At 47.2% G+C, this 142,173-nt stretch overlaps 10 protein-coding genes and 1 pseudogene across 14 annotated transcripts in view; 7 read left to right on the top strand and 4 right to left on the bottom strand.

The window, feature by feature from the left end:
- The window catches only part of LOC117848480 (uncharacterized), a 3,993-nt gene extending 381 nt beyond the window's left edge, over positions 1-3,612 (bottom strand). Inside the window, exons 1-3 of one of the 4 annotated variants that reach the window (XM_034729907.2) lie at positions 3,455-3,612; positions 2,063-2,176; positions 1-1,931 (exon numbers count right to left, since the gene is read on the bottom strand). The exon at positions 1-1,931 is cut by the window's left edge and continues 381 nt beyond it. In XM_034729907.2, coding sequence (XP_034585798.1) covers positions 1-1,762 — 1,762 coding nt within the window. In that variant the 5' untranslated portion in view covers positions 1,763-1,931; positions 2,063-2,176; positions 3,455-3,612. Of the gene's footprint in view, positions 2,180-3,454 lie in introns of all 4 variants that reach the window. The other 3 variants (XM_034729908.2, XM_034729905.2, XM_034729906.2) reach the window with 3 other exon arrangements.
- A 5,095-nt stretch (positions 3,613-8,707) lies between these two features.
- On the top strand, positions 8,708-11,777 carry LOC117849002 (uncharacterized). Its single transcript, XM_072292659.1, has one exon. It carries the CDS (start codon positions 9,138-9,140, stop codon positions 11,664-11,666), a length of 2,529 nt encoding a protein of 842 aa, XP_072148760.1. The 5' UTR covers positions 8,708-9,137; the 3' UTR covers positions 11,667-11,777.
- Positions 11,778-12,284: 507 nt separating this feature from the next.
- Positions 12,285-17,054, bottom strand: LOC117849518 (mitochondrial adenine nucleotide transporter ADNT1). Its single transcript, XM_034731089.2, has 8 exons — positions 16,716-17,054; positions 15,354-15,402; positions 14,635-14,798; positions 14,411-14,448; positions 13,425-13,537; positions 13,232-13,345; positions 12,810-13,148; positions 12,285-12,694 (listed from the first exon to the last, which is right to left on the bottom strand). The coding sequence occupies exons 1-8, from the start codon at positions 16,880-16,882 to the stop codon at positions 12,611-12,613; spliced, it is 1,068 nt and encodes a 355-aa protein (XP_034586980.1). The 5' UTR covers positions 16,883-17,054; the 3' UTR covers positions 12,285-12,610.
- Positions 17,055-31,477: 14,423 nt separating this feature from the next.
- On the top strand, positions 31,478-36,379 carry LOC117848434 (jasmonoyl--L-amino acid synthetase GH3.5). 2 transcript variants are annotated; one of them, XM_034729840.2, is made up of 5 exons: positions 31,478-31,766; positions 33,638-33,938; positions 34,035-34,136; positions 34,253-35,070; positions 35,634-36,379. In XM_034729840.2, exons 2-5 carry the CDS (start codon positions 33,658-33,660, stop codon positions 36,176-36,178), a joined length of 1,746 nt encoding a protein of 581 aa, XP_034585731.1. In that variant the 5' UTR covers positions 31,478-31,766; positions 33,638-33,657; the 3' UTR covers positions 36,179-36,379. The 2 variants fall into 2 exon arrangements, with proteins under 2 accessions (XP_034585731.1, XP_034585732.1); XM_034729841.2 differs by having other exon boundaries at positions 32,025-33,938.
- A 345-nt stretch (positions 36,380-36,724) lies between these two features.
- Positions 36,725-41,003, bottom strand: LOC117848435 (transcription factor FAMA). The gene is made up of 4 exons (XM_034729843.2): positions 40,551-41,003; positions 39,749-40,414; positions 37,212-37,739; positions 36,725-37,127 (listed from the first exon to the last, which is right to left on the bottom strand). Exons 1-4 carry the CDS (start codon positions 40,560-40,562, stop codon positions 37,038-37,040), a joined length of 1,296 nt encoding a protein of 431 aa, XP_034585734.1. The 5' UTR covers positions 40,563-41,003; the 3' UTR covers positions 36,725-37,037.
- A 3,422-nt stretch (positions 41,004-44,425) lies between these two features.
- On the top strand, positions 44,426-49,002 carry LOC117849754 (uncharacterized). Its single transcript, XM_034731422.2, has 5 exons — positions 44,426-44,626; positions 44,778-46,788; positions 47,780-47,840; positions 47,921-48,144; positions 48,525-49,002. The coding sequence occupies exons 2-5, from the start codon at positions 44,825-44,827 to the stop codon at positions 48,577-48,579; spliced, it is 2,304 nt and encodes a 767-aa protein (XP_034587313.1). The 5' UTR covers positions 44,426-44,626; positions 44,778-44,824; the 3' UTR covers positions 48,580-49,002.
- A 160-nt stretch (positions 49,003-49,162) lies between these two features.
- On the top strand, positions 49,163-52,746 carry LOC140222348 (uncharacterized). The gene has a single exon (XM_072292658.1). It carries the CDS (start codon positions 50,724-50,726, stop codon positions 52,497-52,499), a length of 1,776 nt encoding a protein of 591 aa, XP_072148759.1. The 5' UTR covers positions 49,163-50,723; the 3' UTR covers positions 52,500-52,746.
- Positions 52,747-57,762: 5,016 nt separating this feature from the next.
- LOC117850205 (probable GABA transporter 2) lies at positions 57,763-60,940 on the top strand. Its single transcript, XM_034732010.2, has 7 exons — positions 57,763-57,934; positions 58,016-58,246; positions 58,504-58,601; positions 59,444-59,630; positions 59,703-59,833; positions 59,936-60,172; positions 60,285-60,940. Exons 1-7 carry the CDS (start codon positions 57,763-57,765, stop codon positions 60,672-60,674), a joined length of 1,446 nt encoding a protein of 481 aa, XP_034587901.1. The 3' UTR covers positions 60,675-60,940.
- A 17,038-nt stretch (positions 60,941-77,978) lies between these two features.
- Positions 77,979-78,533, top strand: LOC140222144 (F-box protein At5g49610-like). Its single transcript, XM_072292346.1, has one exon. It carries the CDS (start codon positions 77,979-77,981, stop codon positions 78,531-78,533), a length of 555 nt encoding a protein of 184 aa, XP_072148447.1.
- A 3,063-nt stretch (positions 78,534-81,596) lies between these two features.
- On the top strand, positions 81,597-114,908 carry LOC117849716 (uncharacterized; annotated as a pseudogene).
- Positions 114,909-127,675: 12,767 nt separating this feature from the next.
- LOC117849001 (putative F-box protein At3g51171) lies at positions 127,676-128,827 on the bottom strand. The gene has a single exon (XM_034730614.1). The coding sequence runs from the start codon at positions 128,825-128,827 to the stop codon at positions 127,676-127,678; it is 1,152 nt and encodes a 383-aa protein (XP_034586505.1).
- Positions 128,828-142,173: the final 13,346 nt, after the last annotated feature.

The following is a 142,173-nucleotide window of genomic DNA, read 5'->3' as shown; positions in this document are numbered from 1 at the left end:
AAGCAGAAGTTGAGGCGCCATTCTCAGAGCTGCTGGCGCATGCATGACTTCTTCCGGAGAGTAGAGCTAACAGACCACTGCCGTGGACCCTGCCCTCTGGAAACGGGGTTGTACCGGGGTCCGTAGGAATGCCATGGTCGCTCCATACCATGACGGCTTCATTGTCACTGTTCGCCATGTCCACATCGCCTTTTGTTGCAGTCACATTCATCTCATCAGATTTGGCATCAGTTGTAAACTGTTTGATTGCAGGATCCAATGAGCCACCACCATGGACACAATGGTCCTCAATCAAAGCGCTGTGAGCTGCACACAGACCAATCTTGCTGCGAGCAAACTTATCACACAGCGGCCCACCAACACCGAAGCTTGACCCCTCCTGGCCCCACGAGCAGCGCTTGCCTCCTCCATGTGCCTTGCAGAAATCAGTGCTCCCTTGCGCACTTTTTGCACAACCCTCAAACTTGCATCTCTTACCACCACCATGGCGCACACAGTATTCCGTCCTACCTCTAGCACTCTTGGTACATCCTGAAACTGAGCACCTCTTCCCACCACCGTGAGCAACACAGTACTGCGTCCCACCATGGACACTCTTCGGACATACACCACCACCCTGGTAGGAGCAGCGCTTACCTCCACCGTGCCCCTTGCAGAAAGAAGTGCTACCTTCAGCTCCCTTGGCACAACCTGGGAATGTGCAGCGCTTCCCTCCACCATGCGCCTTGCAGAACTTTGTGCTTCCCTGGGCACCCTTTGTACAATCCGGAAACTGACAACGCCTTCCACCACCATGTGAGATGCAAAGGCCTGTATATCCTTCTGCACTTCTCTTGCAGTTCTCCCTCTGGCACCTCTTGCCACCTCCATGCTTGATGCACAAGCCAGACTTTCCACGTGCGGCACGTGAACAGCCTTCCTGACTACAACGGCGACCACCACCATGAGCTATGCAGTGGTCAGTGCGACCTTCAGCACTTTTTGTGCAACCAAGGTACTGGCATCTCCTACCACCACCATGAGCTTTGCAATAGATGGTCCTTCCCTCAGCTCCCTTCTGACAACCAGGTTTTTGGCATCGCCTCCCACCACCATGGGCTATACAATACCCAGAGGCTCCTCTTGCTCCCTTTTCACATCCTGGGAACTGACAGCATTTAGTATTTGTGTTGCGTTTTAGGGGGTTAGTTGCCCCGGAAGTACAGGCAGCTGGGCTTTTCACACTCACTGTAATGGCTGATGAGACATCTGGGGAAGGCACAGCATCATCAACCTTTTGGGGTATCTTTGCCAAAGAAAAGCTGTAGGTTGCTTCAGAAGCATATGATGATGAAGCCATGTAATGCCCAAAAACCCAACTAGAGGGTTCTGATTTTCTCCCGATAGTATCTGTCACCGAATTAGGCACCACTGTCTCTAAGCCATCATGAACATCTAATGATGCAGTACTTGCATTGGTCACAGCTGATTCAGGAGAACATGTGGACAAACTTAACTGAAGATCCAATTTTGGAGCACTTGCTGATGGAATGTTTTCAGCACCAGCATGTGGTTTCTTGTGATGATGTACCACATCATGACCAAGACAAAGATCGAAATTTAGACCAAGATCCATTGATGACTCCTCATCAGTCTCTTTCACTGAAGATGGAGACATTATGCAAGCTGTGGGGGAGCTACCCTTGCTATTTTCAGAGGAACTTGGTGAACGGCCCAAACCAAGGGTGAGCAGTGGATTTTCAGGACCTTCAACTCCAGCCATATCAATCCACTTCCTTTTCAGTGCTCTTGGATTGTCCTTAGAGAAGTTGGAATACACAAGCGTGCCAGTGGCAGTATCTTTGTATTCAGCTGCTAGCTGAACTGTGCTCCAGTGACAAAGATTGTTCAAGGAGTTAATATTACCACCAGATCCAAGGTTTGGGGAGGCCCTGTCCATTCCAATCAAGAAACATAACCAAATATGAAATGAAAAGAACCCGCTGCCTGACTTCCGGAAATCAAAACTCTATAGTCATCTACTGGGTTAGAACTTAGAAGTCTCGGCAGAAATTTTTGCAACCTCCACTAACAAAGCCGGCTACATCATCACGATCCATTTTTCGCCACTTTCAAGACTGAGAGGAGAATGATGAAGTTTTGAGCTGAGCTTCAGTTTCTAGAAAGGCCAACAGACCTGCTGGTACATAAATGCAACAGTAGATTAGAAAAGGGGACAACACTAGAATATGAAGTGATACCAGTGCTAGATAAATCACACATTCTAATGGTCAAACAGTGAATACTAGCACCACAAGTCCATATAGTTTAGAGAGAAATAGAGGTTCAATGTTTTAGACAAGAGTTTCAATACAGCTCACTGAACAAATTCCGCATGACTTGTGTGGTTGGAAGTACAAAAATTTGACACAACGGTTATAGCCATAACTCTGAATTCTTCAACTCAAATATGTTTATACGATGTCCAGAAAGGTCCACAAAGGTGACCACTAGGCACCAAAAGGAAAAAGGGTAAAAAAAATGATGACAACTATGACCATACGAAACAACAGTACAGAACTGCATAGATGGACAACTACAGCCTAATGCATGTAGCAGGTACTATGCAGATCGCACCATACAACTTGCAGACTTGCAGTGCAGGTGCGTGCGTGTTTATTTACATAGCCACTTTCTCGCCTGTCGTTTGCAGAAAATTGTATCAGAGTAGTACGAGTAATAAACACTTGTCCGACAAGAACAGATAGCCCAAGGACACATCTTTTACCTTTGTGTATTTTCCTCTCTGTTGTTCCTAAAAATAATGTATCAACGCTAAAGTATTTGCACGGCAAGTGAAATTTCCACACAAATCAACAAGGACAAAAAAAAGTAGTTCATCTTTCATATTTTTATATTAAAAAAAGGGAAACCAAATTCAACTCAAACTCTGTTTCCAAATTAAACTAATCAGCGCAGAGGACCTCGTGTAGCACTAGGATGTAGAGAAACACAAATCCTCGTTTACTTGGAAACACATAGCAAGACAGCAGTGTCTACAGATCCGCCCTGAATCAGAACCTCCGTTGAAGCGGAGCACTGGCTATCGAGCCACGGAAACAGATTAGATCTCTATCTATATCAAACAGGATAAATAAAATATATAGGACACTGAGAAACTCTCGTTTCTCCCGTCAAGGAAGGAATTGGCGCCGGGAGTTTCAGCGAATACGCGGTAATAGCATTTCGGACAGCATCGGGACGGAACGGAAGGGAGGCTCGCAGGCCGCCGCTCCGCTCCGCGGATACCCCGGCCGGTGGTAATCCATTGCCATACCCATACCAACGAAGGCTAAGATCTCCTACGCTACGCTTCCCTCTATCGATCCAGCACCGAATCCAACGAGAGATAGAACAGAGACGGACGCACCAAACAGCACGGGATAACGGAGGAGCCTGGAGGCGAGGCGCTCACCTGCGGCGGCGGAGGCGGGGGAGGCGGCGAGCCCGTGAGGAGGTCGGAGTCGGAGGGATGCGGCGGCTGCGCGCGGGCGCGGCAGGCGGGGGGATGAGAGATAGAGCGAGGAGATGGGGGGATGGTTTGGTGTGCGCAGGGAAAAACCGAGGACGAGAGGGGAGGGGCAGCTTATAATAAAGCGTGGGGTGGGGGGGACGTGGTGGGGTGGCGCCGCGCCGCGCCCCGCCGCCCGCGGCAAATGGCTGCAGCCACCCGCCTGCAGCCACGCCAGGGCGAGGCAGCGAGCCAGCCACCGTCCCCGCGGCCGCGGCGCGGAGAAAAGACGATGCATCTTGTTTCGGTCCGGCTCTTGGTCCCCCTCCCTCTCGTCCTCTCTGTCCATTGACTTCCACTGATATTTCTCGTGTACTAAAATTTTAAACAGCGAATCTAGTGGTAATACTGGGGTAAAATTTTTACTCGTTAAACCCAGTAAGTACTCTGTATACTGTAGTAAAATTTTGCTGATCTTTGTACGAAGCTAGATTTTGTCACCTGTGTTAATTTTCGTGTTTTTACTATGTACGCGGCGCCAATTGAGCGAAGCGATACGTACGCAACGCTTGCGCCCTTGGGAGGGGGGGTCGGTGGGTGACGGTAACGTTTAACCGACGCCGCCGCCTCGGGGCCCACGTCCCAGGCCAATACTGTTGCGGGGCCCGCGTGTCCGTGTCACGGGGCACGGCGCTGGGGTGCCGCATGCATGCCGGACACGCCACGCCGACGCCGGCGGCAGCGGTTCGCCACCGCCCGTGGTGCTGGTGCGCGCGCCGGCGGGGCCCGCCGCTCGTGCCTCCTTTTCCCTTTGGTTGGTGACCTTTGCCGAGCTGGGCGAGGGAGGTGGGAGGAAACGCGCGCGCCTGCTGGCTTCAGCTGAAAAGGCACGCCTTCCAAGTTTCACAGTAGTATACTTGTACACTGGTTTTGTAAAGTTTTTAATTTAAATATAAATTATTACATAATCCTTCTCATAGATTGGACACAACAGCAGCGTCCAAATCAAAATTCCATCTTATCTCATGATGATTTGTAATATGTTCGCTCCCATTTCGAAAGAAGCAAGAAAAAAAACATAAGAAAAGACAGAAAGTGCATTTAGGTATGGTTTGACCAGGGCAATGGGCAGCTGAATGGCGGAGCTTAGCGAGCTGCCCGTGGCCGCCCTTTTTGGATCCCCGCTGCTAGCCTGACCGAACAAATTCCGTGCTCCTGCTGATCGATGACAAGACGGAGGCGGCCGGTTACATTAGCCCCCCCTTTTGGCCGGCATCAGCCATCAGATAGGCAGATAAGGAGGGGCCGGAGGAGAGGTCAGGAGGAGGAGCAAAGCAAAGCTTGCGGGCCTGCGGCACCGGGCAATGGAGAATCTCTCTATCTCCAGCCCATCCATCCATCCATCCAGCTCAATAATGCTACCTACGCTATCATATGGTAGCTACTATATGCTAATGCTATCCCCTGTCTCGCTGCACAAGATCACTCCATCTCAACAGCCACCTAGGCACCTAGCTGCCGCGCTGTGCGTTGTAGGAGAGTAGCTACTAGCTAGCATTTGTGTGTGTGTCCTTCCCATGTTCCAGTGGCCAAGTGTGTGTGTTGTCTGCATTATTTGGCTTGCAGGAACACTCATTGTCCTCCGTCCACTGGAAAAAGGCGCAGTACCAAATTTAGCAGCAGGCCCCTTTCTTTGGCCATGCATGCAAGATTTATTAGGAAATATATATGGATGGCACCAAACTGAAGCAACCCCCACATCTTCCAGTCCAGCGGCTACTGCAGTTTTTTCTTTCTACTTGTGTTAGGACATTGATCTCTGATTATTTGGCACGTCCACATCAAACGAGCCATTTTGGCACCATGCAGAACTGAAACGTGGAGAGGGAGGACGGAACCTGAGGGACTCCAGGGAGCATATCCTTTCCTGATGCCTTCTTTGTTCTTCGCCCTTTTTTCCCTCTCAAACATGCATATATCTCTTCTTTGTTGACACGCACTGCAAAGCCAGTAGAATTTCTCAGTGCTGCCTCAAATAACTCCCTTTTGTTGTCTCACACTCTGCTGGGCCAGTGGGCCTTGCTAATACAAACTTTGGCTAACTGTTTGCTCATCGCACCATTGTCACTGCTGACAACTACTTTACTTGCTGGCTCGAAAATAAGCACGAGAGGATGATGTAGACCTGCAACTGCAAGGATTATGGACGACGCAGCTCGATGACGGCAAATTTGCTTCTAGTTCCAGCCTCGCTTATCGACAAATTCCATCACTTGCTTCTTAAGCCTGTGGTTTTATCAGTAACTAAAACAGGGCCAATGAGATCTATATGTCTTGCGGGCATATGCATAACAGCATAACCACCGGTATTCGTTGAATCGATGGGCCTTCCATCTCTCTCTATATTTTTTATGTTGCTGTCATGTTAGTTGATGCCCAGGAATCTTTGATCTTTCCGCGTAGGCGACGGTGCCTTTTTTTTCTTCTCTCTCACCAGTTGATGCTTTGCTTTTCCTGCTGATCTGCCATGCCACTTGTCGCCTTCTCTGCCATGGCATGCCAACCCACATGCTACCTGCTAACACCTGAAAAATACAGTATATACAAAGGAGTAATTTCAGACACCTTAGCTCTCTTAACATTCTTTTAGTAAAGGCTAGAGAGGTGTAATTATTTCAGGGCAAAAAAAAAAGGGCTAGTAATACCAATGCGACAATTATGTGTTTGGACTTTGGGAACTAACTTAACCACACATTAGACCAGAGCCAAAGAATTGTCATGGAAGAACAGTAAATAGTGAGAGCACATGCACAAGGTGCCAAGATGGCCTTGTGTGGCAAGTGAAAAGGAAGCACTATAATACCACACTTATATGGACGGAATGGAACAGCGCGGTGATGATCTCACCGCTGACGTGAGTCCTGAGCCGGTCACATCCATCAATGGGTGCAAGATATATACAAATATAATACCAACGAAATAGTCCTAAATCCTAATAAGATAACAATGCGCTTGGTTTACATGGAAAACGACGGGGTTTGACGAGTCTAATCGCCGCGATCATCGCCTTTGTGACCAGGGCGATGCATGATGCCAAAGCGCCCGAGATCTTTTCCCGTGTTCATCAAAGGCGACACAGACTTGACGGATGGGGAGGGCACTGAGGGTCCCTGTCAGCGCGATCTTCTCTCGGGATAGAAAGGCAAGCGATATCTCCAGCACTTGTGCCCTGCATGTGTGGTCGAGTGGTGGCCTGGAGGCCTAGCCCCTTTCCTCTCTGATTTGATGCATGCATCGCGTAGCATTTTGCAACGGCCTTTTGCTTCATCATGGAGCCACTGTGTGTTCCTTTAATTTCTGCCTTGTTGGATGCTGTGGGGGCACTTGATCTGCACACATCAAGAAATGGGTGGACAGATGACCTTGTCATCAGCGATCATACACTCATTCTGTTTATGCCGTTGTAAGGATGGACTCTTTGAGATTATGTTATCTGTGATCCTGCAAAATTAAATTTTATTTATTTAGTATGCAATGATCACTAAGACGTACAGGCGGGCTTTGTTACTTTAAGAGCCTTTAGCATGCTTTGGAGAGAGGGAAAAGGCAACAGATGTATATATGCCACTCTTTCCCTTGCTCAAGTTGACATGGGAATTTAGAACGGACAAGCTCATGAGTTGCGGAGGAACCCGTGAGCGGATTGATGTGTGATTACCGGCATAAAAAAATAAAGCAATCGCAGGAGAAGCGAAGGACGGACTGAACTTGTGCACTGATCTGGACATCTGCAGGTGCGTATTCCAGTCAAACAAATGCAGTGTCGCATCTATGGCAAAGTAGGTTTGTTTGAAAGGCACAGATATTTTACTGAACCTGGTTCAATACAGATCACAGAAAGTGCAGGGTTGTCAAATAGCGACGAGGTAGTCCAAATCCCACCTTGCTGTTTCAGTTTCCGCCTCAAGCGTGCCCACTGGGAGCGTGTGAATGGTGTGATTGTGAAACGCCTACTCTACTCCATGGCTCGCCATATTCCGGTTTTCGTACTGCGATATGACAGGATTAGAGATGAGAATCTCAAACAGCATAAAGCTGTATGGCAATTCAGCGCTATGTGGGTTGTAGCAGATCAAATGGGTACAAGAACGAGGACGAACAACGAAAGGGTTGATGTTTTGGGGGGATTTCGATCGGTTTCCAGCACAGCGGTATGCATATATTGATATACCCTCCAATTTGAGAGCTGAAGATGCTCACTCACTGCACTGCACAAATCCTAACAGTCATGATGATTTTATTCTCTCATATAATCTCCATGGCCTGAAATCACCGGGAGTGCGGTATGGTTTCAGTCCGGAAAGAGAAAAATGCAGCGATCATGAACCTGTCAGAAATAATTTCTCCTACCGCCAAGCAGAATGGGAAAAGAAATATCGAGTTTGTTGTTGGTCAGGTATGGCGTCTGCTCCTCGAAATAAAAATTCCAAAGCATCAAAGACGTCGTTGTGTAGTCTAAGGAAGAAGGAATTTCATGGGCCAAGGCCCATTTATAAGTTTATCTCCTTCCATCCCACGGAAAGCCTACATAGCTTTCGGTGTTTGGGATTAGTGCCTGCAACCTCATCCGTCGGATCACGCATCCATCCTTTCTTCAACCCTACCACCTTGCTGCCGCCTCCTCCCAGTGCGTGCGCCGCCGCGGCACCCCTCCCCTGCGCCCGGCCGAGCTGCTCGCCTGCGCTGCCGCGCGCCGATGCGGCCGGTCCTCCTCGCGCCCCGCGCTTCTCCGGTGCGCCGCCCCGGCTCGCCCTCGCCGCCCCCGCGCTGCTCCCCTGCGCCGCCCCGGCTCGCCCTCCCCGCCACCGTGCTGCTCCGGTGCGCCGCCGCGGCTCGCCCTCCCCGCTACCCCGCTGCTCCCGTGCGCCGCCGCGGCTCGCCCATACGCCGCTTCCTTCCGCTCCATTCCCGCCCGGCACCGAAGAAGTTGAAGAAAATCTTCTTCAAAATGTTAGTGGTTGTTCCAAAAAAAAATGTTGAATCTATTGTTTGAATATGTTGAAACAAATGGTCAAAAATGTTGAATATGAATTTTTTTCTCAAAATGTTGAACCATGCTATGAAAAATGTTGAATCTACTATGGGCCGATGTTGATCTATCTTTTATGAAATGTTGAAATTAATATGTTAAAATGTTGATTTTTTAGTTGGGCTTAATGAGCTTTAAAGTTATAAAGCTTAACTGGCTGGTGGAAGGAGGCCCCTCCATCCCAAGTTGGATTGCACTGCTGCACCTAGTCAGGTCATGGAGATAAACCGCAATCATAGATTAAAAAAAAAACTACAATCATTGACTGTATTGCACTGCACTACTAGAACCATAGTGGCGTAGACGGCCACGTGCGCGTGGCTGACCAGCATGCAGTATGGTTTCAAGTTTTAACCCTAAATCCCCAAGAGCATGTTTGAATAGAAGAAAATTGGAAGGGAATGAAGGAGATTAAATTTAAAATGAACTAATTTTCTCTCCAATCCCTCCCATTCCACTTCAATCCATTAATATCAAATAAAGTTTAAGGAATCAAAAGAACTAAAGCCTTATCGATGCATCGATGAAGATTTGGAGGGGCATTACGTACGTACCTTGATGCCGTCGTCAGATCCAGCCGCCACCGGCCGGCGCGGATCAAAGCGGCGGCAGTTGGCGCCGGGTCACACGTACGCTTTTAGCGCGCGGCAGCTAGCGAATAGCGATCGCCGTCGACGTTTCCAGTTCGCGAGTGGGGGAGAATTCGAGTACGGAACCGGCAGCCCTGGGAGGAGCCGAGGAGGAGGACGCGCGTGTGAATCATGCATGCGGGCAGTTTCGTGGGCTCTCGGGCCTCGGTGGCCCAGAATCATCCTATTTCGGCCTTGCAATGCCAATGGGCGATATGTGCGGTACGCGCGCGCACACTTCTTTAGCGGCCGATGTGCCCCGCCAATGGCGATGATGGCAAGCGATGCGGTGTCGTGGAGCAGTGGACGGGGCCCGACGAGCGGAGGCGGAGGCACGCTTGGAGGAGAGCTGCAAGGGAGCAGAAGGTGCGCGTCCATTCTTAGCAAACCATCCTCCCATTCCCTCCTCTCCCTCCAGGCGCCGAAACCGCGGGAGAGGCCCAAAGGATGCGCACCAATTGAGGATCGCCGATCCGGACCCATGGAGCAGCTCCGCCAGGTGGGCGAGGCCCTCGGCGGCGTCACCGCGCTTATGTCCTTCGCCGACGACCTCCGCATCAACCCGCGCCAGTGCCGCCTCCTCGCCGACGCTTGCGCGCTCGCCTTCGCGTCCGTCGCCGCCGAGGTGCGCGCCCACCTCCGCTTCCGCGAGCGCGCGGCGAAGTGGAGGCCCCTGGAGGGGCCCCTACGTGAGCTCCACCGTGCCGTCCGCGACGCCGAGGGCTACGTCCGCCACTGCCTGGAGCCGCGCGACAGCTGGTGGGCGCGCGCCGCCGGGGCCACGCACGGCGCCGACTGCGTCGAGCAGCACCTGCACAGCCTGCTCTGGAGCGTCGCCGTCGTGATCGAGGCCGTCGAGGCCGTCTCGGAGGTGACCGGGTCCGACCCCGACGAGCTCGCCCGGAGGCGGCTGCTGTTCGCCAAGGACTACGACAGGGACATGCTCGACCCCAGGCTGTTCCGGCAGAGGCTCGGCGGGCGGTATCTGGCCACCCGCGAGCTCGCCGCCAGGATGGACACGGCGTGGAAGGAGGACAGGTGGCTCCTGTCCCAGCTCCTCGAGGAACGGAAGGACCCGGCGTCGACGGAAACGCTGACGCGGAACGAGCACCGGCTCGCCGACCTCCTGACGGCGCCGCGGGGGAAGGTGCACCCGGCGTCCCTGCTCCTGCATGGCGACTTCCACGTGCGAAGGCGCCTCGCGGGCAACCTCAAGGAGGTGCAGTGGATGGGGGAGGCCTTCGCGGTGAAGCACTTCGTCGGCGCCGACGCCGACGCCGTGGGCGCCGAGGTCGCGCTGCTCACACTGGTGTCGCACCCCAACGTGGCGCACTGCCGGTACTGCTTCCACGACGAGGACAAGAGGGAATTCTTCCTCCTCATGGACGAGCTCATGACCAAGGACCTGGCCTCCCACGTCAAGGAGGTGAACAGCGCCAAACGACGGGTGCCGCTCCCGCTCGTCGTCGTCGTCGACGCCATGCTGCAGATCGCGCGCGGCATGGAGTACCTGCACTCCAAGAAGATCTACCACGGGGACCTCAACCCGACCAACGTGCTCGTCAAGGCGCGGCACGCCGACGCGCACCTGCACGTCAAGGTCACCGGGTTCGGGCAGTCCGTCGTTGCCGCGGCCAGCCCAAGGCCGAGCCCGAGGGCATCGGCGAACGCGAACGCCAATAACGCCAGCGCCGCCGCCAACCCCTGCATCTGGTACGCGCCGGAGGTGCTGGAGCAGGAGGCGGCCAGGTGCAGCGAGAAGGCGGACGTGTACAGCTTCGCCATGGTCTGCTTCGAGCTCCTGACCGGCAAGATCCCGTTCGAGGACAACCACCTGCAGGGCGAGCACATGAGCAAGAACATCCGCGCCGGCGAGCGGCCGCTGTTCCCGTTCCAGGCGCCCAAGTACCTGACCAGCCTCACCAAGCGGTGCTGGCACGGCGACCCGGCGCAGCGCCCGGCGTTCGCGTCCATCTGCCGCGTCCTCCGCTACGTGAAGCGGTTCCTGGTCCTGAACCCCGCACCGGCGGACCAGCCCGACGCGCCGCCGCCCTTGCCACCGGTGGACTACCTCGAGGTGGAGGCGAGCCTGCTGAGGAGGTTCCCGGCGTGGCAGGCCGGGAGCGCGGCGCCGCGCGTCTCCGACGTGCCGTTCCAGATGTTCGCGTACAGGGTCGTGGAGAAGGAGAGGACCAGGGCGGCCATCCTGCACATCGCCAGGGACAAGGCTTCCGACTCCAGCAGCGACTGCAACTCGCTGTGCGGGGACGAGAGCGGCGGCAGCCTCGGCGCGGTGCTGTCGGACCCGGAGGCGCTGTCCGTGTCCAGCCGCGGCACGGTGCGGTCGCTGTCGGACCGGAGCGGCAGCAGGAAGGCGTCGCCGAGGAAGCTAGATCGCAGGATCACCGCCAGGCTAGCAGGCAAGCTTTCTGTCCATGTTGCTCCTTTCGCTGAGTGAGAGCTTCACCTCCACGTACGATGATGATGATATATGTGAGAATGATGGTGCAGGGCCGCCGCAGAAGTCCAAGTCGATGGGTGTGGTTAGGCAGCCGCCGCAGGTCATCAGGCGGACGCAGAGGATCAAGTCCGACGGCCATCTCAATTCTGCCGTGGTTCCGGCCAGACGGCGGCTCGTGTCCGTGGCCGCTTCAGGCGGGGGGCACCTTTCAGACTCCGAACTAGCCTAAGCAATGCTCAGGATGAGCGCTGTTGTATGTCGATGACAATTTTGTCCATTATTAGACCATTGATTCTATCTATGATAACCATACCTCACAGACCCAACACATGTTTGAAACTCTGAATAGAAGTTCAAAAACTAACGTTTATTGCAGCATTTCTTAGATCACGTACAGATATTAAGCAGACGAATAGACGAGTAAGCGCACAGTAACAGACTACAGCGAGCAGGCAAAGAAACTCATGCATAGGCCTACCGATTAGAGAACACTGAACGCTGTCAGCAGAAAAGAACACTGAACGCTGTCAGCAGAAAAAACACTGAACGCTGTCAGCAGAAAAAACAAAAACATGAATTGTGACGCTATCATCAGCAACCGCAAGAAACGCAACAGAGGCAAAGAAAAATCATTAGAATCAACTATTAGCAGCAAGCAATACCGCTTTTAAGTTCAATCTCCATACATCAACAAGGAATAGACTTTTTATGAGTTAGGCAAATGCTTTAACGCTTTACAGCCAACTTATTAATTTTCCACGATCCAGCAACAATTTTAGGACCGGAAGCCAGTAGCAGGATATATCAACATGGGCTAAGAGGCCCTGATGCTGAATAGAGCCGCAGTCATATCCTTCTACCTGCCCTGCCTACAAAAAACAGAACTCCCAACACCTACAAAAATAGCAGTCGATAACGCCCACCAGCACTACTCCAATCCCTCAGTCTGATATCCTCATCTCTACTCCTAGCACATCCTTCACAACCTCGTAAGTGACAAATGCAATGGCAATCGAGGGCACCACCTGAAGATGTTCAGACAAGGACAGAATATTAGAAACAGAAGTACTCAATGTTTTTTGAAACACCATGCAAAATATGAAAGCTTAAAAAATTGAAATGTCCATTTGAAATATTTACCTTCACTGAATTTGGCACAAGACCCTTGTACAGAGCACCGACGCCTTCATGACGAACAGTTTTCCTGAATGCATCGATCATACCATTGTACTGGAGTGCTTCTTTGCCTTGTCCAGTAACAATAGAATCAGCATGGCTCCAACCGACCATCTGCATTCTTCTCCTGATGACATCAAGAGGGTACGCAACAGTCTGGCCAATAGTTCCAGCCACAGCTCCACACCCAAGCCTTGTAACTACATGCAGCTCGTTACCATTTGCAAGCCCAAAAGGATTTGTCTGGAGCAGCCAGTCCTTGAGAGACTCATAAACAGCAAAGTTGAGGCCAACGTAAGGAACCTATGACGATCACAGAGCATAAAGTGGTTAGCACTAAGCGACGAATGCATAACTGGAGAGACTAATAGTTACAAGGAACTTACAACTCCGATTACAGATGGAAGCCACCCTCTGTATAAAGCACGGAAGCCTTCCTCACGGTAGACTGTGCCCAGTGCATGGAACATACCACGGTACTGGTAGGGAGACTTGTCTGTCTGCAGATGTGAGGTCAGAATCAGAAAAATAGCAAATGAAGAATACAAGTTCAAAGTACCACTAAAAACCATACAATACCTGAACGGTGATCCTACCCCTAACCATATCCATCGGGTAAGTAGCAGACATGGCTATGATACCAGCACAGGCTCCAGCTCCAAGGCGCAAGAGTGGACTAAGCTGAGCATCCTCTGCAACAAATAAATGTTGGATTCAGAATCTGAGCAGAAACTTTTGAACTGTGTGTAATCTCTAAACGCTAAAACATCACAAAGAGCAAGCATACTGTGTCTCAGGGAGCAGCAAATGGTATCACCATCTCACAGAACTGAACATTCAATGCCATGTTTTGGGCACCTCATGGATGCATAGAGGATGTAGACAGAGCAAACTACCAAGACTCACAAAAGACATGCTACTTTTTACCTGTTTCCACACTATATATGCAATACTGGAAAATGTTAAGCTAACTGAATGTTAGTTACCTATATGACAAGTCGCTCAAGAAAGAGCATGAGGGTGTGACACATCTTCAGGCTAAAGTTGGTGAGTAAATATAAGCTACATAATGTTTTCAGCCTTAAGCCATCAAGGGTGACACCAGTTGGGCAACACATAAAAGGCACATTGAAGGGTACAACTTAAAGGAGAAATTTTCTAGATGCTTGCAAGACATTTAAAACTGGCACGAACAGTGACTAAAAGTAGGGCTTGGCAAACCAAGCTTCTATGAAATGGGAATATCAAAAACTGGGAGCTGACTGCTGACCAAAACTAACAAAATGCATATATTTGAAAAATAAGATTCCTAGGCTATTATCATCAATTCTAGCAAAATATTTGGGTATAAAAAATTAAAAGGAAAAGGAGACTTTAATGACAGTACTTGTTCTCAGGGTAAAAAACTGAAAGAACCTATGAGATATGCATTAGCAAATTTTTTACAAAGTTGAGATTCCTTTCAACTTGTTCCACAATACAGGAAAGCCAATAGAACTGTAGTGGATAAATGAGTATGCAGGAAAACTTTTTTTGAGCATTAAGATAATAGCACAAAAGCATACCATCCCCGGTCCGCTGACGATAAGCCCACAAAATTCCCCTGTAAAACAAATAGAGGAAGGCAACAGCATTCAATTACTACTTTGATACATATGAATGGTGAGTAAAAAGAGAAATCTAGTAGCCAATTTCAGGACAGAACAGTGATCAGTCTGAAAATTACAAACAGTACGTAATTGGCACCAGAACATGACAACTTAAGAGTAACTGCAAAAAGGATACATACTTTGATGCCTGCTCGTAGCTAAAAAACTTCACAGCAGAGTTTGGAACGATCCTTGCACAATTGGTACCATTGCCCTTGAAAAGTCCACGGAGGCCCTCGGTTCTCCATATATACTTGAGACCTTGAATTGTACCGTTGTACTTGATACTGTGTGGATTTTGAACCTGCAAGTTAAGTGAGAGGTCAAATCCATGTAAAGTGGACATAATTTCCATGCAAATTGCATAAAAACGGTGTTAACTTTATCAACTGTTGAACTAGGATTGAGCAACAGGTGCAATATTTGTAACTTAACATTGCATCTAACAAATCACAATGCTTCAGCTTTCACAACAGTAGCAACTTATGTGCAACCAAAGCTAATGCCCTTGTGTTACAATAAAATTAAAACAGGGTCTTGCATTGCAACCGACAGAGCAAAATAGATAAATTGCATGGTAGAGATTCAGTTTGCATCTTGTCTCCATTTATTCTAGTATTAACAAATCTAAAATGCTGTTACCACATTAACCAGGAAACTATTTCATGGACAACCCATTTACGCAACTTCCTTATAACCCAAGTTTTTAGCTCCTTCAACTCCAAACGTACAAAGCAGGCTTATAACCCGGCGCAGTATACGATTGATTTTGAGACAGTAAAAATAACATAGGAAAACCAATTGACCGCATTATTTAGCATTCATGACACTAACAATTAAGTTTACAGAAGAAATTCACCTGGAGCAAGATTTTCAATCGTTCGAGCGGAGCAACAGCAGTACGTGACCTGCGTAAAATGTAAATAAAGTAACTTAGAGCACACATAGATGCCATCAATAGAAGCAGGCAAATAGTCTGTTTCATGAAAAATCCAAAATGTAGCACAACATATGCAAAGGATTAATTCATCAATATATCCTTAAGATATTCTTAGTTTACATGTGCGTTTTGAGTATGCAGTGTTAATGACCTAGACAAATAATAACATAGCAAAACAGTTTAAGCTCTGACATCAGCTGACTATAACACAATAATTTAACTATTCCTAACAAAGGAAGACAAGATCAAGTCGGTATAGTCTTCTACCAACCAAACATATATCACATAAAAGTAAGCACTAGTAGGCCTTAAGGGGTTCAGATGTAGATGATAACAATAACCGACAGGTGACCAGATGACAATATGAAGAACCAAAATACTTAAAATGCTGAATGCATCAAAACTAATTCCAAAAGAAATGAAAAGTAACAGGATACAGACATCAACTGGAAAATTTTGATGTAGGCGAATCATTCCTTTCCAGATGGATTTGCAGGCTACTGACCAAACCAAACAGACACATCACTATATCTAGAAGACAAGTTTAACAAATATTCAATAAAAATAACGACTCCAGTTGGGCAAACTTAATGTATAACACTAGATGCATCACTAAGAATTTAATAACAATCAAAAGGAAGTGACAAGCACTGAATTTAAGGTTAAACAAGCCAATATTTGGTTGTACACCAACTACGGCAAATTGACAAATATGCATCTGAATTTTTTTAACAATAGAATTTGTCTGGGCAATTAAATATTTGACTAATTAACCAAAATGATCCATCAGCAAATGGATTAGATCGTAGGGAAAAATAGCACATAAAAAAGTGAAAATTAAAATCTGGAGAACCAGTCTACTCCGTGGCATGATACTGACGGAAAATGCGTTTCCCCGCGTGGTATCTCAGTGAATCAGAACAAGTGACGAGTCAAGGAAACGAGATCTGAGTGGCTCGCGTGTAGGGTTTAAGCCCCGCGCGAATCCAACACAGATCACACGTGCCGCACCAACAATAACGCATGCCACGCCAATCACGCACACATCTCGTAGGCAAGCAGCACGGAAATCCTAAATTCCCTAAACCTTGCCACTCGACACCCTACACGGATCAAACACTGATCTAATAACAACAAAATCTTAGACAACAGAATCCAATCATGGAGGCACCTAGACCGACTGAATGGCACGCATGAGGACAAATCCAACCCCGAGACGACGACGAGAGGGAACAGGGAAGTGGTGCGAGGAAGAGCGGAGGAGGAATTGAGGGAACTCACACTCCCCCCGCGACGCCGCCGGCGACGAGCGACTTGCAGATGGTGAGGACCTGGTGGCCGGGCCCCTTGACCCCCTCGCGCGCGAGCTTGGCCTCCTCCGCCAGGTTGACGATGGTGGTGACGGCCGTGTCGCCCCTGCTCTTCCCCACCACGTCCTCCGATGCCATCTCTGCCCCCGCCCCGCGCGCGCCCCCCTCACCGCCCGGATCGCCCGCAGCTCGCCGCGCTGCCGAGGAGGAGGGTGGGGAGGAGGTGGTGGCCGAGACGGGCTCGGCACGGGCTGGGGTTTTGGCGGCGGCGGCGGCGGCGGCGGTGGAGGGGGGGGGGGTGTGGAGCGAGGGTGCGTGCGTGTGCAGTGAGGGGGCCGATGAACAGAATAGGCGATGGGTATTAAGCTGTTGGCCGTCTGGTTGGAGCCGCGATTAGCCCTCCCCGCTTTGGGGCGGAAATGCTACGTGCACGCGGGTGAGGCCTAGACTGTTCGTGCGTGTAGGGCCATCGAAGGAATGTTGGTGAGATGGGGACCACCTGGCAGGAATACAGGACCGGGGTGGGGTGAGTGCGTGGAGCATTTACGCGGCTCGGCAAACTGTGGGGGGTCGCGGACGGAAAGAACTCACCGTCCGTGCTCATCTGGCCGCGGGGATCATCATTGGGATGGACGAGGGGGACCCACAGGTCAGTGGGCCGTGAGCAGTGGATTAGTGCGTCAGGAGCTTAACGGAAACCTAGATCCGTCCGCGACGGCGTGCTCCCGCCCGGCCTGCTGGGCTCTTCCCATCAATGGCGGCCCTCTTCACGTAACTGGAAGCATATGAAAAATGTAACTGGATTTTGTAAAGAATTACGAAAAAAATGTTTGTGTCTTAGGTGTTGGATATCTGTGCATGTCAGATCCAAGCGTTTTCTGTTTGTTTACCAGACCTAGCATTGCGAATTGTGATTTGCACTTAAGTTTTGTGATATCTAAATTGTAGACCTACAATTTAGAGGGAGTACTACAAGTTGTTCTTTTCGCCTTACTTTTTTGTGGGGTTATAAGAGACAGAGCATTGCTTGGTTCGTAAGACTCGGGGAGTTTGGTGCCCAGATGGTTGGTGGGCATCATGTCTCGCGCCGTGGACACACACACACACTCCTGTTGCCTTCGACCACGCAACACTGCACGTCTACACCAGTGTACTGGGAAACGTACGAAACCTAACTTTGAACGAGTGTTCCTTCTTCAAATGCTTTGGTTCCGTCCTAGAAATTACGTGCAACCAAGCTGCTGAAAATTGCTTCTCGTGACCTTCTTTTTTCCAGTTTCGTTCCAGACATTTTTGGGCTGATATATACCATCATTACCAACCTCATATACTTTTTTTTGTTGCTGCTGCTGCTGCAGAGGTTTCTGTTGTTGAGTCGCCAAATTATCTGCAATTATGGCAGCTGGGAAAAGCTAAATCGATGCATCTCTTTCCGGAATTTGGACTTTGATCGGAGGCAGTAGATAGATGCGGACTGGAATTTGGCCTTTCTCGCCCGGTTGGGCCAAGCTCTTTGCGTTCACTGATCACGGTCACGCTTGCCGTTCAACAATCTTTGCATGGACCACAACGCCCACGCTCTGAAGCGCAACTGCAGCCAGACACGCGCGCAGGCAGCGGCGTTCCAAATAAACGCCGCGGGGCCCGCGCGCCCCCGGGAAAAAAACATGGACGCGGGACGCGTCCTGGATCACGAAAAATCGGGACGGGAGTGCTCCTCCTCTCGCCGCCGAGCGGGAAAATGGTCGACGTCGCGGTGGTGGCTGTGATATTCGTGGACGGGAGGGAGAGGGAGGGGGTGCTGGCATGTGACGCGACGCAACGCAACGCGCAGGGTTCTCTTTCTTCCGGCGATGGTGAAGTGGCCGGTCGGTCGCTGGCCACTTGGCCAGCGTCGTGGGGCGTGGCGGCCGGAGTAGTAGGAGGGGGATCGAGGGCCGTCGCTTTCCGCCTTCTCCAGAAGGCCAGAAAAAGGCCATAAGGCCGGGAAGCAAGTGGCAGCGGCGGGGACCGTATATTTTGGGCTGCGGATAAGGGAACGGATATGCCCACCAACGATAGTAACCTGCACTTTTCGTGATATAGTGGGCTGAGACAGCCCATGGGGAAAACAAAGAACGCATCGATTTTTGTTGGTGGGTTCGACGGGCTTATACCACAGTAAAGGTTCGATGGGCTTATCACAGTACTGCTAGTTGGCCCAAGAGCACTTTGGGATCCACTCAAAAAGCAGCGGCGGCGGCTGCAGCAATCAGCTTGTTCTCCGATCACGTACCTCTTCGGCCGGTCTTGTTCTCCGCCGCCTGCCGCCGTAGCCGCTTTTGACTCTGCAACATAAGGCTCACGTGATGACCGAGACCGAGCAAAGGTCCGGCCGTGGTCCATCCGTCCATTCCATTGCCTGAGGATTGAAAGTTTGGGCCTGAACGACGAAGCATCAGGACGAAACCAAATGCCTTGTACTCTCGTCAGAACACTCGCTAGTCACCAGCAAGGCAGCAACCTAGCCACTTGTTTTCTGTTTGAAAGTAAGGCTACATTACAGCATCCAGGCTTGTCGTGTGTATATGGATGCTGGCATTATTTCTTATTATTTTTTTTGAAAACTTATGGATGCTGCCATGCTGCTCCAAAATAAGGCCATCATGGCGTCATGTCCGTCTGTTTCGCTGGGGTAGTAGGGACCCGGGAACTGGACTTGCTGCACCCAATTCAGTGCATGGCCATGCATCGACGTCAACAAACATGACGTCATGGATCGCCCGACACAGACACCGTACGGTCAGGGAGGCAGGGCAGGACAGGGCTCATCAGTTCGCCAGCCAAACCGCAGTATGTGTTTGTACGTACGCTGGAAAAAGACTCGAAGCCGGTGTGTTAAGGTCACTCCACGCGAAGAGTACGACTACGAGGGATCAGCCATGACCACTAATCGATGGTCAGAAATCAGAGCTGCAAAGTACGGTTTGGGTGAAGAAAAACAGCTGCGAGTACCGTCTGTGTTGAGAAACAACTCCAGGCTCCAGGTAGAGTACCTCTCAGTTGACGGTGCCATCGTCCTAGGGTGCAGTACCAGCTCGTCTGATCATTCTCAACTGAGCATTAAGACACAGCTAGCTCGCACTGATCGGTACTAGATAGCACTCGTATACTAAAAGTACAGTGCCAAGAGAAAGACAGGCTACTCTACGAGACTAGGGTCCCGTTTTCTTCCACTAATTTATTTTTAGCACCCGTCACATCGAATGCTTAGATACTAATTAGGAGTATTAAACGTATTTACAAAATCCATTACATAAGACGAATCTAAACGGCGAGACAAATCTATTAAGCCTAATTAGTCCATGATTTGACAATGTGTTGCTACAGTAAACATTTGCTAATGATGGATTAATTAGGCGTAATTAGGCTTAATAGATTCATCTCGCCGTTTAGATTCGTCTTATGTAATGGGTTTTGTAAATAGTCTACGTTTAATACTCCTAATCAGTATCTAAACATTCGATGTGACATGTGCTAAAAATAAGTCAGTGGAAGAAAACGCCAGTACAGTACTGTAGTGTGGTACACAGGACATTGAAAACCAGGGAATCTTTTTAGGAGATGCCGGGCCGGGCCACGTGATTCATGCTTCATTTCTCCGTTCTACGTATGTTTTAATGGGGGCGCCGTTGATACCTGCATGTTACCCAACAAATTAAACGCTCTTCAATTCTATACGCTTCCATCATGTGTGCTTGGTCGGCACGCCGGGTGTGTCAATACCCTCTCTTATTACCTCTTCAAATCTGATATTCTGATCCTGCGTTTAATTTGACTCCAAATTAAACTCCGTCATGATCTCTACACTGTCAAGCTAGCTCTTCCTATACTAAAACCGCCGCATGCTGCATGCACGAAACATACTGTAATCTACTCCGAAATGCGTATAATGGAACAGTTGTGTTAGCTAGCTGACCGACCAATGGCGTCTGTAGGGCTCTCTCCAGCTCCAGATTAAAGAACCAAATTACTCGATGCAGCGGGCCGATAGGAGTGAATGCGGGAAGAGCTTGGCCGTGGATAGGAGCAGCACCACACTATCTAGAGCTTCACTGCCTGTACACGACTACGGGAGGGTTCGCTTGCTTGCGGCTTTGCGCCTGCGTCGATGCCCCCGCGCGATACAATAACCCTGTTTGGGAGGAAGGTGCTAAAATTTAGTCCTGATCCAAATTTTAGTCCTCTCAAAAAGAGTGCTAAACTTTAGTCTTTGGGGGTGTTTGGGAGGGAGGCTAAAGTTTAGCAACTGCTGTGCCAAATGACCCTTTTACCCCTGCATAGCTGCCCCTCTGGATCGCCACCCGCTCCTCGTCGCCAGCCAGCGCCGCACGGCGGCGAGCAGCAGCACGGCGGACAGGACCGCCGCCACGGCGCACAGCGGCACCCTTCGGCGGCCGCCGCGGGAGCGGGCGCCGGCGGCGGAGACCTTGTGGGGAGAGAGAGAGACGCCGTCCTGCGAGATCGGCGAAGGCGAGGCGAGGCGAGGCGAGGCAGAGACGGTGGTGGGGCCTACGAGGCAAGCCGAAGGGCGGCGGCGGCGGCGAGGTTCCGGGCGGAGCGAGCGAGGCGGAGACGGCGCCGTGGTCCGGCCGCAGCGGCGATGGCGGGGTCGAGCAGAGGCGAGGCGAGGCGGGGCAGGGGCACAGCGGCAGGGCCGGTGGAGGCGAGGCGCGCGGGGGGGGGGGGGGGGGGGGCGGAGGTAGCGGCAGCGTGGCTGGCGAGGCGAGGCCGCGGTGGCCGGTGCGGCGAGGCGGCGATGGTTGGCGAGGCGAGGCCGCGGGGGCGGGCGGGGCCGGCGGAGACCGCGGGGGGTGGGCGGAGGCGGCGGGGCCGGCCGGAGACGTGTGTGTGTGTGTGTGTGTGTGTGTGTGTGTGTGTGTGTGTGTGTGTGTGTGTGTGTGTGTGTGTGTGTGTGTGAACTTTTAGTATATGCTTGCTATAGTTCTTTCAAAAAAACAAAAAAATAATTAAGGGTAGCTAGCTAGCTCTTTCTGCACTCTCTAGTTCTTTCCGAGTGATTCGTGGATGGAAAGAGAAGGATCATAGTGGAAGAGACGCAGATGCTATGCATGCAATGATGCAAAGGACAAACTGATGATGCATACATGCATGCCGTTACAATCTTCAGGGGTGGCAGTGATAGCCGATGCATGACTGACCCGGAAGGCCGGAAGTGGCACGTCAATCGGTCTTCCATGTAGAGGCCCGTTAGGTTGTGCACGGTGCGTGCCTCATTGGGTGTTATGGACCCCGCTGAGCACCAAACTAATCATCATGTTTCCTTTGAACAAACCTCCAACTACAACCACAAAGGATTCTACTGTCGACTCTGCCGTCAATCTCATCAGTGTCGGTTTGTTGAATGCGGGCCATGGACATGCATGTCGTGGACGATCCACTCACACACGCTGACACACGTGTCCTAACTTGACAGCATGTTACACGCATGTGTTTTTTTACACTACTACTATGCCACAGCAGTTAGGGTTGTTGCAGGCTTGCAGCTGCTGGTTGAGCTAGAGAGGCCGAGAAATTGATGTGGAGAGAGGTTGACTGAAATTGATGGATAACCGAAGGAAAGGCTCGCGCCACAGGCCGGTTATAGGTGGCCGCGTACTCCTAGCTAAACCACGAACAAAAAATCAACTGTAGTCATCTGGACGGAGTAGTTTTAATAGAGCATTATTTATGAATGTTAAAAAAGATAGCACAATAATTAAGGGCCACCAAATTAAAAAAACCCTTGTGGTTGCTTCTGTTTATTTTAATTAGGGAACGCGGCGAGCTCATGTACCTTGCCCTAGGCATGGATTTGACCAACGGCAGCCAACGTGCTGCAGCAGGGAAATGCATGGAAGTGTGGAGCGGCTGGCCGGAGGAGGAGGCAGCCTAAATGCCGTCAGTTGTGAGATCATGCCTGCATCGATCAGACAAGGATGATGCTGATGCTTTGTCAGCCAACTGGTGTCGTACTGCAAAGGGTTCTCAAAGTCCTAACTCCGATGGGCCTTGTTTTCTCCGTCCGTACGCATATAAGTCTAGAAAAAGACTAAGAGCTCTATTGTCCTCCCAGTTCACGAAGCATTTCCCGAACAATTCAAGGCTGCCATTTGTCTAAGTGGGTGTTTGGGAGCACTCCACTTCACGAAAAACTGCTCCACTCCACCAACTCCGAAAATTTCGCAGCCAAACGCGTCTAGCTCCAGCAACTCCGGCTCCAGAAAAAAGATGGAGCAGGGGGTAGATCCACGTTTTTTGTGGAGTACCTCAAGAGGAGCTCCAAAAACCCACTTTACAGACCTCCTCGTGGAGTTGGTGAGTATTTACCCACCATTGCCACTCGTTACACAGGTTACCGGTTCGTCAAACAAAAAAAGGCTCCCGTCCGAGCTGTTGCCGCACCGCCTGCTTGGCCGCCGCCGCGCCGCCCGCCCACTCGGCCGCCGCCGCGCCGCCCGCCCGCCGGCGCGCCGCGGAGAAGGGGAAGTCGAGGAAGCCCATGCTCTCGCGAGGCAGGTTGGTGCGGAGCGAGGCGTAGAGGCTGGAGTGCGTCGCGGCGGCGCCGAGCGGGTCGGAGGACGTGGCCGGGGGCGCGTAGAGCCAGGTGCCCCCCACGGCGGCTGCGCGCTCGAAGACGACGGGCGCGTGGCCCTCGCGGCCGAGCTCGCGGGCGGCGGCTAGTCCGGCCGCGCCAGCGCCGATGACGGCGAGGCGGAGGGGAGCCGACTGCATGGGAGGCGGCGACGGGGAGTGCGGGCGGAGGCGTGTGGAGCTGGGAGAGTTCGAACGATTTCGGGCTCTCTGTTTCTTTCTCCTTTTTTGGTGGAGGAGCTGCGTTTTTTTTTTTGTGAAACAGGTGCTGCGTTTGGTTCTACGCTCGTGGACGTCACGCCTGACGCGGTATTTGGAAGTCTGGAGTTTGGACTGTGGGCAGTGCGCCAACATCCATGAGCAGGATAGGATCGGAAGCGCAAGGTGTCCATGTACTGCTGAAGAAAAGGAGAAGAAAGGAGAAGAAAGGAGAAGAAAGGAGAAGGAGAAGAAAAGGAGACTGACAAGTGGGACCCATTCACATGGGTATAATAGACCATTCACAACAAGTGCTAATGTTTTTGGAGCTGGAGTACTGCCATTAGCCAAACACGTGCAGCAGCTCCATGTTTTTTTGGAGTTGGTGGAGTGGAGCTAGGAAAATGTGGAGTTGGTGGAGTGGAGCTGGTTTTTCTGGAGTGGAGTGCTCCCAAACACCACCTAAATGTAATTAACTACTCCTTTCGGTCCAAATTGTAGGTCGTTTTGTCTTTTCTAGGTTCATAAATATTATTATACATCTAAACACACACTATATCTAAATGCACAATAATATCTATGAATCTAGAAAAGTCAAAACGACATACAATTTGGAAAGGGGGAGTACAATTTAAGGCTGCCAAAACACATACACTGGTGTATTTTAGTTTTATCGTAAGTCAAATTTTGACCAAGTTTAAATGATGGTGTATTTTCTATAAATTTGATGGAAATTGAAGAATTTTGACTTATAACCAAGCTAAAACAACCTATATTTCTAAACGCATCCGAGGGAGCATTCTGTTTCTTTGATCTCGCGTAAATATACGCATTGTCTTCCAGAGCATGCGATTCATCTAATCAAATTAATTACTCCTAGTAGTGTAGTAGTATAATATAATATTATCAGAATCAAGTACGGTTAGTGACAAATTCAAAGTATTTTTTGTACTTCCTATAATAAAGAGAACGCACTCGTGGAACACTCAGCAGCATGCTGTTCCTTGAACAACTCAACCTCATGGGTGGATTTCGTGTGCGAGCCTTTTTGTCTCATCCCTTGGATGCCGTACGGCCTCGAGTGCCACGCTTATCGATCATTGAGTACACAAATTAAAAAAAATCTCATGGCTCTTTATTAGATTCATATATACTCCTATATAAAATAGCCCAATAAACATACCTTTTTGTTTTGTTGACCGGACTTTGACTTTGGCGTGTCTCGGATTAGTCGCTGCTTTTGGTGCTTGCTACATGCTGATATGTGCGAAAAGTACATGGCTTTGATTTGAATGATTGACTAGCGTTATCTGAAGGCACCAAAAGATATATATAAATCAAAATTTATTTAAGTTGCGGATTAGGGGCACACGACTATCTCATGGACAAGTGCCATGATTAGATTGGAGAGAAAAATAAAGTAATATACCGTTTGTTATTTCTGTTTAATTTTAATTTTTTCGTGCTGACTTAGGCCTTGTTTAGTTAGCCAAATTGGGAGGTGCCAAATTACTGTGTTGGTATTGTAGCACACTGTAGCGTTTCGTTTGTATTTGTAAATTATTGTCCAAACATTGACTAATTAGGCTCAAAAGATTCGTCTCGCAAAGTACAACAAAACTGTGCAATTAGTTTTTAATTTTATCTACATTTAGTACTCCATGCATGTACCGCAAGTTTGATGTGATGGGGAATCTTCTTTTTGCATAGTGCCAAAGTTGGGAGTTGGGGGTGAAGTAAACAAGGGGTTATACTCCCTCCGGTCGGTAATATATGACGTTTTCGACAGGAGTTTTGAACTAGAAGCAAGCTAATTGGCCGTTCTAAATTGTCATCTATTACGGACCTGAGATGGTATATCGTTGCTAAGCAAAAGCTAATCGAGGTGTGATCTTTTTTCTATCCTTGAAGGTAATTTTGACCTTAATCGATTAAAAAAAAAGGGCCTTGATGGGAACAGCTAGACGTACGTTGATCTAGCCTATGAAGCAACTACTTCGAATCGAGAGATGCTAAACCTTGTCGAACTTAAACGATAACACGCCAACCCATGTTAGACTATAGCTCATGGAGTAGAGGGGACGCAACTAGCGCAAGGGACCATCCATTTTTAGGCATGCATGGTTGATGGGCGTGAAGGCGACGTTGCTGGCTACGCATCTGCAAAGATCATACACATTGGGTGGGTATTGGCACCACGTGCATCTAAAAATGGATGCCTTCAAGTATTCCGCGTGTTTTACTCCCTCTGGTTGAAAGATTCTAGCATCTTTTTTTTCACGTGTCACGGCCTCAAATATTGTTTACTGTCGCCGTATATTTTAGGCTAGAATGTAAAATAAATTATTTTTTTGAGATTACATATGGAAGTATTCTTGGGAATAAATCTGCATGTGTGATTTTTTTTTTCAGAATTCTAAAGTAAATATCTTAGAAGCTACGATAGTCAAAGTTTTACAAATTTGACGTGATAGTATAAAAAACATTAAGTATTTATGACCGTATATAGGTACTAGTGTACATATGTACAAACTACTGGTTGGGTGGGTATTGGCAGTTTCTGTAGCGATTAATATTTGATAACACAAAACTGATGTCAACCTCAGGGTACTATTCATCAGGAGCTATCCGCAGGGCAAAAGTGAGAGGAATACTATTCCACCCGAGCACGCACTAGGTAGCAGAGAATGGTCGTAGAAACCACACATCGTGACAAAGTGAGCTGCGCACAAAACAAAAGAAAAGCTCAGCTCGTGCTGCTGCTGGTACGCGTAGCTCGGTGGTCCGGTGAACGGAAGGCCAGCGCAAGTGGAGGGCCGCCGGGGTACGGTGGTCGTCGTCGACGAAATAAAGCTAAGGTATGTACAGCGACGTGCAATGGGAGACCTGAGGCTCTAGCGACCCGCGGGAGGGCAGAAGAGCTCTAGCGGCCGACGCCGAGTCGCTGTAGCTAGCTGCCGCGTGTTCGATCGATCACCACCTGAGGGCTGAGGCTCTCTTTTGCTGCTGCTGGGGAGCCTGGGACCCAAACCCAACTTTTCGTTCATGGCATGATTCGGATCCGCACTGCTGAGAGCAGGCGAGCCCTCCTTTCCCTTGTTGGCTGGCCTTGCCACATTTGAACAAAGTCCCAATAGCTATAACTAGAAGCCCCCTCTGGCCCTCTCTCCAACATACTTTCGTATGGCAGTACATGGCCGGCCACGACACGACGCATGCATGCATTGGCCTGGACCTGGACCCCATGCATCAACAAGAGAGAAACTTTTACTTGCATCGACAGCGAGCCACGGCAGGTGACAGCACGCAGGCACGCAGAGGTGCCCGCGGCGGAAATGTACTCGATCGAGGACGAAGGTGACATGCAACGGCCGCCTCGGCGAAAAAGCCCCGTGAAAACTCTCCTCGATCCAACAGTGATCGAAGAGTTTTCCGAACGGCCGAACGGGAGATAATTCGGAGGTGGTCGACGAAGAGGACGCGAGCACTGGTGCAGACTGCAGAAACATGTGCGCTGTACGTCCCCCGAATCCACTGGTCCTCCGCTGACAGCCATGAACTCTCAGTCCCAAAATAAACCCATCTCACAGAGAAGTTAAATTTTTTAAGTTTGATAAAAAATTATAAAAAAATGTATTATTATTTATGATGTATATCAGTATACTTTAGAAAATTTATTTGGAGATACAAATGTTAATACTATTTTATATATTCTTAGTTAAATTTAAAAATCACTACTCAGGAAGTAAGATGTGTGTTTATTTTGGGATGGAGGGAGTAGCAACCGAGGGTGGCCATTGCAGAGTACCAGAGTAGACAGGCACGGCCCCGACAGCGGTCGCCACCTCCCCTTGCCACTGCGAGACACTGCACGCGTATACTCGTACGTGCTCTTCTTCTTCAGTTATTTTCTGTTTCCGGCAGGGACAGGGGAATCTGCCAATCAAGTGAAGCATCTTGCAATGCAGTTGTGCGGGCACACGCATGCGGTGTTCATTTTTTTCACGGCTTGTACAACATATACATGGTGCTGATTGCTGAATGGCGTAGTAGTACCAGCAAATTAAATTAGTTAGCGAGGTAAATTAAGGTCATAACGTTGATATATTCACCACCTAATTTTCAAGACCACGTGGTCTTCATTTCGACCAGACATCCTTATTGCGTGGGCAGACTAGAGTCCGATGATTTTTTCCCCAACAATTAAATCATCGAAAAGAAAGTGCCGGTGACTACTATTTTCGGTTTGGTGGTCACCCTTGATATTTGTGGGTATATGTAGGGGTGGTAATTGATCATCGCTCTTATACCTCCTTCACAATCCAACTCAGTCATATATTTTTTTAGTTCAAAATCATATAGTATTTCAGCCCGACTTTTAGTGAGCTCAATTCTTAAATTTGCTAAGTTAAATTATAGTGCCCATTACCACCCCTAGTACCCCGCTGCTGTTACCATGTACGCATGCTACAATAGTTTAGTGCTTGGTTGAGTGTACAAGCATTTTCGCGCGAGAACAAAAGCTTGCCTATCTTAACGAGCTAGAATTCAGAAGCAAGTGGGTGGCTTTTCTATACCCATTAACATCGTAAAACTATAACGAGAAAGTAACACGGGCTAATAAGTTGTACCAATTGTGCGGTGGTTTGGCATACCAAACGACCAATAGCAACAATACAAAGGGACACATTGTTCTTTGGGAAAAAAAAAGTTGTGCACGATGAGTTCTAAAAGGGTGCATCTGAAATCATCTCCGTAATACCCCCCCACACTTGCCAATGCATCTCCCATAAGAAAACACGTGCAACATTAGCTCGTGCGGACATGATGAGTCACAGTATCATAATTATGTAGATACGATGAAAAATTAGGTGTAAGTAGATCACTACAGATATGTTGGGATCACCCATTGTTATTATTTTAATGAAAAAAATCAATAATATAGCTCATGTAGATATGATGAAATCTTTGACCATGAAAAAATGGCCACCATTGTTGGCTCGTATATGAATGGTAAGTCCTGATATCTTCGCATAAACAAAAATGTGCGTCTAATCTGGTCTCTATATTCCGCTTTAGTGGCCATCATTGATATTTACGGGTGTATGAAATGGATTGCCTGCTGCTATTACCATCTATGCATTCTACTATAGTATAATGCTCGGTCGAGTGTATAGGCATTTTTTTTCTAGGCCAGAACAAAAGCTTGCCTATCGTAATGAGCTGGAATTCATAAGTAAGTGGATGCTTTTCTATACCCATTAACATCGTAAAACTATAAGGTCCCGTTTGGGTTCCTTCATTTTGAAGGAATTGGAATCTATTTAATGGAGTAGGCTAATTTATGTTGGAATGTGGCATTCCACAACTTTCCAAAGTTTAGATATAAGCCTATCTTAAATTCATGGGGTGGGAGATGGAAATTGATTCTATAGATTATGGTTATTAGAATGGAATTCAATTCTTATAGCACGCTCTTGGACTCGCTTCTCTATAGTAGAAGTGCAGCATATAAGTATCTCTCCCAAATCACCAACTATAATATACAACTATATTCCACGTACAATTATATTAGCTTAATTAATTTGTGTCTAAATTATGATTATTAGGATGGAATTCAATTCCAATGATCCAAACGGGGCCTAAAGAGAAAGTAACTCAGGCTAAGTTGTACCAATGGTGTGATGGTTTGGCATACTAACGACCAATAACAACAGTACAAAGAAACATGTTGCTATTCTGAAAAAAGAGAGAGAGAGGGTGTGCACTTGAGTTCCAAAATGGTAAAAAGGGTACATCTGAAAATCATCTATGTAATACTTCCCGTACACTTGTTGCAAATGCATGTCCCACGAGAAAATACATGCAACGTTAGCGCGTGCAGATATGATAAGTCATAGTATCATAATTAAGCACAAACAATAAATGTATATAAACAAGTCACTTTAGAAATATTGAGGTAATTTAACAACAACTTATGTAGATATATGTTGGAATCATCACCATGGTATCCTCCCACACTTATTAATAGACACAACGCCCACAAGAAACATGGGCAACAACAACTTATGCAGACACATTGAATGATAATATCTTGAAGAGAGAAAAATCAACAACAACTCATGCAGATACGATGAAATCATCTCCGCGGTATCCTCACACTTAATAGCACCCACAAGAAAGTATGGAGAATATTAGCTTGTGCAGACACAGTGCGTCATAATATATTGAATAAAGAAAAAATGGGTGTAAACAAGCCATTATGATATGTTGAGATCACTAACAATCATAACTTTTAACAGAAAAGTCAACAAATAGCTTAGGCGGATATGGTGAAATCTTCCACCACAAGAAAATATGGCCACTATTATTGTTGGGCCGTACATGAATGGTAAGTCACAATATCTTAACAAAAACAAAATTGGATATGTAATCTAGTCACTAGAGATGTGCTGGAATCATATATGCATCATTTTTTCCCAAAAACATGCATATATCTTGAAATTATCTCTACGGCGCTCCCTTACATTTGTCGGTATGCTTTCACGTCAAAGCCAAAATGCAGATATTAAGGATAGTAAAAAAGAAATAGAGAAGAAATAAGAAAAAGTCAGTTGGTTATTCAGTGCGGTCCCTCATATGCTTGCTACAAAATGGTAGGAATGAGCAAGTGCTACTTTTATCACATTCCTCTCAGCATTTACACCTCTCCCAATGATTGGTTGATTCTTAGTATATTTCACCATCAAACCTTCTCCCTTCGCATGGTCAGGAAAGCTCAGCCACAACTCGTATAGTAAACCAGTTGGCGACACCAACTCTTTTCGGTTGCTTGAATAGGTGGTGAGTGATTTACTTGCATTTTTGTCTTTAAAAGGGTTAAGCCTTGATGTATTCCTTAGTGGTTACTGGAAAGATTACAATGCCCTCTTTGCTGCCAAGCATTAAAAGAGTTGCAGGGTGTCCTCCTTTCTAAAGTTGGAATGTTTTGTTTAGTAAATTGTATCATATACTATGAGAACACGCAGTGTTTGAGCTTGGTTTATGAGTAGAAGTGAATGGGCAGTGCCCATTTCAAGAACAATCGTTTTCTCAGGATTGACAAGATCAGATGTCCCTTTTGCAAAAAAAAATAAAAAAAGAAAATCTCATATGCCCTTTTTAGCATCTTAGAGTAAGAATATCTTTTAGCCTGCCTTCCGTGTATATCGTATGTAGATTTTTTTACCGAAGTCAGCAGGGAAATCCTACCTATTTTTTTATAACTTTTTATTTAAACCCGTTTAGTTTGCTTCCACGGGAGTCGAACTCAGACCTACTGAGTAAAATCGAGGTGCTCTGACCACTAAGCTGAACATCCTTTCGCAGAAAATATTTTAGCCACGTACGATTACATCGTGTATAATGTCATTTGCATAGTACAAGTACCTACAATTACAATAAGACGCGGGACATGTCGTGCTCCGTGCTCGTGCTAAGACTTGGCTGCGTCCGTCCCGCCCATGCCACCATGCACCGATAAATGTGCTGTCCGGGCCCACCGGTCGGCGAGTCAGGTTGGGTGGGACAAGGAACAAGGACGCACACCATCGGCGGGCGCAACCACGACGCGCGCGCCCGTTCGGCCGCATGCCCTCATCGATGCGGGCAGACGAGAGAGGCCGACCGCCGTGCCGCGGCCGCTGGGGCTTCACGAGTTGTTGCGAGGCGAGGAGGGAGGAGCCGAGGAGGAAACGGGACGGGTGGGGCAACCGAGCCGGGGTCAAATCCCTCATGATCCTCCGCTTTTCCTCCAACCACCCCGAAAACATCCAAAATCCCAGCCCCGTCCGTCCCACCCCGCCCCCAGTTCATCCGCCTCGTTATAATCCTCCGCCCCCGCCTGTCGCCTGCTGCCCGCACTCTCTCCTGAAATCCCATGCGCCAGGCCCCGCCCGGGATCCTTGTCCCATTCTCCTCCCGCCTCGCCGTCCGTCCCCGCGGGCTCGCCGGCGGCCGGGCCGCCCTTCGGTCGTCACGGACGAAACCGCCTCCCGGCTCCCGCGGTCACCGCGCGCGCGCGGAGCCGCCTCGCCTGCTGGCCGCGCCGAGGGACAGGCATCGCGCCGGAGCAGCCCGCTTCCGCTCCCCTCTGCCCGCGCCGACGGGAGTGCAGATCCATCCGGGCTCGGATTCATTTCCTCTGATCCTGGTAAGGAGCGCCGCCTTGCCTGGCTGGATGATTGGATTGTTCCGAGTTTGTTTTGTTTTGTTCTGTTCTGGTATGGCCACTACCTTTCTCTCTCCGCAGTGACCTGTGACTGTGCGCAATCAAATTCAAATCTTTCTTCCTGTGGGCTGATGGCCTGATCCTCCTTTTCCAATCCACGCTACCGCCTACTGTTCGTTTTCCGTACCATTTCTTTTTCCAAAATTTTCGGATTTTTTTATAGCCGGATGCCCCGTGCAGGCCCTTCCAGATGCTCCCCGGTTTCCGATTCGGCGGTAGAAATCATCACAAGAATCTCTGGTCAGCGAGCTATTAAAAGGGCGCTCTGTGTTTCCTGTCGCAGGTTGACTTGCGCTGTGATTCGCCCATGGCGAGCAAACGAGATTGCCAGCACAAATTCACCGCATATATTCCTCTTTGCCTCTTTCGTGTTGCATCGCGGAGCAACTTTTCACAGACTAACAGCCCATGAATTTTGTGCCAAGGTGGGTGCCGTATGCAGCAGAGCAGCCTGCCTACACCCTACAGATTGTTGGCACCTGCCACCTGAACAGTCAAGCAAGGCAGCACGCATTTTTATCCCTCTGCGGCAATGTTTGCACAGTGAGCTTTGTGGATTTGCTTCCTTTTTTAGCTAGTACCAGGTGCAGTGAGCCGTGCGGCAATTACTCCGCCCTCCTCCTTCCATGGTGGATTCCTGTTCACTCCGCCAGGGAAGGCTGCCCCTGCCTGTGCCTTTCTGGGCATCTCTTACTCTTGACTCTTCACAGCATGTTCTTTCTGTGTGCTGTTAGGGCCTTAGGGACCCTACTTAAATAATTCAGCAATCAACCACCAATCTGTATTTTTGTTTTTAGTTTTTTTAATAATCCTTATCCCTATGATCTGGTCCTGTATTTCACGAAAGAAAGGTATCCGTATGACTGATGTGTAAAGGCTGTGGTAGAGTGGTCAGTGCCTCTGTGGTAGGAGTAGGTTGTATTGCTAGTCTGGGGTTTTGGGCACGGAAAGAGCTGTTGGTTCACTGCTATGGAAATCTCACCTTACTTCTTACGATAGACTGTTACAATGGGCTGTAAGCTTGCATATTGCCTGATCATCTGCCTTTATTTGGTTGTTATGTTCATGTTTGTTCATTTAGGGTACGGCTTTATCATTTGTATTGTCAAACCAGCATCAAGAATCATGTAGTCTGGATCTGGATAGCCCAGAAAGCTGCACTCCATCTCCTGTTGGTATATGTCGAGTTTTTATGGGTTTGGCTCATGTCGCAGTTCTCATGCTAGTGGAATCTCTAGTAAAAAGTTGAGGGATTATACCTACTTTCTTGGGATTCTGACGGTTTACATTAGTATAAGTTTGCGTCGGAAAGTGAAGACTAACTAACATTATTCTGTCAATGTTTCTACAGGTGCTTTGCAAAGTTGCCCTATTTTTCTGGTTGTTGGCTTTAGTAGGTGTACAGCATACTACTTTTGTTTTTTTGCTTTTACTCCTTTTCCCTTTTTGTTATCCAGGCCTGCAATGCTATTCATTTCATTTGAAGGTTAGTGAATTTAGACAGTTCTCATGTCGGGAGTAGAGCCTCGTGTACTTAAGTAGTTTCTTACTATTCTGTCGATAGACTTCCCAACTATGCTGCAGATTCGGTTTCCAGCTCGGTTAGTGTTTGTGAACCGTGGTATCTTTTGTCATGCACTGTATCTAAACTTTCAAGTATTTGTTCAAATTTGCAACAGCAAAATGCCTTCAGCTGTATTCATTTAAGTAGCCAAAATTTTGCTTGTTCTTCATGTATAGTTTGTGTCACTCTTCTTACAATTTTTTGCTTTGGTTTCTCTATGGACATAAAGCCAAGATTCTGCCAGTACAAATGCCGATCTGTAGCTGTGAAGAGACTATCAACGAGTTTGAGACGTTAACACGCGATGCTGGACGCGTGCAGCAGGATACACTAAAAAGGATCCTTGAGTTGAATGCTGATGCTGAATATCTTAACCACTTTGGCCTCAATGGGAGGATGGATGTAGAGAGCTACAAATCCTGCATCCCGCTGTGCGTTCACAGCGATCTCGAGCCATATATCCAAAGGATTGCTGATGGTGATACCTCCCCAATCCTCACTGGGAAGCCCGTCACTTCCCTGTCTCTCAGGTACTTTTATTGCTTGAAAAATGCGTTCTCTTGTTGTATATATTGGTGTATGAAGGTCCATGTTTGTAATCTTGTCTTGTCTCTTTGGCTCCACAGTTCTGGTACAACACAGGGAAAGCCTAAATTCTTGCCATTTAATGATGAATTGCTTGAGACCACACTTCAAACATTCCAGACTTCTTATGCATTTAGGAACTGGTGAGCAGCTTCAATTATGTTTATATAAATTGCTAATTTATTTAGTTAAATTGTTGCCTGGTTTGTGGATATCTTGCATCCTAGACTTTTAAAACCACGTTCTGTTCTTTTTACAGTGAATATCCTATAGGCAAAGGAAAGGCCTTGCAGTTTATCTATGGTAGCAAGCAAGTGGTAACAAAAGGTGGCATCCTTGCTACAACTGCAACAACAAACTTGTACCGGAGGCCACGTTACAAGGAAGGGATGAAGGATATCCAGTCTCAGTGTTGCAGTCCTGATGAAGTTGTTTTTGGCCCTGACTTCCACCAGTCCTTATATTGTCACTTGCTCTGTGGGTTAATATACTCTGACGAGGTCCATCAGGTGTTCTCAACATTTGCTCACAGCTTAGTCCATGCATTTCAAACATTTGAGGAAGTTTGGGAAGATCTATGTGCCGACATAAGAGATGGTGTTCTCTCAGAAAAAGTTACCGTGCCATCAATTCGTGAAGCCGTTACAAAGATCCTGAAACCCAACCCTGAACTTGCCGACTCGATCCACAGGAAGTGTATGGGCTTAAGCAACTGGTATGGTGTAATCCCAGCACTCTGGCCAAATGCAAAGTATGTCTACGGCATCATGACAGGATCCATGGAGCCATATCTAAAGAAATTAAGACATTATGCTGGCCATTTACCACTGATAAGTGCGGACTATGGTGCATCTGAAGGATGGGTTGGCGCTAATATAAACCCATCACTGCCACCTGAACAGGTGACATATGCTGTACTCCCTCAGACTGCTTATTTCGAGTTCATTCCTTTAGAGAAGCCAAAAGGGGAGGAGTCAGAGAACAGTGCATCCATTCATTACATAGAATCGGATCCAGTTGGCTTGACTGAAGTGAAGATCGGCAAAATCTATGAAGTTATAATAACTACCTTTGGAGGTACCATTCCTTATCGGTCACTATACAATCTTGAATTGAGATTCATTTGTAATTATATGTTCTATTTCTACCACTGTCACCTGATTCAGATATGTTACCTTACAATACTAGTATTTCAGAAGTATAATCTGATGGCTAATGGTTTATGCTATTTAAAATTTTCAATGAAAAGCATTTTTGAACAGAAAACCAAAATGCACACAGTTGGCATGAATACATCAAGCTTATGCCTTAAGCACATGGAGTAATTATTGCTTGTATTTGTGGTCCACTCATTGCAGCCTATTCATTAGGGTTTAGTTCATATTGTATTAGGTAGCTATAGCTGCACAATCTCTTGATGTTAGTAGTCTCACCAAACTCATATTGATGCTTTATTATCTCAGATAGTAGTTATCCTAACACATCCGTCACAACATTTTCAAATACTTTTACACGCGGATATTGTAAAGCTTAGGTGCAATGACTTGAATATAAAAGTGCTTATTACTCCATATTAAATTTCTGGAGAAACATATCATATCTCTGAATATAGTTACAATCCCTTTTTGGCTGTGGTGTAGGTCTGTACCGCTACAGGCTAGGAGATATTGTGAAGGTAGCGGGCTTCCACAACTCAACACCTGAGCTCCAGTTCATCTGCCGCAGAAGCCTAGTCCTGAGCATCAACATCGACAAGAACACTGAAAAAGACCTCCAGCTGGCTGTTGAGGAAGCAGGAAAGCTCTTGGAAGCGGAGAAGCTGGAAATTGTAGATTTTACTAGCTTCGTGGAGAAATCAAGTGATCCCGGTCGCTATGTCATCTTCTGGGAGCTGAGCTCTGATGCAAGCGAGGATGTCTTACAAAACTGTGCAAATTGCTTGGATCTAGCCTTTGTCGATGCAGGATATGTGGGTTCAAGGAAGATCAAGACCATTGGCCCCCTTGAGCTACGGATACTGAAGAAGGGAACCTTCGAGGAGATCCTAGATCACTTCCTGAGCCTTGGTGGTGCTGTGAGTCAGTTCAAGACGCCTCGATTTATCAACCCATTAAACATCAAGGTACTGCAGATACTAATTAGGAACACCACCAAAAGTTACTTCAGTACTGCATATGGGCTCTGATAAAAAGGGTAATGCTGCTTGTAGTTCCATGTAATTATCTTTTCTTTCCGGTTCTGTTGTAGTCTCCAGATAAAGAAAACAATCTGTTTTAGTCTCTTGCCATAATACTATATGTTCCAGTGCTGCTGGTTGTTAGAATCTCTGTAAATCCATATGCAGTTGTAGCAAGAGGTATCAGAAAAGTGAAGTTGTTGCTGCCTACTTGGGTTTTGATTTCTGTTTACAGCAAGCAAATGCATTCATGCTGACTCCAGAGTAAACGCAGCCAAATCTCAGCCCCAGCTGCCTACAATATTTCTGAATCTTTATCTGAACATCTTAAGGTAGCGTGTTCATGCGGATTTCATGCATCACTTATGACATTGGGCTGCAGTAAAGTGCTGCTTTCTTTCGTCTCTGCACTGTTCTTTTACTCTTTATTCTTCAGCAGCACTTTGTGGGCTACTGGGATCTAGCTAAAATCATCCTGTGATGATGCCAATCTTATTGCTGTTGGTACCCAGACAGAGTCAGCGACACCAAGGAAAAGCACTGATTACAGGGAAAAAGTCTAAAAGGCCAATGGTCCATTAGACATGTGACAGTGGAAAGCACCATCTCGTTCAACTATCTGATAATTGCAGTACAATTCAATCATACACATTGTCTCTGAATATAATACTAGTACTAATCTTTTACTCGTCCTCCAATCAGTTTACATACATACTCGTCCTCTTATTATGATATTTGATGAAGCACACACATATAGAACGTGGGGAAATATCGCTTTCAAATTTAAATAGACAGGTCGCTGTCAACGTTAACGGGAGGCCCCTTTCGTGGGTCTTGGCACGGAGACTGCGAGGGATCACGGAAGGGATCAAAGGGCGTAGTTGACGTCGATGAAGCTGAGGATCTGGTGGACGGCGCCGGCGATGTCCTCCGCCGAGTATCTTGCCTCGCCGAGGATCTACAAAACGTCGCAGAAACATATTCAATCCACATGCATCAACAGTTCAACACACCAAGATGTAAATATATAAATGTGATGTACCTTGACGTTGAAGGAGTAGAGAACGGTCTGCTCGATGGTGGTGATGTTGGTGTGCAGGATGGACATCTGCATGTCCTCCAGCGCGGCGATGGTCTTGATCAGCTGCCCGGGCCGGCGCCGGGACAGGATCTTGATCATGGCGTCCGCGCCCAGCGCGCGCACCTCGATGTCCGCCAGGCACGACTTGTTCTCGGCCACCTCCTCCCGGAGCCCGCCGCCGGCGTCGGCGCCTCCGGCTTCCAGGTCCAGTATCTTGGCGGCGCCGCCATCGCCGCCGCCGGACGCCACTGGGAAAGGGAGGCTCGGAGGGAAGAACGCCGGCGGCGGCGGCGGCGGCGGCACCTGTGGCTGGTGGTGCTGCTGAGCGGGCGTTGGCGCGCCGGCTCCCGCTGCGTCCACCACCGGCCGTGGCGCTTCGCCGGACCCGCCGTACAGGCGCCGCCGCTTCTGCGACTCCAGGCACTGGATCAGCTGCTCTAGCTCCCTGATGAACTCGATGGCGCCTCCTATGATGGATGCTTGGTCTCCCTGCAGACAGCATACGTGTCAGTCAGTCACAAAGTACTTACGATTGTATCGACTAATCCTTGCTGAACTTACATTTTCTTACAAGGAAAACCAACAATTTTCCAACAAATTACCACTATGTTTCACTTCTCACATATCTCATTTTTCAGTTGTCTTCATGCTGATGGGTGACTGACGTCCATCATATTAACCTATTTTGTTAGAGTAAGTTAACGTGACCGAGCCAAAATGGTGACGTAGCGTAACTAACCAAACTTATAAGGCTCGTATAATTTACTTATGTTCAATTCACATGTCAAGTTGGCGTGCAACCACTAACCAGCTACATGTCAAACTTATATATGTGCAACTGGCCATTTTATGCCCCCCTAACTCATAAACTTTGAAGGGCACCTAACACAATAATAGGTGGTGATAAGGGGGCATTTGGATTTTTGGATGATGCGATAACTACCCTGATAGTAGGGATAGTCAAACAAGTCGTAAAACCGGTTCAAAATAACTGCATTTTGTGGTTTGTTCAGTTTTATGTTTGGTTTCTAAATTGGTCTTGGTTTTTAGTTTCAACTTGTAAAAAACAAATTATAGTATACCACAACCCATAAAATTATTGTGATGTTATCTCCAAAGCGACACCATTTGAACCAGAGTGATGGGACTTATGGCAAACATAGCCCAACAAAATTGTTGCAATTTTGCATGACAACAGTGTGCATGATTGCCATTTGTATGGTTGAATTTTCTTAAAAATGTTTGCAGTTTAGCAGGATGTTCAAAATTTTGGTTTCCATGAAAAACCAAACCAAAATGTTTCAGTTACTGAATTAGATCATGAGTTACACAATACATGCACAATTTTTATAGCGACTTGATCGGTATACGTATCTACATATGGCTAGCCAATGTAGTTTTCGAAAGAAAAAGAAGTTTACTTAACAACCCCAGATAATGTTCGTTTAACCCAATAAAAATATTTTGTTTAATTCAACCGTTTGAATATCGCAACGGGTCCAATCTACCCCTATTGAATTTTCTCCTTTTAATTTATCCACATATAAGTTAAATTATAAGTTCAAATGTGATCGAGATTATAAAGGACGTGATATCCAATGAAAGAAAAATACTTTAAGAAAATTTCTCATTACTTCTCATGCAATTTTTTAAATCTTTAGTTAATTTAATATTAGATTATCTGAATCTATATATGAAATATTCATGAAAAACTGTAATCTATTTTCTAACATAACTTAAAATGATTACCTAACATAATTTAAAATTGTCCTATGTCACTGGAGAAAACTTGAACTCAAACTCATGGGTATGTAAAAAGACCGAAAGGACAAATCTCATCAGCTAGTAGATTGGAAATTGGAATAGTTTGGCGGAATAAGTTGAGGGAAACTTTTGTTCAAGGTGCTACGGGGATAAGGCGGATTGTTTGGGTAGGGTAGTAAAATTGACTCTATTTTAGAAAAAAAAAGTTCAAATATTGGACATTACTAAAATGATACACTTAAGTCATGCACTGGGATAAATTTAGCAACATCCAAAGTCTTCGATCTCTCCTCCAAACCCTAGTAAGAAACCTCACCCGGCCGCTGCCCACCTCCTGCTCTATAATCTCCATCTGTAGCGAATTAACCCTAAAATCATGAATCCTGACCCTAGAAAGCGCAACAAATTAAAGCTAGCAGTGCTAGACACAATGCAGGAAACTCTACAAATCATTTAATAAATACATAAACGAGCAATGCATTTTTTTTCGAAAGGACGGCCGCAAGTTTTATTATTAGAAGAAGAAAATAAAAGCAAGTGCTGGTCCAGTTTTTATAAACGAGCAATGCATAGAAATTCCTTTCAAAAACCATTCCAAAAACACTTTTTTTTTGGCAAAACTGAAATTCTAAGTTATGTTTGTATAATAACCCCACATCTTTTATGCCAAAGTACAAAACAAATTCCTAATTTGCAACTGAATTGGTTTTTGAAAGCCACTGATCTCAACGTACCCTCTGGACGTAGGATCCCGGCATGAGTGACCTGAGGATCCTGAGGTACTCGTTCATCTGGCGCCGGCGGTTGCGCTCGACGGCGATGTGCGTCATCCGCTGGCTCTCCACCTCCTCGCTCGTCTTCACCGTCCGGGGCCGCTTCCGCCGGCCGCTCTTCCCCTGGTCCCCGGCCTTCTCCGCGCGCCCGCCACCGTCGGCCTGCTGCACCAGCGTCGTGCTCTCTGAGACGCCGCCGCCGCAGCCTTCGTGCGCGCCCCCGTCGTCGGCCGTCGTCTTGCTACCCTCACGGTCCGCGTGATGCTGGCCCGCGCCGCCGCGTGGAGGAGCGGCGCCGGGGAGGGACGGCAGGGACTGGAACCTGAAGAAGTAGCCATCGTCGTCGTCGTCGTCTTCATCAGCGCCGTTGTCGACGCCCTCGAGGGCGCCCGCGGACGCGGCGGGCTGGTTGAGAGCGAGCTTGGGGCCGAAGTCGGCGAACTGCAGCACGTCGGAGAAGCTGAGCTTGTCGAAGGACACCTGTCTCTGCGGCGGCGGCTGAGCAGAAGGCGGCGCCGCCTGGCCCAGCATGTAGTCGACCATCCCGGCGCCACCGCCGGGATGATCCTCCGGAGCCGCACAGTCCAGCGGCGCAAAGCTGTCCAGGTGACTGTGATGACTCCCTTGCTGCGGAGCATCATTTGCCAACAAGGAGAGATCAGTGATCTTTTGAGTAGAGAGAGCTTTTTTCAAACCTAAAAATTAACATGGCAATCGCGCGCATCATGCCATCATAGGCTTCCATATGCGCAGCGTCGTGTACCTCTTTGTCCATGATCAGATCACGGTATGATCGCGCACGCCGCGATCGACTAGCGTAGGTGCTTTGATGAAATCACGATGGACACATGCATGTAGATGCAGGCTCACAAGCAGTACGTGTGTATGTACGTGCGCATGGGAGCAGCTAAGCAACCAAGAAAGCTCCTCAGCAGGCTGAAGAACTGAGCAGCTCTCATTCACTGATAGCCATGTTTTGTAGGATGGTTTTGCAGGGATAGCAGCTAGCGAAGGAGACGGAGGAGGAAGAAGACGAGCTAGTAGCTTTGTGTTTGCGTTTGAGCATGGTGATCGATGACGGAGGAGGCGAGGAGCCTCTTGGGGGCATGCACGCATTAATTAGGATGACATATACGGGGGTGCATGGAGACGAAGGAGCTGATGAATTCGACCGCCGCGGCCGCCGCCTCCAGAGCTTGGCTCTCCGGCCGGTGAGTTATGTTCTTCACATGCGCGCGCTCCCCGCCTCTGCTTTTTTTTTTATCTCTCTCTCCTCCCTCGGTCTTCCTCTCCGCCGCCGACGCGTCATGGACGACGCATCGATCGATCGATCACGGATCGCTCTTCTTTTCGTTGCTTTTCTTTTCGACATGAGATGCATGGGTCAAGATTTATAAGGTCGCCGCCCGTGATAATTCTCCTCCTTTGGGTCTCTGGGATCAACACAGCTAGCAGACGAGATGCTAGTTTGGCAACAACGGTAGGAGAGAGACCTTTTTTTAAAAAAAAAACAACGGTAAGAGACGTCACTTATGTTGTTGCGGGCTGGGTCGATGCCCAGGCCAATGTCCGGCACACGTCGAGCAGGCCAGGAAGGCAGCAGCGGACTGGCACTTTTGGGCCATCTCGGACGGAGAGCGCGCCGGTCAGATCCGGCCCAGATACTTGCGCTCGGTTGGGCTGATGGGATGTGACTGACACTCTGACAGACGTGAGCAGCTGTTTCTTAACCATCACGGGCCCCAATGGCAAACCCGTGTTCGGACGAGTCAGACGGTCCACTACAGAAGGCCATACAGATACAGTGTAAACTCAAAGCAAAAAAAGGTCATACAGTGGGCCCTCCGGCGGTCCCACACGCAGTGGCTTTACCTCTTTGCTCCTCCTCGCAGTGCCGCAGCTCGTTCCTCTCTTGCCTTGTTTAGTTCACAATTTGGGAGTTCCAAAGTCGGGAGTTTGTCATAAATGCGCAACTGTAGCATTTCGTTTGTATTTGTGAATTATTGTCCAAAAATTGACTAATTAGGCTCAAAAGATTCGTCTCGCAAAGTACAACAAAACTGTGCAATTAATTTTTGATTTCATCTACATTTAGTACTCCATGCATGTATCGCAAGTTTGATGTGATGGAGAATCTTCTTTTTGCATAGTGTCAAAGTTGGGATTTTGGTGGAAACTAAACATGGCCTTGGAAAGGGAAAGGACAACTCTTACGCGGTACGCCCTCGGCCCTTCTCTGATGCCTCAGCAGCCAAAAGAATCGCTGCTAAAACAAGATGCAAGATATCTTTCAAAACAACAAGATGCATGTGCTGGACTGCTGGTTCCACAGCTCGAGTATTTCTTTAGCTCTGAAATCCGTTGCAGGATACTACGCATTAGTATATTCAGACACATTCAGAGCGCTGAACAGTAAGAAGCAGGAGTATGCATTAGCGTCCTGCCATACGCCACTTGAGCGCTAGTATATATTGCTCCAGGCGCCGTTCACGTACGTACGTCGGTGTGGACGTGTGGTCGATCGTACTGATCGGGGACAGTTAACAGGAAGGTTAAACAAACGAAGTGATGCATGCGGTAGTCGTACATGGACAGCAGGGCCGGAGGAGAAGAGAATCTCGCGTGGCAAGCATGGCAATGGCATTGGCATAGATATTATATATGATATCTCTTTCCGTTCGTCCGTCCGTCCGGGCCTGCCTGTCTGTGGTTGGTGATGGATGGATCATGCAGGTTTTAGGTGGTGTGATGCAGCTGCTTTCGCGTTTGTTCCCTTGCTCCTGGCCTTTCCTTCTTTCCCTCCCGCGGACCGCAAGATCAGTAGTGCTAGCTATAGACAGTAGAGTTGGGTGGATTTGCCTGGCTGTTTCTCGCCAGGCATGACATGACATGACATGACACGCACAGCTGAAATCTGCAGTACATGAGCGCTCCGTATATATGCTTTCCATCTTCTTTGCGAGGCATGCTTCCATCTCTTTATATATCGACTTTCCTTTTTGTTCTGTGGTACAGTCTGAATTTTCTCTGTTCACAAGCAAGGCACTGATTCCTTTGCTCACCCAAAGCTCGGAAGGGAGCAGCCAACCAGCCAAAATTGATACAGGTTGTGTACGCAGCCAATCATGCAGGGCAGAAACGAGATCTTGCAAGTACAGGTCTCGCGTGTACACGTACGCTCTGGAGCGAGTAGCCATACACACACCAACACACGTTCAAGTCATGCTTGGAAGTTGGAAGCAGCTAGCTAGTGGCTGCAAAGTGCGGTACGTATATACAGTCTTGCATCAATGGATCTCCCAGCCTTTTTTTAGTGTTAGTCAGCACTTGTTGACGGCTAAAACGTCCTCTTCTCAAGAGGATGGGTCGACGACGACCCAATGCATTTTCTTCCCCCACCGAACATCGATCGGCTGCAGATGGAATAAATCTGACGACAATACTGATTTATCAATAAACAAGAGTAGGAGTAGTAGAACGGACCACATGCTCACTCCTCGTCTGCCATGTCGTTGACAAACATGATTGCTGGGGGTACTCTACGTGTATCATTGAAGCAATGCAGTGCAAGTCAATACTAACATGTAACCACTGTTGAGTTCGGCGCCGCCGACAGTCGACAGGCGGCACCTAAATTTCCATCGCTGGCTAAGGTTTGTTCCCGTTGCTTATTTTTTATTCCCGTCACATCAAATATTTAGATACTAATTAGAAGTATTAAATATAAATTATTTACAAAACCCATTACACAGATGGAGGCTAAACAACGAGATGAATCTATTAAGTCTAATTAATCCATGGTTTGATAATGTGCTGCTACAGTAACCATTTGCTAATGATGAATTAATTAATTAGACTTGATAGATTCGTCTCGCCGTTAGCCTCCATCCGTACAATTAATTTTATAATTAACTTATATTTAGTTCTTCTAATTAGTCTTCGAATATTCGATGACACGAAATAAAAACTTTAGCTCAAGAAATTAAACGTCCCCTTACCCCGCGCACCAGCTCTCCAAAGACATCGCACATGCCCTTTCACATCAAATTATTTGTTGATCCCTAACTCCCTGTCGCGGTGCGTCCTTGCGTTCGGCCAGAAATTTATTCATCGGTTGTTGGAGAATTCTTCCTTTTCTTCTATTTTTATGGCAGAGACAAGTAGGTTGTGCTGGGTATTCTTGGCTTTATCAGCATGTTGCAGTTGCCAACCAAAAAAATTAAAGAATTGTAATCAAAAACAAAAAATAAAGAATTTTTCGCTGAGAGGTGTATCCGGCATTGTTTACTACGTCAGCTACTCTTTTTTTCTCTCATCAAGGTCAGCTAACTCTGTCGCCGTGCCCACTTTAGTAATCACAGTCTGTATAGTATATGATTCGAAAAAGTAGACCATTTGCGCGTAGCATTGCCAAAGCAAAGGCCTTTTTAGTCAATCCAGGTCACACCAGCTGTCCACCACCACCCGCCTCTCCACCCACGCGGGCCCCGCAAGTCGGCGGTCCAGCCAGGTCACTCCCAGTTCCCAACCGAAGCCCGCCGGGCCCGCCAAGCTCCATCACGCGCGAGGCCCCAGAAGAAACAAAAATCACAACCGAGTCCCTGATAACCTCCCCGGGTACAAAAGCCCCTCTTCCACTTGGCCCCCTCCTCGTCTTCCTCGCCGCCTCACTCGAACGCCGCCGCGCCACACTGCTCTCACCTCGCCAATGGCGAAACCGACGAGCCGCCACCGCCGCCGCCACGGGGAACCCTAGCGGAAAAACGGAGTTTCTTCCGCGTCCCCGCGTCGTAGCTCCTGAGCCGGCCGTTGCGGCCCCCGCGAGCTCTCCAAGTCGAGGTAACCGCCGCCACAGCCGCAACAAGCTCTTCTTCATCCTCTCTCTGGCCACCCGAAACCTTACATCTCTGAGTTCTATGATCCACCTTACCATCTACCATTTCTCCTTTCGCCGTCGCTATTTCTATTCAACTGATTCTCGGTTCTGCAGAGGCATTCGGTTCGGCGGAGAGGGGGAATCCCGCCTTCGGGGGCGACATGGCGAGCGACCCCAAGGAGATGAAGTACAGGAGGAGGGGCCGGGTTCCTGAGCCGGTCCAGTACGGGCAATGCAGCGACCGGAGTGGCGCCCTGGATTGGGGCGCGCTCAAGCAGGACCCTCTGGAGCTGCTCCGGAAGCTCGACGAGATACGGGACCAAATCACCCGTTCTTGCGAGCTCACGGGGCAGCCGCCGGAGCGCCACCGCATGAGCCGCCGCACGGTCTCGCTGCGCCCGTCGCATGCCGAACCGCCGCCGCACGCAGGCCGGGGCCCGGAGTACTACCGCTCGCGCTACGCCGGCCGGTACAGGACTAGCTTATTACAGCCGAGTCCGTACGACCAATTGCAGCGCTCCGTCTCTGACGAGACGTACACGAGGCAGTCGAGCGGTCGGTTCCGACAATACCCCGATGGTCGGCGGGAGAACTATGGCTTTGGTCAGGGGAGTCGCCATCACAGCACTTGCCAATGCGCGCAGTGCCTTCCGGTACAGCGGGTGGTGGCGCCCGAGGAGAACATTCCGATGGCCAGGTACTTCGCAGGGCAGCAGGGGTCCTTTCGTTTCGATAGGTCTCAACCATTCTCATCGGAGCTTGACCGGAGATCTGTGGCTTCATCTCTGTACTCGGACCCTTCCATGTCAAAGAGGAGGGTGGAGTATTTCAGGAAGAAAGCAGAGAATTTTTGTCGGCCATTGAGGGGTGCTGCACCTTTTGTTGTTTGCAGCTCCTGTTCCCATCTTCTGCAGATGCCTCAGGGGAAATTCACAGGCTGCAAGAAGAATCAGGTTCAGTGTGGTTCATGTTCAGAGATTATTAATCTCAAGCCTAAGGAAGCAAAAGTCCATCCGGTGATCCCCCAATCGTCTTTCCCAGTACCAAAAAGTGTCAGAAGTTCCAATCACCGGGACCCCAAGAGTTCCGGGTGGTATCAACATCAGGATGATGACAATTTTAATTTCTATAAGTTGCAAGCACATGATAGCCACCGACAGAAGGAGGATTTTTCTGACAATATGTCACCATCTTCTACCGGGAGTTATGATAGAACAGACAGTGAGCGTGGGTCAAGCAGGAGCATTCAGTTAAAATCAGTGCCTGCAAGCAGGTCTAGATTCTCAAATGACCCGAAGGACATATTATGTCAAGGAGATACAGGCAGTCCACAAGGTCCAATTTTAGAGGACAAACAAATTGATCCATTCTCCAGTCAACGGAAAGATTATAGTGGTGGGGATCAAATCAGAAGAAAGGAATATGACATAAATAACAAAGCAGATTATGAAGCCAATGGTGGCGATGAAAGTCTTGGTAGGAAATGTACAGAGAAGAGTAAAGAAGGCCATAGGGGTGTGCTTGGAGATGAATGTAGTAACCGAAGAACACATGAACTAAAAGGTAAACATGGTAATGTTGGCAGTCCTGAAGACAGAATTGTGGGTAACAAATACAAACAAAAGACCAGTAATGCTGTTACCAGCAGCCTTGAAGATGAAGGTATGAGCATAAAGTACGAACGTAATGGTAGCTTCAGAGTTCAAAGCATTAGTAAGAGATATGAAAAATGCAACAAAAAGGATGACAGCAATACTCTTGAAGTTGAGAGCATAACTAAGAGATATGAACAAGAGAACATCAAGGGTGACTCTGGTAAACTGCTGCACTCAGATAATATAAATGGCGATACGCCAGCCAAGAATAACTCATTAGTTAATGAGTGCACAAACTCAAGTTCTCGTGTTTCATCTGAGGCCGAGGTAGATGAGATGCAGTCTTCCATTGGTAAGAATGGGGATTCATCCTTTTTTACTGGTTTCCTGAAGAAAGGTTTCAAGGACCTTTCTTTATTCAACCAGTCTGCAGACAGTGCTAAGGTTTCAATCAATGGTCATCCAATCTCTGAACGAGCTCTCCGGAAAGCAGAGAAGAAAGCTGGTCCTGTTGGCCCTGGTTCATATTGGTAAGTCATTTGCTCACTTAGCCATTCAGAATCTTTTATGCTAAACTGTATTTGTTTAGTTTATGCTGCACGCAGCCATACATCAATTGCCCTAGTCGTATTTATTTCAGCAGCGTCCACCTTACTCAGAAAACATTGAATCTGTTAGCAAAGTATTGAGACAATAATAGGCTCAAAACACGCAGCTTTTGCTTTTATGCTTCAGTGCAGCCCTAGTTTATCAGTGGCAACTTGAGATGATGACTTGGTTCGAACACTGGTAGGACAATCCCCTTTTGATCACATTATCATGCCTGGTTTCTACTGCTAGCACTGTTTTGATTGGCTTTCCTCAAACTTCTGAAGAAGAAAGAAGGCTAATCTTTTGTCAGCCAAAGTGGTCACCTTCACTTGAGGTGATCTCTGTAACAATGTTGTTCTTTCATTATTTGAGAAGCCAGGAAGGTTCTTGTGAACAATCCTTGTTTTCGTTACTGATTGCTTCGAGCAATGTCAGCTCAAACCTCACAAATTCATGTGATTTTCCATATCAGTAATAGCTTTTCATTTTTCAATATCTGTTCACCCGGAAATCAAGATATAACCATTTCCTTGGCACCTCAGTAAATAGAAAATTGGTGCTACTTTATGGCAATAGTGAAAAAAATTTGTAGTTAAGAAATTGCTAATTTATGCTGTAGTTTCAAAGGTATAGCCATATCAGTCGGAAATATCTTGACATTTTCAGATATATTTGTCTTCAAACTTTCATACCTATAAATGGATATATTATTATAGAAACTGATGGAAAAATATTATGTTTTGGAGACCGTCAGTGTGCAAAGCAACACTTATTAGTGACTTAGATCATAAATTAGTATGATGAGCATATTGTCTAAGAAACGAATTCTGCTAAATCTTCACCAAAGATACTGGTTTTCAGGAAGTTAATTCGCAGTGCATTGTGAATTTATTTAAAGCAAGGTAACATATCCTTTTTTTCTTAATTTAGGTACGACTACCGTGCTGGATTTTGGGGTGTCTTTGGTCAAGAATGTAGAGGCATTATCCCTGTAAGTTGAACTTTCTGCAAGTAATATTTGCTCGAGCACTATTTATTTCTATGTCATCACAGAATGTTCTTTTCTTTCAGCCATTTATTAAAGAATTCAACTATCCGATGCCCAAGAACTGTGCTGGTGGGAATACTGGAGTTTTTGTAAATGGCAGAGAGCTCCACCAGAAAGATTTTGATTTGCTTGTAGGGAGGGGGCTCCCTCGTATATCTGGAAAGTCATATTCTGTTGAGATATCAGGAACTGTGGTTGACGATACGACTGGCATGAAGTTACGTGGTCTTGGAAAGCTTGCTCCCACGTAAGTTGCTTGACAGTAAACGCATGGCCCTTTTCTACTTTCTTATAGGTAAATATGCAGTAATAAATATATAGGAAAACCATAAAGGTGCTAGCCTTTTGTTTTACCAATGAGGCCGAATATAAACTTTAAGCATAATAGCATCCTCACATTTACTTCCTGAATTAATCTAATGCCATAACCAGCACCTAGGTTTTATTACTTCTTTTCTATCAGAATCTAGAAATACTGATAGGTTTTATTGCTTCTTTTCAAGTATTTTCAATGTTTGAGTTAGCAAGAGACATTGAAAATGCTTGATTGCCAAGTTTCTCTTGATCAGATCTCTTAAGTAGTGGGGTTTCCAGATACTAATCATTTTTCAATTTTTAATTTATCAGAATTGAAAAAATGAAACGTGGCTTTGGCATGCACATCCCTGAAGAGACAAGTTAGCTCTCTGGATATCCTGTGTCTCTGCTGTTGCTGAAGTTTCTTCACCTAGAAGCTGCCAAATAGGAGTCCATGTTTAATAATATGATGCCTGGTGACAATGGAAGCAAGCCCCTCCAATCATGTCTTCAAGCCTGACCGCTTTGCAACAGTACAGCTCCAGATGTTGAGACAACGTGTACTCATTCAGTATCATCCTACCGGAATGCTGTATCTTCGTGGCGGCAGCTCCAGGCTACGGTTGCTCCTGTCTATTCCTTTTGCGAGAGTTCCTCCTGTTTCTGTACATTTTGCAGTTGCTTGTGTTGTTGGTGCAAGTTGCCACACCATGGGTAGCAATCGGTGGTTGTTACTGTTATGAGTTTGTGGTACAGTGGTGCAATTCGCTTGCAATAGAGTGTATCTATATGTAAATATTTTACGCAACTCTGTGAAGAGGGGAGATTTGATACCCTGTGCATCATGCAACAATGAGAGCCCCCCCCTCCCCAACGCCAGCCCCCCTCGTTCCGCCGCCGCCGCGCCGCCCACCACTGCCGGCGTCAACCCAAGCCTACCTCCGCGGAGCCCCACCGAAGCCGACCCTCAACCAGACCCCACGACCCCGACCCCCACTATCCCCATCCTCAGCGAGAGCTTGGGAGCAGTTCGTCAATGGCTCCCCACCGCCACCTCCGCGATTCCACCGACGGTCGCCGCCCGAGGCCGATTGGGTGCCGGCCTCGCCGGATCCGCGAGTCACCTCGCCGGATCTGAAGATCCCCCTACAGAATCTGCTTCCTGCTGGCTCCAGGCCCCCCCACATCGCGACGGACGGGACACGGTCCTATGCGGAGGTCGTCCGAGGGAGAGGAAGAGTCTTCAATACTCCAGCTGCCCGCGCACCTCTACGCCGCCATGGTGACGACACCTCTACTACCCATGGGAGATGGATTAAATCTGGCGACAAGACAACCACGCGGCGCAATCAAGACACCCCGCCAGCGACTCAGCCCCCCGGACCTCCGTACGGCGGTGTAATGGGAGCTCTGCAGCACAATCCGGATCTCCATGCCTGGCAACCTGTGAAGAGTCGTCGGATGCGGCGGCAAGCGCGGCCCGAGACGCCGCGACGCGACGGCGGACATGATCGGAGCAACAGAGGCCATTCAAGACGGCCAGCAAGCCGGGCTTTGCTCGATTTTAAGCGGGCAACACAGGGCCGCTGCTTCCGCTGCCTCGCCCACAACCACCTCGCCTCCGCATGTCGTGACCCGGTGCGCTGCTTTCGGTGCCGGCGCTTCGGGCACAGGGAGCGCGACTGCAGAGCAGGGCGGCAGCAACCTCGCCGGAGATCTGAGCTCCGGGGACCTCCACGCACACCCACACCACCCGAAAAGCCAAGCGACACCACTCCCGACCACCGCCCGCCGCCTAACACCTCCAAACCTCCAACTCATCGCCGCCAATCCAACTGCTGCCCCCCTTCCCGGAGCCCCACCAACTCCAACCCAGAGCCACCACAACCAACATGGCCATAGGCGACCCGCACACACGGCCGGAAGTTGAGACGGTCTTCGTCTCCACAACCTTCCACCTTGAGCATGACGCACGGGACTGGGAAGCCTGTGCGCTTGTCCCGTGGGCTCTGCATCTGCCGCCGGATGCCGGCGCCAGGGACATTGCCACCCTCCTCACCAGAGAGCTCCATCTGCGGCCCGGTGATGTTGCCGTCACCCTCCACCAGCCCGAGCCGTACCTCATCAAGTTCGAGCAAGCTGAACATGCGGCGGAGGCGCGGCGGCGGGGAAGATTCACAGGAGTCGACATCGACATCTGCCTCTGCACTTGGAGAAGCCTCACCCACGCCCTCGGATTTCGCATCTTCTACAGAGTTCGCCTCTGCCTCGACGGAATCCCAGCCCACGCTTGGACACCGGAGATCGTCGAGCGCGTCATCGGCCACAAGTGCGCCCTGCAGCACATCGTCACCGATCTCCTTCAACCAGCGGACTCCATACACATTGAGTTGTGGGCTTGGACAGTCGATCCGAGCGAAATCCCGAAGAAGGTATGGCTCGCATTCACTCATAACCCAACTGCAAGATCATCTACCTTTGTAGTCTCGGCCGAGCCCTCGCAACTGCCCTGGCAGCAAGGGACCCGGTATGAGGTCTTCATCCACTTGCCCCTTCTGGAGGACTACTCGGCGGCGGCACAGGATCTCCAGCAGGCCATCGACAATCCGCAAAGCATCGTCCCAATCAGGCGTCACTATGAGTGGCGCTACGGGCTTGTTGACGGTGCGCCGGCTGATGCACGGTCGCGCTTCCCGGCGCGACTTCCTCGACCGCCGCGGGAACACCCCAGCGTGGAACCAAGCGGGGGACGGCGAGCTCCTGCGGCCGGCTACAGAGCAGAGCATGGCGGCCAACCCGTACCTGATGCTAGGGAAGGCGGGCGGCGGCGCGACACCTCCACCCATCAAGATCACCGTACCAGAGAAGACCGCCCCAGGCGTCGGCCGGCGAGGCAACGCTGTGATGATCGGCCATTCACCTGGCCGTCCCGTCGCGGCGGAGATGACGACGACCACGAAGACGACTACGAGCACCCAGGACAGGGGCGGCACGTCGACTCCGACTATTGGGGGTGCGCGGGAACGGTACGCCGTGACCGCACGCGCTCCCCCCCCACGGCGCAGCTATGCGCCTCCGCAGGGACGGCGACAAGACGACGCCGGCGCACTGGGACTCGCCAGCCTAGCTCCATCCCAACTTCAAGCAATCTTCGCGGAGCAGGTGGCAACCTTGAAGCACTACATCCAGCACCAGGTAATTGAGGCACCTCCCTCGACTGACATCTCCACCTTGGATGCCAGGACACACTTTTGGCACGCCGGCGCCGATGAGTACATCCGCAAGGCGTGCCGGCTTGCCGACCGGCTAGGCATTGAGGAGGCGGCTCCGGGGGAGAAAGCCTGGTCCGATCCAGTCCCACTGCCGCAGGTCTTCACCACACTTCGCACGGCGCTGCTGCAGGAACCGGCGACGGCGGCGCCGACGGCCTCTTCGACAGTCGAAGAAGTTAGCCGGGCCCTTGCTACGCTGGGCGTTCAGGCCGGCCAGGGTTGCCAGCCTAAGCAGGCCGCGGCCCAGCCAGGAAATTCGCCTGGCAGGGAGGCCCAACAGGCGACGCCTGCTCCGACAGCTGTGGAGGTCCACTGGGCCCTTGATGCGCTGGCCATCGAGGCCGGGCAGGTTTGCCAGCCCAAACAGGCTGCGGCCCAGCCAGGCAGCTCGCCTAGAAGGGAGGCCCAACATGCGATGTCTGGCGCACCAGGCCAATGTGAGGGCCCATCTCCACCAGAGCCAGAGCACCTGAGCTACGACTTGGCCCATGAACTCAACACCGAGCAAGCCATTGTGGTCCATCAAATGCATCCAACACCGATCCATTACCATCGCAGACCAAGGCCGGCCCATAACGTAACACCAGAACGGCCCAACCCAAATCAATCGCCACCAACCGCGCCACTGACCAAGCTACCGCCACAAATTGACAACCTTTTTGCAACACCTCCGCCACCAGCCATAAAGCAAGCTCCACCGCAACACGCGCGAAAAGGTCGCACCTTCGACATGACTAAAGTTCGGCGGAGTGCACGCCTAGCTAAAAAACCAGCTCTGCCAGCAGTAGAGCGCGCACAGCGTAACCTTTGCAAGAAACTGGGTGTTGGCACTAATGAGACGATGTCAATTGAACAGGTTTTGCAGGACTTCATTAACATGTTTCAGGGGCCGCTGCCGGACTACATCATATCGGCCATGACCGTCCTCTTCGACCTCGACGACGAAGCGGCGGACCAAACAAACGAAGCACTTCTGCAGATGGCTGGCGCTAATGTGGGTGAGCTTCAGGAGATGGAACATGAGGCTGCATGATCTCTGTTGCCGCAACTTACTCAAGCGTCATTTTGCCAATTTATGTATAGCTACTGTTATGTACCTTATAACTATGTTCCTCACCCTGCTGGCTGTGACCTTCGGGGAGGACTCCACTCACGCCCTGTTGGCTGCGACCTTCGGGCGAAAACAGTGAACGACAGACCACGTCGCGCCCACGTCAATCCTAAAACGACTACGCCGTTAATCACTACTGCTAAATGCGCCAATGAACAGGAGGCATCAACGCCGGCAACTCAGAACAAAAACAAGCACATCCACGGAATTACTACCTTACGAGACCCACGGGCATGGCTGCGTCAATCGCTACAGAAAATGCAATGCGGCCACCTCGCCTTCGTGCGCCACAAAATTATCTTCCATGAGTAGTAATTTTCAAATAATGAGCTGGAACGTGAGAGGGTTGAACGCTCCGGCAAGATGTCTCACAGTTCGCGAAACCATTGCAGCCACAGCATGTCACATTATATGCCTGCAGGAAACAAAACTACAAAGTATTGATGCGACGCTAGCAAACCTACTAGGGGGACCTCGCTTAGCTAACTTCACATATCAAGCGGCTTCAGGCACCAAAGGTGGTATACTGCTACTCTGGGATGAGCGAGTTTTTGACATACGGGATATCCAAACAAGTCGGTTTTTCATCTCAGCAACAGCAATAGTTAAGCATAGTAATGCTCGGTTCCAACTCACGACGGTATACGGCCCAACACGACACTCAGCAAAGCCTGCATTCCTACGCCAACTGCGAACAATGGCACCTGACGACACCATTCCATGGCTAATACTGGGCGATTTTAACTTAATCTACAACGCCAGAGACAAAAACAATAGCAACTTAAATCGCAGCCTTATGAGAAGATTCAGATCAGCACTGAATTATTGCGGACTTAAAGAGATTCACCTACAAAACAGACGATTTACCTGGAGCAATGCAAGACATCAGCCGACGCTAACGCGAATTGATAGAGTTTTCTGCAACGCTTCCTGGGATGTAAAATTTGATGATCACATCCTTCACGCCCTATCTTCTTCGCACTCGGACCACTGCCCATTACTACTTGCGCAATACTCGGGACCTCGCAAACCGACACCACTCCGTTTTGAAAATTTTTGGACGCGGCTACCAGGCTTCTATGAGACCGTAGACAAAGAATGGTCAAAGCCGACTACCCATACTGAGCCGTTCCATAGACTGGGCTGTAAACTGCACAACACTGCCCGCGCACTAAGATCCTGGAGCAGAACGCACGTCTCCGACGCCCGCTTAAAACTGCATATGGCCCAAGAAGTCATTCTGCGCCTGGATGAAGCTGAGGAAACAAGAACGCTCACGGAACCAGAACGCAACATACAAAGCAAACTAAAAACGCGACTTCTGGGATGGGCGGTCGTAGAGAAGATGAGAAGGAAGCAGAGCTCCAGGATAACCTACCTGCGAGAAGGTGATGCGAATACCAAGTTTTTCCACCTCAAGGCAAATGGGAGGAGGCGGAGAAACTTCATCCAAAGGCTGAAGAGGGGAAATACCTGGGCAGTAACGCACTTACAAAAATAGCAGATCGTCCAAGACCACTTCGACAACGTGATGTCCGCTCCTCCTACTCGCATTAAAACCTTCAACTGGGACATGCTACATTTCCCAGTAGTGGATTTAGCCGGAATTGACAACCCTTTCTCAGATAAGGAAATACAAGATGCCATAGCTGCCCTACCCAAAGATAAAGCGCCAGGCCCAGATGGCTTCACTGGATTGTTCTTTAAATCATGCTGGGCTATCATCAAAGGAGACGTTATTGCGGCAGTAAATGCTTTCCATGCTGGGAGATGCAATGACTTAAACTTGCTTAACACAGCAGCCATTGTTTTGGTACCCAAAAAGGATGGAGCTGAAACCATAAGCGACTTCAGACCGATCAGCCTTATACATGCAATAGCAAAGATCATTACCAAAGTGCTGGCAACTAGGCTTCAGCCCTACATGGACAAATTGATTTCGCCAAGTCAAAGTGCCTTCATCAAAGGGCGAAGCATTCACGATAATTTCCTGTATGTTCGGAACATGGCAAGAAGGTTTCACAGGAACAGAACGCCAACACTGCTAATGAAGCTGGACATCTCAAAGGCTTTTGACTCCGTTCGCTGGGACTACCTGCTTGAATTACTGCAACATAGAGGATTCCCTGCACGTTGGCGTAACTGGATCACGGCATTACTGGTCACATCAACCTCCAAAGTCCTCATAAACGGAATTCCAACCGACGCAATTGTGCATGGGCGAGGTCTACGACAAGGAGACCCCCTCTCTCCCTTCCTTTTCATCCTGGCGATAGACCCACTATACCAATTAATGCACACAGCGACAGGAATGGGATTACTTAAAAAACTAGGCGGCCGCACGCCGCGCACCAGCATCTCTATGTACGCCGATGATGCGGCTATCTTCATAAAACCAACAAAGGAAGATGTCACAAATATCACACAACTCCTACATTTATTCGGAGAGGCCACAGGACTACACACAAACCTGGAAAAGACAACAGTGGCCCCCATCAGCTGCAATAATGTAGACCTTGACGACATACTATCTGAATGGCCAATCACTCGAACCGGCTTCCCATTAAAATACCTCGGACTACCACTTGCGATCCGGCGCTTAAGGAAAGTTGACTTCCAACCCCTGAAAGACAAGGCAGCTAAAAAACTATCTGGGTGGCAAAACCGCAACATCACGCAAGCAGGACGAGTCTGCCTCGCCAAATCTGTGCTTTCTGCGCAACCTTTATATCTACTAACTGTATTAAAACCGCCAAGCGAAGTCCTAGACGAGCTAGATAAAATAAGGAAGCGATTCGTCTGGGCCGGAGACAGTTTGTTAACAGGGGGCAAGTGCAAGGTCAACTGGATCAAAACATGCTTACCCAAAGAGAATGGCGGACTAGGAGTGCTGAACCTTCATAATTTTGCTAAAGCACTGCGACTACGATGGATCTGGCACGAGTGGGAGTCCCCGGGGAAGACATGGATTGGACTGGACATCCCATGCGACGACTCTGATCGACGCTTATTCGCGGCTTGCACAGTTATCACAGTGGGAAATGGACGCAAAGCAAGCTTCTGGCACTCAGCTTGGGGAAGGGGTATCCGCCCAAAGGACATTGCACCCAACATATACAAGCTATCCAGGGGGAAGCACAAAACTCTTGCTGAGGCAATACACAACAATAAATGGGTGACAGACATAAACATCAACGCCGGCATAACAACGCAACACTTACGTGAATTCATCATACTATGGCGACTAGTAGCGACAGTGAACCTCCAAGCACAACAAGAGGACACACTACGCTGGAAATTCACAAAAAATGGACAATACTCAGCAGCATCAACGTACAAGGCACAGTTCATCGGATCCACTTATGCACCGCACAGTAAAACAATATGGAAATGCTGGGCACCACCGAAATGCAAATTTTTTGCCTGTCTGATATTCCAGGACCGGGTTTGGACAGCTGATCGGCTGGCGCGCAGAGGATGGCCGCACTCACCAAATTGCCCTCTATGCCGAGTACATCAGGAGACAGCACATCATCTCCTGGCACAATGCAGATACACCAGGCGAATATGGAGCCTTATAGCCACCTAGGCCTTGCAACCCAGTCTACAACCCTCAAACTGGCCCCCATCTGACAATGCTCTTGAGTGGTGGATAAATATGACCATAAGGACTGAAGCTCCTCGGCAAGGAGCTTGCTCTATGGGCCTGCTGGTAATATGGGAGATTTGGAAGGAACGCAATCGACGAATATTCAACCACCAAGAGATGGCCGCAACCTCCCTGCTGGTGCAGATCAAAGCGGAAGCAGACACATGGATTTTAGCAGGGGCGAGAGCACTAGCGTCGTTATTATCTAGAGAGTAGTCGCGATATACATACAAACGGAAACATTGTATCTCTCCTGTAACAATTTGTATTTATCTACTCTCTCAATGAAATAGGCACTATCCCGTGCCCATTCGTTCAAAAAAAAATAAATATTTTACGCTCAGGCCACCTCCTACTAGGTGGCTAATGTGTAATGTCAATGTCTGAAGGCAGTTTGGGGTCGCCTGAGGTATTTGCAAGGTTCTTACCAGTGGAAGTAAACTAACCTAGAGGACTCGTCCATAAAGAATCTAAAAGACTCGTCAGTTGCGGCTATGGTATTCCAACTCGAGTTTTATTTTATTTACAGATGAATTAGTATGTTTTCGCTGGCAAATCTGGTACTTGGTGGCACATCAACAGCTTGGGAGTTGCAAGTGATGTAGCCAGTTCGGTTTTGTATGTATTATTGCCTGCAAGTTGCTACCATACGTTAAGTCAAAAGTAGTGGCATGAATCTATTAGTTATTTAGTTAGCTTATGAAGCTGAAATGTGCATTGCAGTCAGCACCACTAAGATTCATGCCCTGCGCCTTGTGAATTGTGATTGATTGTTTGTAGCAGAGAAACTGCCTGAATTGGTGTTTTTAAGTGTAGGAGAATAGTCAAGTGTCAACTACTAGAAAGCCCTTGTCAGAAAATCTACTTTTCGATTGAGCAGCCCCCGGATATAGCTCATGCTGCTGACGGAGTGACGGGCACAGAAGAGGGGAGATAGAGCTGTGCCATTCCAACCCAGATCGCATCCATCCGATGCTCTTGCCTGCCTTCTTTGTGCTCTGGCTCATGGTGCGGTGTTGGAACAGAGCCCACGTTCTACGGCCGTTGGCTACATACAAAATCGGCAGCAACGCAGCGTGCTCGGCGCGAGCACCCTGAGCCTGAGGCATCCGCAACCATGGGGGACGGTACGGCACCGCATATGGGTTTCACATGCTGCCTCCTCCACCCTCGGAAAGTCAAACCACCCAAAGCCTCGCCTGGCCTGGCTGGCCTCTCTCCCTCGCTCGGCAAGCAAACTCCATCACCTTCCCTGCCTGCGTGTGTCGTTGCTGCAATCCGTAGCAGACACGAGCTGCAAGCACAGGCGTAAACGCTTCCAACTCTGTCTCCGTTCACCCGTGCGCCGAGCTCCGAGGTGTTCCCCATCTTCCCTGCCCCTCTCGGACTCATCAATCCATCTTGGGTCGGACCGTGCGTGGTTGCGGGCGCCGATGAAGCGGTGGTGGTGAATCTGGCCGCGCCACGGTGAGTCGATCTTGCGAGGGCGTGCGACCAACGCAAGCCAAGGCGAGCGGCAGCTCGCGCGGGCACGCCATGGCGGGCACCAGGGGCACGCCGTTCCTGCTCTCGCCCGCGACGGCGCACGTCGCCACGCCGTCCTCCGCGGTCTCCGACGTCGAGGCCGCGGGCGCCGGCGCGCACCACCGGGCCGGCAAGGCGCCGCCACCCGCCGACGCCGGCGCCGCCTTCGTGCTCGAGTCAAAAGGTACGCGCACCTGATCGCATATCCTGGCTCCATCCATCCGTCTCACGGACGTACCATGACGCGCCGTGTGCCCGTGTGCAGGGACGTGGTGGCACGCGGGGTTCCACCTGACGACGGCCATCGTGGGCCCGACGGTGCTCACGCTGCCGTACGCGCTCCGGGGCATGGGGTGGGGGCTCGGCCTCGCGGCGCTCACGGCCGTCTTCGCCGTCACCTTCTACGCCTACTTCCTCGTCTCCAGGGTGCTCGACCACTGCGAGGCCCGCGGCCGCCGCCACATCCGCTTCCGCGAGCTCGCCGCCGACGTCCTCGGTACGCACCCGCTCACGCCACGCACGACGACCGGCCACCCGCCGTCGCTCCCCGTCGTCCACCGCACGCCTCTCTGGCCTGAAATTTATATCAATGCGCCAGATTCTGGCTGGATTCTTTCCTTTCCTCCGGCTCTCCGCTGACCTGCACGTACAGCTCTCGATCGGTGACGTCCGGATCGAGGCGGCGATCAGTTGACCGGGATGCGTGATTACTAGTAATACTGTCATTGATCTGCGGTTTTGTTTTTCTTCAAGGATCTGGGTGGGTGTTCTACCTGGTGGTGAGCGTGCAAACCGCGATCAACGCCGGCGTTACCACCGGGAGCATTTTGCTTGCCGCCGACTGCCTACAGGTACTTGGCTACTTTTTCAGGCCATTCATGTTCGTTTGAGTTTATACGAATTTTTCGTTGCCATGATCAAATTCACTAAGATTCTTAGGAGTATATCGGAGGATGCTTAAAAAGACATTTATCTTAAAAAAATGTTTCTGACTTAACGATGATGAGCTACATTGAGTTGACTTTTGCTGGTTCCTTTATCCATGTGGGCAAATATTAGGCCTTGTTTAGTTGGGGAATTTGGGAGGTGCCAAATTACTGTTACAGCACTGTAGCACACTGTAGCGTTTCGTTTGTATTTGTGAATTATTGTCCAAATATTGACTAATTAGGCTCAAAAGATTCGTCTCGCAAAATACAACAAAACTGTGCAATTAGTTTTTAATTTCATCTACATTTAGTACTCCATGCATGTACCGCAAGTTTGATGTGATGGGGAATCTTCTTTTTGCATAGTGTCAAAGTTGGGAGTTGGGAGTAACTAAACATGGCTTTAATTAGAATTTCAAATGCTATTTCAGTATGCTTTGGCTTTTTTCCTTGGCATATGCAATCACAGCTTTACGATATTTTTAAAAGGAAAAAAAAGTTATCACGGAGTCCTACGGTTAGATTTGATGGTGACGTAGGATTGGGCTTTTGCCTATCCAAGGGGAATGTCAGACAGCTTACATGTCATGTGGAACAGTGGAAGGATAAATACTTTGAAGGATTCATAAACATTGTTTTTTTCTTCTTGGTTGATTGGGTCTGTTTCTTCTACTTTTCTGAAAATTGAAACAGTGTCACGTTTCTATTTTGGAGGCATCGATCGTCTGAATATCTCATTGTACCCTGCAATTCTGCACATGCAGATAATGTACTCAAATCTGGCACCTCACGGGCCCTTGAAGCTGTACCATTTCATCATCATCGTCGCCGTGGTGCTGGCCTTCCTCTCGCAGCTGCCGTCGTTCCACTCGCTGCGGCACATCAACCTCGGCTCGCTGATCCTCAGCTTCGGCTACACCATCCTTGTCTCAGCTGCCTGCATTCGAGCAGGTACACTGTTAAAACTTGAATTTTAGATGTAACTTCCGTAACTGACTAACCTTGGTGCCATGCCGCACACAGGTGTGTCGAGCAGTGCCCCAGCGAAGGATTACTCGTTGAGCTCGTCCAAGTCAGAGAAGACCTTCAACGCGTTCCTTTCTATCTCCATCCTCGCCTCCGTTTTCGGCAACGGCATTCTGCCGGAGATCCAGGTGCCGGATCGACCCACCTCATCGTCCACAAGCTTCTGAATGCTGAGAGATTTGTTGTAGTGCATTGAAATCAAAACCTAACGGCCAACAATGTGAGAGCAGGCCACGCTGGCACCGCCGGCGGCCGGGAAGATGATGAAGGCGCTGGTGCTGTGCTACGCGGTGATATTCTTCACGTTCTACTTCCCGGCCATCACCGGCTACTGGGCGTTCGGCAACCAGGTGCACTCCAACGTGCTGCAGAGCCTCATGCCCGACGAGGGCCCCTCCCTCGCCCCGACGTGGCTGCTCGGCCTCACCGTCGTCCTCGTCCTCCTCCAGCTCCTAGCCATCGCCCTGGTATGTAAGACACCTCTTCTTGCCCACGTACTGCCAACAATGGCAGATGAGGGAGCACCGAGCACACGCTGTGATCACTGACCAAGAGGGAGAACGCGGTGGATACATACAGGTGTACTCGCAGGTGGCGTACGAGATCATGGAGAAGAACTCGGCGGACGTGGCGCGCGGGCGGTTCTCGCGGCGGAACCTGGTGCCCCGGGTGGCGCTGCGGACGGCGTACGTGGCGGCGTGCGCGTTCGTGGCGGCGATGCTGCCCTTCTTCGGCGACATCGTCGGCGTGGTGGGCGCCGTGGGGTTCATCCCGCTCGACTTCGTGCTCCCCGTCGTCATGTACAACATGGCGCTGGCGCCGCCCAGGCGCTCGCCCGTGTACCTGGCCAACGTGGCCATCATGGCCGTCTTCACCGGCGTCGGGGTCATCGGGGCGGTCGCGTCCGTGCGGAAGCTCGTGCTGGACGCCCACAAGTTCAAGCTCTTCAGCGACAACGTGGTGGACTGATTGATTAATGCTCACTGTTAAGAACCAAGGCTGGTTAATTCATTTTGAATTTCATTGAAAGTCTATAAAGCATATACACACTGACCCGTGTAGGCAATGTCCAACGATAATCCAATTGTGCACAAATTACCAGAACCAGCCCAAAATAGGCCCATAATAGCATTTGTTAATCCAATAATTTAGGGGGTGTTTGGATTGTAGAGCCCGTGTTACATTAAATATTCAGAGACTAAGGGGGTGTTTGGGAACACCCTATTAAAGTTTAACACCTGTCACATCGAATGTTTGGATACTAATTAGGAGTACTAAACATAAGCTAATTACAAAACTAATTGCATAGATAGAGTATAATTCGCGAGACGAATCTATTAAGCCTAATTAGTCCATGATTTGACAATATGGTGCTACAGTAACCATTTGCTAATGATGGATTAATTAGGCTTAATAGATTCGTCTCGCGAATTAGCACAAGGTTCTGCAATTAATTTTATAATTAGCTCATGTTTAGTTCTCCTAATTAGCATCCGAACATCCGATATGACACTGTTAAAGTTTAGCACCTCGTATCCAAACAGCCCCTAATTAGAGGACTAAATATAAGTTAATTATAAAACTAATTACACAAATGGAGGTTAAATGGCGAGACGAATCTATTGAGTCTAATTAATTCATCATTAGCAAATGGTTACTGTAGCAGCATATTGTCAAATCATGGACTAATTAGACTCAATAGATTCGTCTCGCCGTTTAGCCTCCGTCTGTGCAATAAATTTTTTAAATAATCTATATTTAATACTCTTAATTAGTATTTAAATATTCAATGTGACAGAAACAAAAGTTTAACCCTCGAAACTAAACGGCCCCTTAGTCCCACTTGATGAAGGCAAGTTACCAGACGATTGTTTAGTTGTCTGTTCGCCGGGCGCCTGGTTCTTGGTTATAGCTTTGTTGGTCGTTGGTGGTGTTGTGAGCATAGCCGCGTTCGTCGTTATAGCGTTGGTGATCGTGTTTTCATGTTGTTGGGTTGTGTATTTTACTCCTCTATCGATGTATAAATGCACAGTAACCTGTCGGCTTGTATAAAAAGAAAGGTTTTATGAGCACTTGGTCTTGTTGACGTAGGTCGCTATTGTGCTGATTGCTCGGTCAGTTTGTGGGCTGTACTACTAACACTACCGTTTGGCCCATTGGGCCATCCCCTCCGCTTGTCCACCAAATTTAAATCAAACCTCCTGCCCGGATGTTGCTATCTTCCTCCATAGCACGGGTAGGTCTGAAAAACAATTGTTTTCCTCTACAACTGGTCATAAATTTTTTTGACGTGGTTATACGTTCTTATTTTTGTTAAACTATAGAAGTAAGAAGTTGGCAATCGGATAGAGTTCTAGAAAATTGGGACATATCCTAAGTGCTCCCTCCCAAGTGCTCCCTCCATTTCAAATTATAGTTTATTTTAGCTTCTCTATGTTCATATATTTTGCTACGTAATTAGACATAGTGTATATATATATATCTATATATATATAGCAAATTATATGTATTTTTTTGCTATACATATATATATATATAGCAAAAAATACGAACATAGATATACATACAACTTTGCGATATGCCGATATGGTGAACGGGGGAAATCTAATCCAAATTGGTCTTGCAATTGCTGGCGCAAACTTCACAGTTCTGGGTGTTTAGCAATTCAACATTTTACTTTGAGACCTCGTTGGTCTTAAAGGAATTCGACACTAACAGATGTAATTAGAAGGAAAAACACTCGTAACTTCTCAAAAAACAATGAGTCTCTTTTTACAACAGGGTAGGGCTCCCCTTTTATAGTGATCCGTGAGCCACTTTACATCCCGAAAATGTCCTTTGTCACTTACTACATTCCTAGGATATACCGTACATAAAGATCATTAGGGTAATGTGTACAAATTAAATTCCCCTACGTGGTCACGCTTCTCACGCCTTTGTATAGTCACGCTTCTCATGCATTTGTGTAGTCACACTTCTCATACCTTCATGTGGTCATGCTTCTCATGCCTTCATCCTCCTAGCCTCAGGACTTTTCTTCCACACCAGATCTTCCAGCCTCGTATCACCCTTGCACCGGGCGAAGCCCTTAACCTCGTGCCTTCATGCTTAGCCTAAGAAGGACATCCAACCTCGTGGCTCCTGGCCCGTCATGTTACCTCAAAAGAGCTCGTAACCTCACGATATCTTCCTCCAGATTCCGTTCCTGAGTAAAGAGTGGAGTAGATGAAAACCCGATGTTCGAGGCTAACTTCGAACACTCGAGAGTTAGTTCAATTGGAGCTTAGTTATCAGCCAATAGTTGTGTTTTAGCTTTTATCACAGTTATCCAGCTTACCACAAGTTGTTAGCTTCAAAAATCCAAAGTAGTAAAGAAGATGCGAGGTGAGGGGAATTTGGTTTGTTGATCCAGAGCTAGCGAGGTTAACTGAGTTTTGTTTCTTGGTCCAGAACTTGTGAGGTTAGGGTGTTTCTACTTACTAACGACGCTTGAGGTTGTGTAGTTTTTGGGTTGTGGCAGAATCGCCCAAATAAAACCAATTTAAGTGTGCTAAACATCATCTTAATGGTTAATCCGGTCACACGCACTTAAAATGGTGTAATCGGACAATCTGTCAAGTCAAGCTTGATTCAACCACTAAATACCTCGATCGAAACAACATGCAACAAGTCTCACACGAAGGTGAGCGCAGATGATACAACATGGTATTTTAGTTTACAAATATAGAGTTCCCATCTTAATTTACAAACCAAGTTTGAAATTTATAACAAATTACAAGCTAGAGTTTTTAAATAAAAATACAGCGGAAGTCTAAATGATAGAGCGCGAATAAAGATACATGATGACATGAGTAGCCCGGCAACATGTCATCCAACACGAGACCACCTCAAGGTGAGGTCGAAGACCACTCAACCGACCACCCTTCAGGTAAAGGACGACCATCCCAAGGTTGATCGCCAACCAACTCTATCGTTTCTTCACTAAGACCTAAAAGTAAACAACAAAGCAAGACTGAGTATACTAATACTCAGTAAGACTTACCCGACTATGGTATATACTTAGCCAACTCCTAGTATGCATGGCTTTTAGCTGAGGGTTTTATTTTGCCAGAAAGCAAATAGGAACGGACCCTTACTTTCAAGTTTTAGCATCCAAATTAAAGTTGAGCTAATGATTCTAAGTGAGCAATATTTTCAAAACTTTTCAGCGTGGAAAAACAATTAATTAGGTAACAACATCAACATCATTCTCATTTCTTTTCGTTCCACTTCTTACTACGATGTGACACGGTGATCAAGGTTCTCTTAACTGAGAGCGGTGGTGAATTGATTCATTTTATTAACCTTGCAAGGTCAACCCATACACACGGCATATGCATGCCCCGTTGAGCCGCATATGATAAACGGTTCCCTTAAAGAGCGATGTCATTTGACCCTTGAGTGCTAATCCCCACGGGTACCTTCCTGAGCCAGCCATGAGTTACTGACTAGCACACAAATAGGAAACATGACCAACTCAATCTACAATCACACAATAAGGTACCAGGTTTTCCCAGTTTGAACTACCTATTACTTCCAGCATGTGTATAGTGCAGTTCAAACTCGATCAGCAGAGCCACAACGAACGGACCTTAATCGATACGGACTGAGTGCAACCAACAATACTAACTTCAACTTCATTTCTATCTCCACCTGGTCTCCAACTTTTCTTTCTTCAGTGATTCATTCTCAATTAACTTGCCATAATATCGAAAGGTCCTATGTCTCGCGAGCAATAGGCAATCACTCAACTTCTACCGTTCTTAATTAAGCATGGCACTTCTATCGACCTACACATGCTAGTATTGACTTGGGAGTCCTAGGGATCATGCAACTAAGGTTTCATTCAACTCCTAGGAACCTAATGCATAAAAGTAATAGGTAAGTAGTAACATTGCATAGTTTTGAAATTATTGGTCATGCTCCGGTGCTTGCCTTCCAAACTAGCCTTGGGCTCTTCTGAACCTTGTGGCGCTTCAATTGGGGAGGCTTCGAGCTGTTCACTCTCGGACACGGTGATCAATTCATAAAGACCGTCGACTAGCGGGTTATCTACATGGCAATGCAAATGTATGAGTTGATTGAAAGGTGATGACACATGCATAACCCCAAGTGTAAAGAGTGCAACAACTCGATCATACATGGTATAAACATCAAGTACAATATAGAAATATAATGTTATCTACCAAAAATAAACAAGTTTAGGAATGAACTATGGTGGCAACATACTAGAGGTTAAACAAAGGACATGTGCCAGTAACCTTTTTAGGGATGAATATACTACTGATAAAGAGCATAAAATAATTTGTTGGCCTACAATTTCAGAAGCAAGTAATTTTAGTAAAATAAACTAGCTCACAGTAAGAATAATTATTCAGGGAGCATTAGTTGTTATCTGACCATGAATCATTTATAGGAGTTCACTAATCAAAGAAACACCCTACCTTAATGATTCCAGCATGAATGGACTACCACAGAATTTATTAAAAAAAATTAAACATGGTTAAACTGCAGATGAGAAGAATGATTTATATATGAAGATCTATCAGCATTTTGGTGCTACAAAATTCCCATATTGGCTTTAAATACTGAAATATATTACGGTGAATTTATCAGGATTTTATAAGCAATAGAGCTATTTATTCCAAATCAAAGTGATTAAACCACATGCATTTTAATCAGCAATAGAAAACACATATTTCACAAGAACAAGTATTTTTCCTAAGTATAACTGAGCATAAGGAAACCAAAAAATGTAGTATATGGATTTCCAAAGTTCTAGCCCTTTTCAAATAAAACTAAAGACTAAAAGGAAAAGTAATTTTTCATCTACACCCCCCAAAACAAACTCTAACAGCAGAATAGCCCTTCCTTTTTCACTATAGCCCCTGGATCTTGCACTTAAGCCCCTTGAAGTTTTCCACCTTAGCACTTAAACCCAGACACTTTACGCATGACCCCCTAAGCTTCTATTTGCTTTGCACACAGCATCCCGCCCCTTCTTCAAGCTCGGGCATGCGTACAGCCGCCGCCTCCGGCGCACCAGTGCCGGCGCGGTGGCGTGCTTTCCCACCCAGATGACTTCCTCTGCACCTTTCCCTCACCCTAGCGCACATCCTCCCCTACTTCTTGCCCCGGAACCCTAGCCCTAGCCTACCTCGCGGCTAGTGGTGGTGGCACTTCGGCGGCGAGCTCGAAATCGAGCGCGGCACCTAGCCTATCTCCAAGAAACCACGAGCGCATAACGATCGGGAGCTCACAATAGATTGATTTTGGTTGTTGGTTGAAGGAGAGGAGGCCTGGAAGGGGTGGTTCGATGGTGAGGTGGAACTTGTGTGGGTGGCAGCAGTGGCGACACTTCAAGTTCAAGCCTCGGCGATTGGGTGCATGGCAGCGGGCAAGGAGTGGTCGAAGAAGTAGGAGCTGGGGAGGTGAGCTAGCTATGGGAGGCGGTGATTTGGTTTTGGCAAAGGGAAGTGGGTGGATTTGGTCGGCGGGTGGAATGGCTTGCTCGACTTGTTTCTGTCTCAAGGAGAAAGAAGAAAGGAAGAAAAAGAAGGTAGAGAGGAAGCCGACGATCGGGGAAAGGATAAGGTCGCGGGGTGGTCATCGTTCGTACCCTGGGCTCTGGCAAGCAAAGGTGAGGGCAGGCGCGAGTAGTGGTGAGCGTAGGCGAGGAGATGCTGGCATCGGCGTCAGCGGCATGGGTGACGGAGTCGGTGGCGGTATGGCGCACGCAGGGTTTGACAGGCGCATGCGCGGTTGACTGCGAAGCCGTGGAAGGTGGAGGGCCCTGTGGTGTGGGTGCCAGCGCGTGGTGGTGAGCTCTGCCCTGCCACCCGCGTTAGAGGAGAAAGGGATGGGAGGAGGGAGGAGTCACAAGTGGGCCCAAACATTTTTTTTGAAAATGACTTTCCCCCTTCAAAAGTGCAAGGTGCAGCTGGTCAAAAATCCCCCAAAAATACCCATTGGAAAGATAAAATCACAAAGAACAAAAAGAGACTTGAACCAACTACAAAGCCCAATAGGTTTGTACAGAATTTGAAAAGGAAAATAGTTGATATTGAAACTTCACTTAATTTTTATCACTAGCACACATCACCCAAAAATTAAGCAAAATTTTGTAAATTCATCATTTTGCATCAAGTATTTAAATAAAATAATAGGAGCCATAGTTATATTGCAAAAACTTAAGTTACTTCATACTATTGCATTTGAACAATAAACAACAATAAAATAGGTTTAAGAAATTGCAATGGCATGATGCTCATATTTATGGAGATGATTAAGTCTAATTACAATTTAAACACCTGAGGTATTACATGGGCGATCCCCAACAGTAGCCCCTCATGGGCGAGGGTCGACTCCGACGAGTCGAACCTGCGACAAAGGATCGCTCTACCAAAAAAGTTACCCTCGAGCGTCGAAGGAGAGATGAGCCAACAGTTATTTTTGCACCTTACGTGTTGACTTTTGATTGGTTGACACTTCGGCTTCGGTTCGAGGTTCGAGATGTCCGTTCGCACCCATTAGCGTGCTGTCACACCCGGTTTGAAAACAAAACCAAGTGCTACCAATATGTATGCCAGAATCTAGTTCCATACATATAGTGACATCATTAGTGAATAACAACAACAATATCATGTAAAAAGATAAACAAAGACTTACAATACTATCAGAGACACACAACTTAAATCTTGGAAACGAAGGCTCCAAACTTCACAGGCACTCGACTAGGGGTTGTGTACACCTAGAACTTAGAATCATCTTCACAACTTCACACACCTTCTTCTTCTAAGCAGCAGTAAGCAAAGGTGAGTACACTTATGGTTGGTACTCATCAAGGCCACAAGAACTAACCGGAATTAACGATTTAAGTCCATCTTCAAGTTTAATTAATCATGTGAAGGTCCAGGCCGCTCTTAACTGTGAGCACGACTGATATATCTGTTTACACTCTGCAGAGGTTGTACATCTTTACCCACAAGTCGTGTAAAAGTTCAAAGAACTTTGGACCCAACCATGCGGTGCTAGCTAGGCACCATACCACACTTTCGAGGTGTGATTGCATAGGAACACTACGAGACCTTTACAAAGAATCCCTAGTAAGAAGTAGTCCGCTAAGATTTCCGAATCGGTAGCAGGATATAACAGCCCCCTAGTGGGTACAATGTCTTAGCGAAGCCCACTCCCCCAAGAGAGCAGGTGTTATATCCCATATACCGCCGCCCCTCTTGCCCTCTCGGTAAGACCGCTTCAAACTAGAGTTTCTAATTAATTAGCCAAGACCAGAGTCATGATAGTTTTTGTGGTTGTACTATTTTCCTGGATGGTTCTCCATGTTCCAATTAACATTATCATGATATTGTGAACAAAGCATAGGTAGAAGGATGGTTAGAGACACTTGCCTTTCTCCAACGTAAAGTTACTCTTACTGCTCTTCAGATTTTGCTTTCTTGAAACTCTTAGTCTTCAAAGCTTCCGAGCAGTGATCCTTCTAAATGAAGCAAACATCGGCAACAAACAAACAAACAAGTACAACTAAGAACAATACACCAAAATAAAAGAAAGGCTTCAAAAGAGCATACTAGAGGACACGGCTCGATCTAAGGAAACGCTGAGAACAGAACTATAGAGAGGTTTGATTTTTTTAAAAAAATAAAAAGACTATTGTTGACGTCAGATTTTGACACGTGTTTTGAATCGGCGTCAGGGAAGGAAAAGATTGGCTGATGTGGCGGATTAAAAACTACAGTTGGGAATCGGCCGATTGGCGCTGTAGTATATCGGGCGATTGGCAAACGGAGTTGATGAAGGTCGGCTGATTGGAAGGTTGGGGCAGCTGGGCCAATATGGGCTTAAGGTGGGCCAGAGAAGAAGATAGAAAGAGATTGGCCCGTGGGAGTATGATAACCAACTCTGATACGAGTTGTGTTTGTAAATAGTCGGTTAGGAAATCAGTTGTAACAGGCTATAAATAGCCATCTCTAGAGATTTGTAAAATAACACATCAATCAATACAAACAATCTACTTTTTCATTGTACTTTACTTTCAAGTCGGTGACTTCGCCAAACACCTTTTCTTTCACGAGTTCGTACGGATTGGCAGGGCTGCATCGATTCGATCTCCGGCCAATTTGTAAGTTCCGTTTATCGAGTAATATCTAAGCTTTAACTTCGGGCGCATCGCTGTCGTTTCGTTTAGATTTATTCACCAGTTATCGGTATTAGCCGGAATTATAGGTTTTATCTATTGCTCTAGTTTTTATCACCAGTTATCCAACTTGAGATTTGAGCTGTCGGCTTCATTACCGTTATTCTTATTTATCACCATATAGCCGATTAGGTCTATTTCAAGTGTTGCATCTGTAGCGTTGTTCGATTTATCCTAGTAATTTATTTACAATCGGTTGTAGCGTTGTTCGATTTATCCTAGTAATTTATTTACAATCGGTACGTGATTATCGACTGCTCTATAGCCGGTCATCTCTACAGTAAATCGGCCAATTCGCTGATACGCTTTTCAAGACAGATCGGAACTTTAGCCGATCGAGACCCCTGGAATTTAATGCATTTCTTTCCGTGTCAATCAACATGTCAGATTGACTGGCACGCCACGCGAACCGCACCAGGGCGATAACCCGAACAGGAGTTAAGCAGATTCTCCCGGGTCGTGTGTCCGACGCTGAAGATCATCGGCCGATTTTTAGCGCCAACAACTATATGCTTGATCCATTTTAATTAAATAAAACATGTCCATAGGATATTTCAGAGAAATACCCTATTTGGATTTAAGCAAGTTACATTTAATTATTGAAAATGTGGTAAACTTAATCATATTTTATTTGTAAATATTCAAGTACGAGTTATGCCAATTTAACAATTAACTTTAGAAATTATTTCGTGTTCAACTAAACATATTAAAACTGAAAATGCATTTATAATATTGTTAAGCATATTAACTTTATTTATGAAAACTGATGTACAACCTAGATATCTTTTATTTAGAAAAGCTAGTTGTAAATAGGAATTAATCAATTAAATCTTAGTTTATGTGAATAATTTGGAATTGATCTAATCAAAGTTGTGCTAATTTTACTCATTTGATAGTGATAGTTTATCTGTCCAACTCTAGACATACGGAGTAGACAAACTTTGTTCTAATATTTCAGATGCTACCTTCATCTGATCATCTCTGGTCAAGAAATCAACAAACTACCAATATTAATCGGAGATGCAAAGGGCATAGCTAGGCGCATGCCAAGATTGGATGATCCGCTTACCACATCTATAGGATGATTGGATGAATGCCTGATAGGTAGCTCAATCGTTCGTGCATCCAATCAGGCTGGTCGCCAGTTGTTTCGTAGCCCTTGTCTCCTCGATGGCTCCTGGCTTATCCATCGGACCATTGGAATCGGAGAGCGAGGCGCAGTTCGCCGATCACTGCCGCCGCGGTAACTTCGCGGTTCAGATCGAGGCCTAAGGTGTGCGGTCACGCACGCACCTGACGATAAGACGAGGAGTAGATTCAACGGCCGAGAGCAGCTTGAATTCGGGATTCGAGCCCCAATTTCTGTTTCGGCTGACCAGGCCGTGAATCCAGCCCCGAACCAACACGGTAGTCTAAGCCCTTGTTTAGGGCCTGTTTGGCAGAGTTCCAGCTCTGAAAAAACAGCTTCAAATCCATAGATCCAGCTAGCTCCACCATAGAGCTGCTTCACCGTGGATCTGAGATCTCAAAAAGCGTTTGGTACAGCTCCAATCTTATCTTTATCTCACTGACAATTTAGGCCCATGCATCATAATAAAAAAAGAAAAAAAATCTTCTTCCTCGGAGCGTCGGTGCGACCTTTCTTCGTGCTTTGCTCTTTCTTCGTGCTTTGCTCTTTCTTCGTGTTGCCCCTCAAAAATATGCTAACAAAGAGATTCAAATTCCATTCACAATCGACAGGAGAGAGATTGTATCACCACAACATCGAGCAATGAGAAGAGAGGCGAGATTAGGCTTGAGTTGATTAGGAGTGCAGCCCCTGCCTGTGCGTAGTTCCGCCGAGATGTGGAGGACAAGAATGCGGCGGCAAGACTCGGAATCTCACCGTCGAGGCCGATGCATCTCCAACACCACCGATGCACTCACCAGCCGTCGTCGATGTGCTCGTAGTGCTCGCAGCTACCGATGCAGGCGATGCACTCGCCCGCAGCCTGCCTCCGCCACCGATGCACTTGCAGCGCAGCCCTGCAGGCCGCATCTGCCCCATCGCTGATGCGCTCGCCGCAGACCCGGTCGCTGAAGTGCTCGCGACGCGGGGCCGGGAGGGCTGTGGGGCACCGGGCACAGCCTCCTCGCAGGACGGCGCACGGCGGCAGGGTGTGACGACCGACCCCTAATCTTCCGAGTTAATCTTAATCGGAGCCCTTGATCATAGCCATCTGTCTTGTTTTACCGCACCTGAGTGCTCAGCCTTTAGCCCGATCCCGACCCCGGAAGACCCGACCCCTTCCCGTTTCGCTCCTCTCCCGACCCCGGCGAGCTCAGCCCACCGTCGGATCTTTCTAAATCTTCCTCAAACGTCCGTTCTATCCACCGGTGGACCCGCGAGATCTTTTTCCCCGATCCTCCGCGACAGGCGCACTCGAGTTGCATGCCCGCTTCAGAGTCTTCCTGCCGCGTGGCTTGTCTTCTCCGACGCCCGCCGCTCAGTTTTGTCTCTGGCAAGCGACCAAGTGGGTTCTCGCGCCCCCTTCCCCAATGGCAGCGGAAGCCCCTCTGCAACCTTTCTGCAGTGCCTCGCCTCCCGCGCCCATCATCACGCTGCCAGATCCCGGCCCCAGAGCCCGATGTCGCCCGTCTTTTCCGTCCCTTCAACCACAGTCGCGCCGCCTGGTCTCCGCTACACGACGATTCCTCCATCGCCAACCCCGACCGCGGCAGCGACAGCTCCTTTCCCCGCCCTGTCAGAAGCCGCCCGACAATCTGTTGCTCCGCGCTCGCCCGCGCACCCGCGGCTGCCTGTCTTCTCATCTGTGCGCCCTCGATTCTAGCGCCGTTAAACCGGTCGTTTCCATCAAATCTTCCGCACGACGACGCCCGCCTTCCGCCAAATCTCAACCACCGGTCTACCCGCTCCTACGCCGCCCTGACGGCAGAGCCCAATGACTGCTGGCGTCACCCCTGGAGTTCTGCACCACCCCCCTCTTCGCTCAATCGCCGCCCCGGCAGAGCACTCCATTGCTTCTCCCCGGCCTTCGCGCCGCTCCCCTTCTCTCTCCCCCACGCCGCTTCCTTTCTCCGCTCCAGCAGCTATAAAAGGAATGCACCAGCCGCCGGAGTTCCCTCCGCCATTATTGCCTTCAGCCATTCTCTCGCTCCCTGCTCAAGCTCCTAGCGCCACACACCAAGTTCTTGAGGAGCTCTTCTCTCAGATTCTCCCTCAGTTTTCTCCAAGTCACCCAGCCGCTTGCTCCTCCGTGCTGCGTAAAAGCTCTCTTGTGATCTGCAAGAAGCATCGCCGCCGCAGTAGCAGTTCCGGTCTTAGCCTTTGTTCGAAGCTTTAGTTCCTCCGCCCAAGTCTGCCTCTTCCCGACCCCAAGCTTTCCTTTCAGGAAGAAGGTGAGTTGCTGACCCCAGTCCGCCTCGCCCGACCCCTTTTATCCGCCCGACCCCGGTTTCGTCTCGCCCGACCCTGTCTGTTCCGCCGACCCTTATCCGCCTCGTCCGAGGGTTCGGCTGTGATCTTTTTCTTCAACCTGAGGGTGTATGTGTAAAACTTAGGAACCCTTCAGCGCGTGCGTCTGAGGACTCCTAGTATATCACATCCTCTAGTTCAAGGATCAGATCATAAGTTCCTTTCCGATCCTTACCTTTTGATCTTCACCAGCTCTCTTGAACCTCCCGGCCCTCCTGCTCTTTGTCGCGAGTTTCTGGGCTCAGGCGAGCCAGCGCTGCTATTGAAATAACCGTCTATGCTAACTTGTGCATTGCATTCGTGTAGAGCTGCACCTCGCCGACGGCTTCTATGAGCTGCACCCGGCGCCAGAAGAAGAAGGTGTAGCCGAGCTCCTGCCCGCTGAAGCCGAAGTCGCCCCAAAAGTCGAGCAGTTTCCTTCCTCTTTGCTCGAAGGCAAGCCCCGGTTGCATGAAAATCCTACGTGTTTTGCCAGACTTGCGCATGCCTTCTGTAACCTGATTGTGCATTTACGTATAGGAGTTGTTTGAAACCCTAGATGCATGACCTAGTTCCTATGATCTGAGCACTAGCTGTTGGACCGAGTAGCTGCATTGCTTAACTAGGAAACGGTAAAGCTGAGTGATTTCCTGTCACTTGCGAGTTGTAGGAGTTGCATGTTTACTCTCCTGTTATAACTATAAGGACGATGGACGGGGTAGGGTTTTGGTAACTCTTTGGTGGTCGGATGGTTGCCCCGTCTGTCTATGAAATCTTGCTAAGGCCCGACAATGGTGGTGTTCGTGATCAAGTGTTTGAAAGTACTAGCCTCATACTTAGTATGGGATGAGGAAGCCTAGTACCGGATTGAACCTAGACGTGAGCGGTCGCCCCATTATTCTTGGAACGGAGTTTCCCCTGCTAGTTGTCGCACGTGGTGGCAAGCGTGGTCACAGGACGGCAGAGGCCGGGCCTGTGGAACCTTGCACCAAAGGAAATGGGCCCGACACGGGTTAGGGGATTGATGGGGAAGGCCGACACGGGAAGCGACCTCCGGGTGCGCGGATGTCGTGAGGCTAGGTTCACCATGCATGGTTAAAGAACTCGAATCGATTCGTCTGCCTCTCACAGTCTGAGATTGCTTGATCGCTATGTCACCCTGAGTAAATGAGGAATCTGATGATGGCATGTTTGTTGATATATCTATACATCTTGTTTGGTTCTATGATTGCTTAGAATAGGTTGCAAAACCGAGACCGGTTAAATGAACTTAGAACCGGAGCTAAAATTTGAAAATAAGTTTTTACTTAGTGCTTTTGGCAAACAAACCCCTCAGCCAAAAAGCCCTGCATGTCTAGAAGGAGGAGTAGTTTTACTCCTATCGGTTAAGTCTTGTTGAGCTTAGTAGCTCAGCCTTGTTGTGGCCCTGTTTTTCAGGTGAAGCTGCTGCTTCCGACCCCTCTCTTGCTGGCGCTTGGCCGCCCCAGCTCCCGCCGTGCTGGACGGTCGAGTGGGATCCTTCCTCGGACGGCGAGGAGAGGGATTAGTGATGTCCCGGTGGGCCTCACCAGGGATATCCGACCCCGACGAAGTCTTCCGCTTGTGTTTACCTCTGTTGTTTCTTTTGAACCTTGTAAAACTCTAATGTGGGATTTTATGGCCGAACTAAATGGGTAAACTTGTTTAACTCAGTGGACTCGTTGTATTCTCTGGAACCACTCACCTTCGTGTGGGTTTGCTAAACTCGATCCTGTTCAAGTGGTTAAATCGGATGAAATCCGACGGCACTTCGTGTTAACTTGGGTTAGGCAGGAGTGTTGCATGTTAGGCGGCTTAACCCTGTTTAATCAAGCTAATTCGAGGTGGATCCGCCACACAGGGCCTCGCGGACGCAGGAGACGGCGGCGGCGCACGGCCGCTCGGGCGGCGCCGCAGTAGGATGTGGGCTTGCGGGCGGTCAGACGCGTGCGGGAGAGGCGACTCATGGACTCACGACCGACGGCGACGGCGGCGTTTCGCAAGAAGAAAAAGAAATAGAACGAACCGGTCATTTTCCACTAATGAGTGGCAGTGGTGGGTAATTTTTTCCAACTCCACCAAATTTGATTTCGTGGAGCACCCCCTGAGATGCTCCACCAAATCCATGGATCTGGGAGTAGATCCACCGTTTTTTGGAGCAGATTTGCGGTGGAGTTGCTAGAGCTAAAACCGTTTGGTTAGGAAAATTGGAAGCCGAGCTGTTTTTTAGGATTTGAAGCTGCGTGGAGCTCTGCCAAACAGGCCCTTAGTTACTCCTAACTCCCAACTTTGACACTATGCAAAAAGAATCCCGTCACATCAAACTTGCGGTACATGCATGGAGTACTAAATGTAGACGAAATTAAAAACTAATTGCACAGTTTTGTTGTACTTTGCGAGACGAATCTTTTGAGCCTAATTAGTCAATGTTTGGACAATAATTTACAAATACAAACGAAACGCTACAGTGTGCTACAGTGCTGTAACAGTAATTTGACACCTCCAAACTTTAGCAACTAAATAAGGCCTAACTCTATGTACGGCCCGTGCGATCCCGGGATGGTCAGTCCGATAACGTGTACAACAGAATCAGTTATGAAGTGTCATCAAAATTAACATCAATCCTCTCAATTTAGTGCCATAACATGTAAATTTTATCTCCTCAGTGCCATATCCGTTAGAAAGTTGACATGCTGCTGTTAAATTGCTAAGGAAAAGACCTATTTGCCCCTCCAATGAAATGATGCATATTTTTTGGCTTTCACTACGGGAAAGCTAAAAATTGTCGAGTGTATTTTTTTTACCGAGTGTTTTTTTTCGAGCACTCGGCAAACAAGCTCTTCGCCGAGTGCCAAGCCAAAAACACTAGGCAAAAAAAAACACTCGGCAAATCGGAGCTTTGCCGAGTGTCAAATAAAAAACACTCGGCAAATAGGGGGGTTTGCCTAGTGTTTTTTTGACACTCGGCAAAAAAATAATTTTTTTCCCTCTTTTCACCATGAATTTTTTTCTACTCCCCACATACAACATGTGGTACTCCATGTTAAAATTTGGTATATTTTTGGATTTATTTACTATATTTATTTAATTAATTGCATTTCAAGGGAATTTTTGGTATAAGTCAAATTTGAACTGCAAGTGATTCAAATTATGGAACAAAATGAGTAGAAAAATGATATTCATGTTTTTCGGCCCAATTTGAGACCTGACCCATGAAATGACAAGAAATTTCCAACATCTTATTCAGGAAACACGACCACGAACGTGTGTCAGTGGTATTTTTAAATTATAAAAAAAACAAGCAAAGTCTGAAAATCATGAGATTTGTCATGATGTGATGATATCATAGGTGGAGGCTGTGGAAAAAAATTGAGAATATTTTGCACATTTCGTCACGTACGATGTTTACAAACCGAAGTATTTCAGAAGAAAAATAGTAACGTTGAGAAGGATTGCATAAGATTTGGAGTCAAAATGATGGTCGAGTTTTGATTTGACTACAAAACTTTTTGTACAGTCAATAGAGAATATATATTATTTCATGTAATTTTTTGACAATTTTTTGAAACTGTTGGATATTTTTTTAATTTTTTTTAAAATATCTTTGCCGAGTGTCCTAGGTTGGACACTCGGCAAAGAACCCTTCACCGAGTGTCACCCCTAGGACACTCGGCGACTTAAGTGCCCGGCCGCCAAGGACTTAAGTCCCGGTCGCACCGCACCCGGCCCGTCACTACTCCCCCCCCCCGTCACTCCCACCCGTCACTCCCACCCGTCACTACTCCCTCCTCTCTCCCTCCCGCCACCGCCCGCCGCCCGGCGTCCCCGGCCCCGCCGCCCGGCGCCCCCGGATCCGCCGCCGCCCGCCCGGCGCCTGGCCCCCGGCCCCCGGATTCGCCGCCGCCCGCCCGGCCCCCGGATTCGCCGCCGCCCGCCCGGCCCCCGGATCCGCCACCCGCCCGGCCCCTCCACCGGATCTTCTTCCCCGCCCCTCCCCTCTGTCACCGGCGGCGCCGCCCCCGGGATCTGCTTCCCCGCGCCCCCCCCAGATCTGCTTCCTCACCCCTCCCCTCCGTCACCGGCGGCGCTGCTGGGGAGGCTGCGTGGCTGCGGCCTCGGCGGTTCTTGGATGCTCGGTGCGCGCGCCGTGCCGGCGCCGGGGCCTGAAGAGGAGAGGTGGCTGGTGTGTGGTGGTGGCTAGCGCGGGGGCGTGGTGGTGGCGAGCCGGTGCTGGCAGCGGCGGGGTTCATGGCGTGGCGGCGGGAGGCAGTGGCGGTGGCTGGCGGCGGTGTGGATGGTGGCAGCGGCGGCGGCGACGGAGCAGGATGTGCTGGTGGCGGAGCATGACTTTTTATTATTATTTTTTTTCAATAATTGGTTGCCGAGTGCCCGACACAAAACACTCGGCGAATCAGTGTTTGCCGTCAGGATTTTTGCCGTGTGTCGTTTATCGAGTGTTACACTCGGCAAACGCTTTGCCGAGTGTTTTTGGGGCTTCGCCGAGTGCCCCTGGCACTCGGCATCTTCCCTATTTCCTGTAGTGTTTCTGCCTTCACTGGTCACTGCCATAACACTTATACAAATATTACGTTTTGGTGTCACAAATGACAGAATAGTTTATAGTAAAAATAATTTCACATGTAGACATAGTGAGATTCATCATGTTGTTCAAATCTTCACCAGATGAGTTTTTCATATAACACATATAAACTAAAATCGAACCGGTACTATATGCACTTGTACAGTTGTTCAAATCATCAGAGTTACTAGAACGTCACAGCTAATAAAAAATTGCATCTCGCCAAGATCCTACTTCGGCTAGATCTCCACCTCCACTCTAATGTCCGGCCCAATCCACGCAAGCAGCCCAGCAGTTTGGACACTCACCGTTCGCCATGTGCCCATGCCATGCAGTTGTGCGGTGGTGACTCACGCGCGGGCGCCCTCGGCCTCGCCGCCCACACTCTCGCCTGCCCGCGCGCTGGGCTCGGGCTGGCCATGCGCGTGCGCCCTCGCCTGGCCGCGCGGGTCCTCGGCCTGGCCACGCGCGATGTTCGCCGCCTAGCCGCGCAGACCCTCGGCCTAGCCATGCGCGGGTTTCCTCCGCCTGGCCGCGCGATGGCGGCACGAGCCTGGCCTCGAGGGAGCGCCGTCCTCCGCCTCACCGCTAAGCGCCGTCCTCCGCCTGGCCACGTCGTTAGGGATTTGGATGTGTTCTGCAGGGAAAGATTGAATGAGGGAGAGGATGATAAGGTTTCATCTGAGCGGACTCCTTTGGTCAGTGAAACACGGGCACAGGCACAAAAGACATTTCGGCTTAGGTTAATGCCTCTCCCAGCGAGCTACCGTTAAAATCAAACGGATTGCTGACAGATGTGGCATACAAGGGATAAAGTTTACATGTTAGGGAATTGATGTTAATTTTTGTGGCACCGGAGGAATTGACTAACATATACGAGAAAACGAAGGAGGAGGCCATCAGGTGAGATCCGACGATCCGGCAACCAAGGACGCGGCGGCGGCTGCGTCGGCGTAGAAGAAGATGGACATGGACACGCCAGGAAGCATCCACGCCCTGTGCGACGACGCTCTGCTGGAGATCCTCGTCCGCCTCCCCTCCAAGTCCGTGCTCCGCTGCCGCGCCGTCTGCAAGAACTGGCGGCGCATCACCACGGCCCGCTCCTTCCTCGCTGCCCACGCCGCCCGCCGCCCGCGGCATATGCTCGTCATCACCCAGTCTTGGACGGTGAGCGCCGTCCCTCTTTCTCTCTACCCGGGGCCGGCGCCGGCCGACGACGACGACATGGGGTGGCGCGGCTACCTTTGCGACCCAATCACGCGGGGCAAGGACGGAAGGGTCACCAGGTCGTGCGGCCTGCTGGCTTCTCTCGATGGCCTCCTGCTGCTGCGGCGAAGCCCGGGCCACTTCATGGTGTGCAACCCCACGACCAGGCAGTGGAGCAAACTACCGGCGCTGGTTCCGAAGCCGTGTTCCATCGTGTACCCGTGCGGCTTCTACTTCCACAGCTCCTCCGGCGAGTACCGCCTCCTGTGCCATTATGTGGAAGCATCAGCCAGCGAGACCACCAGTTCGCCGGACTAGAGCTGGGAGGAGTACTACTACAACGACTACTACTACATCATCTCTACTAGCGGCGATCTGCCCCGGCGACTGGCGCGCGCTCCTGCGTACAACCGCCCAATCGGAAAGGGTCACGAGTACCCCGTGGCTTGCCGTGAGATTCTGCATTGGTGCTCTTTTCGCCCGGAAGCCACCAGCACCGGTAAGATACTTGCGTTCCACACGGTCACCGAGACTTTCCGGCTAGTGGCACGGCCGCCCTGCAACAACATGCATCGGTGGCGCTATTATTGGAGCTAGAGGGCACTATGCGCTGTGGCTTTTGAGGGTGCCACGTTGCTTAATCTGGGTCCTGCAAGACTACGAGTCGGAGAGGTGGATGCTGCGCAATCAGGTTCAGGTGGTGGTGCAGCCACAAACAAGCTTGGATGACGGGCTGGTGGGCAGGGCAATCTCCGATGGGCGCGATACCATTTTCATTGGACATCCCTACTTATCTCGTCCGGTAAGGTTGTGTGATCTCAAAGAGAAGAAGGTGCGAACGCAAATGGACACCATTTCATATCCTAAGTTTCTAGTGTTCAATGAGAGTCTCGCGTCGCATGCCTTCTTCGAGCCGCCTTGGTGTTTTGAGCTCGGGCCGGTAAAGTTTTGTGATTAATTAGTTGCATAGTGGAGGACAACTAGTCTTTGCTTCAAGTTTGTATATTTGCTGAAGAGTATTTGGGTCCACTCTAAGCAGATGTTGGACATCTGATCAGCCGAATTAGAAATTGGGGATTAAAAAAGTAATTCATCAGTTCCCAAATTATAGTACACTATATCTAGATACATAATATTATCTATGAACTTAGAAAAATCAACATGACCTACAATTTGGAACGGAAAGAGTACAGGACACGCCATATTATGAGTATGACTCAGTAGTGTAATTAAAGTATCATGGATAAAATAAATATGATCAAGAACACTTGCCTTCCTGGAGGCACTCTTGCTGCTCAGGAATAACTTTAAAATCTTAATCTTGCAAGTTCAAGTATTGCTTCTCGTCCAAACACCACAAGCATCCGAGCAACACATACAAGCACTCAAAGAAAAAAATTAATAAATAATAGTACACCATGCATGCGAAACAGAACAAATGAAGCACTCTAAATCATTCTTCACGTTGCTACAATCGTATTGAGCGCAAGTATCATTTAAAACGGTGCTAAAATAGTAAATGTAAGCATTAAACAAGGCTATAAGGGCATAATTGCGAGAGAAAATTAAACTATGAGGGCTAAACAGAGGAAAACTCTCCACTGGAGAGGGAAATAGGGTTATAAAACCTGAACACAACTAAACCAGGGATGCCTGGTTAGATTTCTAGAAACTTTGTGTGTGTGTGTGGGGGGGGGGGCTAAGAGCGAAGAGAAGAGCTTAAACCTAATTACTTTTGAAGTAGTTATCCTTCAAGGTAGAAGAATGAGGGGTTTTCTGCTGACCAGAACGGTTGACCTTGTTGACCGCTCGGTTGTGTTGGCCCAAATGAATCACTTTCTCATTAACCCTCTCTAAGGGAAATAACCCAGTTTTAGTACATATATAAGCTGCCAACCAAGAGGTAGCTTGGTGGCTAAGCAAAGGGGTAAGATAGAAATAAAAGGTAATAGAGCTACTAGACTTAGGCCCTGTTTGGTTCCCACCTTCTAAAATGAGAGTGACTAAAAGGTGACTAAATAGCCAAATAGGCTGACTAAAAGGTGACTAAAAAATTTTAGGAGGCTTAAATCTTTTAGTCCCCCCACCCCCGCACCCTCCTCCCGACCGTTCCCACCCCCACCACCAGACCCGTACTCGCCCAACCCTACCACCGCTAGATCCATCCTCCACGCCGGCGGCCGCACCCAACCACCGCCGGCCACGCCCTCCCCCGCCGGTCTGCCACCCCCAAGTCCTCCCACCCCCGTCGGTAGACCTCGCACGCTCCCCCGTCGGTCCCTACGCTCCCCCAACCCAATCGCCGCTCGATCCCTCCTCCATGCCGGCGCCCTCGCCCAAGCACCGCCGGCCGCACCCTCCCCCGTCGGATCCGCTGCCCCCAATTCCTCCCACCCCCGCCGCCAGACCCCACACGTCCAATCGCCGCACCCCGCCGATGGACAAGTACAACAACAGGGAGTTCCTATCTCAGGGATCTTCCTCCGGTGCATGTAGATTCCGCACATCCCCAGAAGATGCAGACGAAGATGACTTTAGCCCGTTCGCGTTGCCGTCGGCCCCTTCCCTATCCGCTCCCCGCCGCCACATGGAGCATTTGGACCTCAACTCAAAGGTGGACGTGTTCCCCAATATTGGGTCGTACCAAGAGTTTCTAAGGGGGAGCAGTTGGTTTGGAGCATCAACTCCCTCCTTGGGCCCCTGTAGGCAGGGTAGGAGCACACGGTGGCGGAGGGCGTGGTCGCCGGTCCATGACCGCCGCAACTAGTGTAGGGAGAGTGCGTGGAGGACGTGGAGGAGGTAAAGGTACGCGTGGAGGTAGAGGTGGCAGCCGTGGGAGACGCAGATTGGGAGGAGGACGCGGTGCATCTTCCTCTGGAGCAGGGGTGGACCCACTGTTGTGCCTGGGTATTCCCGGCGTACCCAACATTTTTTGAAATTTTTTTTAGTAGTTTTCATAGGTATATATATGTATAATATAGTTTAGGTGTTAAAATTGATATTCACAGCTATTTCCAATTCGCGTCCAAACCAAACCGGCCCGCAGGTCACCCCCGGCCAGCCAGCCCATTGGCCCATCTAGCCACTGATCTACCGCCAGCCCGGTCACCACCGCACTCAACCGGTCACCCATGTCCCGAGCTCCTGTCTCCTGACCTACCGCTACCGCCGCCAGGCACAGCCGCACGACGGGGCACGGCGCACGCTCGCCTGGCCAGACGCCGGTCCACCCCCGCGGGCCGCGGCTCCCCGCTCCCGTGCTCCGGCGCGGCGTCGCCCCGTCCGCCGCGCCGCGCCCCCCGGCCCCCGCGGCGAGATCCCGGCCGCCCGCCGCCTCCAGACCCCTCGTCCCTCCACGAATCCACCCGGGCGGCGCGCCGGTGCCGGCGCACAGACCGCCGCGGCGCCGCCCCGCCAGGCGCCCGCCCCACCTCGGCCCCTCCCCGGCTCCCCCCTCCCCACCAGGACTGCCTGCTGCCCCCGGCCGGCCGGCCCCCACCGCGACTCCGCGAGGTAATCAAAATCGACTGCTCATTGCTCAATCTGACAATCTGTGTACATTGACTGCTCAATGTATCAAAATTGCTAGTGGATGCATTTCAATCTCACACAGTTGACATGAAGAAGTCAAAAATGACATTTGGTTTAGACAAATAAGCACAACAAACATGATCTTGTGTACAGACTTCTCAAATTTGTGCTAGTGTTACCTGTAGCAACTGCTACCGTAGAGAGTGTTTTCAATAATGAATCATGTGAAGAACAAGTTGAGAAATAGGATGGGAGATCAGTACTTGAATGATTGTTTGGTAACCTTTATTGAGCGTCAGTTCTTTTTGCAAGTCAAAGATAATGACATCATCAATCGGTATCAAGCAATGAGGGATCGGAAAGTTAAAATTAAATTGTAATTTTCTTCTAATGTTTTATAATCACAATTTGTTATGGAATACATTTAGTTTGTACTATATGTATGTTTTATTTATTCCCTTGTGAACTTTTTATGTCGTTCGTCTAAATATTTTCTTGCAATGGGCATACCCTACTCTGAAATCCTGGGTCCGCCACTGCTCTGGAGGCCACTGCTATGACAATCCACTGGATGTTGATGCCGGTGACGAAGAAGTTGGCGAGGCCTTTGAAACACTCTCCCAGGTAATTGCCTCCATATGGTAGTGAATTGTGAATGGTTGCCTATGATATTATGGTTCAAAATGTATGCTAGGGACTTGTGAATGGTTGTCTCTGATATAGAATTGTATGCTAGGGACTATGTCATGATAGGAGGGTTTAAATTGTCGATGCTTGCCATTTATTTTCTAGTAGATTGACGTTGCAATGCCTTAGTGTGACATTTTATTTTCTGGTATAGAATCTTTATGACAGGGCCGATTGGTCCGAGGAAAACACATATTTACTATGAACTTGATGTTGATGAAATAAGGGTAGGGAATTGTTGTAATGGAATTGTGTTCATAGCAAGTCCTTTGAGCAGTAGCAGTCGCAAGAGAACAAGCAACACTACAGACATAGCTACAAGCCCAAACAAGAAGACTAAGAGCCCAATGGTCAAGATGTTCTAGGGGCTTCTAGTTGACGCCGCAGCGCTGGTTCGCATGTGGTCATGGCGCCGCCGCGATCGCGGTGGGTGGAGGTGGGACAAGGACTGGATGATGAGCTTCAGGGAGATCTGGGACGACGTCAGCTACACGGATGCTGGGCTGCCGCGGAACGTTCTCGTGCTCGCCGTCGTGTGCCCGTCGGACCCCAACTAGGTCTACTTCGCCCTGGAGCACTGCCTCTTCGGCGTCAATGTGCCGGCGCACAAAATGTTGCACATCGATCCCTATGAGCTAGTGAATGTCCTAGGTCCGCCACGGCCAGCCTTCGGTCGCTACGTTGTTGCATGGGAGCTCCCACCAGCGGCTGCCCAAGGTAAGACATCATTACGTTTCAGCAAATTCTACAGTAGTGCGCTTGTTTTCACCCCTCTGTAGCTTCAATTCAGATATCATGCTTTTGATTTCTGCTGTAACTGGTTGTTTATCCACTGCTTATGCTTTGCAATTACACACTTGAAATGTGCACAGCATTGCATGATCAATTTGTCTGCATACTAATATGCAAATCTGCAAACATGTCGCGGTTTGTGTTCCCTGTAGTTCCTTGTAATTGTCTTATCTGCAAACATGATCAATTGCCCTGTTTTAGAAGTTTGCCAAAGAAAAGTTTGCAATGGTCCTCGTCTGGTCATTGTTATCTTTTGGGAATTTTGTGCTAATCCCTACCAGTGTCAAACTGTCAATTGATGTCAGCAACTTGATTGTGCATGTTTGATAGTTTAGTAACAGAAACAATGCTTATAGCTTGCGCAGTTGTGAGCTGAAAACAATGCCAAGCTTATATTTACTTGCATGCTTTATGTGGCGTTTTGTGTTCGTTGTAATTCCTAGTACGGCATGCCCTTTTAGGGGTTTGCCAAGAGAAGTACAAGTCTGGTGTAGGTTTGTTTTTGGCTGCAATAGTTATGGTTTCAGGACCACATGATCTATAAATATGGATCTGTGAGTATAAAATGTTCGTATGTTTCAATACTTCTTCACATGCAATGCCCTGTTTCGCAAATAACTTGATTATGATAATTCAATAGAAGGTTGCCCAATAGAAGTACAAATCTGGTGCGGTTGTGTTTTCAGGTGACATAGGTGATAATTCTGATTAGCGGCAATCTTATGCTCGTGAACGCTTTGTCAACTTTTTTTTTCTTTGACAATTTTCTGTTGACCAGTAGCAGTGTCATTATGATCACATTTCAGCAAATTCTACCGTGCTTTGCTTGTTTTCACCAACTGTAGCTGCTATTTTGATATCATTGTTCTGATTCCGGCTGGAGTTTGATGTTTATCCGGTGGTTATGTTTTGCAATTACATGATCAAATATCAACAACGCTGCATGATCAATTTATCTGCATATTAATAAGCAATTCTGCAAACATGTGGCGTTTTGTGTTCCTTTCCTATTACGGCATAGGCATGCCTTGTTTTAGAAGTTTGCTCTGTTCCTGTTTTAAAAATCAAGCTCTTGGCATTAGAAGCCCAATAGAAGTAAAAATCTGGTGCGATTGTGTTTTGGGGTAACATAGCCACGTAGGCGATAATTCTGATTAGGGGCAATCTTATGCTCAGGAGTGTTTTGTCAATATTTTTTTTTCTTTGACAATTCTCTGTTCACCAATAGCAGTGTCCAATTTAGCTGAACTTTAAAGTGACACATTCTATAGCTTGCACCTTGTTGTTACATTTAGTATCCAGTCACTGTTCTGACTAGAGCTGTTTGGATACCAGGGCTAAACTTTAGCCCTGTCATTTGGAATGTTCGGATGCTAATTAGGAGGATTAAACATAAGCTAATTATAAAACTAATTGCAGAACCCCTAGGCTAATTCGCGAGATGAATCTATTAAGCCTAATTAATCTATCATTAGCAAATGGTTACTGTAGCACCACATTGTCAAATCATGGACTAATTAGTCTTAATAGATTTGTCTCACGAATTAGCCTCCATCTGTGTAATTAGTTTTATAATTAGACTATATTTAATACTCCTAATTAGTATCTAAACATCCGATGTGATAGAGCTAAAGTTTAGCCCACATGAGCGGCTGGACGTGGGCACTGCCGCACAGGCCTGGAGCTGCCTCAATCTTTGAGCCGAAGGATCATTTCCTGTTGTTGCTGTCGAGCTTGCATGTTGAGTAGACAAGGTGCAGATATTAGAGATATGGAAAGAAACATCTGAGGCAGCATTTTCTCAAATTGGTGACATCCTTAGATTAGTTGGAAGCGGGAACTGCTTAGTTGCACTTGATACGGAATTTTGCATCCCTGATGGTGTTCAATGCTTACCGTATGAACCATCCACGCTGGATGAACACTATTTGCAGCTGCGATCCTATGTGCATGGTGGAGACCTTGTGCAGGCTGGCATCGGAATTGTCGATACGGAGTTCAATTTGCTCGGAGGTGCAATGTTCCAATTAAATCTCTTGTTCGGCCCCACTAGGAGATCTGGTGACCACTGTGGAGTGAAATTCCTGAGGGAGAGTGCACTGATATTAGAGGAGCATGCGACAAAGGGACTTCCAGCCTCGGAGTTCATGAACATGTTACGTGAGTCGGGTCTCCTACAGAACAAGAATGTCACCTAGGTTACCTTTATGGGTTATCAAGATTTTGGATTCATGATAAATCTCCTAACGAAGGATCCATTGCCAGAAACACGACTCCAGTTCCTGTTGCAAGTCGTAGAATATTTCCCTTCATCATTAGACTGCTCTGTACGGCATCAATGGATGTCAGTATCTCCTACTGTGATTGCTTACTGTAGCTCGTAATCGGCAACAACTCCCTGACTGTAGTAGTCCTGTGCAGTGGAAATGATGCTTGCTAATTAGCAATGGCTCTGTGAAGCTACGTGACTGATGCTCATTATACTTTTGAGCTACATACTCTGTCAGTGTGACTCGACCACTCTGCCAATATCTCGACCAATATTTTGCAGTTTTGTCTTAGGCAGGTGTTGACACTGGGAAAATGTATCAGCAAAAAACTGCTTGTAAGACAATGATGGGACAAAAAATTTCTTGTCGGACAATGACAGAGGAAAAAACTGTTGAAGTTAGATTACTCTGCTTAATCAAACTGCATCAATGTACCTTTTTTGTCCCAAGGAGAAATGGAAGCATGAAGCAGAATCTAGTGACATTTAATACCTGAATATGTCAATTCCAGATGGGATGTGAATAGCTTTGTCCCAAAAGGAAACCACCACGGCCAGCAATCCCAATAAAAACCACGTAACTCATTCCAGGAGCAGTACAACTCCTTTTTCAGAGAAATCTCTTTCAGTCAAATTACTAATAGATCCGTAGACACATCATGCTTACTGATAGACAAAATAGGGATTTGCAGGTGAATCTAACCAATGGAGATGTGTGGATGTATACGGTATATCTATCAATTGTTGGAGGATAGTCTATTTGCAGCTGCGATCCTATGTGCATGGTGGAGACCTTGTGCAGGTTGGGATCGGAATTGCCGATACGGAGTTCAATTTGCTCGGAGGTGCAATGTTCCAATTAAATCTCTTGTTCGACCCCACTAGGAGATCTGGTGACCACTGTGGAGTGAAATTCTTGAGGGAGAGTGGACTGATATTAGAGGAGCATGCGACAAATGGACTTCCAGCCTCGGAGTTCAAGAACATGTTACGTGAGTCCGGTCTCCTGCAGAACAAGAGTGTCACTTGGGTTACCTTTATGGGCTATCAAGATTTTGGACTCATGATAAATCTCCTAACGAAGGATCCATTGCCAGAAACACGACTCTAGTTCCTGTTGCAAGTCGTAGAGTATTTCCCTTCATCATTTGAATGCAAGTCGTTCTCAAAGTACGACAAGTGCATCAACAAGGAGAGAGTTCCGGGAAAGCTTGATGCGGTTGCTACAGAACTTGGAGCGAAGAGGACTGGGAAGGGGCACCAGGCTGCCTCTGACGCCCTGCTTAGTTTGAGATGTCTTCAGCGGCCAAAGGGACTTGCTCCAGATCCAGTATTTCTACAAGAATACCTGCTGCGTTCGTTACGGCGTCTATGGATGTCAATATCTCCTACTGTGATTGCTTACTGTAGCTCGTAATCGGAAACAACTCCCTGACTGTAGTAGTGCTGTGCAGTGGAAATGATGCTTGCTAATTGGCAATGGCTCTGTGAAGCTACGTGACTGATGCTCATTATACTTTTGAGCTACATAGTCTTTCAGTGTGACTCGACCGCTCTGCCCAAATCTCGACCAACATTCTGCAGTTTTGTCTTAGGCAGGTGTTAACACTGGGATAATGTATCAGCACAAATTTGCTTGGAGGACAATGATAGCGACAAAAACATTTCTCGTCGGACAATGATAAAGGAAAAATATTGTTGAAGTCAGATTACTCTGCTTAATCAAACTGCATCAATGTACCTTTTTTGTCCCAAAGGAAAAATGGAAGCATGAAGCAGAATCTAGTGACATTTAATACCTGAGTATGTCAATTTCAGATGGGATGTGAATAGCTTTGTCCCAAAAGGAAACCACCACGACCAGCAATCCTAATAAAAAGCACGTAACTCATTCCAGGAGCAGCACAACTCTTTTTTTAGAGAAATCTCTTTCAGTCAAATTACTAATAGATCCGTAGACAGATCATACTTACAGATAGACCAAATATGGATTTGCAGGTAAATCTAACCAATGGAGATGTTTGGATGTATACGGTATAACTATAAATTGTTGGAGGATAGTCTATTTGCAGCTGCGATCCTATGTGCATGGTGGAGATCTTGTGCAGGCTGGGATCTATTGCCGATACGGAGTTCAATTTGCTCGGAGGTGCAATGTTCCAATTAAATCTCTTGTTCGGCCACACTAGGAGATCTGGTGACCACTGTGGAGTGAAATTCCTGAGGGAGAGTGAACTGATATTAGTGGAGCATGCGACAAAGGGACTTCCAGCCTCGGAGTTCAAGAACATGTTACGTGAGTCCGGTCTCCTGCAGAACAAGAATGTCACCTGGGTTACCTTTATGGGTTATCAAGATTTTGGACTCATTATAAATCTCCTAACGAAGGATCCATTGCCAGAAACACGACTCCAGTTCCTGTAGCAAGTCGTAGAGTATTTCCCTTCATCATTTGACTGCAAGTCGTTCTCAAAGTACGGCAAGTGTATTAACAAGGAGAGAGTTCCGGGAAAGCTTTATGCGGTTGCTACAGAACTTGGAGCGAAGAGGACTGGGAAGGGGCACCAGGCTGCCTCTGACGCCCTGCTTAGTTTGAGATGTCTTCAGCGGCCAAAGGGACTTGCTCCAGATCCAGTATTTCTACAAGAATACCTGCGGCGTTCTTTACGGCGTCTATGGATGTCAGCATCTCCTACTGTGATTGCTTACTGTAGCTCGTAATCGGCAACAACTCCCTGACTATAGTAGTCCCGTGCAGTGGAAATAATGCTTGCTAATTGGCAATGGCTCTGTGAAGCTACGTGACTGATGCTCATTATACTTTTGAGCTACATACTCTTTCAGTGTGACTCGACCGCTCTGCCCAAATCTCGACCAACATTCTGTAGTTTTTTCTTAGGCAGGTGTTGACACTGGGATAATGTATCAGCACAAATTTGCTTGGAGGACAATGATAGCGACAAAAACATTTGTCGTCGGACAATGATAGAGGAAAAATATTGTTGAAGTTAGATTACTCTGCTTAATCAAACTGCATCAATGTACCTTTTTTGTCCCAAGGAAAAATGGAAGCATGAAGCAGAATCTAGTGACATTTAATACCTGAGTATGTCAATTTCAGATGGGATGTGAATAGCTTTGTCCCAAAAGGAAACCACCACGACCAGCAATCCCAATAAAAAGCACGTAACTCATTCCAGGAGCAGCACAACTCCTTTTTTAGAGAAATCTCTTTCAGTCAAATTACTAATAGATCCGTAGACAGATCATGCTTACAGATAGACCAAATATGGATTTGCAGGTAAATCTAACCAATGGAGAAGTTTGGATGTATACGGTATAACTATAAATTGTTGGAGGATAGTCTATTTGCAGCTGCGATCCTATGTGCATGGTGGAGACCTTGTGCAGGCTGGGATCGGAATTGCTGATACGGAGTTCAATTTGCTCGGAGGTGCAATGTTCCAATTAAATCTCTTGTTCGGCCCCACTAGGAGATCTGGTGACCACTGTGGAGTGAAATTCCTGAGGGAGAGTGCACTGATATTAGAGGAGCATGCGACAAAGGGACTTCCAGCCTCGGAGTTCAAGAACATGTTACGTGAGTCCGGTCTCCTGCAGAACAAGAATGTCACCTGGGTTACCTTTGTGGGTTATCAAGATTTTGAACTCATGATAAATCTCCTAACGAAGGATCCATTGCCAGAAACACGACTCCAGTTCCTGTTGCAAGTCGTAGAGTATTTCCCTTCATCATTTGACTGCAAGTCGTTCTCAAAGTACGGCAAGTGTATCAACAAGGAGATAGTTCCGGGAAAGCTTGATGCGGTTGCTACAGAACTTGGAGCGAAGAGGACTGGGAAGAGGCACCAGGCTGCCTCTGACGCCCTGCTTAGTTTGAGATGTCTTCAGCGGCCAAAGGGACTTGCTCCAGATCCAGTATTTCTACAAGAATACCTGCGGCGTTCTTTACGGCGTCTATGGATGTCAGCATCTCCTACTGTGATTGCTTACTGTAGCTCGTAATCGGCAACAACTCCCTGACTGTAGTAGTCCTGTGCAGTGGAAATGATGCTTGCTAATTGGCAATGGCTCTGTGAAGCTACGTGACTGATGCTCATTATACTTTTGAGCTACATACTCTTTCAGTGTGGCTCGACCGCTCTGCCCAAATCTCGACCAACATTCTGTAGTTTTATCTTAGGCAGGTGTTGACAACTGGATAATGTATCGGCACAAATTTGCTTGGAGAACAATGATAGCGACAAAAACATTTGTCGTCGGACAATGATAGAGGAAAAATATTGTTGAAGTCAGATTACTCTGCTTAATCAAACTGCATCAATGTACCTTTTTTGTCCCAAAGGAAAAATGGAAGCATGAAGCAGAATCTAGTGACATTTAATACCTGAGTATGTCAATTTCAGATGGGATGTGAATAGCTTTGTCCCAAAAGGAAACCACCACGACCAGCAATCATAATAAAAAGCACGTAACTCATTCCAGGAGCAGCACAACTCTTTTTTTAGAGAAATCTCTTTCAGTCAAATTACTAATAGATCCGTAGACAGATCATACTTACAGATAGACCAAATATGGATTTGCAGGTAAATCTAACCAATGGAGATGTTTGGATGTATACGGTATAACTATAAATTGTTGGAGGATAGTCTATTTGCAGCTGCGATCCTATGTGCATGGTGGAGATCTTGTGCAGGCTGGGATCTATTGCCGATACGGAGTTCAATTTGCTCGGAGGTGCAATGTTCCAATTAACTCTCTTGTTCGGCCCCACTAGGAGATCTGGTGACCACTGTGGAGTGAAATTCCTGAGGGAGAGTGAACTGATATTAGTGGAGCATGCGACAAAGGGACTTCCAGCCTCGGAGTTCAAGAACATGTTACGTGAGTCCGGTCTCCTGCAGAACAAGAATGTCACCTGGGTTACCTTTATGGGTTATCAAGATTTTGGACTCATTATAAATCTCCTAACGAAGGATCCATTGCCAGAAACACGACTCCAGTTCCTGTAGCAAGTCGTAGAGTATTTCCCTTCATCATTTGACTGCAAGTCGTTCTCAAAGTACGGCAAGTGTATCAACAAGGAGAGAGTTCCGGGAAAGCTTTATGCGGTTGCTACAGAACTTGGAGCGAAGAGGACTGGGAAGGGGCACCAGGCTGCCTCTGACGCCCTGCTTAGTTTGAGATGTCTTCAGCGGCCAAAGGGAATTGCTCCAGATCCAGTATTTCTACAAGAATACCTGCGGCGTTCTTTACGGCGTCTATGGATGTCAGCATCTCCTACTGTGATTGCTTACTGTAGCTCGTAATCGGCAACAACTCCCTGACTGTAGTAGTCCCGTGCAGTAGAAATGATGCTTGCTAATTGGCAATGGCTCTGTGAAGCTACGTGACTGATGCTCATTATACTTTTGAGCTACATACTCTTTCAGTGTGACTCGACCGCTCTGCCCAAATCTCGACCAACATTCTGTAGTTTTGTCTTAGGCAGGTGTTGACACTGGGATAATGTATCAGCACAAATTTGCTTGGAGGACAATGATAGCGACAAAAACATTTGTCGTCGGACAATGATAGAGGAAAAATATTGTTGAAGTCAGATTACTCTGCTTAATCAAACTGCATCAATGTACCTTTTTTGTCCCAAGGAAAAATGGAAGCATGAAGCAGAATCTAGTGACATTTAATACCTGAGTATGTCAATTTCAGATGGGATGTGAATAGCTTTGTCCCAAAAGGAAACCACCACGACCAGCAATCCCAATAAAAAGCACGTAACTCATTCCAGGAGCAGCACAACTCCTTTTTTACAGAAATCTCTTTCAGTCAAATTACTAATAGATCCGTAGACAGATCATGCTTACAGATAGACCAAATATGGATTTGCAGGTAAATCTAACCAATGGAGAAGTTTGGATGTATACGGTATAACTATAAATTGTTGGAGGATAGTCTATTTGCAGCTGCGATCCTATGTGCATGGTGGAGATCTTGTGCAGGCTGGGATCTATTGCCGATACGGAGTTCAATTTGCTCGGAGGTGCAATGTTCCAATTAAATCTCTTGTTCGGCCCCACTAGGAGATCTGGTGACCACTGTGGAGTGAAATTCCTGAGGGAGAGTGAACTGATATTAGTGGAGCATGCGACAAAGGGACTTCCAGCCTCGGAGTTCAAGAACATGTTACGTGAGTCCGGTCTCCTGCAGAACAAGAATGTCACCTGGGTTACCTTTATGGTTATCAAGATTTTGGACTCATGATAAATCTCCTAACGAAGGATCCATTGCCAGAAACACGACTCCAGTTCCTGTTGCAAGTCGTAGAGTATTTCCCTTCATCATTTGACTGCAAGTCGTTCTCAAAGTACGGCAAGTGTATCAACAAGGAGAGAGTTCCGGGAAAGCTTTATGCGGTTGCTACAGAACTTGGAGCGAAGAGGACTAGGAAGGGGCACCAGGCTGCCTCTGACGCCCTGCTTAGTTTGAGATGTCTTCAGCGGCCAAAGGGACTTGCTCCAGATCCAGTATTTCTACAAGAATACCTGCGGCGTTCTTTACGGCGTCTATGGATGTCAGCATCTCCTACTGTGATTGCTTACTGTAGCTTGTAATCGGCAACAACTCCCTGACTGTAGTAGTGCTGTGCAGTGGAAATGATGCTTGCTAATTGGCAATGGCTCTGTGAAGCTACGTGACTGATGCTCATTATACTTTTGAGCTACATAGTCTTTCAGTGTGACTCGACCGCTCTGCCCAAATCTCGACCAACATTCTGTAGTTTTGTCTTAGGCAGGTGTTGACACTGGGATAATGTATCAGCACAAATTTGCTTGGAGGACAATGATAGCGACAAAAACATTTGTCGTCGGACAATGATAGAGGAAAAATATTGTTGAAGTCAGATTACTCTGCTTAATCAAACTGCATCAATGTACCTTTTTTGTCCCAAGGAAAAATGGAAGCATGAAGCAGAATCTAGTGACATTTAATACCTGAGTATGTCAATTTCAGATGGGATGTGAATAGCTTTGTCCCAAAAGGAAACCACCACGACCAGCAATCCCAATAAAAAGCACGTAACTCATTCCAGGAGCAGCACAACTCCTTTTTTAGAGAAATCTCTTTCAGTCAAATTACTAATAGATCCGTAGACAGATCATGCTTACAGATAGACCAAATATGGATTTGCAGGTAAATCTAACCAATGGAGAAGTTTGGATGTATACGGTATAACTATAAATTGTTGGAGGATAGTCTATTTGCAGCTGCGATCCTATGTGCATGGTGGAGACCTTGTGCAGGCTGGGATCGGAATTGCCGATACGGAGTTCAATTTGCTCGGAGGTGCAATGTTCCAATTAAATCTCTTGTTCGGCCCCACTAGGAGATCTGGTGACCACTGTGGAGTGAAATTCCTGAGGGAGAGTGCACTGATATTAGAGGAGCATGCGACAAAGGGACTTCCAGCCTCGGAGTTCAAGAACATGTTACGTGAGTCCGGTCTCCTGCAGAACAAGAATGTCACCTGGGTTACCTTTGTGGGTTATCAAGATTTTGAACTCATGATAAATCTCCTAACGAAGGATCCATTGCCAGAAACACGACTCCAGTTCCTGTTGCAAGTCGTAGAGTATTTCCCTTCATCATTTGACTGCAAGTCGTTCTCAAAGTACGGCAAGTGTATCAACAAGGAGATAGTTCCGGGAAAGCTTGATGCGGTTGCTACAGAACTTGGAGCGAAGAGGACTGGGAAGGGGCACCAGGCTGCCTCTGACGCCCTGCTTAGTTTGAGATGTCTTCAGCGGCCAAAGGGACTTGCTCCAGATCCAGTATTTCTACAAGAATACCTGCGGCGTTCTTTACGGCGTCTATGGATGTCAGCATCTCCTACTGTGATTGCTTACTGTAGCTCGTAATCGGCAACAACTCCCTGACTGTAGTAGTCCTGTGCAGTGGAAATGATGCTTGCTAATTGGCAATGGCTCTGTGAAGCTACGTGACTGATGCTCATTATACTTTTGAGCTACATACTCTTTCAGTGTGGCTCGACCGCTCTGCCCAAATCTCGACCAACATTCTGTAGTTTTGTCTTAGGCAGGTGTTGACAACTGGATAATGTATCGGCACAAATTTGCTTGGAGGACAATGATAGCGACAAAAACATTTGTCGTCGGACAATGATAGAGGAAAAATATTGTTGAAGTCAGATTACTCTGCTTAATCAAACTGCATCAATGTACCTTTTTTGTCCCAAGGAAAAATGGAAGCATGAAGCAGAATCTAGTGACATTTAATACCTGAGTATGTCAATTTCAGATGGGATGTGAATAGCTTTGTCCCAAAAGGAAACCACCACGACCAGCAATCCCAATAAAAAGCACGTAACTCATTCCAGGAGCAGCACAACTCTTTTTTTAGAGAAATCTCTTTCAGTCAAATTACTAATAGATCCGTAGACAGATCATACTTACAGATAGACCAAATATGGATTTGCAGGTAAATCTAACCAATGGAGATGTTTGGATGTATACGGTATAACTATAAATTGTTGGAGGATAGTCTATTTGCAGCTGCGATCCTATGTGCATGGTGGAGATCTTGTGCAGGCTGGGATCTATTGCCGATACGGAGTTCAATTTGCTCGGAGGTGCAATGTTCCAATTAACTCTCTTGTTCGGCCCCACTAGGAGATCTGGTGACCACTGTGGAGTGAAATTCCTGAGGGAGAGTGAACTGATATTAGTGGAGCATGCGACAAAGGGACTTCCAGCCTCGGAGTTCAAGAACATGTTACGTGAGTCCGGTCTCCTGCAGAACAAGAATGTCACCTGGGTTACCTTTATGGGTTATCAAGATTTTGGACTCATTATAAATCTCCTAACGAAGGATCCATTGCCAGAAACACGACTCCAGTTCCTGTAGCAAGTCGTAGAGTATTTCCCTTCATCATTTGACTGCAAGTCGTTCTCAAAGTACGGCAAGTGTATCAACAAGGAGAGAGTTCCGGGAAAGCTTTATGCGGTTGCTACAGAACTTGGAGCGAAGAGGACTGGGAAGGGGCACCAGGCTGCCTCTGACGCCCTGCTTAGTTTGAGATGTCTTCAGCGGCCAAAGGGAATTGCTCCAGATCCAGTATTTCTACAAGAATACCTGCGGCGTTCTTTACGGCGTCTATGGATGTCAGCATCTCCTACTGTGATTGCTTACTGTAGCTCGTAATCGGCAACAACTCCCTGACTGTAGTAGTCCCGTGCAGTAGAAATGATGCTTGCTAATTGGCAATGGCTCTGTGAAGCTACGTGACTGATGCTCATTATACTTTTGAGCTACATACTCTTTCAGTGTGACTCGACCGCTCTGCCCAAATCTCGACCAACATTCTGTAGTTTTGTCTTAGGCAGGTGTTGACACTGGGATAATGTATCAGCACAAATTTGCTTGGAGGACAATGATAGCGACAAAAACATTTGTCGTCGGACAATGATAGAGGAAAAATATTGTTGAAGTCAGATTACTCTGCTTAATCAAACTGCATCAATGTACCTTTTTTGTCCCAAGGAAAAATGGAAGCATGAAGCAGAATCTAGTGACATTTAATACCTGAGTATGTCAATTTCAGATGGGATGTGAATAGCTTTGTCCCAAAAGGAAACCACCACGACCAGCAATCCCAATAAAAAGCACGTAACTCATTCCAGGAGCAGCACAACTCCTTTTTTAGAGAAATCTCTTTCAGTCAAATTACTAATAGATCCGTAGACAGATCATGCTTACAGATAGACCAAATATGGATTTGCAGGTAAATCTAACCAATGGAGAAGTTTGGATGTATACGGTATAACTATAAATTGTTGGAGGATAGTCTATTTGCAGCTGCGATCCTATGTGCATGGTGGAGACCTTGTGCAGGCTGGGATCGGAATTGCCGATACGGAGTTCAATTTGCTCGGAGGTGCAATGTTCCAATTAAATCTCTTGTTCGGCCCCACTAGGAGATCTGGTGACCACTGTGGAGTGAAATTCCTGAGGGAGAGTGCACTGATATTAGAGGAGCATGCGACAAAGGGACTTCCAGCCTCGGAGTTCAAGAACATGTTACGTGAGTCCGGTCTCCTGCAGAACAAGAATGTCACCTGGGTTACCTTTGTGGGTTATCAAGATTTTGAACTCATGATAAATCTCCTAACGAAGGATCCATTGCCAGAAACACGACTCCAGTTCCTGTTGCAAGTCGTAGAGTATTTCCCTTCATCATTTGACTGCAAGTCGTTCTCAAAGTACGGCAAGTGTATCAACAAGGAGATAGTTCCGGGAAAGCTTGATGCGGTTGCTACAGAACTTGGAGCGAAGAGGACTGGGAAGGGGCACCAGGCTGCCTCTGACGCCCTGCTTAGTTTGAGATGTCTTCAGCGGCCAAAGGGACTTGCTCCAGATCCAGTATTTCTACAAGAATACCTGCGGCGTTCTTTACGGCGTCTATGGATGTCAGCATCTCCTACTGTGATTGCTTACTGTAGCTCGTAATCGGCAACAACTCCCTGACTGTAGTAGTCCTGTGCAGTGGAAATGATGCTTGCTAATTGGCAATGGCTCTGTGAAGCTACGTGACTGATGCTCATTATACTTTTGAGCTACATACTCTTTCAGTGTGGCTCGATCGCTCTGCCCAAATCTCGACCAACATTCTGTAGTTTTGTCTTAGGCAGGTGTTGGCAACTGGATAATGTATCGGCACAAATTTGCTTGGAGGACAATGATAGCGACAAAAACATTTGTCGTCGGACAATGATAGAGGAAAAATATTGTTGAAGTCAGATTACTCTGCTTAATCAAACTGCATCAATGTACCTTTTTTGTCCCAAGGAAAAATGGAAGCATGAAGCAGAATCTAGTGACATTTAATACCTGAGTATGTCAATTTCAGATGGGATGTGAATAGCTTTGTGCCAAAAGGAAACCACCACGACCAGCAATCCCAATAAAAAGCACGTAACTCATTCCAGGAGCAGCACAACTCTTTTTTTAGAGAAATCTCTTTCAGTCAAATTACTAATAGATCCGTAGACAGATCATACTTACAGATAGACCAAATATGGATTTGCAGGTAAATCTAACCAATGGAGATGTTTGGATGTATACGGTATAACTTTAAATTGTTGGAGGATAGTCTATTTGCAGCTGCGATCTTATGTGCATGGTGGAGATCTTGTGCAGGCTGGGATCTATTGCTGATACGGAGTTCAATTTGCTCCGAGGTGCAATTTTCCAATTAAATCTCTTGTTCGGCCCCACTAGGAGATCTGGTGACCACTGTGGAGTGAAATTCCTGAGGGAGAGTGAACTGATATTAGTGGAGCATGCGACAAAGGGACTTCCAGCCTCGGAGTTCAAGAACATGTTACGTGAGTCCGGTCTCCTGCAGAACAAGAATGTCACCTGGGTTACCTTTATGGGTTATCAAGATTTTGGACTCATTATAAATCTCCTAACGAAGGATCCATTGCCAGAAACACGACTCCAGTTTCTGTTGCAAGTCGTAGAGTATTTCCCTTCATCATTTGACTGCAAGTCGTTCTCAAAGTACGGCAAGTGTATCAACAAGGAGAGAGTTCCGGGAAAGCTTTATGCGGTTGCTACAGAACTTAGAGCGAAGAGGACTGGGAAGGGGCACCAGGCTGCCTCTGACGCCCTGCTTAGTTTGAGATGCCTTCAGCGGCCAAAGGGACTTGCTCCAGATCCAGTATTTCTACAAGAATACGTGCGACGTTCTTTACGGCGTCTATGGATGTCAGCATCTCCTACTGTGATTACTTACTGTAGCTCGTAATCGGCAACAACTCCCTGACTGTAGTAGTCCTGTGCAGTGGAAATGATGCTTGCTAATTGGCAATGGCTCTGTGAAGCTACGTGACTGATGCTCATTATACTTTTGAGCTACATACTCTTTCAGTGTGGCTCGACCGCTCTGCCCAAATCTCGACCAACATTCTGTAGTTTTGTCTTAGGCAGGTGTTGACAACTGGATAATGTATCGGCACAAATTTGCTTGGAGGACAATGATAGCGACAAAAACATTTGTCGTCGGACAATGATAGAGGAAAAATATTGTTGAAGTCAGATTACTCTGCTTAATCAAACTGCATCAATGTACCTTTTTTGTCCCAAGGAAAAATGGAAGCATGAAGCAGAATCTAGTGACATTTAATACCTGAGTATGTCAATTTCAGATGGGATGTGAATAGCTTTGTCCCAAAAGGAAACCACCACGACCAGCAATCCCAATAAAAAGCACGTAACTCATTCCAGGAGCAGCACAACTCCTTTTTGAGAGAAATCTCTTTCAGTCAAATTACTAATAGATCCGTAGACAGATCATGCTTACAGATAGACCAAATATGGATTTGCAGGTAAATCTAACCAATGGAGAAGTTTGGATGTATACGGTATAACTATAAATTGTTGGAGGATAGTCTATTTGCAGCTGCGATCCTATGTGCATGGTGGAGACCTTGTGCAGGCTGGGATCGGAATTGCCGATACGGAGTTCAATTTGCTCGGAGGTGCAATGTTCCAATTAAATCTCTTGTTCGGCCCCACTAGGAGATCTGGTGACCACTGTGGAGTGAAATTCCTGAGGGAGAGTGAACTGATATTAGAGGAGCATGCGACAAAGGGACTTCCAGCCTCGGAGTTCAAGAACATGTTACGTGAGTCCGGTCTCCTGCAGAACAAGAATATCACCTGGGTTACCTTTGTGGGTTATCAAGATTTTGAACTCATGATAAATCTCCTAACGAAGGATCCATTGCCAGAAACACGACTCCAGTTCCTATTGCAAGTCGTAGAGTATTTCCCTTCATCATTTGACTGCAAGTCGTTCTCAAAGGACGGCAAGTGTATCAACAAGGAGAGAGTTCCGGGAAAGCTTTATGCGGTTGCTACAGAACTTGGAGCGAAGAGGACTGGGAAGGGGCACCAGGCTGCCTCTGACACCCTGCTTAGTTTGAGATGTCTTCAGCGGCCAAAGGGACTTGCTCCAGATCCAGTATTTCTACAAGAATACCTGCGGCGTTCTTTACGGCGTCTATGGATGTCAGCATCTCCTACTGTGATGGCTTACTGTAGCTCGTAATCGGAAACAACTCCCTGACTGTAGTAGTCCTGTGCAGTGGAAATGATGCTTGCTAATTGGCAATGGCTCTGTGATAATGTATCGGCACAAATTTGCTTGGAGGACAATGATAGCGACAAAAACATTTGTCGTCGGACAATGATAGAGGAAAAATATTGTTGAAGTCAGATTACTCTGCTTAATCAAACTGCATCAATGTACCTTTTTTGTCCCAAGGAAAAATGGAAGCATGAAGCAGAATCTAGTGACATTTAATACCTGAGTATGTCAATTTCAGATGGGATGTGAATAGCTTTGTCCCAAAAGGAAACCACCACGACCAGCAATCCCAATAAAAAGCACGTAACTCATTCCAGGAGCAGCACAACTCCTTTTTGAGAGAAATCTCTTTCAGTCAAATTACTAATAGATCCGTAGACAGATCATGCTTACAGATAGACCAAATATGGATTTGCAGGTAAATCTAACCAATGGAGAAGTTTGGATGTATACGGTATAACTATAAATTGTTGGAGGATAGTCTATTTGCAGCTGCGATCCTATGTGCATGGTGGAGACCTTGTGCAGGCTGGGATCGGAATTGCCGATACGGAGTTCAATTTGCTCGTAGGTGCAATGTTCCAATTAAATCTCTTGTTCGGCCCCACTAGGAGATCTGGTGACCACTGTGGAGTGAAATTCCTGAGGGAGAGTGAACTGATATTAGAGGAGCATGCGACAAAGGGACTTCCAGCCTCGGAGTTCAAGAACATGTTACGTGAGTCCGGTCTCCTGCAGAACAAGAATATCACCTGGGTTACCTTTGTGGGTTATCAAGATTTTGAACTCATGATAAATCTCCTAACGAAGGATCCATTGCCAGAAACACGACTCCAGTTCCTATTGCAAGTCGTAGAGTATTTCCCTTCATCATTTGACTGCAAGTCGTTCTCAAAGGACGGCAAGTGTATCAACAAGGAGAGAGTTCCGGGAAAGCTTTATGCGGTTGCTACAGAACTTGGAGCGAAGAGGACTGGGAAGGGGCACCAGGCTGCCTCTGACACCCTGCTTAGTTTGAGATGTCTTCAGCGGCCAAAGGGACTTGCTCCAGATCCAGTATTTCTACAAGAATACCTGCGGCGTTCTTTACGGCGTCTATGGATGTCAGCATCTCCTACTGTGATGGCTTACTGTAGCTCGTAATCGGAAACAACTCCCTGACTGTAGTAGTGCTGTGCAGTGGAAATGATGCTTGCTAATTGGCAATGGCTCTGTGAAGCTACGTGACTGATGCTCATTATACTTTTGAGCTACATACTCTTTCAGTGTGACTCGACCGCTCTGCCCAAATCTCGACCAACATTCTGCAGTTTTGTCTTAGGCAGGTGTTGACACTGGGATAATGTATCAGCACAAATTTGCTTGGAGGACAATGATAGCGACAAAAACATTTCTCGTCGGACAATGATAGAGGAAAAATATTTTTGAAGTCAGATTACTCTGCTTAATCAAACTGCATCAATGTACCTTTTTTGTCCCAAGGAAAAATGGAAGCATGAAGCAGAATCTAGTGACATTTAATACCTGAGTATGTCAATTTCAGATGGGATGTGAATAGCTTTGTCCCAAAAGGAAACCACCACGACCAGAAATCCCAATAAAAAGCACGTAACTCAATCCAGGAGCAGCACAACTCCTTTTTTAGAGAAATCTCTTTCAGTCAAATTACTAATAGATCCGTAGACAGATCATGCTTACAGATAGACCAAATATGGATTTGCAGGTAAATCTAACCAATGGAGATGTTTGGATGTATACGGTATAACTATAAATTGTTGGAGGATAGTCTATTTGCAGCTGCGATCCTATGTGCATGGTGGAGACCTTGTGCAGGCTGGGATCGGAATTGCCAATACGGAGTTCAATTTGCTCGGAGGTGCAATGTTCCAATTAAATCTCTTGTTCGGCCCCACTAGGAGATCTGGTGACCACTGTGGAGTGAAATTCCTGAGGGAGAGTGAACTGATATTTGAGGAGCATGCGACAAAGGGACTTCCAGCCTCGGAGTTCAAGAACATGTTACGTGAGTCCGGTCTCCTACAGAACAAGAATGTCACCTGGGTTACCTTTATGGGTTATCAAGATTTTCGACTCATGATAAATCTCCTAACGAAGGATCCATTGCTAGAAACTCGACTCCACTTCCTGTTGCAAGTCGTAGAATATTTCCCTTCATCATGTGACTGCAAGTTGTTCTCACAGTACGGCAAGTGTATCAACAAGGAGAGAGTTCCGGGAAAGCTTGATGCGGTTGCTACAGAACTTGGAGCGAAGAGGACTGGGAAGGGGCACCAGGCTGCCTCTGACGCCCTGCTTAGTTTGAGATGTCTTCAGCGGCCAAAGGGACTTGCTCCAGATCCAGTATTTCTACAAGAATACCTGCGGCGTTCTTTACTGCGTCTATGGATGTCAGTATCTCCTACTGTGATTGCTTACTGTAGCTCGTAATAGGCAACAACTCCCTGACTGTAGTAGTCCTGTGCATGTGAAATGATGCTTGCTAATTGGCAATGGCTCTGTGAAGCTACGTGACTGATGCTCATTATACTTTTGAGCTACATACTCTTTCAGTGTGACTCGACCGCTCTGCCCAAATCTCAACCAACATTCTGTAGTTTTGTCTTAGGCAGGTGTTGACACTGGGATAATGTATCAGCACAAATTTTCTTGGAGGACAATGATAGCGAGAAAAACATTTGTCGTCGGACAATGATAGAGGAAAAATATTGTTGAAGTCAGATTACTCTGCTTAATCAAACTGCATCAATGTACCTTTTTTGTCCCAAGGAAAAATGGAAGCATGAAGCAGAATCTAGTGACATTTAATACCTGAGTATGTCAATTTCAGATGGGATGTGAATAGCTTTGTCCCAAAAGGAAACCACCACGACCAGCAATCCCAATAAAAAGCACGTAACTCATTCCAGGAGCAGCACAACTCCTTTTTTAGAGAAATCTCTTTCAGTCAAATTACTAATAGATCCGTAGACAGATCATGCTTACAGATAGACCAAATATGGATTTGCAGGTAAATCTAACCAATGGAGAAGTTTGGATGTATACGGTATAACTATAAATTGTTGGAGGATAGTCTATTTGCAGCTGCGATCCTATGTGCATGGTGGAGACCTTGTGCAGGCTGGGATCGGAATTGCCGATACGGAGTTCAATTTGCTCGGAGGTGCAATGTTCCAATTAAATCTCTTGTTCGGCCCCACTAGGAGATCTGGTGACCACTGTGGAGTGAAATTCCTGAGGGAGAGTGAACTGATATTAGAGGAGCATGCGACAAAGGGACTTCCAGCCTCGGAGTTTAAGAACATGTTACGTGAGTCCGGTCTCCTGCAGAACAAGAATATCACCTGGGTTACCTTTGTGGGTTATCAAGATTTTGAACTCATGATAAATCTCCTAACGAAGGATCCATTGCCAGAAACACGACTCCAGTTCCTATTGCAAGTCGTAGAGTATTTCCCTTCATCATTTGACTGCAAGTCGTTCTCAAAGGACGGCAAGTGTATCAACAAGGAGAGAGTTCCGGGAAAGCTTTATGCGGTTGCTACAGAACTTGGAGCGAAGAGGACTGGGAAGGGGCACCAGGCTGCCTCTGACACCCTGCTTAGTTTGAGATGTCTTCAGCGGCCAAAGGGACTTGCTCCAGATCCAGTATTTCTACAAGAATACCTGCGGCGTTCTTTACGGCGTCTATGGATGTCAGCATCTCCTACTGTGATGGCTTACTGTAGCTCGTAATCGGAAACAACTCCCTGACTGTAGTAGTGCTGTGCAGTGGAAATGATGCTTGCTAATTGGCAATGGCTCTGTGAAGCTACGTGACTGATGCTCATTATACTTTTGAGCTACATACTCTTTCAGTGTGACTCGACCGCTCTGCCCAAATCTCGACCAACATTCTGCAGTTTTGTCTTAGGCAGGTGTTGACACTGGGATAATGTATCAGTACAAATTTGCTTGGAGGACAATGATAGCGACAAAAACATTTCTCGTCGGACAATGATAGAGGAAAAATATTTTTGAAGTCAGATTACTCTGCTTAATCAAACTGCATCAATGTACCTTTTTTGTCCCAAGGAGAAATGGAAGCATGAAGCAGAATCTAGTGACATTTAATACCTGAGTATGTCAATTTCAGATGGGATGTGAATAGCTTTGTCCCAAAAGGAAACCACCACGACCAGCAATCCCAATAAAAAGCACGTAACTCATTCCAGGAGCAGCACAACTCCTTTTTTAGAGAAATCTCTTTCAGTCAAATTACTAATAGATCCGTAGACAGATCATGCTTACAGATAGACCAAATATGGATTTGCAGGTAAATCTAACCAATGGAGAAGTTTGGATGTATACGGTATAACTATAAATTGTTGGAGGATAGTCTATTTGCAGCTGCGATCCTATGTGCATGGTGGAGACCTTGTGCAGGCTGGGATCGGAATTGCCAATACGGAGTTCAATTTGCTCGGAGGTGCAATGTTCCAATTAAATCTCTTGTTCGGCCCCACTAGGTGATCTGGTGACCACTGTGGAGTGAAATTCCTGAGGGAGAGTGAACTGATATTAGAGGAGCATGCGACAAAGGGACTTCCAGCCTCGGAGTTCAAAAACTTGTTACGTGAGTCCGGTCTCCTGCAGAACAAGAATGTCACCTGGGTTACCTTTATGGGTTATCAAGATTTTCGACTCATGATAAATCTCCTAACGAAGGATCCATTGCTAGAAACTCGACTCCACTTCCTGTTGCAAGTCGTAGAATATTTCCCTTCATCATGTGACTGCAAGTTGTTCTCACAGTACGGCAAGTGTATCAACAAGTTGAGAGTTCCAGGAAAGCTTGATGTGGTTGCTACAGAACTTGGAGCGAAGAGGACTGGGAAGAGGCACCAGGCTGCCTCTGACGCCCTGCTTAGTTTGAGATGTCTTCAGCGGCCAAAGGGACTTGCTCCAGATCCAGTATTTCTACAAGAATACCTGCGGCGTTCTTTACTGCGTCTATGGATGTCAGTATCTCCTACTGTGATTGCTTACTGTAGCTCGTAATAGGCAACAACTCCCTGACTGTAGTAGTCCTGTGCATGTGAAATGATGCTTGCTAATTGGCAATGGCTCTGTGAAGCTACGTGACTGATGCTCATTATACTTTTGAGCTACATACTCTTTCAGTGTGACTCGACCGCTCTGCCCAAATCTCGACCAACATTCTGCAGTTTTGTCTTAGGCAGGTGTTGACACTGGGATAATGTATCAGCACAAATTTGCTTGGAGGACAATGATAGCGACAAAAACATTTCTCGTCGGACAATGATAGAGGAAAAATATTGTTGAAGTCAGATTACTCTGCTTAATCAAACTGCATCAATGTACCTTTTGTGTCCCAAGGAGAAATGGAAGCATGAAGCAGAATCTAGTGACATTTAATACCTGAGTATGTCAATTTCAAATGGAATGTGAATGGCTTTGTCCCAAAAGGAAACCACCACGACCAGCAATCCCAATAAAAAGCACGTAACTCATTCCAGGAGCAGCACAACTCCTTTTTTAGAGAAATCTCTTTCAGTCAAATTACTAATAGATCCGTAGACAGATCATGCTTACAGATAGACCAAATATGGATTTGCAGGTAAATCTAACCAATGGAGATGTTTGGATGTATACGGTATAACTATCAATTGTTTGAGGATAGTCTATTTGCAGCTGCGATCCTATGTGCATGGTGGAGACCTTGTGCAGGCTGGGATCGGAATTGCCAATACGGAGTTCAATTTGCTCGGAGGTGCAATGTTCCAATTAAATCTCTTGTTCGGCCCCACTAGGAGATCTGGTGACCACTGTGGAGTGAAATTCCTGAGGGAGAGTGAACTGATATTAGAGGAGCATGCGACAAAGGGACTTCCAGCCTCGGAGTTCAAGAACATGTTACGTGAGTCCGGTCTCCTGCAGAACAAGAATGTCACCTGGGTTACCTTTATGGGTTATCAAGATTTTCGACTCATGATAAATCTCCTAACGAAGGATCCATTGCTAGAAACTCGACTCCACTTCCTGTTGCAAGTCGTAGAATATTTCTCTTCATCATGTGACTGCAAGTTGTTCTCACAGTACGGCAAGTGTATCAACAAGGAGAGAGTTCCGGGAAAGCTTGATGCGGTTGCTACAGAACTTGGAGCGAAGAGGACTGGGAAGGGGCACCAGGCTGCCTCTGACGCCCTGCTTAGTTTGAGATGTCTTCAGCGGCCAAAGGGACTTGCTCCAGATCCAGTATTTCTACAAGAATACCTGCGGCGTTCTTTACTGCGTCTATGGATGTCAGTATCTCCTACTGTGATTGCTTACTGTAGCTCGTAATAGGCAACAACTCCCTGACTGTAGTAGTCCTGTGCATGTGAAATGATGCTTGCTAATTGGCAATGGCTCTGTGAAGTTACGTGACTGATGCTCATTATACTTTTGAGCTACATACTCTTTCAGTGTGACTCGACCGCTCTGCCCAAATCTCGACCAACATTCTGCAGTTTTGTCTTAGGCAGGTGTTGACACTGGGATAATGTATCAGCACAAATTTGCTTGGAGGACAATGATAGCGACAAAAACATTTCTCGTCGGACAATGATAGAGGAAAAATATTTTTGAAGTCAGATTACTCTGCTTAATCAAACTGCATCAATGTACCTTTTTTGTCCCAAGGAGAAATGGAAGCATGAAGCAGAATCTAGTGACATTTAATACCTGAGTATGTCAATTTCAGATGGGATGTGAATAGCTTTGTCCCAAAAGGAAACCACCACGACCAGAAATCCCAATAAAAAGCACGTAACTCAATCCAGGAGCAGCACAACTCCTTTTTTAGAGAAATCTCTTTCAGTCAAATTACTAATAGATCCGTAGACAGATCATGCTTACAGATAGACCAAATATGGATTTGCAGGTAAATCTAACCAATGGAGATGTTTGGATGTATACGGTATAACTATAAATTGTTGGAGGATAGTCTATTTGCAGCTGCGATCCTATGTGCATGGTGGAGACCTTGTGCAGGCTGGGATCGGAATTGCCAATACGGAGTTCAATTTGCTCGGAGGTGCAATGTTCCAATTAAATCTCTTGTTCGGCCCCACTAGGTGATCTGGTGACCACTGTGGAGTGAAATTCCTGAGGGAGAGTGAACTGATATTAGAGGAGCATGCGACAAAGGGACTTCCAGCCTCGGAGTTCAAGAACTTGTTACGTGAGTCCGGTCTCCTGCAGAACAAGAATGTCACCTGGGTTACCTTTATGGGTTATCAAGATTTTCGACTCATGATAAATCTCCTAACGAAGGATCCATTGCTAGAAACTCGACTCCACTTCCTGTTGCAAGTCGTAGAATATTTCCCTTCATCATGTGACTGCAAGTTGTTCTCACAGTACGGCAAGTGTATCAACAAGTTGAGAGTTCCAGGAAAGCTTGATGTGGTTGCTACAGAACTTGGAGCGAAGAGGACTGGGAAGAGGCACCAGGCTGCCTCTGACGCCCTGCTTAGTTTGAGATGTCTTCAGCGGCCAAAGGGACTTGCTCCAGATCCAGTATTTCTACAAGAATACCTGCGGCGTTCTTTACTGCGTCTATGGATGTCAGTATCTCCTACTGTGATTGCTTACTGTAGCTCGTAATAGGCAACAACTCCCTGACTGTAGTAGTCCTGTGCATGTGAAATGATGCTTGCTAATTGGCAATGGCTCTGTGAAGCTACGTGACTGATGCTCATTATACTTTTGAGCTACATACTCTTTCAGTGTGACTCGACCGCTCTGCCCAAATCTCGACCAACATTCTGCAGTTTTGTCTTAGGCAGGTGTTGACACTGGGATAATGTATCAGCACAAATTTGCTTGGAGGACAATGATAGCGACAAAAACATTTCTCGTCGGACAATGATAGAGGAAAAATATTGTTGAAGTCAGATTACTCTGCTTAATCAAACTGCATCAATGTACCTTTTGTGTCCCAAGGAGAAATGGAAGCATGAAGCAGAATCTAGTGACATTTAATACCTGAGTATGTCAATTTCAAATGGAATGTGAATGGCTTTGTCCCAAAAGGAAACCACCACGACCAGCAATCCCAATAAAAAGCACGTAACTCATTCCAGGAGCAGCACAACTCCTTTTTTAGAGAAATCTCTTTCAGTCAAATTACTAATAGATCCGTAGACAGATCATGCTTACAGATAGACCAAATATGGATTTGCAGGTAAATCTAACCAATGGAGATGTTTGGATGTATACGGTATAACTATCAATTGTTTGAGGATAGTCTATTTGCAGCTGCGATCCTATGTGCATGGTGGAGACCTTGTGCAGGCTGGGATCGGAATTGCCAATACGGAGTTCAATTTGCTCGGAGGTGCAATGTTCCAATTAAATCTCTTGTTCGGCCCCACTAGGAGATCTGGTGACCACTGTGGAGTGAAATTCCTGAGGGAGAGTGAACTGATATTAGAGGAGCATGCGACAAAGGGACTTCCAGCCTCGGAGTTCAAGAACATGTTACGTGAGTCCGGTCTCCTGCAGAACAAGAATGTCACCTGGGTTACCTTTATGGGTTATCAAGATTTTCGACTCATGATAAATCTCCTAACGAAGGATCCATTGCTAGAAACTCGACTCCACTTCCTGTTGCAAGTCGTAGAATATTTCTCTTCATCATGTGACTGCAAGTTGTTCTCACAGTACGGCAAGTGTATCAACAAGGAGAGAGTTCCGGGAAAGCTTGATGCGGTTGCTACAGAACTTGGAGCGAAGAGGACTGGGAAGGGGCACCAGGCTGCCTCTGACGCCCTGCTTAGTTTGAGATGTCTTCAGCGGCCAAAGGGACTTGCTCCAGATCCAGTATTTCTACAAGAATACCTGCGGCGTTCTTTACTGCGTCTATGGATGTCAGTATCTCCTACTGTGATTGCTTACTGTAGCTCGTAATAGGCAACAACTCCCTGACTGTAGTAGTCCTGTGCATGTGAAATGATGCTTGCTAATTGGCAATGGCTCTGTGAAGTTACGTGACTGATGCTCATTATACTTTTGAGCTACATACTCTTTCAGTGTGACTCGACCGCTCTGCCCAAATCTCGACCAACATTCTGCAGTTTTGTCTTAGGCAGGTGTTGACACTGGGATAATGTATCAGCACAAATTTGCTTGGAGGACAATGATAGCGACAAAAACATTTCTCGTCGGACAATGATAGAGGAAAAATATTTTTGAAGTCAGATTACTCTGCTTAATCAAACTGCATCAATGTACCTTTTTTGTCCCAAGGAGAAATGGAAGCATGAAGCAGAATCTAGTGACATTTAATACCTGAGTATGTCAATTTCAGATGGGATGTGAATAGCTTTGTCCCAAAAGGAAACCACCACGACCAGAAATCCCAATAAAAAGCACGTAACTCAATCCAGGAGCAGCACAACTCCTTTTTTAGAGAAATCTCTTTTAGTCAAATTACTAATAGATCCGTAGACAGATCATGCTTACAGATAGACCAAATATGGATTTGCAGGTAAATCTAACCAATGGAGATGTTTGGATGTATACAATATAACTATCAATTGTTGGAGGATAGTATTACGGAGTTGGAGGTAAATCTAACCAATGAAGATGTTTGGGTGTATATCTGCTGGGGCAATGACATCTATAGCTCAAGTAAAGCTGATAAAACCATGAGGGTCATAGAGAAATACATCAGTGCTACACCCTTACTCCTCTATCTGGAAAAGTTGCTGTCAACTCAAGCATAAAAATTCTTTTATGGTTAATCCTGAAGGACAGGTTAAACACCCGAGAGCTTCTAAGGAGGAAAAACATGAAGTTGCAAAGCTATTCATGTGCACTCCGTACTCAGAATGTTGAAGAATCCCTGCACCATCTTCATTTGCACTGCCCCTTCTCACAGCAATGTTGGGGAATCCTAAATTTGCATGTGTCCACAAACGATCATGCCTTCCAGGTGTTGGAACATTTCAAGAAGCAAATTCATCAGTCACCCACGGTCCAAGCATGCAAGGCAGCATTCAAGGCTGAAAATCACACTTTTGTAATAGCACGAGAGCAAGAAATACAACTCTTCCTTTATAAGCCATTTCGTTGGAGTAATATGACTAAATGAGGAGCTAGTCAGTAACTAATAATTTGGAGAGCCCCTTTTTTAATGATCTCAGGAGACGAGGCCTCTACGTAATTCATTAAATAATAATAAAGCACAAACATATACTCCCTTCGAGTGAAATTATAAGACATATTTTTTCCCTTAGGACAAGATTTCGACTAACATTAACCTATTAATATGTACTAGTACATAACATTCACTTTGTGTAAAAAACTTAATATTTATCAAAACTTATCATAACAAAAGAAAGTAAGCCTTATTTTTTCTTTCGCTATATATCTATCCATGCGCTATGCAAGGGCACTTGTGTATATACCAAGGTGCGCAAATGAACGGGGTAGATGGGGGCCAACTTGCTGAACATCCCCAATGTTTTTTTCCTTTTTTTTACTCAACTTTCCCCTTAGACTAATTAATTAATGTATAGTACTATTTTAATGGGCATTTAGCCAAGTTGGTAAGAAAGATTAAGCGGCAATGTTTTGATGACAATATGGGTGCACACGGGTTGGCAGCCCATGAAAAACGAAACATAACACATATCTCGTCTGTATCAAAATCACAGGATGACAGTGTAAGAAGATTAAGCGGTAATGTTTGAAAATCACAGGCTCATTGATTAATATATGTTCATAGCACATCGCAACACACAAAACGTAGCACAACGACAGCGCTCCACTCCGCCGAAGGTTTGATCAGTTCTGGCTAAGTATACGCCATACTCCCTCTCGTTCCTAAATAACTGTCGTTTTGTGGATTCATGTGTGTAGTCATTTTAGTTTTGACTATCAATATTTTTTAATTTTAACTAGGAAATATGCCCGTGCGTTGCACGGGAGGAAAAAGCCCAATACACATGACACAAAACTTGGGTGATAATTTGATGTTGTATGTTTCTGAATTATTGGTTTTTCTTCCTGAATTATTGAATATAATTTTTTTCTGCCTTCATTTTTTATCTTTGTCGAACTGCACGAGACAGTGCGAGAAACTATTGATATAGTAGAAAAATATAAGACTACGGTCCTGGATACCATAGGCAGGAAAATGAAAAAGAAAAGAAAGAAACAGCCTATACTCGCCCGGTTGGATAGGAACATCAACGCGGGTAACACACAATTTAACCGTCAAAGCCGACCGGATTGGGACCTCAACGCAGCCACACAACTCCACTTGACAACGGTAGCCGTACCAAAAGTCTTATCGTAGCGTCCACCAACAAACCCACTCTCCTATAGTCGTCAAGACCTCCCTGCGTGATCTCGCGTTGACAGGACCCAAGTTTGTTTCTTTTATAACGTTGGTTTTTGTTTGTTGTAGGTCACAGGCTTAAAAAATTGATTAGCACATCATTCTTATCCCAAAGTCCAAGCATTGTGCATGTTTTCTTGATCTCGCCGGTCTAGGAACCACCGCGCAGTTCCCTCGTGCTAATCAGGCGAGATCATGAACTAATCACAGTTCCCTCGTGTTTTCTTTTATAATGCTGGTTTTTTAATGTTGCCACACGCTTCCTCGTCGGGCTCCTGCACTGCACCCCCATTGTCTCCTCGCTCTGTTGCTGCTTCCTCACAGGCCTCCTGTGCTGCATCCCCACTGCCGCTAACCTGCTCTCCGGCTGCTGTGTTGTCGATTGTTTGCCGCATGATTCCCTGTCACTGGATAGATTCGCAGTCATCTGCTACATCCGGCTTTTGCCGCTTAGCCAGGAGGAGTTGTGTGGTGGTGCTGTAGTTGTGAACGATTCATGTATAGATGCTGATGTCAAATTTCGTTGTTGCTGGTTAATGCTATTCCTTTGTCCTCTATTTTGTTCTTGGTGTATTGTTTGGTCGGCGGCCGGTGCTGCGCGTGGATGCCATGGCGGGTGATGGCGCGGGTGGCCAATGGATGGCGAGGGAGTCAGCGGCAGCGGACGCAAGGCTAGCGGGGCACGGGCGGATGGCAGATGGCGCGCGACGACGGATTGATTCGTGGGAATCGAGGAGGAGGCGGACGAATCGCGGGCTGCAGAAACGCGTGCAGGCGAGGAAGAAAGGGACCTTTTCGCAAATCGTCTAGAATCACGTCTGTTTAACTCCAAGGACTGCGAGTTGATTACAAATAAGTTGAGGGACTTTTTTCAAGTTAAGGTGGCTTTTTTCTCTTTCTCTCTCCACCTTGCTTCCATCCTCCAGAGCCTTCCATCCCCATTCCTCTTTCTCCATCACACCCCCCCCCCCCCCCGACCAGAAGGAAATTCCCCAATCCCTCCCTCCCTTCCCCACCCACCTCAACCAACCAAACCCATCCTCCCAGATCGAGGCCATGGAGTGCGAGACGGAGGAGCTGCAGTTCCTAGGGGCGGCGGGCATCTACGCCTCCTCCGCATCTATCCTTCGCGGCCCGCACTGACCCCTCTTCGCCTGCGTCGCCGCTACCCTCGTCCTCCCACTCTCCGCCCTCTTCCTCCTCCATGTTGCCATCTCCCACGCCCTCTTCACCCACATCAACACCGATGACACCACCCTCAACTCCTCCGCCCCGACGCCCAGCACCGCCTCCTCTCCCGCCTCGCATTCGACTGGCTCGCCCTCCTCCTCTTCAAGGTTGCCTACCTCCTCGCCCTCCTTCTCCTCCTCTCCCTCCTTGCCACCGCCGCCGCCGTCTTCTCCATCTACTCCGCCAAGCATGACGCGCTCACCTTCCCGTGGGTGCTCTCCGTCGTGCCCTGGGTATGGAGGAGGCTTGTGGCGACGTTCCTCGCGGCCTTCGTGCTCCTCTTCGCATACCACGCAGTGTTCGTCGTCGTCTTCCTTAGGCTCTTCGTTGCCGCCGTAACGGGTTGGGGCTTGCGGGGCTGCTCGCGTTCCTCCTCATCGTCGCCTACCTCGCGGGACTCATCTACATCAGCGTCGTCTGGCACCATGCCAGCGTCGTCTCCGTGCTCGAGGACTACAAGGGCCTCGCCGCCATGTGCAAGAGAAGGGACCTCATCAGGGGGAATAATTACGAAAATGTTGAGGTTTTTTTTGCAAATCATCAACGAACTATGGCAGTTTAACGCCTAGGACTGCGGGTTTATTATGAAAAAGTTGAGAGACTTTTTTGCAAAATAACCACGACGGTCGGAAGAAACAACCCCACTTTAATCTATACCTATTATTAAAGCAAGCAACGTCTCTGCCAGGGCTTTTTGTACGTCGCCCTAATTTTGCAAAAAAAACCCTGACGTTTCATGAAATCAACACGCAGTGTTAATATATTAATGATTTTTTTATTGAATATTGTTCATTTGAGGGACCCTTTATTTTTTTCTCCTGCTGCATATAAAATGGCAAAAATATTTCTGTGTGCACCTTTCACAACCTGGCACTCTGCATCATTTTGTTCAGATCCCAGCGCTCCAACTATTTAAAAAAATACACGCATTCTAACTTGGTTCCCAATGGCAACAAATGTAACACTGAAGAAACCATATATAGCTCATCACCACCCAGATAAAGGGAGAGAAGTACGAGTACGACTGCTCTTGAAGATTGCATCAGATATGACATATCCTACTGTTTGATGGAAAACAACTCCCACCAAGTCATTTTTTGTTTCACATTGGGGGCATTTCACATGTGTCTGAGTTTGTAGAAGTAAATATTTTACACGAAAATATTTGATGCTTATAGATGAAAATTGACAAAAATTATACAAATGCAAACAAGATGCAAAAGAACTGTGTACATCTGGAGGCCCACCTGATACATGAATCAAGTCGTCATTTCCATCCAAATCTCTCTCATGTATCCATTCATCATTGTCATCCAGATGTCCCCTATGTAGCCAGTCATCGTTTTCATCTTTCACCATGGATATACCGCCACCTACAACTTGAATTTGCAAAGTAAATAAAGTGACATGAATATGACAAAAATATTGCAAAATGACACGGGAAAAAATCGAGTACCCTCCAACTGCATAGCTAGGTGCGAATTATCTTTGTCTACAACTTTATTAATCATATAGCGTTCACGACGCTTTTTGTTCCTTTCCATTCTTTTTTCATCAGACATTGTTGCAGACCGTTCTCTATCTCTCAGCCTCTTACGAGCATTAGGATCGACATCATCTGGCCGCCATCCACGTGGTGCTTGGTTAGCTACAAAGCATCCCATTATTAAAAAAGGCAATGTCTCCGGAGGAGAGAAACATTTAATTGAAACGATATTTCACCTTGAGGTGTTGTGTTGGTGATGTCTGCAAGCGGATGTCTACCACGGGTGGACTTTGATGGATCCATGGATGTCGCTGACGTTCCCAAGAAGCAAGAATCTGGAGAGCATACATTGATGGAGATGAAACAATGGATTATTCAGATAAAGAGCAATAACATACAGAATTTGGCAGTGGATTGTACCCCTTGAGAAAGTTCAGTAACAGATGCAGTTCCGTTCAGTTTTTTGTCAGCAATTGAACCAGTAACCTGAAACTGAACTAAATACATAATAGAAGTTACAGTTATATATTGAATACGATTATATTTAAAACTGGCCACACAAATGCACAGGCAGTTTGGTAGTTAGTACAAAAGTTAACTGAACTTTACATACAGAGAGAAAATCATCCCCAAAATTTAACAAAATGTACAACAGTTAATCTTTTAATTTTATTGGCGACTCTTGTAACTTTCAGCACATAGGCGAGGCAGCTTGTTTCAGTTCCCACATACTGTCGCCGGACAAGAACAAGTACTGGCTAAAACAGCCTTGCGTAAAACTATTGTCGGGCAAAATCCGTATGTACATCACTTTTAACTCTGCCTCGCCCGACCCTTGGTCCCGGGTCGGATGCGCCCGACCCCTTTGAGGGTGGAACTCCGCCTCGCCCGACCCTTGGTCCTGGGGTCAGATGCGCCCGACCCCTTTGAGGGTGGAACTTCGCCTCGCCCAACCCTTCGTCCCGGGGTCGGATGCGCCCGACACCTTGAGGGTGGAACTCCGCTGCGCCCGACCCCTTGGTCCTGGGGTCGGATGCGCCCGACCCCTTGAGGGTGGAACTCCGCCTCGTCCGACCCTTGGTCCCGGGGTCGGATGCGCCCGACCCCTTGAGGGTGGAACTCCGCCTCGCCCGACCCTTTGTCCCGGGGTCGGATGCGCCCGACCCCTTGAGGGTGGAACTCCGCCTCGCCCGACCCTTGGTCCCGGGGTCGGATGCGCCCGACCCCTTGGTCCCGTACTGTGGCTTTTTTTTGTTTTCTTTACAGCGTTTGCAATCAAGTTCATGCTGTAAAATGATCCTGGAACCTTAAGAGTCGCTTCATGAACAGCGAGAAGTTCTTGATTTTACCTATGATTACAGTCCTACAAATTAAGAAATTCTTGATTTTACCTTTCACACTATAAAACCTGGCTCGATTATACTTGGCTCGCTGCAGATGCACCATGAGCCATGACCAATGGCGCATTGTCACCAACGGGTATGCGAGGACGTAGCAGACCTATATGCCGATGTTGCCAATGCCAGCTGAATCAAAAGATGTTTATGCCTGCCTGCTGTATGATGGCCCTGTGAGGACTGTCATGCTCCTCTGCACCTTGTTGATAGCTTATCAGCGTCTGCGTTGCGAGGTAGTGCACACACCTTCAGCTAGCTTCTTAACACGTCAGGGTCAATCATCTAAGCTAAGGGATATTACTAAGAACAGGGAGAAGGCAGATGATAAGCACATTGTGCCGGCAGCGACCACGCACTCGCAATCCAAAACACCAACAATTCTGGGAAAAAACTGGATATAAAATAGGAAACCACAGGTATTCGTCATTGGAATTGCAAGGTGCTGTTTTGTACGAATTGAAATTGAAATGCACAGCATAATTGTTTGAAATTAGAAACTGATACAGCAATTTCCACAAGCAGCGAGGGGATTCCAGACTTGGTGATGGAGGGTGGGGGTTGTACCTCGAGTCCTTGACTGATGGGCTAGAGCACATACCGGTGGATGAGCGATTCTTCGATGAGCGCCTCGAGGGCCTTCGAGGGGAGGCTGCAGGGGCGGGGCCAAAGGGACTCATCCGCAGGGCGGCGGCAGCTGGCGGCGCGGTGGCAACGCAGGTAGGGGCGGCGGCGGCGGCGAGGGGTGGCAACGCAGGGAGGGCGCAGGGAAGGGCCAAAAGGTTCCGCGCGGAGGACTAAAACAGACGGAGGAGGAAGCCTAGTGCGCCGCAAATTAGGGAAGTGCCAAATCCATGGCTTCCGCGCGGAGGACCCTGGAAGCAACGGCCGAGGAATGCCGGAGCGAGGGCCATCGAGCCACGGCCGAACGACGGACCGCAAAACTGTGTACGCAGCCTGGTAAGGAGGAGCGCGAGGTCGGGGGTATTGTAGACCTCCGGGTCTGTGGCGGGGATGAGAGGTTGAGCACGGGGTAGCCGAGCAGCGGAGCGGGGCCACCTTGGAGGGCGTGAAGTGCAGGGGCATCGACGCCTTGTAGAGGAGGGAGAGGAAGGTCGGAGGAGGAGGCGGCGGCGGGATCCGTACCGAAGACGAAGTCTGCGCCAGGAACAGGGCCGGTGGAGAGATGGTCGCCGCCGGGCCATGTCGCCGCCCAAGATCCGCAGAGTCTCCGTGTGGGATCCCTGCTGCTGCTGGCCCCGACGCGAATTGCCGTCGCTTGTCCCCGATGCGCCGCCGCCGCTGGTTGTCCCCGATGCGCCGCCGCCGCCGCTTGGATTGCTCGATATAGGCTGGGGGGGGGGGGGAGATCAGGAGAAAGGAAAGGTGGGTGCGCACGGGGCGAGATCGGAGGCGGCAACATCGGGCGGGTAAGTGCGGGCAGGCGGCGGCGTAGGGTATGGGAAGGATGGTAGGCGGAAGAGGAAGGAAAGCCGAGCGTGATTGGCGAGGAGCGAAAAGGAATGGACGAAGCAGAAGAAAGCGAGGCTGACGGGAGCGATCGGAGGGCGCAAATCGCATGGAGCGCGGGACGACCGAGCGGAAGGACCCCCGACGCGGAGAGAGAGAGAGGGGGGGAGGGCTCAGATTCCGACGTTTCAAGAGCGGACGGCGGCAAATTAGTTTAGTGCGGGACAAATGTCGAGCGGAGGAACGACGTACCAAAAAATTATCTTACTTTTGGTCTTTTTAGGAGTAGAGATTTTCTGCTTCCTTCTTCCTTGAATAAACGCGGCTGGCGGCCGTGAGCCAAACCGAATTTCACTTGTCAACTGATCGGAGTCAGGGATCACCCGGGCTTCAATTCTATTCCGTATCCTGGCCGGGGATCAAGGCGCTGATCTATATACGGGGAATAATCGTATCGCTGCGTGCGGGTGCAGCAAGTTCTTTGCAGTCCAGGGGCTCCGTCGCCGCCCGCAGAAGAAAGATGGAAGAGGAGACGTTGACGTCGGGTGAAGGAGGGGGCATCCACGCGCTGTGCGACGACGCCCTGGTGGGGATCCTCGTGCGCCTCCCCTCCAAGTCCGTGCTCCGCTGCCGCGCCGTGTGCAGGAGCTGGCGCCGCATCACCACCGACCGCTCCTTCCTCGCCGACCACGCCGCCCGCCGCCCGCTCGGGATGATCACCCTCTCCTCATTATTCAGCGTCGGCACCCGGGCAGCGAACACCGTGTCTCTCTCCGGCGGCGACCCGGCCGCCTCGGTCGCGCCTCCTGTACCGGAAGCAGCTAGACAGGGACGGGACCCCGATGGTCGACTCGTTCAACGTGCTCTACTCCCTCGATGGGCTGCTCGTGCTGAACCAACGCCGTGGGCTCTTCATCGTCTGCAATCCCATCATCAGGCAGTGGACCAACCTGCCCGCGCAGCCGCGCTGGCTTCGGAGCCGTGTTTCACCGCTATCGCGTGCGGTTTTTACCTCCATGGCTCGTCCGGCGAGTACCGCCTCCTGTGCCATGGCTTAGGACTAGAGGAATCCAAGGGTACGGGCTCGATCCGGAACGGAAACAGCCACTACTACGTCCTCTCCGCTGGCGGCACCCTGCCTCGTCGGCTCGGGCGAGCTCCTCTCCCTACGCACGCGTCTGGTGCCTCGAAGTACGACGACGTCCCCGTGGCTCATCGGGGGATCCTCCACTGGCTCGCTTTGCACCCCGAATCCGCCGGCACCGGCACCAGCACCGGCCGGCAAGATGCTGGCGTTCGACACGGCTTCCGAGACGTTCCGGCTAATGTCTCGGCCGCCGGAGCGAACCGGTGACACGGCGAGGGTGCTGTTGGAGCTAGACGGGGAGCTCAGCGTGGCGGCCATGCAGGGCGTGACGTCGCTGGCCATCTGGGCCTTGCAGGACTACAAGGCGGAGATCTGGACGCTACGTTACCGTGTGGAGGTGCCGCTGTCGACTCTTTACGGTGGCAGCCGCGACAGCGTGGTGCCGACCATGGTGATGTCGATTGGACACCGCTACTGCGATGTGGCTAGGTTGTATGATGTCAAGTATGAGAGGATGCACGAGGAAATCTATTTCGGGGCTGACAATCCTACATTCCTCGCGTTTAGGGAGAGCCTCGTGCTCCATGCCTTCTTCGACAGCCCTCGCAGCTCTGAGGTCGCCTACATAAAGTTCTCCGATTGAAGGTGCACGGTTACTTGGTCTTGCTTGAGCCTCGACCTGTCTCTGATGGAATGATCTACATATCAGCGGAAACAGTTTGTTTCTTTCACGTTTGAATATGCACTAGTGATTGGCGCGCGCAGAAGCAGAACATTGAGTAGCTGCATTCTGTTTTGTGTAGGGAATAGTGAAAACAGATAAAAATTGATGATAACACAATAGATGAGCGTGGATGCATCCACCTGACATGACAAATTATAATAATCACATGATGGTGGAGGATAACCTGTTGTTAGACATATAATGTACTTTAACTATTGAGCTCAGGACTGGAGCACGTGCCATATTAATCTCATTGCATGTAATAATCTGATTATCCAAAGTTTAAGCTACAGCTTGGACACTGAATACTGCTGTGCACCACATGATTCTTGTGTTCATAAATAATGCGGAGATCACAACCCAATAGACATTATTACAATTTCAAGAAAAACCTAACTAATCATGAGACCATAGGTTAATTGACAGAGGCACCTTCACCTATTGGCCTTCTACAGAAGATGAGAAGATGCAGCAATTATTCATCATTCACCCTAGCTGATACCATCAGGTTACGAGCTTCCAATATGAGAAGAACGGAAAAGAGCATGCATAAAAAAGTTCAGTCAATTTTCCCTTGATGGTTTCTCAGCAAAGGCGTTTATAACTGTGTTTGTATTTTGTAAAGTAAAAAATAATTTTAACACAAGAATAAGGTCTAGGAAATAGAAATACCTATAATCATGCCTCAGAGCCTAATACGTCTTATGCAAGGGGAAAATACTTCACAGGTATCTTGTTTAAGAAGCTTTTGGGACATTCAAGCAATTGTTCAATTGGAACATGAAGTCACATATGATTTTCCAGGACATTATTAGAATTCCTATCTCTGTCAATGTAACGAAATCTAACATACATCGTTCCAATATAATAGTGCCAATTTTCTTGCTTTTTATATCTCCAGTAATTTTTTCAAATATAAGATGACATTATTAGTTTGCAACTACAGTAGTAATGACAAATCGTTAACTTACATATCTCCAGCCAAGGAGTCGTTGGCAGCAGCTACAGTAGATATCATTCACTATATGCATTCCAGTCATGAGAATACGATCCTCGTTGGGACCAAAGCTCACATTCACCCTGGATTTGACATTGACCCCGGATCGACATGTAAACAAGAATTGGTAATGCTTAGATATTCAAAAGTCAAATCTTCAACGACCAATTATATACGATATTTAACTCAGTGTGATCTGGAGTTATGTAATGGTAATAACCATGAGAATAATTACATGTCATGTTCCTAGATCAGGTGAAGCCAATGGCTAACTTCATCATTTATAGTAATTTATTTATTAATAAAACCATGGATGCACAATTGTGCATGGCATTTGGTTTACAGGTTCAATTGCTTCCAATCAATTGAACCTCTTCTGGATGTCGCCCGGCTTGGATGACACAGGTCACGAGCGCAGCAGTGGTGTGGGTAGCACAACTTTACTGAGTACCATTTTTTACCATAAGTGCGATTATAATTGCTTGACGTAGCAAAATAAAATAGAAGTGCTGCTTATAGCTGAAGAGTCTAACTGCTATGCTATGTGACAAAATAGCTGCTGCAAAGGGGCAAAGTGCAACAGAATTGGATTTTGCGTGTGTGTGTGTGTTTGGGGGAGAAGGGGGGATCTCCTACCTCATCTGAAGCTTTGGTATGGAGATCTTTCTCCTTGCAATTCAAATCATCCTGCAAGCCAGACCACTGCATCAGTAACATATGGGCACCAAACTGCAAACAAATTAAGAGAAAGCAATGCTCACCTCATCCACTGCAACACCACACTGATCCAGCTCATGGCCATTTGTTCCAAGTTCCTTGTCAACACCATCCTGCAATTATAGCGCCAATTCATTTTCATGGACACTACATAATAATCAAATCAAACTGCTTTAGCAAAGACTCACAATCCTCAAATCCTTATCATCTCTTGTCACTTCTTTAACCTGGGGCACATCCAAACGCACAGCAGAATCAATGGCTGGCTCCGAAGCAGCATCATTATCTTCAGTAGTAGTACTTGATCTGAAATCCAGAGTAATGAAAAGCAAAGATCATCAATTATCCCTGAAGGCACATATGGGGTAGAGGGTTGGGATAAAATCCTTATGACTTATAATTGAAATTCCTGAAAACCACACGAAAACAACTAAATTACTTACTTCTTTAGAATCTCCAGCTTACGACTTATAAGGTGTCATTATTATTGAAAGCCCATGCGTGCGTACACCGTTGCATTTGGATGTGTCATGCAGGGGATATAGTAGAAACATAGGGAAGTAATGAAAATATATTAGATAAGCACAGGGTGGCAAGTACAATATATAAAATATCGTTTCAGATAATCTGTAAAATTACTTAGTTTGACGGTAGTTGAATTCGAATGGGAACATATAATACATTATAGATAGAGACAAGAAGAAGTAGTTCGTAACATAATTAACTAAGGCAATCTTAGAGGTTATTATTGAAACAATAGAGTTGATAAGCACGGAGGAATCAGCTTTGCCATCAAACTGCTCGTCGATGTGGCGTTGGTTGCTTCACTGCGAAAAGGTGGAACATGCTTACAAGATGATTTGTTAGCACACATAATGAAATAAGAAAAGTGCGCATGAAAATATTAATAGAGATCTTGAACTGAAGGGATTACCTTTATATAAATCTCCATTATTTTGATTCACGATCGGAAAGGCCATTATTGATGATAATTAGTTTTGATACTGAAGAGTGACAAGGCAGTTGTCTCTCATGAGCTTATTCAAGTATATTTCTGTCCATATTGACCTGATTGGATGGGTTCAATTGCCCTAAACCCTAGAAGGGCCATTAAATGTGTAATCTGTTAATAGTCTTTGTTGATTTATTCATATTGGCATTGGACGTATTGTTGCTAAGATCAACTTATGTATCGGTAATGGATGTAATAACTACAATTAAGGATACAGTGCGGTTGTTGTACTTGTTGATTACCTGTGTGGCTGGTTAGAGAAGGATTATTAAAGTTATATGTGCGGATGGATCTGGCGTCCAAAGTGTTCTGGAGGAGATTCATAGTACTCACTGGCAGTGTATCTGATTTCAAAAAGTGGAAACTTGATTAAAAAAGGCAATAAATTTTAGAGTGACAAAGACAAAGACACTCAGGAAAATAAGCTACTTAGGAGCCCAATGTGGGAGACATGTCAAAATATATCTAGAGGCATTTTTTATGCTATCCAATAATAATTAAACATGCTAATTTAGAATAGGAACTTTGGATAGCTGAATCTGAATGATGACCATGCTAACAGCTATGTAAAACTAAATCTAATTGCCAATCTGGAAAAGAAGCATAACGTAAAAAAAATAGAGATCACATCACTACTCTTAGCATGGCCAGATTTAGGATTCAGAGCATGTATAGAATTTTTCTTTGCGTGTATTGTACACCCTGCACCAACCTATAGAACCATAAAGGCCAATTTAGGATGCAGAGCATCTCACCCAGTGCCTTTGAGCTCTAGTAGTCAGCCTTCATTTGTTACCCACCGATAAAATCGAGTATGGAACTACAAGCTGCACCAATTTATTAACATGTTAGTATTTTTGTCACAGATTAAGTAAGCCACATCATTGCAATTATGTTCTATGTCATTTCATAGAATTTCAGCTATGCCAATCAACATTATTACTTGGTAATGATGCGGTAAAAAGAAAGATGGTTAAATTAACTTTCCAATAAATAATAAACAATCGATATGAACTTTGCTGGCTCTGTGGCAGAGCTAGTGGTAAGTTCTTGTAATACCCCATGGCGCCAAGTCCCCTAGAGATGGCGCGTGCAGTGCCGGAAACCTCGTCTTCTCGCCGTTGTCCATCTACTCCTCGCTCTCCGTGATGGCCGCCGGCGCCCGCGGCAGAAACCTCAGCGAGCTCCTCCACGTCGTCGGCGCGACGTGCCGCGAGGGTGGCCTCTTGTGGGCGAGGAACATGTCCATGCCCCAGTTCCCACGGCACTCCATGTACACATATAGTCTTGCCGGACGCGCACGACGGTCTATGGAGCCTCCACGACACGATGGCGTCGAGCCCGAGCTTCCTCCACGAGCACCTACCGGAGTGGCCTGTCAATGTTGGCGAGTTCCGGGTGCCCAAGCTCAGGATATCCTTCGCTCCACGACCACGAGCCTGAAGCATGCTCTCCACCAGGATCTCGGGATCGAAACGATGTTCTCAACAGGAGCCGCTGATCTGCCAGACATGTTAGAGCTCGACGGATCGCACGAGCCGCTGTTCCTATCGGACATCCTGCACAAGGCGGTTTTCGAGGTGGGTGAGGAAGGCCTGTCGCCGACGGTGCAACGGACGAAGCGCCAGTCGGTATCTGTCGACTTCGTTGCAGATCATCCATTCATCTTCTTCGTGGTGGAAGAAGAGTCCGGTGGCATCGTCTTAGCGGGGCATGTTCTTGATCCAACACAAAAATCTTAGCATATCAGGTTAGTTCAATCGAAATGTTCTCACATTATATGGAATGATGTACGAAGCGTGATCACATCATAGTCGCATTATCATCACTGTAGAATTGCATCTGTGGTTTCTGGAGGAGTTTTCAGACGTTTACTAGTTCATCTCTGTTCTCGAGTCATTTGTTATTTAAGGTGATTTTGCTGCATGCGCAGGGAGAAATTGTGGAGTTGCTCTTAAACAGATCAAATATGCATTTCTTCATATCTTGTGTAGAAATTGGTAGCCGGGTATTTTGATGGATATTCTCATGGTTTTCAAACTATGATCATTTGGAGGTGGATTTGACAAGTTCTTCCATATGAATGAATTTTGCAAGTCGACGACGCAAGACGACGAGAAGCACCACCGTGGGTGGGCTCAGGGCCATCTGTGATCTACTCCATGTTTCCTTCAGAAAGTAGTATAGGAGTATATGTGAACCTGCACAGGTTTTCAGTCCAAGCAGCAACGTGACATGCAACAACTCGACATCAATTTTTTGTTTACGTAATTTCCCCTTTCCAAAGCAAAAGTTTCCTGTGGCCACAATCAATCGGAGCTCCCGCAAAGCCAGGCGAATTTTCTGGCCTTTGTGAACGTAGTTTAACTCCTTTGTAAACACACGGACCCGTTAATTTGGTCAAATTGATGTGTTCACATATTTTCGATTTGAAATGAACTAGACTTCTTTACCTGGTCCAATTCACAAAATGCTGAAGTCTACTGGACTTGCGAGAACTCGTGGATTTTCCTATGGTCACAAGTGGGCTCCCCGGGGACTCATATATAACTACCGGAAGGTAGATAAGCCACATATCTTTAAAACCCATATTAAATCCATATACAATATTTTTCTTTAACATTTTTAGATATTTATCAACATTTGTTGACGTTCATCAACATTTTTTTAAAAAAGTTATCACCAACATTTTTGACTTGAACAACATTTTATATATGTACCAACATTTTTCTCTAACTTTTTTACATTCACCAATATTTTTGCTCAACATTTTTTTACATGTACAAAATTTTTTTACATTCACAAACTTTTTTTTAAAAAATATTGAGATAGTTCATTTAAAATGTTGATTTTAAAAAATATAATAAAATAAAGTCATATTGGATCTCATTATCTTACATTAATTCTCAGGAACACAATAGTTTGAACGGAATCCAAAACACATTCACGGTTTGAGAGAAAAATGAGATCAAAGTTTTAAATTCGAAAAGATTCTCAGCATCCCACTCATACAAATGAGCAAACTGAATGCTGACTCGTGTCCAGCTCCACCCCAAAGCCATGCCTGCTCACGGTGCTCTCTCCCTCAGCTTTGATCACATATGTTGGTTGGAATTTGCATGAATCTCAAGCATCAGAATATTTTCTTTCGGAGGATGGATTTCCGGGGCTCCCCCAAGCCGAGACGAATTTTCTTCCTTGTGAAAGTAATTGGGAAAATTAGTTCTGTAGCATCGAAAGATCGCAACTTCTGTAAAATACCACCGAAAGATATCGGCCCCGTAAAATACCACTGAAAGATGCAGACGTATACTAAAACTCGCACTCCGTCATATTTTTTCACTGAAAACTTCTTTTTGGACACTTTTCAGCACATAACGCGAACGTGGAATGACCTTGCTACCCTTGGCTAGAGGACCAAAAGAAAATCAAGTCCCAGGCATTCTTATCCACCCGACCCGTCGGCCTCCCCCCATCGCCTCGCCTCGCCCGTCGCCCTCCCACCTGGCGGCGCTACCCAACCCAACAACTGTGATGCCATCCCTCCCAGCACCTGTGACCCCACCCATCCGTCCCTGCCGGTGGGAGTCTTGGCGCATAGGTATTCCCAGGAGACCGCGGCCGTCCTCCAGGGACCCGTGGCTGAGCGCCCTCCACCGGCGCCCATCCGGCGCCCATTCTCCTTTGTCCACAAGCCGCTTGCCACTGTCCGCAGCCCAACCTAGTGTCCGCAGATGCAGCCGGAGGAGATCCCCGAAGGGTAAAGCTGAAATCCTAGCTTGTCTTATGCATCTTACTGCTTGTTCCTCTCATGCTTGGTATTCAATTAGTTGTAAAATGCACATGTTGTCAGATTTGTGGACCGATTTTGATATGCGATTGGCACTAAATATTATTGCTACGGGAATTGCAACAAATGAATCAGATGGGTTAGAGGTGGTGTTAATTTCTGCACTGCTACTATTTCAAGATCGATGAGAACAATGCATGTAGAGTAGTGATTGATGTCTCCTCCTTCTCAACTGTTGAAGACAGTGGAGCAGTGTATCGAAAGGGCAGATATTTGGAGTGATGGGTAGATTTAGAGGAGTACTCCGTCATTGATATGGAGAAGGATGTTTTCAAACATTTTACTTGGGTAAGCAACCAGGAGTCAAATTTTTGGTTTTCAGATCAAATAGTCAAACGACTCGCCTTGTTACTAATCGAGAGCTTCCTACCTTGCTACGGGTTTCAAAAATTATGAAGTTCATTATGAATGTTGATAGATGTATTTAGGAACAAAATACAAATATTATGTAAACCCTATTCTAAAATCTTGCGTCCGCCACTGCTTCTTCAATAGATATCCGTACTTCGATTTTTTTATCCGACTGCTTACCGGGGATGAGACGTTGCCTCGAGACCGTACGTGCTTCCTGAACATGTTCTAGGATCTCTTCCCAAGGTCATACAACGTGAGAGTGTTCACCAAGCTGGAGCGCTGCCGGAAGGAGGTGATGCACGACGGGATGTTGTAGGTGTGCGAGGCGTTGCGAGTGGAGCGCGTCAGTGATGCCCATCACGCTGGCTCTGATGCACTGCCAGTCTTCCGTTTTTTGGAGAAGATAGTGAGCACTGACATTGATTTCGTCTCGAGAATACATCGGCTTCTTATACGGAGTAGTGGTAGATTCGTTGAGTGGTTGATTCAAGTTGAGTGTCTCGAATTATCGTTAGTCATGTACATACTTGCGCTACTGACACGTGGGTGCTGAATCGATCGGGCACCGCCAATTAAGGTCGCGGTCCCGTTCTTATTTTGTTGGGTCGGGTCGCAGTGTTCCGTGCCGTCGGCCGGGCCGGGCCAGCTTGAGTCAGGCAGTCACCGTTCTGACTAGCATTTCTTCTCCGAAGCTCTTGGCATGAGCGGCTGGACGTGGGCACAGCCGCACAGGCCTGGAGCCGCCTCAATCTTTGAGCCGAAGGATCGTTTCCCATTGCTGTCGCCGAGCCTGCATGTTGACTCAGACAAGGTGAAGATATTAGAGATATGGAAAGAAACATCTGAGATAGCATTTTCTCAAATTGGTGACATTCTTAGATCGGTTGGAAGCGGGAACCACTTAAGTGTGTTTGGATACGAGTTGCTAAATTTTAGCAGGGTCACATCGGATGTTCGCATGCGAATTATGAGGACTAAACATGAGCTAATTACAAAACTAATTGCACATACAGAGTCTAATTCGCGAGACGAATATATTAAAATTAATTAATCCATTATTAGTAAATGGTTACTGTAGCACAACATTGTCAAATCATGGACTAATTAGGCTTAATAGATTCGTCTCACGAATTAGACTCCATCTATGCAATTAGTTTTGTAAATAGACTATGTTTAATACTCCTAATTAGTATCAAACATCCGATGTGATAGGTGCTAAAGTTTAGCAGGGGGTATCCAAACATCCCATTAGTTGCAGTTGATACGGAATTTTGCATTCCTGATGGTGTTCAGTGCTTACCGTACGAACCACCCACGCCGGATGAATACTATTCGCAGCTACGATCCTATGCGCTCGCGCTGGTGCTGGTGGAGCACCACTCAGCGGCTGCTGACACAGAGGAGCCGAAGGCGGAGGACGATGTGGTCGTCGACGCGCAGGCCAAGGACGCCGCAGCCACGGCTGAACCCAAATTTAGGGTTGAGGATCGCTCAAAAACCGATCAACCTCGAACGGTGTTTATCGGCAAAAACTAGCCAACCTCGCAAGATCAAGATCAATGGACAAAACTCACATAACCTCACAGGTTCTAAACAAGCGTGTAAACTATGTTAACCTCGCATCTTCTTTATCATTTCGACTTCGAGGCTAAAGATTATTTGCTGATGGCTAAGATATGAATTGACTTACCCTCAAACGCTCGAAGCTAATCGAGTTTTTTGTTATGTTTTCTACTCATGGTCAGGACTAAGATATACGCGTTGAGGTTGAAGACATGAGGCTAAGGAGTCTCCTCAACGTGAAGCTAAGGTTGCGAAACTGAAGGCTTAGATGAAAAGAAGAAGCCTCGAGGTTAAGGTCTCAAAGGTGTGAGAAGTATGACTACATAAAAATGTGAGAAGTGTGATTACAAGGAGGCGTGAGATGCGTGACTCTGCAGGAGAGTTCAATTTGTACACGTTACCCCAAAGACCTTTATGTATGGCATATTCTAGGAATAGAGTAGGTGAGAAAGGATATTCACGGTATGTAAAATGACCTCCAAGTCACTATAAAAGGGGAGCCCTACCCTGCTGTTAAAGGAGAGAAGAGGTCGCAAGTGTTTTTCCCATTCCATCTGTTGAGCTCAAGTCTCTTTGAGACTTGCATCCCAACATTGGCAACCACTGTGGTCTCAACCACAAAACAACCCACGATGCCACCATAGAAAAAGAAGAAGATTCCCGAGGAAGAGAGAGAGCAGGAAAGGTAGCTCGTCCCTGTTGAGCAAGACAACACGTACACTCTAGAAAAACTAAAAAGAATAGAAGCCAACCTAAGAATAAGGAGCGAGAAAAAGAGAACTGAGGCAGAGATCTCGAGCCAAGCACAACCACAAGCAAACACACAAAATGATCCACTTGAAGACACAGAGAGGGAGTTAGCCTTGGTGCTTAAAATAGCTTGAAACATTGAAAAAAGAAAAAAAATTAGTTCAAGAGCTACAAGCATAGGGACTAGCAGCCAGCAAGTTAGCAAAATTAAACGAAGCAAAAAGACATCTAGCAGAGTTGCAAGAAGAGCTCGACGAACTGCAATACCTGCACACCACATCACCACAACCACCACTTCTAGGACATGCCATGAATGACACACCTATCCCACACCCAAACCCCAACCTCGTTGAACACAACACCCCAGCGATAACAAACACCTACACAACAATTGACAAGAACTCTCCATTATCCCTGGGCTTACAAACAGCTCCGCGGCCTACAGCTTACAAGACGGTCACATTGCCAAAATTCAGTGGGCAGAATGACCCTTGCTAATTCCTGATGAGCTACGAGGCTGCAGTAGCGTCTGCTGGAGGAAATGATTTGGTCTTAGCCAAATCTCTAATCATAGCCTGCAAGGGAGCAATGCTGAACTGGTACTAGCTACCTCCACCACAGTCAATATACAGCTGGTCAGATCTCAAAACCAAGCTCATATAAAATTTGGACTTTTCTAAATTTATAGATATTATTATGCATCTAGACATATACTGTATCTATATGCACAGAAAAACTATGCATCTAGAAAATCTAAAACGACATACAATTTGGAACGGAGGGCAGCAAACAAGTTTAAACAATATGATCCGCAAAAAAAAAGTTTAAACAATATGAACACAGTTTGCTTCCAAAGCCTGGGGACAATATAAGCACACACGATCTCCTCCACGTGACCACGTCGGAGCCCATCCACGTGTCTTGTTGTTGCCCGTATGCTGCCTTTCAATCGGGAAACTTGAGCGGCGCGAGCTCAGGGCACCGAGGCGCTTGGAAGAAGTCATGTGAAACGAGGCTCTCACTGAACATTACGAACGTAGGAGTTGAGTGGAGCTGCACTTCCTTCATACTCTTCTCTTCGAGATCGCACAATCCAATCACACCAGAGATGCCGTCTCCTACAAGGATGGTGCTACCGTCAACAGAGATCGCCCAGGTCGCCAAAAGGCCACGGCCATCTGAGCATTTCGGTGGTGGCGCCGCCACTCGATGGCGCAGCGTCCATCTCCCAGCCTCGTAGTCTTGCAAGACCCAGACGTCCAGCAGCATCCAATTCCGGTTAGCTACGGCGCAGAGCGCCCCGTCTAGCTCCAGCAGCGCCGACACCGGCGGCGCATAGCCCGTGGGTGGCCGCGACACCAGCCGGAACGTCTCGGAATCCGTATGGAACGCGAGCATCTTGCCTGTGCGCCTGCGTTCGGGGTGCAGACAGAGCCAGTAGAGGGTTCCGCGATGAGCAACGGGTAACTCGTAGAAATCCGTTTTGTATGGGCGGTCCGCCGGAGCACGCGCCAGCCGCCGGGGCAGGGTGGAGCCAGCCGATAGGGTGTAGTAGTAGTCTTTCCAGTCCGAGGAGCCGGGCTCCCTGTGTTCTTCGGCATGGCAAAGGAGGCGGTACTCTCCGGAGGGGCGGTGGTGGTAGAAGCCGCACTGGAAGGCTGCGGCGCACGGCTGTGGAGCCAGCACGGGCAGGTTGGTCCACTGCCTCGTGGTCGGGTTGCACACGACGTAGAGGCCCGGACGCTGTTGCAGCACGAGCAGGCCGTCGAGGGAGGCCACCAGCGTACTCCAGCCCGCCCATTTGCCGTCGCCGTGGTACCGGCTCAGGTCACAGAGGTAGCGGCGCCGCGCCCCGTCGTCCGCCGCGTCGAGGCCGGGGGAGAGGGGGACGGCGCTCAACGTCCAGGACTGGGTGAGGGTGATCATCTCGCGCGGGCTGCGGGCGGCGTGCGCCGCAAGGAAGGAGCGGCCGGTGGCGATGCGGCGCCAGCTCTTGCACACGGCGCGGCAGCGCAGCACGGACTCCGACGGGAGGCGGACGAGGATCTCCGCGAGCGCGTCGTCGCACAGAGCGTGGATGTCTCCGCCGCCTGACATCTCCATTAGAATCGTCTCCTTCCTTCTTCGCCGCCCCTGGCCGGAAAGAACCGCGTCGATCGGATCGGGCGGTTTCACCCTGATGGCCTTTCTTTGTAAGTTATACAACCATATATGCGTACGTTGACCGTCTCCGTGTCGGATCGGATACCGCGGGGAAGTCTACGACGCCGTGGATTGCGTTGAGAGCTGGTCGAGACGGAAAGCTAGCGAGGGAGTCCGATTCCGATCAGCGGTCGGGGAACAAGTCCGTGCTCCGCTGCCGCGCCGTGTGCAGGAGCTGGCGCCGCATCACCACCGACCGCTCCTTCCTCGCCGACCACGCCGCCCGCCGCCCGCTCGGGATCGGATGATCACCCTCTCCTCATTATTCAGCGTCCGCACCCGGGCAGCGAACACCGTGTCTCTCTCCGGCGGCGACCCGGCCGCCTCGGTCGCGCCTCCTGTACCGGAAGCAGCTAGACAGGGACGGGACCCCGATGGTCGACTCGTTCGACGTGCTCTACTCCCTCGATGGGCTGCTCGTGCTGAACCAACGCCGTGGGCTCTTCATCGTCTGCAATCCCATCATCAGGCAGTGGACCAACCTGCCCGCGCTGGCTTCGGAGCCGTGTTTCACCGCTATCGCGTGCGGTTTCTACCTCCATGGCTCGTCCGGCGAGTACCGCCTCCTGTGCGGCTGTGCCATGGCTTAGGACTAGAGGAATCCAAGGGTACGGGCTCGATCCGGAACGGAAACAGCCACTACTACGTCCTCTCCGCTGGCGGCACCCTGCCTCGTCGGCTCGGGCGAGCTCCTCTCCCTACGCACGCGTCTGGTGCCTCGAAGTACGACGACGTCCCCGTGGCTCATCGGGGGATCCTCCACTGGCTCGCTTTGCACCCCGAATCCGCCGGCACCGGCACCGGCCGGCAAGATGCTGGCGTTCGACACGGCTTCCGAGACGTTCCGGCTAATGTCTCGGCCGCCGGAGCGAACCGGTGACACGGCGAGGGTGCTGTTGGAGCTAGACGGGGAGCTCAGCGTGGCGGCCATGCAGGGCGTGACGTCGCTGGCCATCTGGGCCTTGCAGGACTACAAGGCGGAGATCTGGACGCTACGTTACGTTACGGTGTGGAGGTGCCGCTGTCGACTCTTTACGGTGGCAGCCGCGACAGCGTGGTGCCGACCATGGTGATGTCGATTGGACACCGCTACTGCGATGTGGCTAGGTTGTATGATGTCAAGGGATGAGAGGATGCACGAGGAAATCTATTTTGGGGCTGACAATCCTACATTCCTCGCGTTTAGGGAGAGCCTCGTGCTCCATGCCTTCTTCGACAGCCCTCACAGCTCTGAGGTCGCCTACATAAAGTTCTCCGATTGGAAGGTGCACGGTTGCTTGGTCTTGGTCAGCATCGACGTATCTCTGATGGAATGATCTACATATCAGCGGAAACAGTTTGTTTCTTTCACGTTTGAATATGCACTAGTGATTGGCGCGCGCAGAAGCAGAACATTGAGTAGCTGCATTCTGTTTTGTGTAGGGAATAGTGAAAACAGATAAAAATTGATGATAACACAATAGATGAGCATCGATGTATCCACCTGACATATCCATTAGGATCGGGTCCGGTCTCACCCTGATCACCTTTCTTTGTCATAAAAAAACTAGTAAGATGCCCGCGCAAATAGCGCGGGTAGCTAGCTTTTCTCCATGCTAACATTTGATCTTTTTTTACTTGAAAAAATGTTCAAATAATTTTTTTAGTCTACTTTGCTACATTTTGTCCGAATGGTCTGACCAAGTTATCATCCCTTATATAAGAATATTTTTTGGCCCAAGACATGAATTCATGATAAAATGGAATAGCGATGTTGAAATAAAGTTTTTTATGTTCAAGTAATATAATTTTTTTCTTCTTATGATGTTAATTAGTTTTTGTTACTATAAGAAATTTTTATTAGGTTTTAATAAGAAGATATATGTGACTTAATATTTTTTATGTAGTCAATTATTGAGAGGAATTAACGAATGCAGTCCAGTCGCACTTAGCCCAATTATTATGTCTAATTGAGCTCTAGTTTCTAGCATATAATTTACTGGTGTCTTCAATCTTGTATTGGTGGATGCATTCATTGGTGAGTTGACAAAGCTGCACTTCAGTCACACTGGCATTGCATATTCGCTTTTTTACATAGGTGGAGTGATATGATGTTGAGAGGTTGACCTTCTTGAATTTCCTCCGATCTTCCACTCCATCAACCCTATTTGCTATGTTTTTAGATGTTGTGTTTTTACCTTATTTTCTCATTTGACTTCACCAAGATCTTCGGCCGGGTGCTTTTCTCTCTACGGTACATAGCATTTTCCATCGATCAAGTAGATATATCTCTTTTTCGTGCAGTACTCTCTTGAAGATTTCACATTTTTTTATTTTTTTAAAATTAATTGTGATGCAAAGAAACTAACTAACCTGGAACACTTAGTTCACTCTTTAAGATTTTATTTGTAATGGTATTATGCTTTTATTTTAAAATTTTCTTATTTATTATAAAATAATATATTTTATATTCCATATATGTATGGTTTCATATGAGAAGTTCACTCTGCCTGTTTGCGCATTAAGGCAGAGGTGGTCACCGAAGCAAACCCTTCTACTCTATCATTGTCTCTCCCTGCTACTCACTCTTCGCGACCTTCTTATCCACTTCAGTGCGCACGCCAAAACGCAAGAGAGCTCTTGGTACGGGGCTTGCAGGAGGACATGGACCTAGAGACATTCACATAAGGATAGGGAAATGACAAATAGCATGGAGCGAAGAGCAACGATGTTTGAATTGTCGATGATGAATGACCAACTCACGGATTTCTTGGCATCTAAACAACAGCTTGCCTCAGCAGCTTCACGAAATTCCTGGCGGCATAACCCCATGGCTTTGGCAGGGGCCGACGGGCCGCAACTTAATCATCTAGAAGTCTGTTTTATTATAAGAGACGTCTGGTTATTCATCTCGACTGTTGAAGCGTCCCCACATAAGTAGAGACTAAATATGATACAAATATCAGTCCCAGGAGGCTGATAATATATTTATTCAACAGATAGTTTATAAACCATACAACTCCTGAAGGAGCGGGCGGGCAAGCCACACCTAAAGGAGAAACAAACCAATAACGATACAGATCCAAATTGCCATCCAGTCGGACTCTAGGCTGCAATCGGAATTAAGCGACAGTGGAAGCATTTTGCAAAGGCCAACACCACAGGCAACATTGGGTGCAGAAGTGACGTCCTACTCGAAATCCTCGACGACGAACAGTGGTGTAGCCAGGAATTCAACATAGGGGGGCCGGTCAAACACAACCGATAGATTGTTACGACTAAAATGTCAAGAAATATATAATAATTAATGATTCCAATACAGAAGAGCAATATCATTGAAGTCTCTGACTAACTAATGATTCAACTAAATATGCAGATCTGATTACCTTTTTCATTTTAGTCTTACTCTACGGGTCTTTATATCATTGAAGTCATCAATAAGTGTGTCAGATGTGAACTCCATTGCAATCTCCTTCTCGACGTAGATTATCAAGCATTTCTTAGAAATTCATCACCCATTTTATTTCGCAACCTTGTCTTAACAAGTTTCATTGCCGAGAATGCACGCTCTGTAGTTGCAGTTGAAACTGGCAGGGTTAGAACAAGACAAATCGACCTGTAAAGGAAAATATTTAGTACTATTCAGATACAAAAGTAATAATAGTAAGAGAATAAGTAAACTAGGAGCAGCATATTATATAACCTGTCGATCAAATGATAGTCATCCGATTTTCCAGTTTCCCCCAGCCGACGACACTCAGAAATAGTTAACAAATTTTGAAATTTTGGATATGTGGGCACATTGAGTTCGAAATGTTGTAATTGTTGTCTCAAGTTATTTCTTTCCTGTTCAGTAAAATCAATAGGATAGAACTTTGTAGCCAGCATCATAAATTTTAAACGATCTGAATAAATCCCTAGGATCCAAAGATGAACACAGAACAAGAAGCTCTGTAGCTTTTTCACTAAACCTAGAATTCAACTCATGTATTTGTTGATCAACAGCAACCATGAAAATGTCATATCTGTAGTGATGTTCAACTGTTAGCTTATCTGCTGCACGAGATCGAATATAGTCTGCATAAAAGCCATTCATATTTGGAACTTGTATTCCTTGTTTATTGCAAAATGATGTCACATCACTAAGAAGGCCACTCCAACCATTATCTCTTAAATTCTGGAGCAACTTTTTGGTAGTGGCAACATCATCCATAGCATTGACAATATCCTGAGATTTATGTTGTAACTTTTTGCAAAGTAGGTCTGTGATACCCAGGAGTTCTTTCACAATATGTAAAATAAAAATAAAGTCAAATGACATCATTAATGTAACAACACCAGCAGCCTTTGCTCGTCCAGAAGCTGTAGTTCATGAACCTTTAGCGGTAGCAATATCTTTCAGTACCAAGTATGTAGGCTTGTAAAGTTTCAAAAGACTACAAACTGAAACATAGTGTGAGCTCCACCTAGTATCATTAGGACAATGCAAGGTTCCAATTTGGCTAGCACCACTTCCGGTTTCAAGCTCATTAAGCTCAATTAGATACTCCATTTCAGCAACTTGATTGTCAGGTCATCGTTTCTCTTGCTGGAAGACAAAACAGTATTGACAATAAAAGCTAGATGTTCAAAAAAAATTATGAACCTCAGTTACTTCTTTGGATGCACCAACAAGAGCTAATTGTCATTGATGAGCAAAGCAATGAACATAATATACATAAGGACACTCTTCCATAAACTTTGCTTGGAGTCCATTCCACTCTCCTCGCATGTTACTAGCACCGTCATATCCTTGTCCATGAATATTTTGAACATCAAATTTGTGACAAGCTAAAACAGAGCACGATTCTTGTTTAAGAGTTGTAGAGCATGTATCATGAACATGAATAAGGTCAAGAAACCGTTCTCGGATAAAGCCTTCTTTATCTACAAAATGAACAACAACTGCCATTTGTTCTTTTCTTGAATCATCTCTTGATTCATGAACAACCAAGCAAAACTTAGCATCTCCTATTTCATTACGAATTGATTTCTGCACATTACAAGCCATAAGATCCAAGATTTCTTTCTGAATTTGTGCTGAAGTGTATTTAGCATTCTGTGGGGCATTACTTAGAACCACTGCTTTCACCTCATCATCATAGGAAGCTAGAAGTTTTACCATTTCAAGAAAGTTACCTTGCTTCCTTGAGTTAGCAGATTCATCATGTCCTCTGAAGGGACAAGCCTGGAAAGCTAACCATCGGATTGCATCAATTGATGTTCTAAGACGGAGTCTATTATTCTTGATATCTTCATTGGTTTGCTTCTCAACGGCTTGCTCAATATGACATGGCTGATTCTTCAAATTCTCGTAACACTGAACATTGTATTTATGAGCTAAACCACAATCCTTTCCCATGTGAGTCAAGAAGGCACATTCTTTTCCATTATTGACTTTTTTTCCAGCTTCTAAACCCTTTCATTGTAAAAATGTCTGATCCTACTTTTCCAATTGGCTTCACAGCGATTTGATGCATCATATAATAGGTCGATCCCAACAAATGTTTTCCCAAAGGGACGGTAGAACCTCTCGCTAGGGCCTCGGCCAAAGCTTGTGTGTTGGAAGAGGGACCGACTGCTCTGCCACAAAAGAAGTGTTTCTCTAGCCACATCATCAGAAAAGTTGTGTATTCTCTATCACCGATTGGTCCGGTCTTCATATTTTTCTCAATAAAGCCCTTCCACCCACCGATTCCTTTCGTTTCCAAGCGATGAGTGGGTTTAATCCGGAAATCGAAGGGCGAGTCATGGGAGGAGACATCAAGGCCAGTCAACATCAAGACATCGGCCAAAGTAGGAGTCATAGGTCCGTGGCTGAAGAGGAACGCATTGAGAGCGTCAGACCAGAAGTAAGACGTCGCGATGACCAAGGAATCATTCCTCTCTATCTGAGATAAAGATAAGTTGATACAGTGGCTGATTTTCATTTCGTCCCAAAGAACTCTCTTGGAGTTGGACATCCTCTGAAACCATTCCCTCCAGCCAGGGGTTTCATTCGACCAAGACCTAAAGGCACCTGCCCAGCGGTACAGATCCATCATTGACTATTTGAAGGGGATCCTATGAGCTTCCAAGTTGATCAATTCAGTCGGATCTGGATTCCCCATAGGACCAAGACCGATAAGGCCGGGTGCATCAGATATAGGAATGGTGATCCTTTGCCTGAGCTCCTGAGAAGGATATAAAGGGAAAGCTAAGAACATATCAAAAAATGCGTGAAATGGTAAAAGTGAAAAGGGAAAAATTTCAGGGTATTTACCTCTAGGATGAAGGCCATGGTCACCGATGGGATCGCCATTGGAATGAACAGAGTGAGATGATCAGAAGATGAAGGAAGAATCACAAAAGGGATGCAGCTGGAAGCTGAAAGGGTGCCAGAATGCGACGGGAGGTGATTCGCTAGAGAGGGAAGGCTTCCGAGCTTGTGGAGAAGAAGTAGCGGAGGATGCGAGTATTTAAGGACGGTTCGAGAGAAGGGTAAAGGCGGGATTTTTACCGCTCCATCTACACGAATTTCAGGGATAGTGGTTGCCTGTGGGCGCTTCGTTCAAAAATTGCAATCATCAGAGAGAAGACTGCGGAGCGAAAAGGAGCTTTCACCGCGCTTACTGTTGCGTTTTCTTCGGGGAAGGAGTTAGAGTTGAGAAGCTACTGTTGGGAATCGGCCAATTAAAGCTACAGTGTTTCGGCCAACTGGCAGAAGGAGTTGGTAGAGGCTGGCCAATTGGGAGTCAGAATGGCTTGGCTGGTATGGGCCTAAGGTGGGCCAGGATGAAGATTAGCTGAAGAAGGAGATTAGCCCATGGGGAGATGGTAACCAACTCCGATACGAGTTGTGTTTGTAAATATCTGTTATCGTTTAAAATTAGAGATAAATCCTAATCGGTTAAGAAATTAATTGTAATGGGGTATAAATAGTTGCCTTGTGAGGCTTGTAAATAACAACATCAATCAATACAACAAATCTACTTTTTCCTCGCACTTTACTTTCAAGTCAGCGACTTCGCCAAAACCTTTTCCTTTCATGAGTTCGTACGAGTTGGTAGGGTTGCATCGACACGATCTCCGGCCGATTTGTAAGTTCCGCTTATCAAGTAATATCTAAGCTTTAACTTCACGCGCATCGTTGTTGTTTCGTTTAGATTTATTCACCAGTTATCGATATTAGCTAGAATTATAGGTTTTGTCTATTGTTCTAGTTTTATCACCAGTTATCCAGCTTCAAACTCAAACTGTCGGTTTCATTATCTTTATTCTTATTTATTGTCATATAGACGATTAGATCTGTTTCAAGTGTTGTTTTGTAGCGTTGTTTAAGTTGCTCTAGTAGTTTCTTTACAATTGCTACGTGATCATCGGCTGCTTTATAGCTGGTCATCCACACAGTAAATCGGTCGATTCGTTGATACGCTTTTTGAGACATATCGGAATCTTAGCCGATCGAAACCCCTGGAATTTAATACTTTTCTTTCCTTGTCAATCAACAAGTCAGATTGACTGGCACACCGCGCAAACCGCACCAGGGCAATAACCCGAACGGGAGTTAAGCAGATTCTCCCGGGTCGTGTGTCCGACGCTAAGAGTCATCGGCCAATTTTCAGCGCCAACACTATCAAAGCCATTACCCACCTTAGATAAGCCAGACTAGCCAACACGGAAGCAACCAAGGGGTTAATGACTTACCAACAAGGTCTTAACCAGGACCTAAGTTCACACAATTCTTATTCCTTCTCCATGGTCTCTCGTTGCTCACCAGCTCTCCTGATGACTAACAGACTAGCTAGTGGGATTTATGCTAAGCCGTTGCTGCATACAACGGTCGAGTGGCTGCACGAGGGTTGGGTTAGGCAAGATGAAACATCAACTTAGTCCTTAATTTGTGACAAGATGGATATCTCCCAACCTTACTCAACCACCAAGGTACGAGCCCAACTGTACAAGCCCAAGATATTGGCATTTCACACAAGAAACACCCATCCATCTCATCTAAGCATTTCTTTCCTTCATTTCCAAAAACTCATTTTTCCCTTTTAAAAACACTCACACATTTATTCTTTAACAAAACATATTGTACTCATGATTGAATTGAGTAAAAAGATCATAAACATTCTAGCAGTAATTATCATCCAAACAGATCAAATCATATTTAGAGATAATTATAGGACAATCAACGAATAATCATAACAATCAAGGGGTGCCTATCCAATCGTGTTTCAGCGGTAAACAATATGCAATTTATAAAACAAGCTAATAGGTTGTGTTTGAAAAATTAGGATAAATATGCATCAAAGGGTGAGATTGGACTTGCCATCCTCAAAGCCTTCCAGGAGTTCTTGCTCGCGGTGCTGGTCTTTGAGCTTGGGCTCGTGGTCAAACTCCTCCTTGTGCTCATCCTTGGGTACTCCACGATCTACAGCGCACACAATCAGGCACACAAAAAATAAAAGAAAATTAAAGCTTTACCCGTTGAGCTCGAACAGAGAATGCGAACGGAAAATAGAAGGAATGAGTATTTTCATAAAATTTGGAGATGACTCAGCGGAAGTATATTGGAGGATACCGTGGTCGAATTTGGGATTAATTGGAGGAAGTTTGGCGCATAAAATGATGAGATAACCGTGTAATAGGGGCTTAAAACAAGTTTTAGGACTAAACTGCGAGAACCAGGGACCTATTCATGAATATTTTTGGAAGGTGGAAGGGCATATTTGTGAGAGAACTTTCAGAGAGGTGGGAGGGCTGGTTTGTGAATATGGAAAAGGTGGGGGTTAGATCGAAATTGGGGGGCATTTTCCCCTTCTCCCTCCTGGCGCACGAGCACAGTGTTGGAGGTATGCCTAGAGGCAATCATAGAGATGATGATATTCCATTTGTATCCATGATTTCTATATTGTGTTCATTGAATATCCATTAAAAGCTACTTGAATTGATTTGCAATTATGTGAATTGTATGTGAAACTCTTTACTTGTATGGTTATTCTAAAGTTGTCCCTAGTCGGAGTTCATGTGAGGACACACATGAATATTAGACTAGCACATGTATTAGTTGATGACTATGTTTCACAAGTCATGGACATGGAGATGTTGAACTAATAATGTGGACACATGTGGAGACATGTGCTAGGACTGACCCAACACGAGAAGTAGTTCTCTCTTTAAACAACATATACGCTTTGTCCTTAGACCTGAGATTGTCGCATGTATTCAAGATGTGGATTGACCTACTTAGGGGCTATCAAACGCTACGCCGTAACAGGGTAGTTATAAAGGTAGCTTTCGGGTTTGTCAAGAAGCATGCTATGAGACATGGTCAATCAAGATGGGATTTGCCCCTCTCTGATTGAGAGTGATATCTCTGGACCCCTCGAGTGATCGGATCCGAAAATGCATGGCCATGCTACGTACGGTTAAGAGTTAACCTACAAAGTGATTCCGAATCACAGGATCGAGAAAGAGCGGTCGGCTTGAAGCTAAATCAAATATCGTGAGGCAAAGGGAATAGCATGTATATTATGTTGTGATGGTTCGTCTGATATGATCTTCGTGTGCGTATAGGAGTTGGCACGTCTTGCTAAAGGTCGCTACCGACTATTGGGCCGAGTAGGAGTACTCGGGCCATGTCTATACGTATCTGAACCCATAGGGTCACACACTTAAGGGGCTGGAAGCCCAATTCGGATGTGATCCGAGTTGGATTAGGTTTAGAAGTACTAATGGGCCTCGGACCCAGAGGCCCGTTAGGCACCTCTATAAATAGAGGGGTGGGGGCGCCCTAGGGTTTACACCTTTTTGGCGAAACACACCTGCCGCACCTCCCACGCCCTCACCTATTGCAACTCGCGGATCTAGCAGTCCGGCTTGCAATGCTTCCTCCCTGCACGTGCGGATACCTTGGAGGTGTTGCACCTGCAGCACTTGGACGAGCCGCCGACGAGCCACGACGAGCCGCCGACGAGCCACAACGAGCCGACGACGAGCCGCTTCACGAGAGCGATCTTGCTGCACGTGGACGAGCTGTTGAGGAGCTGCTGGACGTTGACGTGATCGACTACGTACGACTACGTTGATCGACTACGTACGACTACGTTGATTGACTATGTACGACTACGTTGATCGTCTTCACTACATCGACAAAAATCTACATCTTCCGCACTAGTAGTGCGTCGAGTGGTAATCCCGTGATCCTTATACGGCAGTTCTTCCTGGTTTTACGCGGTAGAAATTTTGATTTGCGCTAATGTAGCCTACCTCGTATCCCAACAGTGGTATCAGAGCCGTAGCTATTTAGTTTTGGATTCGGGATGTGTGCATATGGAGATATGCGAGTTTTCAGTTTGATCTATGTCCTGTTTTCGTGCTCTTGCTGCAATGGTAGTGTAACGACATACTCCTACCGGTCGGTTTCCGCCATCGAAGTTAAGTGATACACGTAATTCCAGTTGCAGTGAGCGAAGATCAATATGATTGGTCGAATTGAAATCCAGGGTCATACGCCAGGCGCATTAGATGTGCAATAGTAGATGGGATCTACTACCGGGGTCGGGATTTTTACCGTATGCTTATGCTTCAATAAATCAGCCGTAACTTTTCGGTACGATCTCGGATCGGGGCGAATTTTATATGAAAATTGATCTACAGAAAAAGTTACACATGAAATTCAACCGCTTTGCGTTTTCGGCGAAATTAGATTTCCCAAATTCGGCTTGGAAGATGGAGTTTCGGGCCTCCAAAGTTTGGAACGCCTAACTCTGTTTTGCAGGATGTATGTATGTATCTTATGATCAGTATGGCCCCCTTGTGTATGTGATGCATGTGTGTAACTCATTCGTGACCTGCGTGTCGCGCGTACGGCAACACGGCAGGAGCCATATGTGTTGTCACTTTATTGTATTTAATGGTCTACGTACAAATCTGTGATGATCCAAGCAACTATGTAATCTTCATTACTAGATTCTTTACTAGCTATTAGGCGTAATAGCATGTTCTAGTTCTTGGAGGACTCATCACCAGGAGGATGGCGCACATGGAACATGGAGATGGAGATCACCATGGTGAACAGGTTCTATGGAGATGGAGATCACCATATGAAAACGGGCCATACTGTGTCACAACTGTGTGAATGCTATTCTGTTTATGTTTTACTTTCTGCATGTTGTGATGTTAGAAGTAGAACGATCCTTCACAAAGTTTAAGTTAGTATGTCCTCCCAACTAAAACTTGCACCGTCCCATGTCTTGTACAATTAGTGGTGGGTCTATGAAATTAGGGTGCCACTAGTTTTCCTTGACTAGACGGGTTTGTGTCGGACACTTACACGCATAAGGGTTGGTTTGCTTAACAAGGTTATCTTAACGGTTAAGGACCTTGGGGAATAAAGGTTGGGTGCCGAGACATAGAGATGTCACCCAACAACAGGAGTCATATGTGATATGATTAGCAAAAGTTGCTTACCGATCTACCTTGTTTGCTAGCGGTGATGCTAAAGCTCACTAGTGGACTTGTTAGTTGTGGATCCTGAATCACTAAGTTTCAATAGAGGGATATTGATTTTAGTGGGAGTAGATTCTGTTAAAATAGTTTAATGTGATTTGCTCTATCATGGATACGTTTGTCTTAATGTATTTTGCATTACTTTGTTGTAGATTAAATGGCACCTAGCAGCACTACACTGTTTGCTTTGCGTTCGGTCCTTGAGAAGGACAAGTTGAATGGAACAAATTACTCGGATTGGATCCGTAACCTGAGAATTGTTCTCAGGGCTGAGAAAAAGGAAGATGTTCTAGACAACCCACTGCCAGAAGAGCCTGCTGATGATGCACCCGCTGCTGCTAAGAATGCTTACAAGAAAGCATGTGATGCTAACCTCGAAGTAAGCTGCCTTATGCTTGCTTGCATGAAACCCGAGCTGCAGATGCAGTTCGAAACAAACCATGAGGCGCACGATATGATCATGGCGCTTAGAGACATGTTCCAAACACAGGCCAGGACTGAAAGGTTCAATGTGTCTAAGGCCTTTGTTGAGAGAAAGCTAGCAGAAGGCGGAGTAGTAGGACCACACGTAATCAAGATGGTTGGTTACACTCAACGGTTGGAGAAGCTGGGCTTCCCACTGGGCCAAGAGTTGGCCACTGATTTCATTCTTTCATCTCTTCCGCCTAGCTATGGGAACTTCATCTCGAACTACCATATGCATGGGACGGAGAAGGGTCTGAATGAGCTGTGTGGCATGCTTAAAACAGCAGACGCTGACATCAAGAAAAGCGCTAGTACCAGCCATGTGATGGCTATACAGAACAAGCCTAGCTTTAAGAAGAAGGGCAATTCTTGGAAGAAGAAGGGCAAGGCTGGAACGTCCAAGCCAAACCCACCGCCCAAGGTTAAAGCTGGACCTGGACCTGCTCCAGACAAAGAGTGCTTTTACTGTCATCAACTTGGTCACTGGAAGAGAAACTGCAAGCAGTACCTAGCTTCCTTGAAGAATGGCGGAAGTAAGAGTACTTCTACCTTAAGTACGCTTGTTGTTAATGTTATAGACAACATATTTCTCGCTGATACAATTATTAATTCTTGGGTATTTGATACCGGATCGGTTGCTCATATTTGCAATTCGATGCAGGGAATGATAAGAAGTAGAAGCGTGGAAAGAGAAGAAGTTGATTTCCGCGTGGGCAATAATGCAAGAGTTGCTGCGTTGACCGTCGGGACGATGCAACTCCACCTCCCGTCAGGATTTATTATGGAGTTGAATAATTGTTATTTTGTTCCTAGTTTAAGTCGAAACATTTTGTCTCCTTCATGCTTGATGAAGGATGGTTATTCATTTGCGAGTGAAAACAATGGTTGTGTGATCTCTAAGAATAATATGTTATGGCTTTTGCACCCATTGTGAATGGATTATTTGTTTTAAATCTTGATGGTTCACCTGTCTGTAATGTAAGTGCTAAAAGGCCTCGGCCTAATGATTTGAGTCCTACCTACTTGTGGCATTGTCATTTGGGTCATATAAGTGAAAAGCGCATGAAGAAGCTCCATTCTGATGGACTTCTAACTTCGTTTGATTTTGAATCATACGAGATATGTGAGGCTTGCTTGCTAGGCAAGATGACCAAGACGACTTTCACAGGATTTCCTAAGAGAGCAGTAGACTTGTTGGAACTCGTACATAGTGATGTATGCGGACCAATGAGCACGACGGCTAGAGGAGGATTCCAATACTTCAT

This window comes from Setaria viridis, chromosome 3 (genome assembly GCF_005286985.2).
Source record: "Setaria viridis chromosome 3, Setaria_viridis_v4.0, whole genome shotgun sequence".
NCBI lineage: Eukaryota > Viridiplantae > Streptophyta > Magnoliopsida > Poales > Poaceae > Setaria > Setaria viridis.
Note: the sequence above shows the minus strand (reverse complement) of the source record. Positions and strands in the feature narration are given on the sequence as shown.

What these genes read in the sequence shown, in the direction of transcription:
- LOC117849002 (XM_072292659.1), top strand. Translation starts at nt 9,138, where the DNA reads ATGCCGTCGTCAGATCCAGCCGCCACCGGCCGGCGCGGATCAAAGCGG.
- LOC117849518 (XM_034731089.2), bottom strand. Translation starts at nt 16,882, where the DNA reads ATGGCATCGGAGGACGTGGTGGGGAAGAGCAGGGGCGACACGGCCGTC. An exon ending in GGCGGCGTCGCGGGGGGAGT is followed by an intron (nt 15,403 to 16,715) that starts GTGAGTTCCCTC and finishes CATTTTACGCAG; the next exon opens with GTCACGTACTGCTGTTGCTC. An exon ending in TTCCATCTGTAATCGGAGTT is followed by an intron (nt 13,149 to 13,231) that starts GTAAGTTCCTTG and finishes TGATCGTCATAG; the next exon opens with GTTCCTTACGTTGGCCTCAA.
- LOC117848434 (XM_034729841.2), top strand. Translation starts at nt 33,577, where the DNA reads ATGTATAGTTTGTGTCACTCTTCTTACAATTTTTTGCTTTGGTTTCTC. An exon ending in GTCACTTCCCTGTCTCTCAG is followed by an intron (nt 33,939 to 34,034) that starts GTACTTTTATTG and finishes TTGGCTCCACAG; the next exon opens with TTCTGGTACAACACAGGGAA. An exon ending in TATAATAACTACCTTTGGAG is followed by an intron (nt 35,071 to 35,633) that starts GTACCATTCCTT and finishes GCTGTGGTGTAG; the next exon opens with GTCTGTACCGCTACAGGCTA.
- LOC117848435 (XM_034729843.2), bottom strand. An exon ending in CGGGATCCTACGTCCAGAGG is followed by an intron (nt 37,740 to 39,748) that starts GTACGTTGAGAT and finishes TGCTGTCTGCAG; the next exon opens with GGAGACCAAGCATCCATCAT. An exon ending in TCTACTCCTTCAACGTCAAG is followed by an intron (nt 37,128 to 37,211) that starts GTACATCACATT and finishes GACGTTTTGTAG; the next exon opens with ATCCTCGGCGAGGCAAGATA.
- LOC117849754 (XM_034731422.2), top strand. Translation starts at nt 44,825, where the DNA reads ATGGCGAGCGACCCCAAGGAGATGAAGTACAGGAGGAGGGGCCGGGTT. An exon ending in GTTGGCCCTGGTTCATATTG is followed by an intron (nt 46,789 to 47,779) that starts GTAAGTCATTTG and finishes TTCTTAATTTAG; the next exon opens with GTACGACTACCGTGCTGGAT. An exon ending in CTTGGAAAGCTTGCTCCCAC is followed by an intron (nt 48,145 to 48,524) that starts GTAAGTTGCTTG and finishes TTAATTTATCAG; the next exon opens with AATTGAAAAAATGAAACGTG.
- LOC140222348 (XM_072292658.1), top strand. Translation starts at nt 50,724, where the DNA reads ATGAGGTCTTCATCCACTTGCCCCTTCTGGAGGACTACTCGGCGGCGG.
- LOC117850205 (XM_034732010.2), top strand. Translation starts at nt 57,763, where the DNA reads ATGGCGGGCACCAGGGGCACGCCGTTCCTGCTCTCGCCCGCGACGGCG. An exon ending in TTGCCGCCGACTGCCTACAG is followed by an intron (nt 58,602 to 59,443) that starts GTACTTGGCTAC and finishes CTGCACATGCAG; the next exon opens with ATAATGTACTCAAATCTGGC. An exon ending in GCATTCTGCCGGAGATCCAG is followed by an intron (nt 59,834 to 59,935) that starts GTGCCGGATCGA and finishes ATGTGAGAGCAG; the next exon opens with GCCACGCTGGCACCGCCGGC.
- LOC140222144 (XM_072292346.1), top strand. Translation starts at nt 77,979, where the DNA reads ATGGACACGCCAGGAAGCATCCACGCCCTGTGCGACGACGCTCTGCTG.
- LOC117849001 (XM_034730614.1), bottom strand. Translation starts at nt 128,827, where the DNA reads ATGTCAGGCGGCGGAGACATCCACGCTCTGTGCGACGACGCGCTCGCG.